At 38.8% G+C, this 136950-nt stretch overlaps 3 protein-coding genes across 6 annotated transcripts; 2 read left to right on the top strand and 1 right to left on the bottom strand.

The window, feature by feature from the left end:
* Nucleotides 1-84377: 84377 nt before the first annotated feature.
* XKR9 (XK related 9) lies at nucleotides 84378-97883 on the bottom strand. Of its 2 annotated transcripts, XM_063170195.1 has the most exons (5): nucleotides 97752-97876; nucleotides 96767-96895; nucleotides 93826-94374; nucleotides 86140-86363; nucleotides 84378-85045 (listed from the first exon to the last, which is right to left on the bottom strand). In XM_063170195.1, exons 3-5 carry the CDS (start codon nucleotides 94113-94115, stop codon nucleotides 84402-84404), a joined length of 1158 nt encoding a protein of 385 aa, XP_063026265.1. In that variant the 5' UTR covers nucleotides 94116-94374; nucleotides 96767-96895; nucleotides 97752-97876; the 3' UTR covers nucleotides 84378-84401. The 2 variants fall into 2 exon arrangements, with proteins under 2 accessions (XP_063026265.1, XP_063026274.1); XM_063170204.1 differs by lacking the exon at nucleotides 96767-96895 and having other exon boundaries at nucleotides 97752-97883.
* Nucleotides 97884-102005: 4122 nt separating this feature from the next.
* LACTB2 (lactamase beta 2) lies at nucleotides 102006-118017 on the top strand. 2 transcript variants are annotated; one of them, XM_063170181.1, is made up of 8 exons: nucleotides 102006-102245; nucleotides 102759-102922; nucleotides 104224-104347; nucleotides 107055-107233; nucleotides 111224-111372; nucleotides 113128-113205; nucleotides 115830-115896; nucleotides 116707-118017. In XM_063170181.1, the coding sequence occupies exons 1-8, from the start codon at nucleotides 102124-102126 to the stop codon at nucleotides 116814-116816; spliced, it is 993 nt and encodes a 330-aa protein (XP_063026251.1). In that variant the 5' UTR covers nucleotides 102006-102123; the 3' UTR covers nucleotides 116817-118017. The 2 variants fall into 2 exon arrangements, with proteins under 2 accessions (XP_063026251.1, XP_063026246.1); XM_063170176.1 differs by having other exon boundaries at nucleotides 102009-102245; nucleotides 113128-113209; nucleotides 115830-118017.
* Nucleotides 118018-120737: 2720 nt separating this feature from the next.
* On the top strand, nucleotides 120738-136001 carry TRAM1 (translocation associated membrane protein 1). Of its 2 annotated transcripts, none has more exons than XM_063170171.1 (11): nucleotides 120738-120918; nucleotides 123779-123842; nucleotides 124441-124562; nucleotides 124765-124881; nucleotides 125778-125836; nucleotides 126236-126320; nucleotides 129048-129118; nucleotides 129208-129312; nucleotides 129863-130006; nucleotides 130899-131059; nucleotides 134504-136001. In XM_063170171.1, exons 1-11 carry the CDS (start codon nucleotides 120796-120798, stop codon nucleotides 134575-134577), a joined length of 1125 nt encoding a protein of 374 aa, XP_063026241.1. In that variant the 5' UTR covers nucleotides 120738-120795; the 3' UTR covers nucleotides 134578-136001. The 2 variants fall into 2 exon arrangements, with proteins under 2 accessions (XP_063026241.1, XP_063026242.1); XM_063170172.1 differs by lacking the exon at nucleotides 120738-120918 and adding an exon at nucleotides 123528-123650.
* Nucleotides 136002-136950: the final 949 nt, after the last annotated feature.

Genomic DNA, 136950 nt, shown 5'->3' with positions numbered 1-136950 from the left:
CCTTTTGGGGGGATTCTTCCCTTCAAAGGACTTTTTAGAACCTCTTAAGCAACCATCTCTCAGGCTTTTATTTTACTGTCTGGTCCCACTGTTCCTGAAAAAAAGAGATTAATCAGCAGCTAAAGCCTCATACGCTTGTCTCTCCATAAGATTTATGCATCAAAGAGCACTCTGCTCCAGGGGTAAAGGTCACTTTCACAGATACATTTCCCCATATATTGCCAACTGTTCCTACTTTTCAAAGAGCAGTGGGTTCCCTCATACCAGCTAGGTTTCGTGACTATGCTAAAAAAAAAAAAAAAAAAAAAAAAAAGGCAGTTTAGAAAAGAAGCTTTCTCCATTTGTCTCTTTTGAAAGGTTTTACAGACTGGTGATAGTATTGCTTTTTCTTCCGTTTTTGCTACTTACTTGAAATGCATTCTGTGCCACTTTGAAGTCTTCTGCCGTGTTCAGAGCCCCAGTGCTGTAGTCAACAAATGAACCTTGATGGTGTTTTTGTATTTGAGATTTGTCTGGAAACCAAGCAAAGAAGAAGGCAGAAGAGAGAGAGGTGGTCCAGGAGCATCAGGTTCATCTTCATCTTCTCAGTGTGAGCAGGAGCACTGGGAGAGAAAATGAGAAAATTCTTAAAGAAACAGAGGTGGGACCCAAAGAAAAGGAAAAAGCAGATCAAGGAGTTAGGAAAGCACCAGGTAGAGGTGAAGGATGCTTGCAGAAGACACATTAAGAATCTGAGAAAAATTACTACTTTTGCTGCCAAACCAAACATTGTGATGCATTAAATTAGTTCAAGCTGAAACAGTAACTATTTGTCTTTAAAACTATGTTCATTTTCATAGTCAAGACTTATGGACACAAGGATTTAGATATATTGAATACATTCATACTTCAGGTCTACTTCAGGTCTTGATGCTTCACCTGGAGTAATTCAAATCAGTATGACAATATTAGATCTCTGTCTTTTCACATACCCATACTACTGTTCTGTAAAAATGAGATTATAAAAGACACTCTTTTACTCTTTCACTTTTCAACCTGCTATTTACTTATATTTCTAAGAGTTTTGTTCTTAGAAGTGCCCATTACATCACAAAAGGTTTTTAACTTTCTGCAGTTCATGAACCATACCTTTCCATGTCTCTGGAAAGGTATGATTAGTAAACTCTAGCAAGTTAAAGGTTTAGGGTTTTCATACTTTCTTGTCCCCAGAAGATCTTGGTAAAAATTCCATAAATTTAATTTTTAAATAAGAAAGGGCAAAATTTTCTTAGTAACTTTATTATTCTCCAAGTAATCACAAAAAAGTCAGTCAACAAAACCAAAGAGCAATTTTCCAGACCTTCAATAACCAGCAAGGGCCTATTTTTGTCAAAAATGTTATTCCTTGCAAAATTACAAGTTTGTCTTTAACCAAATATAAAATTTATTTATGAGGGGGCTGTTGTTGTTGTTGCTGTTGTTGTTGCTGTTGTGTTTTGCTTTGGGGTTTTTTTGCAAACAATGTCTTTCGGACATCTTTTGTTCTTTCCTAAATGAGAAAAAAAACACAAGCCTGAACAATTCTGGTATGACTTTATGACTTTGTCCTTCCCACTTCAGTGACCTCTTTAGAGGACATTCTGGTTTCCATTATCCATGTGTGTGTTAGCTTGACAGCCTGCAGATATACATATACAATTGTAGATATACATATACGATACATTTCCCCTCTATTTTAAAGACATGGTTTCATTTTCCCCTCCTTTTATTGACAGACTTGTCATTGATTTCAGTGTTCATAAAAGCAATGATGACAGATAGATGTCTGTAACTGAACAACTCACAGTGGAGCTCACTTGTCTAGCAGGTATTTCTTTTTTGCTTTTTCCCACTGACTTTTTTTCGTTTTCTCTGGAGCAAATGTATTTAGGGATTTATGGATTGTTTCCACTGAACAATGTAAAAAATACAGAATTTTGCTGGGCAGCAAAGTTTCCTACTGTTTTTTTCTTCCCTACTGCATAGGTTCACATTTCTTTGACTTTGATGAAATTTTGAAAGCTTGATTCTGACTGATCTCACATTTTGTTTATTTAGTATTCTTCTGTTTTGCAAGAGAGAATAAGACTTAATGATATCTTCTATGAGCTCATAACTAGCTCTCTCATCAGCCCATGTAAAATACTAGTTGTTTCACAAAAAAACCCCTTTATTTTCTGTGGATCATTCCATGATACTCACAAAAATGTTTACTCTCAGCTCTTAAAATGAGTTCTATGAGAAACAATCTTGCAAAAGCTACCTGCGAAAGAAAGCTGGTTGGAAGGAAGAGCAATCACAACATTAGAAGTCAGGAGATTCTTTATGGCAAAATGAGAGCTTTCTCAAAGAAAGTGCAGCTTGGCAGCTTGTGAGGCAGTTAGCAGAGCTGAGGTTTTAAGCAGAACTTGGAGAGAACTTCAGGTGCTTTTCCAGGGATTTGAGTCAAATATGTCATCTGGAGTGGTCTCACCTGTCAGCACAGACAGTTCAGGGAAATACCAAGACCTGTCTCTTTGTCCCTATTTATCAAAGTAGAGCAAACTGAATTTAACACATAAAACTTGCAGTTCTCTCCATCCCCCTGCCCCTTTCCTTTCCTCTGTTTTATTTGTCTAGCAGTTGCCAGCAGGGATCAGACACTAGGAACAGTTCAGTCAGCACCTTTTTCTGGGGCACAAACACCAGACCAGAATTTATTGGCTTTATTCACTGCAGGGATGATCACTACATCCAAGAAGGAGCCTCTCCTGCAGGGTGGTGATGCTTTGCCACCAGCCCAGTCAGCCGGATCCGACTGCAGGTTTTAAGCTTTGTTTCATGCCCCTCGGGCTGAGAAAAGCCTGTGCCTTCTGGAATGCTAACCATCCTTGTGGGACTGGATGTCTCTGTTTCATCAGACAATAAATTAGAGAGCTTGTGTTGGACTGGAAGTGGCCATTTCACCTAGCTTGGGCTGGCGATAAAGAGACGTGGTTGAGCTCTGCTTTAAAAGACCGGCCAAGAGTCGTATTTATCAAGTGGATCTCTATCCATCTTCGGGGTGGAAAACGGTAGCTGAAGCACTTCCCCCGGCCAGCACACTTTATAAAGCCATGGGGGGGTTGGGAAGGGGCTTAGTGAGAACGGGAGGCGTGGGGGCTGCTTTGTGGGGCAGCCTGCAGTGACACGGCAACCCAGACATATGGTGTCATTACTCAGCCGACACAAATTTGACACTTGGTGAATTTATTATATTTTGGTTTGCTCCTGGTGCCTGAAAGGCTTTGCAACTGTCTCTTCATAGGGCCTGTCACAGATGTTGATGTATTTTCCTCCTCCACAGCCAGGTTTTACTGTGGAAACTGATACAACTTCACGATAGAATTTCTGGATGAATTATTCACGCATTGCATGCTTTCTGCACATAGGGGGTTGGAAGAAATCCATCCTATTCAATAAATGGCCTCTTTAATCCCCTTTTAACAGAGAATTTTCCCTGACTTTAAACCATTTCTATTATCACCTTTGTGATCCTAATGTTTTGGATAACGTATTTATAGTTAATAGCTTTGTTGAATTTTTCACTATATTTCACCTTAACATGCAATTAAATTCTCCAGACACAGTGATGAAACTGATACATCGAAGAGACAATAAACCATATGGCCCAGATTCTCATCATCTTAACTTTTGGTAGCCCTTTTTTTCCTCTTTTTTTTTTTTTTTTTTAATCCTGCAGATCATTCCATGTCCAGTGATTTATAGGCTAATTCCTGAAATATCTCAATATTTGTTGTTGTAGACAGAACGGGCTGCTGCTAATGTCGGTACCATCTGTGGAGATGATTTTTTAATTGAAAAGAATTTTCAGTCTTGAGAATAGAGAGTTGGATGAACTCATCACTGCCCCCTGAGAGAAGATTAATGAAATGAAAACATATCGTACTGCTTTAATACCTGGAGAAGTAATAAGGATGCATCAAGTGACAATATAGAGCATGGTGCGTGGGGGTAAATTGCTTTAACACAATAGGCAAAGTCTATCCAAGAATTAAAACCTGTATTTGCTGTTTTAAAAACTATTGAGGTATTGATGCTTTGTACCAAAACTCCTGACTACATTTTTTCCCTGACTTCCAACTCCAGAAGCAGCATTCAGATTCACATTCTCTTGCTCTTGACCCCAATATATTCCCAAAATAATCCTGTTTAATTTAGTATTAAATAGCTACTTGCCTATAGCAAAGTCTTGAAATCAAATGGCTGCATCGATATTAATCCTCTCCCAAACTGGTGATACTACTTTTGAAAGACAAGAAGCAAGTAAAACTATGTAAATTTATATTCACTATCTAAAATATGAGTTCTAGTTTTGTCTTAGTATAAAGCTTACACTGCCTTGACAAGAATTGGTAATTTAAAGCCTATTACATTTTTCCTCAGATTGCTGTGCTTTGTATATTGTTAATACAGACTGCATTGCTGAGTGGCCAGTTCTTAAATTGGAATTTATATTCATATTTTGGAAAATTGCCTTTCTCCACAAAGTTCCATAAATTAAGATCTCAGCCCTGAACTCTCATGGCAGTATTCAAATATGGAAAATATTGAAACTACCTGGCCTTCACCCCAGTGTTTTTTAGAAGGATGACTAACAAGCATTTAAGGTATTATAAATAAGAATTTCCCAGAGTGTTTCAATTTACACAATAACTTTAAATGAAATGCAGAGACTACATTATTTTTTATGACTTTAGTAAAAAAATAGTGCATTTTCTTTCTTAACTTTTTTCCCCTAACAATTGCATATTATTCATAAAAGTACTGTATTTAAAATAAAAACATAAATTGACAAAATCCTGTCATTGCTACACCATGGTTCCATGAAATAAGAAAGAGTACAGTAAAATATCTTTGGAAAATTTGTAAAAGAAGATTTTTTCAATAGCTTGTAGCTTTCTTTTAAGTTTGCATAGAGCAGGAGATTTTCTTCTAAAAATGGATTGACCTGACCTGGACAGACATCATCATTATTTCCCAATCTGAACCCTAAGCTGCAGTTTCTCATGGTCTAACCAAGTTAGTAAAGGAAAACAAATTGCAACATTCCAGAATATAGATGTTGCTTTAAATGATAAATATCTCATTAGTAAATTAGACAATGGAACAAATATGGAATTTAAGTACTTATTTAACTTTGCTTTTTTGACATTAATACACATACAACAATCCAGTGAACTGCCAGCAATTCGGGTGTAATATTTGGAGATCCATTTCTGGAACTGGGAGATCAGAATGTGGGGCATTAAGTTGACACTCTTCCAATCAGTTAGTGACCCTATTACACTGCTTCTGTAAATGGGACATTTATACATTCTGAGTGATGCTTTTCTGTTCTTTTAGTCCTTAAATGCATTCATAAGCTACAGGAAGCTGCTCATAAGTTGAGGAAAGAAAGGAACCATCTAAAATTTTGATGTAAAACACAGCAGTAGAAGATTTTACTCAGGCAGGTTACAGTCATAAAGTCGTATGGCACAGTCACATCTTGGGCAAAAATAAATTTTAAAAACCCCATGCTTAGAATATTTCATTTTGGCGTTGTGAAGAATTGCATAAGTAAACCTTTCCTTTCCTCCCTTTGGTGTCTCTTACACATCCCACTTACCATGCAAGCACTTCTCTGGCTGGAAAAAAACAACAACAACAAAAAAGAAATCTAATAGTAACTAGCCAATTGCTCCATTATGATTGCTCTTGGTCCAAAAAAAGTTTGTAGCTACTCAGCCAACAAGAGTCGTATAAGTTTGGGAGTGTTTTGTTTTTTTTTCCCCTAAAGGCACTGGCCCAGTTGAAAGTGCGATAGTAAAGCCGAGATGTGCTACTGGATTTGCAGCACCTTGCAATGATTGTAAGTCCCAGAGTTAGTATTTTCTAGAGTGGACAACTGTCCCTTTTCACTTGATGCCCACTCTTTTGCAGCTATGCATCACTGTGCTGGCCCAACTATGTTTGAAGGTTAGCTCTGCTGAGCTCCTGCTGCTCAGGAAATGCCATCGAGGTGCAAAGGCTGTGAGCAATTTGAGTACAGGGCTGGTGGAACAGGAGCCAGGAGCTGCTGTTAAAAAGACAGCCACATTGATCCACTGACACGCATCTTTGCTTCAGCTGACAAAAAACCTCTCCATCTCCTTTTTCCAGGCTTGTCTGCATACGTGCTGGAGGTACAAAGAGCAATGAACCAGAGGGCCAGTGCCAGAGCCTATGCCTTGAAAGTCTCTTCAAGCTTCATAACCTTTCCCCTCCTTGAAGTCCCTACTGAAAACTCATCTCTCACTCAGGCATGTATTAAATTACAGACAGAGAATGGCTGGGCAGGTTGGGAGCTATCTAGGAGCGATGTGCATCCAGGCTGTTCAGCTGGAGGATCACAGCAGCAGTCCTGAGCATCAGTTCCCTCTTCAATGTGCACCCCAAACACTTGTGAAGGCTTTGATGACTCTGAGCTGAGCCTCTGTGATGCCTCCAGAGAAGAGCAGGACCAGCCCTCAGGAGCTGCAATATCAGTGATATTAGTGTAAGACCATTCCCTCCCACTGGGGCTATTCCTGCCCCAGTTTGCCCTACAGCCCCATTACTACAGACTGAACCCAAGAATGACACATCCCTGCAGCTTCTAGCACAGTGCTGCCAAATCCTCCAACAGCCCTGTACCAGCACAGAATAACAATCAGGTGAACATCAATTAAAGGAGAGCTAATTACATGCTCCAAACAAGGGAATTTTCTCCTTTACTTTCCCATTTGCATGATTCCCAGCATTTAATCTCCTTCAAAGCTTTGGTGAATTACCTGCAGTCCACAGTTCTGGAAGGGAAAGTAGTTCAGCTTCCAGTGCCATCACTATGGTAAAACATAAAGACTCAAACAAGGAAGAAAGGAGTAGCATGAGTGAGCCACAGAAATAATCCTTTTTTCTGCCATAAATGTTAAATGTTCATTTATATTATCAACAACAATACTTTGCAAGATATGAAGTTTTGCTAGTAACAAATATTTCAGCCTTCACCCCTCCATGCAGACCACCTTTAAAATCCTGTGGGCTTAATGGTCTCCAATTTTTTGGGCTTCTAATGGTAACTATTGCAACTACTGCAGTAAATATAATTTGGTGAACCTAAAACAATAAATGCAGGTGACAGGTCTTAAAAACCTGATATTCATTGCTAAGCATTCTGCTGGAAAGCATGGCTCTAAATTTATTTAATTTCCCTGTTTTCTAAAGGAGTGCAGCAAGGGGAAAAGAAGAGGGAAGAAACTAAAAATTATTCTGGGGAATTACTCTATTTTACTGAGTTGTTGTTATGTGCTTTACCTTAACAAGCCAACTCAAAACTTAGAGGTGGCCCAAAAATGGATGATGTGATACAATGGGAAACTGTTCAAATTCAACACAGCTGAAGAATAGCCTGTTACTTGGCAGGTATTTTGGCACTTACAAATACTTTCCCCCCTCTCTTTTTCTTATGCAATATTTAATCTCATTGTAACCTTTTTCCCACTTCATTCTGCTTGTCATTGCCACCTTGCCAGTTGTGTTTTTGCAGAATGTCTTTTAAGTAGCATTTTTATATTTGGAACTTTGAAAGTAAATATTTTTTTAAATGTGTACAAGCGTAAGCAGACTTTAAAACCTTCCATTCACCTTGGAGAATTTACATTCTTTTTATGGCTAGTATGTGCAAGAGCAGAATGACAGAATAACAAATATATCAGGTAATAAATATCACCAGGTTTGCTATTCAGAGTAGTAGAGAATATCAATTTCTTAAAATGTTTTTAATATGATAATAATAAAGAATTTGAAAGGCAAACCTTTAAGTGCATTAATTTTAAAGAGAAAAGGAAGAAAGGATAAAACTTGCAGGAAGGGTAATCACTAACATTTCCTTTTGAGCAAGAGCAGTCTCAAATAATATTGAAAATAAATGGACCTAGCTCTGTTAGTAATCAGTGTATACTTTATGTTCCCCGTATCCAAAGGCAGATGTGGGGTGTAATAAGCTTCAGCTACATGAGCAGAAAATTTGAACATAAAATATTGTCAGAAACTTACCTCTCGCACCTCATTTATTCCAGTAGCTTCTTTCAGCCTTTGGTCTTTGGGGTGGAGTTTTTTGGTTGTGTTATGGGGGTTTTTTAGGTTTTTTGGTTTTGTTTTATTTTGTTTCTTCTTTTGGCACAATCAAAAGAAGTCTTTCACCATCTCTATTTTGAAATTCATGCCTCTGTCATCTTCAGTCTATTGTTTCTACATTGGTGTCTAGCCATTCCCATGTTCTGCTTTCTTTTGGTTTCTTTCTGACTGAAAACAGAATGAAGTTGACCCAATGAAGGAAATTTGGGAAACTTTTAAAGGCTTTCTAAAGCCAGCTCCTTGGATCTCTTACTAACTTCTGACCCCAGAGGAAATGAGCTGAAACAAACAGGACTATTAATATAGGTTTTGATGTTTTTTTCTAAATCCATACTACCAAAGGCCTCTTTGTTGGCCCACTACTCTACTATTGGTCTGTAGAATGGAAATGGCAGGATCTGTGGAGAGAAGAGAAAGGGCTGCTCAATTTTACTAGTTATTGTTTTTATGTGTAGCCAGTGAATTCTGCCTCACCTACTCACAGCATTTTCAAATTGTTTAACTCAGAGGGTTTTAAACTTCTGAGCTATATGAAAGTCAAACTCATTTTTCTTGTGTTTAGATATCAGCACACAGAGCTAATGGCTGTTGGAGTAGTCTCTTATTTTTGATGCTTAATCTTGTGATCAGCAGCAAATAAGCCAAGGAGTGATGGTTTTTACAAATCTGCTAGAGAGGCAGATGTTGCCCTGGGTGTTAGCAGAGTCTGAGGTGATTCAGGAAGCAGCTAGAGGTCTCTGAAAAGCTTTGGCAGAATTTTTAATGAGTTTTCTTAGGGAATTCAGCAGTCTCCATGAAGGCCAGTTCTGTTTAAAAATAACAACTATTTACCTTAAGGGTTCTCATAACATGAGCCAGGCCTTTTGGTCTCTGAATTTAAGCATGCTTACATGCAGCAACATTTTTCCTTTTAAATGGAAAAATGTACAAGCACAGAGTAAAGCATGTCTATTTTTGATTGCGTGATGCACTTCAAAGTGATCCAGGATGTATTATAGGAGGAGGCTGTTCTCCAGCAACCACAGTGCCCAGTCAGATCTTTCCAGTAGTATTGGAGAGACAACACTGGGTATGACAGAATATGAAGTAAGAAAGGGGGAAATTTTACTTATTTTATATAGGAAATTACAATTTAGTCTCTCAGAGCAGCCTTATGTATAACAGTTCCTGCTCTGAAGAAAGTAATTTTCTCTGTTATATAGCTTGTATGATGCTTCTTTTTCAGTCAAACTTTTACATCTCACAGATGGAAAATGATGCTTTTAAAAAAACACAGAAAGTTTGCTTTAGGGATAAAATACTGTAAAATAAGTTTGGCAAAAAAGCTTTCATGTATAAATACTACTGTATATCCTAGAAGTAGGCAGAGTGTCAAATCCCTAGATCTGAGCATTCTCATATTTAGAAAGTTTGGCTCTGAGCAGAGATTTTTCTTGTGCTCAGAGCACGTTTACCTAAGCACAATCAGAATGAAAACAATTTTATCCCAATGAAAGTTGGTAAAAGAACACTCCATGCAAAACAAGTAACCACAGTGTGGAGTTGGAAATAATTTAAATACAGCTTCTTGAATTGTGAGGAGATATCTTCTCCATCCCAGGACCTGTAACTGTTAAAATTCAGATCTTCCATACATGAAAAAAAATCACACCAGTTGAGCTTAAGTTGTTATTGTTCAAAGGTACTTTTTATTTTAGCTCTCAACATGCAACATTTGCAAATCGTTGTCCAACTGTGTCCCAGTCTGTGTTAGTCCCACCACACATGGGACAAACACATTAGGTGTTTGAGTAGGTCAGTGATGAATAATATCTGCATCACTAGAAGGGAAGCATGGTAAAAATTGCAACCCTTATCTTCACTATTGTCATCTCCAGCCGCACTATAGACAGCTGCTGAGGAAGGATGCTCAGTCGTTCCATCACTTCTTTTGGTCAACTTTGTGGTGTTGGTTTTGTAGTTAAAGTTCTTTTCTAAACTAAGTGATTCAGCAATTCTATCAGTGGACGAAGCTACACTGACACCTTTATTTTTGCTCAATACAGACTGACTTTGTGTATCTTGGTCACACAAAAGAACAAGGCCGGTGACAATGCAGCCTTTTGTAGATTATTTTTAAATTAGCTCAATGATTAGGTTTCCTGTGCGCTTTAAATTTTTGCTGGCCATTCAATTAGGGATATGAGCTCCTCTGGCGATATGTTCCTCAGGTAGAGTTGTAGTTGTATACTTGCATTTATTTCAGTCTAACGTTGTCTGCACTCAAATGTGACACCAGTACGGATATTAGCGAGACATTCCTGCTGAAAGCAGCATCTTAAGCCACCATTCTCTTTTTTGTCCCAGTCCTGGCCCCACATGCACTGGTGCAGAGGGAAGGTTTCTGGGGAAGCTGTGCACCTGGGTCCTCTGCTCACTGTTCAGTGAAATCATTGCTTTGCTAAAACAGTGTGTGCACATGCTCAGGCAATTGCCCAGATGTGTCTCTGGCTGCACCAGACAAGCCATGATGAACTGAAAGAATCTGCTGAGAACCATGTATCTATGTGAATCCGTATTTTCATGTTTATTTGCTCACTGGCCTAATCCTACTGGCAGATCATATTTGCTGCAAACTGTCTTTCTGCTACATTCAAACTATGCAAATTGATGTTTAAACTGACAAGCAAAAGGGAGACTGATGGACACACCATGGACAACCAGATGAGACAGACTTGGGAGTGTCATGCAGATGTCACATTCCTGGGTTGTGGCAAGAAGCTGCTGCTGTCCATAGAGTGGTGATGTAAATCATCTGCAGTGCTCCACCAGGATCATTCTGCATGTACAGAGTAAGAGCTCCATTTGCAAATGCTGATTTAGTACATCATAAAAATACATCTCTATGATGCACATCGCCCTTCAGTCTCCAGAGTAAGGGGAGATGAAGAGAAAGCTTGTAACAGATCAAGTACTGAATGTTTTCTTGCTAAAACCCTTTTTGAAAGATATCATCACATATTTCAAAACATTAGAAAAGAAAAAGTGTAGTTCTAACTGTACCATAAATAAGTGTTCAAGTAAGTACAAAGATGGACAGAGACTTTTTACAAGGGCAAGTAGTGATAAGACAAGGGTCAATGGCTTCAAACTGAAAGAGAATGGGTCTAGAGGAGGTACGAGGAAGAATTTCTTTATTGTGAGATGGCTGAGAGAAGTTGTTGATTCCCTCTTGCTGGAAGTGTTCAAGGCCATCCTAGATGGGGCTTAGAGAAACTAGGTCTAGTGGAAGGTATCCCTGCTTATGGCAGAGGGGCTAGAACTACATCTTTAAGCATCTTTAAGATCCCAATCTAAATCATTCGGTGATGATGATGATAATTCTATAATATGAAGAAAGACAAGGCCAACTAAAGATATGCAATAAGCAACCAGAGGAAATGGTATCATTGTTCCCTTGAACATTGTTTTATTACTTAATTGAGACACAAAAACCCGTCACCAATAAATGACTTTTTTCTTTGCAGTATTTTGAGGACCTGTAATTGACAGTACCTATTTTGCAGAAAATCAAAAATGGATGATACAAGATTTTTTTTTTTTGACCTTTGTTTCAATGTGTAACAAAACTGGAAAGAGCTCCCTTATATTATAAAATAATAGAAGCCACAGGCTCTGTATACTGGAAAAAACACTTAATCACAGTTTTCAACTAAATGAATAGTTCTCATTATTTAAACTACCATTACTTAAAGTAAGGATATTTTAAATGCATAAATAATCAATTATTAATGAGTGAAAACTGATAATCAGAATAATCAACTTCTTCGCCATTCAAAATCAGTTCAGCTAGTGTTTTAATTTTCTATTCAGCTATCAATTTATTTTTTCTTCTTGGCACTCTGTGTCCCTTTTTACAGTGCCCTGCTCCTAGATGACATGATTATTTCAAACACACAATTTTATTTAAAAGAAATTTTGTCTTTTAAACCTTTCTGGTTTTGAAGACTCTCTCAGAGATTTACTCAAAGCATATCCCTAAGGAAACAAGAATAAACAAATGAAGGAATCATCAGTTATTTATTTATAAAACTCTTGGGATTTTGCATCATACATTTTTAACTTTTGCCACATAATCAATTTGAGTCTGAAGGAAGACAGGATTTTCCAACGCTTTGGAGTTGATAACTTTCTTGTAAATACTTCTAAAACAGAAATAGCCAGTCTAAACTGACCACAACAGTCCAAACAAGACCACTAAGTTGGTCTTGTTTGGGTACTTGTGACATTGTCCAGTGGGTCTTGAAAACACTTGTGCTGGGTTCAGAGGACTTCCTGGTACCTGAGAAATAGACTGTCCAAGGACCTTGTATGGTCCTAGGATTTAAAGCTGGTGATAGAAGGTGGGTTCTGGTTCAGCTATAATATATGGAGAGTCAAGCCAGGAGGGCAAGTGAGACCAGGCAGAGTGCTAATTGCAGTCTCTTTTTGGGATTTGGTATGATAGATACATAGCTGGAAGGGAGTTCAGGTTCCAAATGACATTTCTGTGTTGTTAACATATTACACATGCTGAAAGATGAGTAAAAAGTCAAAAGTCTCTCGAAGCAGGGAGGAAGCAAAAGAAAAAGATGACATACACGTGGTGCTCTACAAGAGCAATCCAACAGACGTGATACCAATGAGATATATTTGAGATATACAGCAAAGACCAAATCAGATTGTGAAAATATAGAGATAATTTTTGATATCATGGCAGTAGGTGAATGCAAAAGTCTCTTCAACTTATTAAGTGTAGCAGTTCTCCAATGTGAACATGAAAAGAGAATTGTGACTTTTCACCTTCTGTGAGTAAGTAAACAATTAGAATAAAGGACCTTCCACTGAGCTGACAAGAATGTAGCCATGCTTGGACATTGCAGTGAAGACTCAAGAAACTGTGTGTAGGTGGGTCTTTGCTCCTGCAACGTGGTGAGGGAGCAACTGCTGTGAAGAGCCAGGCAGATGCTCTCAGCTGAACTGACTTTCAGCAGTGGTTTTCATCAGCTGACATGAGCTCTGACCCCATGCTGTGTGTTTGCTGATGGCTGCTCCAGCTGCTGGGTGCAGGGGTAACTGCAGAATAGGCAACAACAAAATTCAAGGCCCAAGTCAGCATCTGCAGCTGAAAACTGCACTTTTAGAGGGCCTTGGTCATAGCTTTGGTATTTATTAGACATATTGGCTTGGGCTTACTGCCATGACTCATCTCTAGCATTATGCTTCTCAAGTAAAATACACCTCAGTACCTGAGATTTGGTAGTCTAAGGCAAGAAAGGAGAAGATGTGAAATGACCACAGCATTCTAAAAATCACTAAATTGTGTACAGATCCATTTATAGGAAGATCTTTCAAAAGTCATAGTGGAAATACATGTCTTCTAGTAAACAAATTACAATGAATGCTCATATCATCCCTTGAACACAACACAGAGTATTAAACAGGATATAGTACTAGATAGTCCTGTTTCTCTATGGGACAGCTTTTAAATGTTCTTAAATGTTAGGAGGACATGAATCAAAATGGCTGCTGTATTCAAGAATTTTAATTTCCTTTAATAATCCACTTCACATTTGAATTGTTCAAAGAACCACCTAAGACACAGTCCTGTTCCCTCTGCCAGTTGAAGTGATTAATGTTCTAGTGACGTCAAAGAAAGTTTGTCCATTTCCTTCAACACTGCATTTGGCCTTAAATCCACATTCAATATACTGTCATCAGTTAGCCCAAAATTATCCCTTGCAAATAATGGTATGTAACACTCTCCTCTCCTCTCCTCTCCTCTCCTCTCCTCTCCTCTCCTCTCCTCTCCTCTCCTCTCCTCTCCTCTCCTCTCCTCTCCTCTCCTCTCCTCTCCTCTCCTCTCCTCTCCTCTCCTCTCCTCTCCTCTCCTCTCCTCTCCTCTCCTCTCCTCTCCTCTCCTCTCCTCTCCTCTCCTCTCCTCTCCTCTCCTCTCCTCTCCTCCTTCCTTTTTCCTTTTTCCTGTCTTCATTCTTCTCTCTTTTGCATCTTTATTCTTCCTTCTATCTTTTCTTTTCCAAAATACAAAGTTTTCCTTCTTGGTACAGATTCCATACATATATCACAGCAAGCAAAAACCCATAAGAAATCTTTCAATAGTGGAAAACATTTGAGAGAATGCAGTGCTATAAAAAAAAAAAAGCTTTTGAAAAGCTGCTCAAATTATTCTGGTATGTAAAATAGGGGAAACAGTCACTATAGATAATTTAAAGCTTTAATGACTGAAATATAGTACTTGCATAATATCTCTTTAAGGAATACTGTTCAAGACCTATGTTTATTAGTAATTGGATCTGGTTACAGTTCACAAATCTCTGATATCAGATCTCAATTATAATGCCATTTATTTAGTGAAGTGTTGAAGTCCATGACTGAGTGAACAAGATGGTCCCGAGTTCACTTCCAGTCCAGCTGTGGTACATCAGTTGGTCAGCTCCAGAAGGAATGATTTCCCATTGCATGGGTATCAACACCTCTAGGAGGTTTCACACAGACAAATGCACAGAATGCTAAAAATAATCTTTAGCTAAGGAGTTTCTTTTAAATTCCTCAGATTGGTAGGGTCTGCTAGCAGAGTAAAAGTACCTGAGCTAACAGAAAAATCTCTTGTGCTCTCTGACAAGTGATTTTTACATTCACTGCTACAGGAATGAAGCAAATATAACTGTATTTCTTGCCTCTAAGCAGCACCCAAAGACAGAATTTGTAATCTTCCCCAAATGGCATGCCATTTCTACACCACAGCTTGTACACATTTTTGCAGTAAAAAAGTTTGCTGTATGTGTAAGCTCCTCTGTCTGCCTTGTTAAAGGAAAAAGTCTTCTAATAAAAACACAAAGATCTGTATATTTAATATAGTAAACAGATGGTAGTCTCTCATGGCAAAGCATTTTTGTCCAGTAGTTTTCAAATATGACTTTTACAGAAAGTTCCTGTCTACAAAAGTTTGGGTTTGGGGGTTGCACTATTGTAGATGAAATAGTTACCCAAAAAGCTTTACAAGCCATTGGTTCCCATTAGAAACTTACTGCTTACTCATTTTCATGGGCTGTTGCCACTTTAACATACCAATGGAATATGTGTTAATGTCTCCTTTTATTTTAATGTCTTTTTTTAATACATTTTAAGATGCACTTTCAGATTCCTGAGCTGAAAAAGCTACTTTTCAACATAATGTGTAAATGAGCATCTACTTCCTTCTTTTCCTCTACCCAGACTAAAAAACACTATTTACAATAATATGTGTCTGTTCTATGTAATTCACTGGCAGCATGATTTCTCCACTCAGAAAAGAGAGGAATTCTTTTCTACTCCTGTAGCACAATTACCATTCTATGTGTTTTGGGGTCTGTGTGTAATTCAGATGTAACAAATCAAAGAATTAACAACAGTAATGAAGACCTACTGCCTTTGGCTCAGTATGCTGCAATGCTCAGCAGGCTGCAATGTTCTGCAATGTTCTCCACTACCAGGTCTTTTCCATGAAATATCTTCAGCAACAACTTTTTTTTTCATGTATTAGACATGCAACTAGGCAGACTCACTTCTTAATTCTAGTGCTAAAAGGGCTGCTCCAGGGATGTCTACACTTTGGGTCAGCAGCCATGTATCTCTGTACTTCAGGGACCTGCCAGAACCTGAGAGCTGTTCCTGCAAAATGAGCAATTCTTCTGGAAAAAAGGAGCTTGGAAAATTTCACACATCATCGGAAATTAATACCACAACTCATTCTTATGAATAGTCCTCAAATTAGAATGTAGATTGCATAATTTCTGGATTGCGAGAGGAACTGCTGAGTTTGCCATTAGGCTTGGGTGGGAAAGGCTGCTTACACACTCCTTGATGAAAAGGGATGGAAAGACTTGAAAAATGGATCAGCTTTTGTGAGTAACAGCTGCTGATTTCTCTGCTAGCCTCTTGCCCCCATCTTCAAATGTGTTGTTCAAAATGCCCTGAACCAGAGGCAGGACTAGTGAAGGGTTGTTTATGTGGTGGGTACAAGAACAATGTCTGGAGGAAGTGAAAACCATTTTTTGAAACTTCTGTAGACCTTTTGCTAACAGCTAACTGAGAATTCCTTCTTCAATTTTGTTCTCCAGGACTGGAGGATACAGGAAATTATTGAAAGTGCTTGACAAATAAAAAGTATGAAAAATAGGTTTGGAGGCATTTTTCAAAAGTGACAAGGTCAGCTGACCAACCAAGCCCGGTTTAAAAACCAAAATGAATGAGTGCTTACTTTCTCTTTATTTTAATAAAGAAAAGAAAATTACTTACAATTACCAACTTCATAACCATTAATGATGCAGTTCTATTTGGGTAACTTGGGAACATTCTGCATTTTCATTCCTTTCCTTTCTGTTTAAATTATAATGATGCTAGTCATGGTGCACAGTCACTGTTTTAATCAAGAATCGTGCATTTTAAATATTTGTGTTCATTGTAGCCGAAAAGTCTGCAGAGTCAGTGTTTTGACCAATTAAGCTTTAATCAGGGCAGAATGTTTCAATGTTAAAATATACAAATTGCATCTGATCCACTGGCATATGCTACTTTTCTTGTTATAGCACTGTCTTTCCTCTTAATCTGAATGCCTCAGCTACAGGCTTTCATTTCTAAGTAATGACATGAGCCTCCCATTGCCAACAGAGCTGTTACAAGAGCAGAGTGAATGCTGCCTTTATAGCCCATCAGCTGTGTACTAGCACATCTAGCAGGCAGTATCGTGCTTCTTTATTTATTCACTTGCCATCTCTCTTCCTTACCCTGTATTTGAAACTGTCTGTCACTTATGTTCTGTAATGGAAGACACATGGGTATTGTTTTGGTACTCCAGGGAGAAGCTAGGCTGTCATAGCTCGAGGCACATTGGAAGGACACAGGGATTATTGGATGTTCAATTTGTGGCAGGCTGAAAGGCATAATTCTTCAAAACCATCCACCCACTTCATCCTCAGAAAGTTAAATTCACTGTACCTCTCCTGCCCCTAAATGTATGAAAGGGGTTTGCAGCAAAGGCCAGAGGTAATTGATTAAGGCCAGCATAGAACCCCAGTGAAGTGCAGCCACCTCAGATGCCATTTGTTTCTCAAAATTATGAATCCCTACTAATCATCCTCCCTACTTGTGCAAATTTTAAAACCTGTACCATAGCCATGACCAATGTCATGAACTCCACGATCACCTTGCCAGCTGCAGCAGTCATAGAGCCACTAGCTCTCATTTCACTTCTGTTTCTTGGCATTTCTGCCACCCAGTTTTCTGCTACTGTGTATTTCAGTTGGCTTTCTCCTTTGCTTTCATAACACTCATATTCCCAAGTCAGATTCTATTTTATCCTAGTTCCTAATTTCCCTAGATTTACAAAAATTCTGCTTATCTTGCCCATATTTGTGAGTATTCTAAGTTTGGTAGTGTCCTGAAATGTTCTTTAAAATTACCCCTGCTTTTATTTCTTCTTATACAGTACTGTACTACATCTCATCCTCAGATCACCCTAATACAGAATTTCTCCTTATTTGATGTTTTGCCATTTAGCGTGATCCTAATATGCAGTGTAATATAAACAGTCTTCAATCCACTTGACAGTTTTCATTTTCCTCAAGCTAATTTTTGTTAATTTTGAGTAACTGAAAAAAGGCCCCTTTCAAAACAACAGAACTCTTCACATGAGCAAGCACTTACCAGAGGGAGAAAAATTTCCAGTCTATCGCTCATGAGTGGGTTTTTTTTATTGTTTTGTTTTGGTTTTTTTCCATTTCATTCATTGAGTAGATAATATATATTGCTGCCAAAAATTCTAACTAACATACTTTGATATTAAAAAATTTAATCGAGGTGCTAATTTTTTCCTACTACTTTTTCCAACCCTTCTGGCATCCATCCACAACTACAAAGAAAGTGCCAAAATGGCACAAGGATGACTTATTTGACCCTTAAGTTTCAGAATTGTTTGAATAAGCTTTTTATGGGACACATCAAAATTATTCTTGGGATTCACCTTTTATTTCTGTGTAGGCAGGCTAGAAGTCTCTATTCTCCTGTATTACCCAGTTCTGAATAGATAACACTGTCACATATTGTTATTTTTAAGGAAGGTGGAAAATAATTTATTACTTTCCCTGAAAAACTGAGACACAGCTCATAAGACCCAAGCCTAAAAACGAAAGTATAGAATACCCTCCTATAAATCATATTTTGTGCACTTCAAGTCGTTGTGGTGAAATGGACCAGAGGGAAACACAGAGCAAAGCTTTGATCACTTTGATCAAGCACAGACCACCTATCGGGCTCCTGGGTGCCACTGTGCATCATGCACATTTTCAAATTTTTGTCATAATAGCTACCAGTCACTGTAGCTGAGCTAAAATAGTGGATGGTGATTAAACATGTGATTGAATCCAGACATTCTAATCATACTCCTTCTATCTATTTTTGCAAAGCAGGCTGCCTGCTTTCCCAGCAGTCCTCATGAATAGCCCAGGGATGATAATTTGCATGCTAACTGAATTCATGTACCACACTGATTGTATGGAACATCTGTTGTTGATTGTTTTGGTCCTCTGCTTTTCAAACTAATATATGAAAATGCAGAAGGTAAAAGGCAAATTATCATGCCAAGGGCAGAGAGTAATTTGTTCCTTCTCTTTTTGTTGGAGCTCTATGTTGTAGCTATTGATAAATATCACTACAGTCCCGCTGTCCCCCAGGACTTGCACTAAAATACTGTGCTTTAAGTTGCTGCAATTTTCCAGATGCTTTTTTTCCTTCTCAGTCTAATTTTGGCATAGCTTTGGCATAACCACATTCGATGTGGCTACAGAAAACCCTTCCCCCGTCGCCTTTCCCAGCCCACATACCCACCACTGTGCATCTAGAACTGACATTTCTGTTCTTCTCTAGATAGATGTAAGGGAAGCAGGCTTCCCAGAAGCTTCTCTTGTCCCTGAAGTCTCACTTTGCTCAAAAAGGAAACAATTAATCTTCTCAGGAATGAGATTTTCAATCTTCATGGCAGAAAATTGAGATGCTTTCTAATATCATCTCAGGAAGCTGCTCCAGCATGGAGCAGGTTGCTGCCAGGATAGTTCTAAAATAAGAGCAAGTCTCAATACAGGGAAATAAATCTGTACTTCTAGATCCATCATACATCAGGTTTCAGAATAGTAAGTTGAATGGTATGTGAGTGAGAAAATTACTGAGGAGCTACACAGCTTCAATGGTAAATTTACTTTCACCCTGCATGCACTTATGCTGCTGTTTGGAGGGAAGCTATTAAAATTGCCAGTGAGGTTAGCTAGCTTTTCCTAGTGTTTTTGCCTAATGTATAAGATGTAGGGTGACATTTTTTCACCACAGGAGGAAGAGACACTATGTCTGTGCATGATGCAGCTTAGTATGTGAGCTATCTGAATGCTTAAGTTTTCAGTCTGTGCAGAAAGAAGATAAATGGCTTGAAATAACCATTGAGAAAATATTCCATTAATCCATCAGCAGCTGTTGATTCAGAGTGCAACTGGCAACAAAGATTAGTTGCATATTCAAGATTGCTATAGGAACAGCTATGGATTACATCACTCCAACTCTCCTAAAGTCTGGCTGCACTGGATCTCACCCTCTGTACTCTGTGTGTGTGAATATTGCATTTGCCTTTGCAAATTTCCAGCATGCAGGTTGATCCCGAGAAATACATCTGTGTCTCATTCCCCTGGTGATTCATTCTCATGATTATTGCATGGCATCTTGGCTTTCATTTTTCTCTTTGTCCTTCAGAAGGGTTTGTTGGGAAAGAGAAATTGTTTTTGTAGCACGTATGAACATGGATGGTCTTTGTGGGAAAGCGGGGTCAGACGTCTGTAGGATCTTTCACGCTGAATCTCCAGGCATCAGCCCACACAAAGAAGAGAAAAAAACAAACAGGAAAAAGATCTAGCAAAAAAGTGCAGCTGGGCTGAAGGGAATTCAAGAAACAGTGACCTGCATGCATTATCTCGGTCATGCCTTCACTTGCCAAAATGAGTTGATAGGCATCTTAACGCTAATGAGAAATTTGGACAAAAAACTCTGCTGCTCCTGAGATTGTTATACTTGATATACTTCACTAACTTTGTCATGGACTGAAAATTAATTTTCCATGGACTTTAGTGTTAACTAGAATGGTTACAAGGGTGAATATGAAGAGTGAGTAGAAAAAAACATTCAAGTACTGCAAATCAAAATTAATTTCTAATTCACTGAAATTCACTTATTGCTATCCTGGCAATTCTTTTTAATACTGAACTGAAGGAAAAGGGATTTTTTTTAATCATATTTATTTCTTTCAAGTATTTTTTCTGTGATCCAAATTATTAACTAAAAAATTTGGAGTTTCATTTGTATCATCTTAAAGCAGTACCCTGTGGTTTCACTTAATTCCATTGTTCAGATCTGTTTAAAGATGTCACAATGACTTTCAGGTTTCTTGCAGACTTTCAGGAAAAATAGGACTGGTTCTAAACTACTCATGGGAAAAACAATAGAAGAAAAATGTTTCCGACAAAATCTTCAGGCGTCCTTTGCATATCACAAAGGAGGGAATCAAATCAATCTCTGTCTACACATCATATTTAATTTCAGAATTTTATTATAGTTTGAATAATAATTTTTATTCTAAAACTGATTAAATGAGTGCATATAAATGGTAGGGAAATGAGGATAATAAAATTTATGCTCAGGAAGGAAAAATATGTTCATTAAAATTCAAATAACAGATGCAATCTCCTAGCACAGAACTCAATATAAAATTCAAAATATAACATGGCAGAAACAAAAACAGAACTGCCAAGCAAACTGCTTCCTCATATTCCCACTTTTCTTGGAGTTTTTCTTTTGATATGTATGACAGAGAAGACCAGCCAGACTTATGGGTTGGCAAACTTTAATCTTCTCAGTTTTTCATCCTTCTCCTGAACTAGCTCTAAAATAATATGCATAGTGGTAGATCCCACAGTCTTTAGGGTTTTTTAGGATTATCCCACAAATCAAGGCCTCTGCTTTCCAGACAGTACCACAAGATGTAGGATTTCTGCAAGTTAAATGTCTGCTCTCTATAATCAGAACGGACTAGTGGTTGTTTGCCATGGTTTGCATCAGCTTATTCAGAGTGTAGAGGCAGAGTCACAGCCAGAGCTGGAATCCCTGCTAATTTTCCATTAAGTTAGTCTGGCAGATCAAGTACATTATACTGTAAATATGCAAACAAAAGAACCTGATTCATGTGTTCCTGTGGTTGCTGGATAATTTAGTGAAGATAGCAAAAATAACTGCACTTCTATAGTCACAAACTATGCCTGCACAGCCAAAACTTTTTGTCTTCAGCCTGGATCAAAAGAATGCCCCTGGGCAACATCCCATCTTCTTATTCTGCTGGTGGTGTGGAATGTCAGTGCTGGAATGCCAGTGTCAGACACTGATGAGGGGTGTGTTTGTTAACCAGTGCTGCTTCAGAGCTCCACACAGGATTTTGCACCCAGAAAAGCAGACTTGACATGACAGGTGATCTGGCTAAACAAAGCTCAGAAACTCCCATTTTGACCCAGATTTGTAAGACTCCCCTTTTTTCAAAACCAACTCCGTTCCAGAATCACCATTCATGATACTCAAGATGAGTGGTTTAAGCGCTTGAGAAAAAATATTTGTCCTTATTTCTGCTTTCTCTATTCTTAAGAAAAAGAAAAGAAGTATTAAAAGAACTACCAGATATTACTGGGAGGTTTAGGCTACCTTACATTAAACCTTTAAATGTAAGATTGGTCGTCCATGGAGTGAATGGAGAGTAGACACTGGAAACTTCCCCAGTGCAAGAGTTAGGCAAGCAGGATACTAATTTAGATTTACCAGATAAATTCTTCAGTTTAGGCAAAGAAAAAATATTCCTGGACATAAATGAGGATTGCTGCTCTGTCTGCAGAGGCTGCTTGTGAGGTCCTTTTACTTGTGGTGGGCTTTTCTATCAATCTATAAGACTTTGGACAAGACAATCATCTCTATAAAGGTGATGTGGTGAAAGATGCTGAACAGGAACAATTTCTGTTGGGTATCTAGAATATCTAGAATGCTAGAAATGGAGTGCTCTTGTGCAATGCTCTAGTTATGCAGATGACAGCAGCTATAGAGTGTTAGCCACAGCTGATCAAATGTTCCTAAGAAAAGATGAGGTACAAAGTTAAATGATAAATTTTATCAGCTGTTTTGATCATTGATCAGGAAACTTCAAGAGTCAGCATGCCTGAATTCACCAAGCCAGTCTGATTTGTGTTTGACTATAATGTGCTGAAGCTCATGGGGTTATGTGGGGTAACCCTGGAGTGCAGTTAAACTCCAGCTGACTCTTGGGTTGGGGAAGAGAATTGAATGGGTAAAAGTGCAAAACCTTGTGAGTTAAGATAAAGACAGTTAAATTGGCAAAGCAAAAGCTGTGTGTGCAAGCAAAGCAAAACAAGAAATTTGCTATTTCCCATCAGCAAACAGGCATTTAGTCATTTCTAAGAAAATAGGGCTCCATCACTTGTAATATTTACTTGGGAAGACCATAACCGAGTTTCCCCCTCTTCCTCATCTTTTCCCATCTCTTTTTCCCATCTCTTCCTCATCTTTTCCCATCCCATCATATGGTGTGGTCAGTGGCCTGTGGTCAGTGGGGTCAGCTGTCCCAGCTGTGTCCCCTCCTGACTTCTTGCCCACCCCTAGCACACTCACTGGCAGGGTTGTGTGAGGACCAGGAAAGGTTTTGATTCTGCATCAGATTTGCTCAGCAACAACTAAAACATCTCTGTGTAATCAACACTATTTCCAGCACACAACACAGCACCATACAAACTACCCTGAAAAAAATTACCTCTATCTTAGCCAAGACCAGTACATGACATGATGATCAGCACAGACTGTGGACAGAATCTCTGAAGACTCTCATAGCCACCCCCACAAAATTTTTATTTGAGATTTGTTCTTTTGGCAGGACACCTTCCACCACAGACTCACCTGAATTCCTGCAGTTTGCTCCTGCAAACTCTGAGCTCTTACATTAGATATGAACCATTAGACATTATTAGCACTAAACTACCCTCTGGATGTTCCTGCTGAGGATAAACATATCCTGCCTTTTTTATATAGATCAAAAACTGCAGCTGATACAGAAGAAGTCCTGAATATGCTGAAGACAGACATGGCCTAACGTCAATTCGAGTTATATGACTATTAGACTCTTCCAATATTTCTCACTTCTTAACACAGCTCTTTAGATTGATTTGGCATTGTGATAGCATGGCCCTGTGAGTTCAGTCATGTGCACAGCAAGCCCATTTTCTCCCACTACATTCTGTTTTGTGGCTATTTCCTTCCTACCTACTCTCCTTGTGCAAGGGAGCATGGAATACCCAAGACAAAACCCATTTCTCTGGAGATCACACAGTGTTTCCTGGACAGAAGTGATTCCAGAACTCAGTAAGAAGTAAATAAAGTTTGGATTCTGGGACAGCAGCAGTTCTGATGTCAAATTTTTCAGATACCATCACTATAACTGAAAAGGATAAAAGCTATGGAAACCATACCTTAACTGATTATCTCAATTGATACCCTCAACCATTTACCCTTCTCTCATGTGTACTGTCGATGAGTGATCACCTCTCTGTGATGTTTTAACTGCATTTTTAATCTTTGTTTCCTTTTTAGCCACAATTCTTCCTATTTTTTATCTTGTTTGTGAGCAAGAAATGGACTAGTCTAGTCTTGTGATAATTAATGACTGAACCCTGAACTGACATGGTGCATGTGCTGTGCTGCATCAGGACCCTTGAATTTGTCAATCTTCACTCTTCTCTCACTTCTTATATAGCAATAAAAATTGTATGCAAAATTAAAAAAACTGAAGAAAGTAACAGAAAAAAATATTACTTTGACAAAGAAAATTAACTTTATTGCTAAAAAGAGAGACTACCTTTTAATCTCCTACTCTGACAGAGACTCCCTTTTTTCAAAGACAATCAAAAAATATTAGTAAAAATTTCTTTACATTTCAGTGATGTTGAGTGGCTAAAGTTCTAGCTGTTTTTCAAAATCCATACTGTAGAAAGAGACTCCTAACAAATAACAGGGGCCAGAGAACTTAAAATACCGAAAAACTCAAAAACTTAAAATACTCAGATGCTTAAAATACTCAAAAACAAGTGTTTTCCAATGAAAAATGCAGTTTTATACGCACCAATAAAACAGCCACTGTTTAGAACTACAATAATATATTTTGGTCTAGGACTTGAGTTTCGGTGGAATGGTGCTGTGGGACTAAGCACACAGCAGCATGGCTGGTACAGTAAGCAGAAGGAAGATACATTAATCAGTGAACATTTTGTAAGGAGCATGCCTAGAAGAAGCTCTGGTGTCTCATCCTCTGGTACCAAGGCTTAGAGTTTAGGACATCCGTGCTTTGCTTTCTCTTGCAAGTCCTTTTCCACAGAAGCAGCACATAACACTCCGAGTGAACAAAGCAAAGTCAGCTGATTAACATCTGTTGGTCTGATTAAAGTCACATAGACTGCAAAATTTCAGGTTCCAGTAAGACAAGCTTGCTCTTGTAACAAAGCCGGGCATTGTGTAACAAGCTGCCTGTGCTATACCTGCTCATATAATTTAGAATCATGTTTCACACCTGAAAAGGGGGACCCAGGCTGCCTGAACTGGTTGTGTAAATTTCCTTTCATGTTCAACCACTAAAATCTATTACTAAGCATGCCAGCTACTGTCCTTCCTACACAATATTGCTATAGAAGTTTTAGACTTTGGTTTATTTTGGGCGAGTGAGATTCAGACAATGAGCACATTGGGATTGCCTTGCTGGTATTCAAGCTGCTCATAACGTGGTATAATTGTGCTGGTAACTGCATCACAAATTACAAATTATCAAAGTAGGTATTAAAATGCAGATGTCAGAGAATGCAGGGGTGTATTTATAGATATCCTCTGCACACTTCAAACAGATTCTTGTGTCATCAGGGAGAGGATCTAGAAATTTAAAGGAGCAAAATAATGTTCTTGTCAGCAAGACTCTTGTCTATGGTAAATGCTTTTTCCCCTGACACCTAACTACCAGATAGGTTTAGTTTTGTCACTGGTTATCTTGTACCACCACAGTTCAAGTTTAGAACAAAGAGAACTTCAGACAAAGTCAAGTGTTTTACCTGAGCAGCATAGGGATGTCTAAATGCATGGCACATGAGTGGAAGGATCACAACTTACTCCATGAACTATTTCTGTCAGCAGAAGAAACTTTTTTCTGGAAGGATATCGGTAATTTGTGGGTAAAAAATTAGGTTGGTTGATGCATCTGCCTCAGAGATCTTGTCACCATACCTTGTGTAGGTGTCTGCAGGATGCAGTGGGAAAAATAAGAGGGCAAAATAAGCTATCCACAGTGCTGTGTTAGCACAGTGCCAGCATCAGCTGCATGTGGGACACACTAGAAGAGTAAAATAGCCACATCAATTTTGAATCAGCATTAGATCATGTCTGCCTGCAGTTCAGTGTAAGGACACATGCTATATCAGCTTCAGTGTTTCAGTATAGCCCCAGTGCTACAGCAACATTTCAGACATCTGCACATACTCAGCCTCTGCTGAGCACTGCATGGCTGTTAAAGTAAACAGCACCATCTCAATGCTTAAGGCTCTGGTGGGAGTCCAGGTGCTGGGAACTCTTGGCCCATGAGAAACAGTCTCTTCTAGTTGCAATATAGAGAAGCAGACATCACTGGTAAGTAAGAATTTCAAGACCTAGCATCTTCTACCCAAGTGACAAAGAAATGTAAAGAAATTAATTTGCTAAATCCCTGACACAGCATCAGAGATTATACTTGTACTTCTCTTTGCACTAGAAGAAAAGCAAAGTCAAACACAGATACATCTTGCTGAGCAAAGCACAGTATCAGTGATGCAGACTTGTTGACTGGTTTTTCAAATGAAAATAAAATATTTATAGGATAATTAATTTTTCTTCAAAACAGTGCAGGAGGGAACTGGCCTGACACCTGACCAATGTGAGTGAAAGGATGCCATTTTCATACTGAAGACACAAAGCTATTTTAGCTGTGTACCCCAGCTGCTGAACATAACCTTCTTAAAATTTGCTTTACATGCTAGCATAGAATATCATGTAGCCTGTGGCCAGGAGGATTCTGCAGGTAGGCATCACAGCCCAAAATAAAAAACATGGTTACATGGTTACAGCTTAATTTTCTGATGCATCTTAAAGATATTTAAAGTCCTGTGCCTTTCCTTTAACAACTCTCAGGGTAGCTAAGGTGAAATTGTCCCTGCAGTTCCATTTACAGAAGTCACTGGGTGATGGTGGCAAGAAATAACATCTGCTGATAAATGTGTTTCTCAGATAACTTAAAATCTTTCCAAAAATCCACCCCTCCCTGTGAAGTACATTATCATCACCAGGCTAATTATACTCAAAGCTGATATTCTAAAGGAGTTCAGGGATTTCCTTTTATATAAGAAAGTGAGATGATTAAATGCCCCTGCAGTGTCTATTTCTTTCAACAAGTAGATTTTTGCAGAACTGCTACAGTCTGAAATGTCCCAGATGGTGCTTTCCAGTTGCACTGGAGCATGTATTTTCTGGTAATTGCACAGCTTACCTAATTCCCTTGATCCTGAAGTCTATTCTCTTGAAACAAACTTTTTTAAAGGGAAGCATCTGTTTTATGCAAAACCACACTTACCATTTTGAAGGGGTTGGGATGTGGAGTATATAAGAAGCATGATTTTGAAGACTAGGAGTGACTGTAGTGACCCATCTGGAGATTATAAATAAAATTTAAAACTTGAAAAATTTCAAGTAAATGGTAAAACTTCAATAATTGTAAGTAAAAGGTAAGTCTGATTGACACTGAAAGCCAAGATTAGCCTAGGACATACAAAAATTATTTGTAAATCAGTCCTCTTGTCTCCTCCAAGTTACACAGAACTTTGTCTACAAATCTTTGTTGCTTATTATCTTTTTTATCACAGTGAATTTCAATGAGCTGTAGCAATCTATTTAATACTTCACTAAGGATTCTGCCTAGTACAGCAATATGAACAGTGACTGCATCTGGTGAAATGCTTAATCAGGTATGTGGAGTGAAAATAAGACTTAAAGATACATCTGTGGTTGCAGTATGTTGATAAAAGTAATCACTAATAGCAGAGATGTTTTGTTCCATACCTGAACAAAAAGTCTTCAGCAAAGGGACCAAGTTAGGCCCTGTGAGTAAATTTAAAATACTTTTTTCCCAGAAAGAAGACTGGCAGAAGCTACTGAGGATTATGAAGGGGAAAGGGAGTTTGCAGTTCCCCGGGAGTGGAGGGAAGCTCTGAGGAATTATCCTAAGAAATGAACTTCACAGACAACTTCATCGAACAAATTCCTTTCCAGTAAGAACAGCCTGGTGCATTGACAAAACCCTCAGTGAATCTTGATCGCTTTCAAGAGTGCATGGTACTTTTTAAAGCTTCTAAAGCTCTGGGATTTTTTTGTACTAGAGGCTTTGGATTCGCTGTCAAGCGTGATGGGACTGTGTGTGGGAGAGAAGGGATTTGTGCCAGAGACATGTAGACAGCAGGGTGAGTGTGAGCCAGATATGTCTGCAATGAGCAGCTATTTCTGGCTGCTCAGGACAAGGACACCTGGACCTCAGCATGAAAAAAAGCAGTGAATAAAGCAGAAAGGATGAAAACCCTCAAAGATATTGCAAATGACCTGATAGATCCTATTTGTACTCTTCAGTGACTCATGAATAACACAAGGTCACACTGGTAGCTGGCATTAGAACAAGCTGTAAGTTAATGAACTGACATTGCAATTTTTAGTTTAGAAAAAAATTAGTTGAGTGGCAAATAGCCACCGTAACTTTTTGTCCCTACATTTTATTACATTTCTCTGAGTAAGGTAGAAGGGAGGCATAAAGTCTTATTTGAAAATGTATATGCATTGTCTGGCAATACATTATTCAATTAATACTTTGATCTCAACACTGTTGTAACAAGTACTGGTGACTATTTTTATCATTAGTGAAAGGACTGACTTCAATGGAAGTCAACACAAACACAGCACCACTAAAGTAATGTCACATGCTTATCTTTATCTAGTTGATGCTTTATTTTTTTTAATTAAAAAAAAGGTATCCAGCTCAGTAAAATAAGAAATCAAACCCTAGTTTTCCTGCAACCACACAAATGCCATATTGTGCATTTCCTTTAGCAGAAGCAAACTGGACAAGGCTGCTTTTGTCCATCCATCAAGATACTCAACAGCCACGGAGATCAGTTTAAGAATCAGGTCACAGTTCTGTGTTTCTTTTGTGTCATTTACCCTGTGTTCTCCACCATCACAAATGAGGTATTAAGGAGTTACATGGTCTTCATCCCATAACCCATAACTCAGAAAAGTTTCTCCCAAAACTGCCCTGAGGACTCCAAGCCAAATGTCAGATCCAGGACATAACAAATACCTTCCTTCATTCTCAAAACAAAATCAGGTTCATTGCGCCAGAAGCCCATATGTATGAGCTCAGAGAAACAGCAAGCCAGGGCCACACTGCAATTGTGTGATTTCTGCTATTCCTATCAGCTCACCTTATGGGCACTTTTGACCCAACACAGTTTATGTGGTCCATGACTTGTCCACCTGCTCGGTACCCAGAGCAAAGCGTCACCACACCTACACAAGAGCCACATTTCCAGTGTCTGTAGAAATTGCAAGTGGCCTTCTCAGTCCATCCCTCTGTAACTCCACAGAAATAAAGATGAGTCTGGCAACAACTTGACCTACTGCTGGACTCTATGCATAGGGCTGTGCATAGAGATTGATGTTCTCATGTCTTAAAAGTGTGACAAAACCTGCAGCAGCATGGGCAAGGTAACACCTTTGGCACATAATTGACTGGTACATGGCTAAATAACAGTTCTAGTTTGTGGCTTTCATGTTGGGGAAGATCTGGCTGCTTTCACAATACACAGACATGCATCCAAATTCCCTTAGTATCACTGAGGGAGGCCCTTTTTCTGATTTCATCTGTTTTTGAATACCTCAAGTGCAAAGACATTGTTCTTTGTGTAAACATCCATTAACTCTAATGCATGCCTGGACCTGCCCCAGCTTCCTGAATCATCAGCTCAGAAAGCATGAAAAAGGAAAACATGACAAATGCCACTGCAAAGTGAACTGAGTCCATCTCCAAAACCATGTAACACAGAAATAGAGGAGTCTCAAAGTATTGTCAAGCCTTTACTCTAAGGTGGGTTCAATTTTACGTCTAGGCCATTCCCAGCAGGGCTTTCATGGGTATAGTTAATATTTTCCTTCCTCCCTGATGAATCTTCACTAATTAACTGAATGTCTCCTGTGGGTTTTACTTTATAAAGCTCTTTTCCTGTTGCCATTTTGGACTAATTGATCCACCCCTGTTTTGAAAGGAAGTATACCAATAGGGAAGTGTTGGTCCAGATAAAGCCCAATAAACAATAATAAAGTATTTTTTCTTGAATTCTAGCTAGAATGTCTTTGACTAAAAACCAGAATCATGTTTCTCTTAGGCTCTTATTTTTCACTCTTTTATTGCTACCTTATTTTTTAAACTTTTTTATTACTACTTCAACCAATTATCAAGTACATGAGTTTAATTCAATTATTGATTTTTGACTTCTCAACTTTTCAAAGGTATTTAAAATGCTGATCCTTTCTTCTAGACTACAAGTAACCCTTTCACAGACTTTTGCTATTTGCATATTTTGTAAACATGTTCCACAGCCTCTAATCAGCCAAGTCAATACTGGAAATGTTGAGTGATACTGGCTGAAGTCATCCTTGAAGGATCCTACTTACGTACCTAACAGAAAATTGGAAATAAGAACTGTCTGAGTGCAAGTTTTCAAGCAATTCTGCATCTACTCATCTTGACCTAACTCTGATCTAGGAAAGCCAAAATACTGTTTTCCCATTTTTTATGGATACAGCACATGGAGCATGAATTTTTAAAAAACTTTCCTAGAGGCAAGATATGTCGCTGTTGTTGTTTCCTGCCTATCCATCACACTACTTATTCAGAAAGAAAGAAAATTAGATTAAGAACTAGCTTTGGCTCAAGCTGCTTTTGGCAAGCTGTTCTGACTGTTTCTCATAATATTATTACTTATTATATTTTTATTAATGTTTCTTATTCCTTTATTGCTTACAATTTTGTTTTGTGTAAGAGAGCATTTCTGTATCTTTCTGGAGCTCTAACATAAAGCTTGACTGATTCATAATTCTTCAGAATGTTACACATGAAGAGTCCATTAAGTCCAGTGGAATCTTTCTACTGAGCAACACTGGTAGGTACAACCAGTGAAATTACTTCTGTGATTTATCTTATGTTAGTGAGTTATGGTAAAAGAAGTTTAATACATGATGGCAATCCATGCTGATGTTCAAGCAGGTGTGCATTTGAGGACACAGAAGAAAACACAGATTTCTACCCCGAGATTGGTAACCTCTCTCATATTGAGAGTACACAATTCCATATTCTCGGTATAACAGGTTTTCTGACACACTTTAACTGCAAAAGGTAAACTTGCCCAGACATGCAAAATATCCTTTTACTTTCCCAGCTACAGTCATGCTTTTCTCTTTGAAACTTCTGTTTTAGTTCCACATGTACAGAGCTGTGGACAGCTTCTGCGCTTCAGTCTCCAAGATCCATCATATTCCTTAAGTGATATACAAAGTTTCTACATACTCTTAAGGGAAACCTTACACACAAGCCTAGCATCTGAAACTATAATCACACATCTTCAAATACTCTAGCATTAAATACCACCCATCCTCTCCCTCTGCTTTTCTAAATATATCTGTGGAAACACATAGCCTTGAAGGAACTGTATGACAATATCTAGATTATGAGGAACCCCTGGAAAAAAAGAATCTTTCCAATTCTGTGTTCCTTTTTTTGCTTAGTCTCTCAAGGCAATTATTTTCAGAAAGGATTTTATGGCATATCAGAAAGCACAGTCCTGCTATAGATTCCTCATTCATACCAGCACTAAATCAGCCGTTTTTATCACCAGAAAAGCTGTGTGTTCTCCAACACATCCTGGATTAAAGGAGCAATGAGGAAGCAGCTCAATGTCCAGGATACTTTGGGAAGAGGAAAAGCAGAAACATGAAGAAATGGTGGCATGAGTCCCAAGTTAATAAACCAAATACAAGCAAGCAGGCAAATTTGTTTTCACCCAGATATGTAATACATAGGGTAGTCTATTTTTTTTTTCAGTGAACTGCACATCTGAAATGGACTGCTGACTTGCCAATTGGACAAACTTTCCACAGAAATTATATGGAGAGGGGCAAACCCCTGATTCTTGGATTTTCCTCTGTGTGTGCAGTTTATTCTATGGCAATTCATCTGAAGCAACTAGGGGCTGGAGCAGAAGGTGTGAACGTCACTTGTACAGAAGCCATGTGCCATCCATGTTAAACCTTTCAGCTGACAAGAATCCTGAGAGGCAAGAGAGAAATTGAAAATCATTATAATCATTTCTAGAACAATGAGCTCATATTTACAACATTAGAATAGAGGGTTTTTCTCTTTGAAAGCAGGTTGAATTTCTTAATATAAAAAGATTAATTACTACCTAGACTGAGGAAATTGCTGAAGGGGACATGAGGACAACCAAGGGAAATCCCAAGGATGAGGAGCACACTGAAAATGTAAGTGGTGTGAGTGAAAGAGGTTAGGAGGTTCTGAAAGGAAATGTGGTGCTAGATCAAACAGGGATCAGATAGGAACAGAAGATTTGGATCCCAGCAAGGAAGGATGTGGAAAGAAGCATCAGAACCTACACGAAAATTGATAGGTAATGGGAGTTCTGTATGACATCTCAGAGCCTCAGGGTACAAAAATGAAATCTTACATTGAATGGAAAAAGCACATTTTTATATATGCACCAAAGTCTGAATTCTTCAGACTCAGAAACACAAAATCAATAATAAGACCATATAGGAAAGCTCAAAGTCAGAAAAACATCTGAATGTTTTTAATAATTTTCATATATTGGCTTGGGAATGACATCCCTGATTTTTTTTTAACAATTTGCATTAAAAATTATGTTGCACTGCAAAGCAGAAATAACTAATGCTGTAAAGTGTTTTCAACAACCTGACTCAAGTAGAGGTCACGTTAAAAATGTAAACTTTTAATCAGGAGATCAATCTGTAGGGATATGGGGAATTAACTATTTTTTTTTTCTTGATTACTACATTCTGGCAAAGGCCCTTCAGTAGAAGGAATATAAATGAACAGGACAAGTAGATTAATTACAATGTATGACTTCCAGACACATTATTATTTAATCTTTGCACTTTTCAGTTGGCTTTCATCATCAGGCAACAAAAAAATTTCTTCATCATCATCTGTTTGCTATTTACAAATCTAACTCAGTTATCATCTCAGACTCCAGAATTCCAAGTCTCCCTGTACTCAATCCTTTCCTGCCAACAGTCTTTATGGAACATAGGAAAAAATTGGAAAGCTTTGGCTGGTGAACAGGGCATAGCCATAATATTTTCTCTTTCTACACACAACAGAACATCCCACACTATGCCTACTGAGACTTGCACCATGACATCATCAGGGATGGTGGCTCTCCTTATGCTGATTTCAGCATATTATTCATTGCACTGATGGCTCCAGAGTCCCTGTGTAAGAAAGGTATTGTGTCCTGTGTAAGAGAGGCAGGAAAACTACTGAAGATGGATTAGAAAAACATATCTTCAAATTTACCATTTATCCTAAGGGAAAAAAAAAAATGTATTTGTGCCTAGAATGGATTTGCAGTCTTTCACCGGATAGAGACTGCAAGACACATTTTGTTGTCCCAGGCAGCACCAAAGAAGAGTCAGGCAGGCATCAGCTTTCCTTTTTCCTCTCTCCTTTGTATGGAATTCTTTAGAAATGTTACTTTGATGTCATTTCAGCACCTGTGATGAAATCTCTTCCATGGAGAGTAGGAAAAGTATGTAAAGCAGAAGCAGGAACTGCAAGACAATGCACTTCATCCAAATAGCTAAAATTCCTTGAAACAATAGATGCACAGGCCTCTTAACTTCCTTGTGTATCACATACAAGCACTGAAGTTCATGAGTGTAGAACAAGGCAACGTAAATTTATACTATTAATTTAGTCCCTAATTTATTTGTTTGAATGTAGTCCACATGCTTCTATCCTGTGTTTTTTAATGAGCTTACCTTAATAGGAACAAACCATGCTTATTTCTATACAGCAGATTTTTGCCTTTAATCATTGGAAGTTATTACAGAGATCTGATACAGCATGGTAAATTTTGTTGCTGTCTTATTATGCAAATAAAAGTGTTTTCAAGCATACAATATTTTCTTTAGTGACTCCATATAATATATTTTACCTAATTTTTAATTACCTGTATAAAACAGAAAATAGAAAAATTTCCATTTATATTTTTCTATGCAAAAGCACATCATATCAAGAAAAAATAATTATTAATCACTGCATAAACTGAAAATTAATTGAAAGGAAACTAAAGTAATAAGTTAATAGTCTCAGCCTAAGAGGGCTCTTTCTGGTGAACAGGACAATGAAGAAAAAAGACTTCAACTTTACTTATACTTCTTCTGAAGTCACTGAAAAACTTTCCAGGAAATTCTTAGTGCTTAAGTCCTACTTCCTTCATATTCAACATCTCACAGGATATACTTAACATGTCAAAAAACTGGACTCAAAACACTAAAAATGGAACTGCTTAAGATGAAATTTGGTTGCTATGAAATACTTTGTTTTGAGAGATATAGAGAAAACCATAAGAGAGGAAATTGTGGGGTTTTTTCCCTCTCAGTTCAACCACTTCTATACATGACTGAGTACCCCAGGGAGCATTTCTAGTTCACCATATGCAGATTTCTGTACATGTTCAGCTAAAGTATCTGTTTCTATGAAGTGACTAGGAGGGGTTTTTTCCTAAATTGTTCAGTCCTTCTATGTGTGGCTCTCAGCACACTCACACAGTTTGGAAATGCACTCTGCTATGAATAGCAAACTAATATTCTTTGTGCTTTTCTTATGAGCTGAAGCTGGGGAGGAAAGAATGAGTAGAAACAGTGAAACACAAAGTTCAATGAAACTGAAATAGCGAAGAAAAAAAAAAGCCCTATCGGCTTTATCCAAGAGTAATGTAAAAAAAAAGGCGTAGAGAGTTTTGTGAGCTTGCTGTTGAAAAGTCTGTCAAGAGCAGATGAAGCTAAGTAGGTCAAGTGCAGGTCAGAAACTGTTCAGCTTGCACTGCTTTTAAGTTTTATAGAAGGCAGCTCTCATTTGTCAGAAAGTCAATGGGACAAAAATATCCTCTGTAAGTAGCTTAGGATCAGTCTTCTTTCAGTATACAGATAGTCTCACAAACAAAAGCAAAGACAAAATTCTCTACCATTGTGAAAGAGGATGGTGTAAGTAAAACAGAGGTATGGAATGAAAATGTCCTGTTATATGATCTGGAAAACCAGTCATTTTTGTCTTGTACCTAATGCATCCATGAAAAGTTCCTGAGTTTGGTTAAAAACCTCAGGTGCAAGCGAGCCAATTTCTTCAAGTCGCTTCAGCCAAGACACACAAGCAATGCCCCACTCTCCTGACTGAAACACAGCCTGTCTCGCCTGTGAACCAGAGGAATTCCAGTTCCTCTCAAAAGTCTTCTGTGTGAGCTTGCAGACCAACCTGAGGAAGTTAAATATCACTTTGACATCAGTAAACTTTGAACAAGAGTCTAAAACAAGACTTAAAATTATTTTTTGCATCTCGCTTGATCCCTATGAAAAAAGATTTCTGTAAATCTCTTGGAAGGAATCCTTCATATGAGAGCCAGTGGAAAACCAAATCCAAAGTGTGAACAAAAATAATAGAATGCAAAACTTTAGACAAAATGTGTGCAGTAATTTTGTGTAAGTCATTTTGTGTGGTGCTTACATTTTGTGTAAGCACCACATACAACCAGCACCTTTTATGGATTCAGAGATTATGGACGTTTTTAACACCCATAGCATACACTGGCATAGGTTTAAGTACTATTCTAAGGCAACAGGCTTCTCTTGTACAGGCTCATGTAGACATAAATTGGGGCACATGCAACTGATAATTAAGTGTCATTAGCAACTCTGGAGAGATTCACTGCCCAGAAGCTTCCTGAGGCTGTGAATGTGATGTCGGATTTGTGGAGGCTGCAAGTTGGGGACCTGCATTCAAAAGCTTCCTCAGCTCTTTCTCTACTACATGTGCCTTGCACCTAAGTGATTTTAGACTTTTAACATGATGCATTGGTACCATTGTCCTTTCGTCCTCCACGAGATCTTCCTGCCCATTTTAATTTAGAATGCACAAAGAAGTGTGCACACGCTTTCACACAAGGAAGCCACAAGATATGCTCAGGTTCCCAGGGCCCTGTGTGGGGAGAGTTGCTTCATTTTCTACAGTACATGCAACAGAAATATCACCCAGAGAGGCACTGAGGAATATATCAGTGTGATGTACAGAAGAATGGAGATATTAAGGAACATTTTGTGTAGGAAAAAGCAATGTCATGCCAGAAAAGCTTGGCAGGCCTGCTGGCTGGTGTGGCAAGAGACAGGCAGCTGCAGGTCCACTGGAATCTACAGAATTACAGCTGCATTGTTAATTTTAATGAGATTACTCTCAGAATGAAAGTCAAACTTGAACAGCTTTGGTGACCTTTCCTGAGAGCACTGCTTAAATTGGTAGGTATACAGCATGCCAACAAAGCTTAAATATGGGTGCTGCACAGTCAGACATACCAAACCTAAATCCTTTGAGTATTTACAGAGCACTTACTTTATAAACACAATGTTCTTACAAGCACTTGAGGCTGTGAAGTGTCAACAAATATTTATACTGCTGTGGAAAGAGGTTCTTCACACAAGTATAAGGGGAAGCTTTGGAGTGCAAAGTAAATTAAAAACCACTGTGTGTGTGTTGTGCTGCTTCTGTGCTCTACTCTCTTTGCTTTGGCTCCAATCCAGAGTGAAATCCCAACACTCTCCACAAAGGTGGGAAAAAGCTGTCTATGGAACTTAGTCTTTTACCTCCTGGAGAGCTAGAGCTGCATATAAAACAGGAATGTTTTTCATTTTTTAATGGAAAACTGTTTTCAAATAAAGTCATATAAATAAACAACTGTGTTTGCTGTTTGGAGAAAAGAATTATGAAGGTGGCTCCTTGCCACCTGGGTGGAAATCCCATTAGCTGCAATTCACCGGATATGGTGAAAATGGTAATTTCACACAGTGCTTGTTATTGATCCATAATTGTCCACCAAAATAAAAGACAAAGGAGTGTTGCACTAAGTGTGCAAAACAAAGAAAAGCATCATCCAAAAATGCTCAAAAACTGAATAGCTGCACCTCCCAGGAAATTGGCTAATACTGAAACAAACAAAACAAAACCATAAAGCAAATCAGCATCCTCACCTCAAGAAAATTAGAATCAAAATTTAAAAAAGCAGAAGCTGGTGGTTTCTGAAACACTGTCATGGTGCTCTGTAGAATGGACAACATGTGCAAAGCATGGACACAACACACTGGCCAGACAGGCTCTCTGTGCTGCACTCTCCATGAGAGGGTGAACCATGACAATGTCATGTCATGGTCCCTTTGGGAGCTGCATTTTTCACTGCAGTGCACAGCCCACTGAGACAAAGAAAACAGCAGAAATATAATCCCCACGAGTCCCTGAGGCAATATAGGGAAATAAATAAGTCTTGTTTTTCAGAAATTTCATTTTTCAACACCAAGAAACAAAAGTTCCTGCAGAAAGGAGAGGCTTTTTAATGAAAAATCATGTTTCATCCACAATCCAACTTTTTGTCAACAGAGTTCATATGAAAAATTTCTCTGGCTGATGAATTTGAGGCCCATTTTCTTAGGAGGCCAGATCCAGTCATGGCATAAATCATCACAGTCCTATTGAGCTCATCACTGAGTTTACACCAGCTCTGGCCTCACACTGATTTTAGCTGAAAAGACACAAACATCAGCTTTAATTGTCTGTGATACAAGAGAGATCTCTGTTGCTGAAGCACAGCTCTTTAGCAATACTTCATTTCATAGGAGTTTAAAAAAAGAGTAAAAGGACTAAAATGCCAGCTTAAGATGAGTATTTCTTATTTTTATCAACAAACTTCTGAAGTCTCACAGTGTTACTTCTTCAGGTGCTTTCAAGGGACAAGAAAAAAATGAGCAAATTAAAAGGAAATACTAAAGCCACCTCAGAGACTGCAGCCTGAGGCTGTAATTCTGCTTTCAAGAAGAGACATTAAAAAGAAACCTCAGAAAAGCCTTGAAATACCAGGTAAAGGAGTATAAAGTCATTCATGCTGCGTTTGATGTGGTGCCCTGACGTGGATCTTGGGATCGGTTTTATCAGCTGCAGTTGAGCTGAGATGAAGGAGATGAGTCACAGCCTCCCCATCTCGGGCTGCAGACCACGAGCACGGGGCAGCCACAGCCCATGGCTGATCTGCTGCCCATGGGGGAGAGCCTGGTGGGAGCCTCTGGCTTGTGCAGTGCTGCAGCTCTCCTGGAGTGCCCATAAACATATGTATCTTTAGAAAACTATCATGTGTTTTCAACTTCCTGAAGAATTCTTGTAAAATATAACTGAACCACATTACCCTTTGTCCTGTGCTTTTATTCCACTAATGGACAAATTGGGAGGAGGCTGAGAACAAATGTGCTATTAATTACCCAGATGGCTTTTTAATAGAACCTTGGATGATTGCACAGCCACTAAACATTGTCCAGAAATTTCTTAATAATGCTGGTGAACGAAACATTCCTTGGGAGAGAATAAAGATGCCATTGAGTGGGAGGCTAAGTTATGTCAGGTTAGTTTAGGAGATAGCAGACAAAGGGTGTGTATTGTATGGAAGGAATGACAGGCTGTATCCTAGCTGTCCGGCTCCTCCAGCAATGACAGATTTTCTAATTCACTGCAGATTCTCATAAAAGTGGGTGGTCAGTTCTGGTGAACCAAACAGTGCACCTATTGATAGTGGGTGGGAGAGATGTAATTTTGAATTAACCTGGGTTGATTTAATACAGCAGAGAGTCTTAGTATCAGCATAAAATTAGGATTAATACATTAAATGTTAGGTCAGAATGTTAAATCCCATTGTTGAAAGACCTACATGCAGTCAGTCAAGGCTCAAAATGAGGATTTCAGTCAATCAAGGCTACAAGCTGGAGAGTGCCTTGCTTCCATAGAAGGAATGATGCATGTAGGAATCAGAAAGTGAAGATACTTTCCTGCTTCTATGCAAACAGTAACTTTAAAAATTCACATTTTTAATGTATCTATGTCCATATTAGTCTTCCCTTCACCTGACATCATAAGATAAGAAAATAACCATCTCAGGCTTGTCCCAGCATTCAGGGAATGATCTCACATTTAAAAAAACCAGTTTAACTGTCCACTTCTGCATTCACTTTCACAGAAGATTTTTGATACACCAAAAGCTACGTAGAAAATTATTCTATCCATTATCATTATAATTCCTCCTGCAATAGGATTTGAATTCGGGAGGAAGAGAACTACTCTGGCTTGGAGTTTTTCCTGCCAGTACATATTCAAACAAACAAACAAATAGACCTAAACAAACAAAACAAAACCCAACAAAATCCCAACCTAAAAGTTGAGTAAATTGTGGTAACTGCAATGAGGAACACGTAGCATTAAACAAACCAGAGTTGGTACTGGCAAACAAAATACAGTAAGTGAATTATCTGGAATTGAGAATAAAACAGAAGCCAAGTGAGATCACATATAAGAAAAGCACTTTATAAAAGCAGATAATCTGTGAGCATTTAGCAATGTTTGCTTTTTCACTTCAAAAATTAGCATTAGTGGGAGCTCCATCCATGGGTATTTTACAAAGACATGATAAGTCAGAGAAATTTCTTTTAGCAGCATTCCCACTCTTTCAGACCGGCTGACAGTCCCTGAGGTCTCAGCACTTTTCAGGGACCACCAAGGGAAGGTTAGAGACCAACAACTGCAAATCCAGCGTGCTGCAGTCAATTTACTCTTGCGAAAGGTTGCATTCTCTGAGCTAGTCAAGGTCCTGCAATTGCTTTCCCACCTGAACATTTGACAGCTTGGGTTGCCTCTGCCTTGACTACACCACCCTCTGCTTACCCCTGTTAATTTTGTAGTCTCCTGTGGTTATGTTTGTGGGCAATGATTGTGTCATTTCTTTCTAAGGAAGAAAGTTTTTTATTCACATAATTTCGCTGTGGGAAACTGGCAGGGAAAAAGGTTGGTAATCCAGGCAGGGACAATGGGCAGGGTTTTATAAGGCCATCCTATGTACAAATCATTAGTGGTTAAAATAATTGGCCCATAAGTAGGGTCAAAATTTTGGTTTAATTTTCACATATTTTAGCCTTTAGAAATGCTTTCCCCAGTATTTTCATTTATTTGTCTTTAAGTCTTTTTGCCTCATTTTGGTATGTCATGTTCAGCACCATAAAATTAACCCAGTTCTTAGGCAGGTTTAATAGTGTAAGTTGAAGTGTCACTTGTAAAAATAGACTTATGTTCTTTCTTTCTTTCTCCCTCCTTTTTTCTTTTATCATGTAGTGAGCCCATCCAGTATAGCCTTTACAGGTCAGGAGAAAAATTTCCTAAATTTTGTAACCATAGCAGAAAATTTATTATTTCTTTTGCAATTAAGAAGTGCTTGCTTTATTTTCAAAGGTTTGTAACCTTCACTCTCAGATGTTAGCAGTGCCACTGCAGATGTTTGAAACAAACAAAACTCACCCACTGAAACTAAAGATAATTTTACTACCAATGATTCTTATTTTTCTAGAGTACCTCAAGTGCAGACAATGCTTTTATTTAAGGATCTCTAATTGAATAAAAATATTTAATGCACTATTCTTTGTTATGCTTTTGCTCATCCTGGTTCATTATGCTATTACAAAAAATATTGCAACACACCTTTGCTTTCCATTGAGTTACAGACTTTTTGCTTCTTTTCACTCACCACAAAAACTGCTTTGATGTCAAAATACACTGGGCTATTCTGGTCCAATATGAACAGCATTTTCCTATCCATCTGCAATAGGTTAAATTACACCCGTCTCTGGGAATGGGATAGCACCTTCTCCCAAGGAGACAGCACAGTTCAATGAAGAATCTCAGACTTAATGAAAAATGAGTCTCTAAGGAACGCACTTATGCAGGTTCCCAGGTGAGTTCTCAAAATCAGTAAACCCCCATTTGTTTATGGGAAAATGACAAAATTCAACAATTTTACATAGATTAGACATCTAAGTTAAAATTACCATAATACTGAGGAACTGGACAGGGAAATCAAGTGCATAATGGGTAATTCCAGTCAAATCCCATCTTTTTAAGCAAGCTGTAGGATCACCCTTAAACTTCTGCAAAAAGATCCAATGTCATTATTAGCTGACCCACCAGTGGGGATTTTGCAGGAGTCTCTATAAGTTCAACTAAGCCAGATGCAAAGGCTGTGCCTGTCATATGCTTTACCTGACAGTCACAGAGGTGATTCCATGGGCACCTGCACTGCCCTTCCTGAGAGGATGTGTCAAGATCAGAACTTGTGGTAAAGAGTCCCAACTCTGCTGGATTTTATAGGTTAAATTCAGATTCCCTGCAAGGTTTTGCCATCAGTATTTCCATTTAATTTCAATATACTAGTGGAATAAATGGAGATCAGTCCACCCTGCACTCTCATTAGAGAAACAGGAAGGTCTTTGGTTTTTAACCTCTCTAAAGACTGCAACAAACAGTCTATCAAATGGTGAATGCTTCCTTCACTATTTAGAGACTATTTAAGATTTAGGCAATTTTACAGATTTTTTCCATAAGTCTCTTAGTGAGCCCAAAATAGACATTATAAAAGTTTCCTTCATGGAAAAAAAAAAAAAAAAAAAAAAAAAAAAAAAAAAAAAAAAAAAGATAGGAAAGAAAACAAGAATTGATAAGCATGAAATAGTTTCCAGAGACATATATACTATTCTCAGGCCTGAAGCATTAGCTTTGAGTACAACCACCTCTTGAAAAAGGCACCAGCACAGAAATGGCAACTTAAATACAATGAAGCATCAAGGAAAATATCTGCAGAGTGTGAGTTTGTCTTGAAAAGAAAACATTGCTACTAGTGTACAAAACAAAATGTGATACATGAGATCAAGACAGAAGTTGCCTTACTTCTAAATATCCTGGCAGTGTAACAAGCTAAGCTTGCTGTCTGCCAAGAAATACCTGGCCAATACAGTCTAATATCCTTTCTTGTTTTCTTTTGGACATATTTTTGTAATTGCTTGTCCTCAGGTACAAAGATGCTTACAGGAAGTCATTAATCTTTCACTAGATTATTCTACCATTTCTTAATTCAGAACAATAAAGCTTGGAAAGGCATGCATTCTCATGTCACTGTCTACTTCAAGGGAAAGGAAGTTTTAATGGAAGATAAATCTGATCAAATGATAGCAAGAGATAATGAAATAACCGTGTTTAAAAGGGTAGTGTAACAGAGCAAAAGAAAAAGCTCTTGAACTTCACTCTTTTTTTCTCTGGTACAAGACCAGATGGGCTTCACAAAATATTACAGCTGAAAAAGATGTGATTAGCCCAGGATTTCTCATTCTCCTCTTCCTCACACCCCCTCCCCCATCTCATCTCAAACACACCCCCCCCCACCCCCTTTTCCTCCAGATACAAGAGAAAAAACATTTTTTTGTTTGCTATCTGAAGCAGGTGTGGTTGAGCTAAATGCAGGGAAGATGTCCAGCTGGAGGGACCCATCAGCCAGCTGCCCAGTGCAGGCTGCTTAGATAAATACCACCTGTTCTAAAGAGCAGGGGGAGAGAGGGGAAGAAAAGCAAAGCAAACCTAATGGTCACAGAGCTGAAACCTGCTGATCCTCTGGTTATTGTGTGGGTACTTTTGTAGCTGGTTAGCTCCTAAACTCAACATGGGACTCACAGAAATGAGCGTGTGCAACGTGTTTAATTTAAGTCTGGGCTATGATGAGACCGTTTCAGACAATCAGGGGAAATAATTTAACTGATGCTCATAGCACATGTGCAGAATGACAAACACCATCCAGGAGGAACAGAAGAGGATCCACAAAACACAGTTTCACAGGTGCTTTCTAAATCAGGACCATGTTGGAGGAAAACTTAGCTAATAATATTAAAATAATAAGAGTATTGAGATTATTTATATCATTCTTGTGCTAAAAATGCAGATTCTGCTTCTCTGTGCACCAGTAATAAAGCACAAAAAGTTGCCATCCCTAGAAATAACATCCTGCTTTTCTAAGTCAGTCTGTACAAAATGTCCTGTTCTTTTATTTACATCATCCTACAGATGCGGTAATCTCTTGAGTATTATTTGATCTGAAAGCAATTATTAAGCAGTGATTACAACACATCTGTACTGCTTATGGCCATATATGATTCATTTGACTAAGATAGACTGTTTCCTAACACTGTGAGACATTTCTCTTTCTGCTCAAATAGCCCTGAGGCAAACAACTTTTTTTTTTCTTAGCAGCAGCGAAGCCCTGTGAATGTTCACAATCACTAGATTGTGCTCACAAAGCTAGTTTGAATAGGACTGGAGAGGAATAATTACCCTTTTGAAATGCCTTTGTCCCCTTTGTTAGCAATACTGTAGATGAAATTAGCCCTAACTTAGGAGAGCAGCATGGTCCTGTGCTCAGCATTAACCTGAGCCTGAAAACGTGAACCCTCTTCCACGCCTGCTGCTCTGCATGGCCTGCGTGACCTTCAGTAATTCATTTGCTCTTTTTCTGCCTCAGTTCCCCACGTATGAAATAGATATCCAGCTACAGCAAAGGGAATTTCACTCATATAGTCTGGATCTCGTCTTAGAAACTGACAGAAAATAAATGAGAACAAATACAAAGTCCCAGGGTTTGAAGGTTCAAAAGGAAAATATAGATCTTGCAGGACCGTGGTTTCGGCTGCACTTCCTCAGCTATTTGTAATACAGAGGTTTCATTGAAATGGTTGCCAATTTTTTATATTTATTGTTCAGATAGTACAGGTTTTATGTGTAACAACAGTTACATATCTAGGATATTATTTATTTAAAGTAAATGTCATTATTTAGTAAATTTGGCAACAGCCAAATTTTGGAAAATTTTTACACTCTTTCAAGTATTACCTTCCGTGGAGAGTCAAAATCCATCTCCAGCTTTGCAAAAGTTCTGCATCTGTGCAAGATCCTTTTGGGCCCTGGGACATGGCCCCTGTAGTTTTTCTGTGCTCAGTCAACATCAGAAAATCATGGAATGAGAGGTGCCAGAGAACAGTGAACAGTTTTTTTAAAGGGATGACATGCATCAAAAAAACTGTTACAGCATTTCAAATGAGCGCCTTAACATTTGCATAAGCAAGAGTCAGTAATGGAAGCAGAAATTAGTGCTGAAATGTCATTTTACAGCAAAGAAGGTACCCAGGGATGTTCCCAGGGCTCTGTTCAAAGACAGGTGTCACTCCTAGATAGGAGTCACAAACAGTTTGCCCACATCTTTCCCCTTCTCAGACAGGATATTATAGAATGGGAAAAGATTCAGGAAAAAGCAACAAAGATAGTCGGAGGGAGAGGAGAGTGCCCAGGCAGGAGTCAGTAAGGACTTTTCTGCCTGGAAAAGGCATCTGAGGCAGACTGTGATCAAGGCCTGCCAAACAAAGAGTGGCAAGACACAGATACAGATCAGCTGCTCCTTGTCTCCTCCTAACCACAGTCTAAAAGGCATCAAACTAAATTAGTAGGTGGCAGGTTTAAAGCAGACAAAAGGTATATAGAGGTACACACACAACAAATAGCTAATCTTTGGAAGTTCCTCCTACCACATGTAGTGAAAGGTAAGAGTTTGCTAAGGATTTAAGTGAAGATTTTGGGTCCCAAAGTCTCTTGAAAAAAATCTCACAAAATATTTGCAACAGTTTCTTGGTTTTCTTTTCCCTTTTTTCTAGGTTTTATGTAATTACATTAAATTATGCTTTAGCTATTAGCTGCTCTGCTGAGCCATGCCAGTTTGCCTTTTCTTCTACCTCAAAAATTGAGTTAATGGGGAAGATCTTGATTCCGCTAATTATTATTAATAATAATTATAATAATAGTGAATGACAGGTAATTTCTGAATATAAAAGACCTGTAAATTCTTTCTGCCTTGCAAATACCTTGACCTGCTAAACTGTCCGTGTCAACTTTTTTTAAAATGAGCTTTTCTTTTCCCCTGTCACTGTAAGAAAATCTTCTGTGGTACACATTTGTAAGGGACACTATTAATGTTTTAATTTTTCTGTGAGGAGAATCATCCATGGTGTGTGTGTGTGTGTGTGTGTGTGTGTGTGTGTGTGTGTAGGCAGTAAAAATACAGCTCTTACTCTCCTAACTCCCTTTAAAGTCATTGACTTCACCACTAATTTTGACTGTATGAAAACTAGTGACCAAGATTCTAATCTAATTCTTAACATCCAAATAAATAATGCACTTCCACTTGGATAGTGCATTTTCCTTTCTGTTTTACCTGTGGTATGGCATAAAGGGAATTCTTTATACTCTAACAGTGGCTTCATCTTTCTGAATTGTAAAAAAAATATTTCCTAGAACTATGGTCCAATAGTCTGAGGCCTTCTTGCATGTCACTTTATCTATGTAATCTGACCATGTAGTTCAGTTAATGTCTGTCCCATTTCTGTGACCCACTTACTTTTCTAATGTTTGTAAAATAATGACTTTAGGTAACAATCAGCAACAGTTGCATATAAATGACTTCAAAAAAAAAAAAAAGAAAGAAAAGAAAACCCTATAGAGGTTTACTATTGGCTTATTTTCTTCCTAAGGGCCAAGGTGTAGATGTTGTGATATCATATATGCTGAAGGAATTTGTTTTGTATTTGAGAGATCTTCAATGACATCCTTTGTATTGCCATTTAAAATATAGGTCTTGTTTTAATATACACAAAAAATAAATAGATCAAAAATGCACAAAAAAGGTTATTTCATTTTACTAGAAAACACAGAAATGTAAAATATCTGCTACACTACTACACTGCTTTCTAATTGCTGTTACTCTGATGTTTTTGTTGTTTTCATTCACTTTGCCATGTGATATCCTTGGTTCCTCTTAACCATGTGTGCCCAAAACAAAAAGCCCCAAACTCTGAACACAATTCACTCTCTTGACCACCTCCACTGCAGTCCAGTTGTTGTCTTTCAGTCAACTCTGGGTCTTCCCAGTATCTTATAGGTTAAACAGAAATAAAAACAATGGTGAAACAATGTAATTTTTTTATTACTCTTTTTGTTATTGTTGTTTATTATTGTTATTGTTGGTTTTTTGTTGTTACATATATCCAAATTCATTGTCTTAAGTTAAGTTGGTCCATGATATTATTTTTACACATGCCAGAGAATCTTATCAAGTACTTGCTCACTCAGACATAGTGGCTGATTTCACACCGTGGTATGTGCCAACTTCTGCATTTGAAGCGTACACGTATGTATCACATATCAGATTTAAACTTTCCCAGTTCAGAGACAGCTTATGACACAAGTAAAATGGATTGGGTTTTATTTTTTGTTCCTTCAGTAGTGGAGAAAGTCCAACACAAGGCTACAAAAGTGATGAAGGGCCTGCAGCACCTCTCCTGTGAGGAGACAGAAATCTGGGACTGTTCAGCCTGGAGAAGAGAAGGGTTCATGGAATCTCTCTGATATATTTAAAAACCTGAAATGAAGGTGCCAAGAGGACTCTTTCCCGTCCAATGGAGGCAATGGGCATAAACGAAAACCACTCTGACCTTCAGGAAACACATTTTCAGAGTGAGGATGACCAAGCACTGGCACAGGTTGCCCAAGGAGTTTGTGGAATCTCCATCCTTAGAGATATTCCAGAGCTTTCTGGGCACAGTGCTGGGTAGCTGGCTCTAAGTGGCACTGATTGAGCAGCAGGTGGGACCAGGTGGCCTCCAGAGGCCCCTTTCCACATCAGACATTCTGTGATTCTCTAAAAGTTGACAGAACTACAGACATTTGCAAGGATTTTCATCAATTCTTCCCCTATTATGTAGCAAATTAATAATTTTCCCTTTAATTTATAGGTCGGAAACAGGTAATCTATAATGATAAAATACCAGCCAGCTTGCAGCAAAGTTGTCCACCTGGTCAAACTGGTGTGAACACGAGCCAGAGCAATGGAAGATGGTGCCCTCCAACCATGCATGGATGATAAAAAAAGCCTCAGTCTAACAAGAGATGAAGTTCTAAGAAGAGATGGTCTGTTTTCAAAGAGGATATTGTGTTCCCTATGTGCTCAAAGAATGCCTGTGCTGATATTTATGCACTGTGAAGCCACAAGAGCATGACTGAAAATACTTGGGTTTTCATTTTAAGGTCCTGTAATTCAAATGTCCCATACCATTCCTGTGGGATCTACCAAACTAAGACAAAACACCACAAAGTAAAGAAATGGAACAGAAATGTGTATTTATCACAGTAAGCTGAAGGTGTTGATAAAGCAAAACTTGAAGTACCTTAAGGTTGGATTTTTTAAAATTTTGTTCAGGTAAATCACTTCCTAAAATGAAGCAGTAGCTAATTAAAAATACATAGAAGCCTGTGACAGATAGCAACATCACGTAGCAGAAAAAATGTAAATTATTAGAAATTCCATTATGTTATTTGCTTCGATGCCTCTCAAGAAAATAATGTGACACTTAGGATCCATTCAATGAGAAGTTCTTTGTGCTTGGTTTATGCCTTTTCTTTGCTGACTTCAAGCAAAAACTGTGTTACTAACAGGCATGTCAGGCCCTACATTTGGTACATGACACACAGCTGGACTATTTGTTCTGAATGTTCTTTGTGAATTTAGCCTGTTTTCTTAGAAAACCATTTCTGAATTGACACTGGCTTTCCCTGAAGATGTCTTCCTGGTTTCTGAATAGATGATGAAAAAAGCCTCAGCCTAGCAAGAGATGAAGTTCAGTCAAATACAATTGAGACTCCCAAATCCAGTATTCTCACCAGCCCTCTACCAGAACCAGATTTTTGGTGAGGACTTCTGGACAAATGAGCCAAAATTCCTGGCTGATAATTCTGCACTATAATCACTGAAAAAAATCTGTGCATGCATCCAGCAGCTTGATCCTAGCAGCTTGCTTCCATCTGATATGGAAATTTTGGCTATATTACAAGAGGGGCAGTTGGCAGCATGGCCAGACATACCTGGTGCAGTTTAAATTTCACTAGTTTTGATAACCTGGCAGCCAAGTCCAAGAAAATTGTGCTGCTCTGAGATTTATGGGCTCCCTTAAGATCTGAACTGCTGCATCTTTATTTCTGTTGGTGCTGGATTGGCTTGATCAAAAGTGGTTGATCAGATCCTCTACACTACATATCTGACCACAAAGTGTTTACAGTTTCTTTACAAATGCTATGGTAAGCAGAAGAGGTAACTCTAATTCGTGGGAGGCCTGGCTCAGGCCTGTTTCTGGATTTAAGTGGTCAGGTCTGATTGAATGGCTTGCAGTCAGTACCTGATTTCTGCAGAGAAGACGCAATAAGTTCTTGTTTAAGCCAATATGTCCTTTTTAAATCACCGTAGCAATTGAAATCTTTCACCAGGGAGAAAACAGGCAACAAATTGTCCCATTCTTTTTCCTGGTCCCTATGGTAAAGTGAGTTGCCTGATCTTTAGCAGAGATGTTGCTGGAGTATATCACGGTGTGGAAAGGTGAAATGTGTCTAGCACAAGGCAGGGTAATCCATTCCAGACTCATGTGTAATGCAGGGGAAACAGGTGCAAACAATTGAGCTCGCTGTCAGTAAGCCACAGTGATCGCTTTTGATATCTTAATCGTTAGTTGATCCATGTGCAACATTGGCAACATCACTGTCATAGCTGACTGCCTTCTGCACATCTGTAAACCTTTTCTGGGTGCTTCTTGATGTGTGCGTGAGTGCACGAAGTCCTGACATCATGAGAAACTAAATTGGGCATGATTGCTGTCATTTCCGTTTTCCTGCTAGAAAACCAGAGAGTTGACAAATGTCAATAACTGCTAATAGCTCACTACTGTTTGTCAGATGCCACACAGGACAGGTGTGAAGAGAAAGCAGTGTGTTTCTCTGAGCACCACTCAGCAACCAAGCCATTTGTGAGACTGCTATTGAATTGCTTTTGCAGATAAAGGAGTTGCTGTTTCTTCACTTCATGACGCCCTGGTAAACATTCAGCATTTAACATGTTCCCACTGTATTTACTGACCTCCAGCAAACCACGCTGCAGATTTCCTTACAGGTAATAACAATAGTTTGAAAATAAGTTTATCCCATAGAATAGCTTTAGATGTAATGCTATCAGCCAACAAATTAGCCACTTCCTCTCTATTTTCCTGCAGAAAACATTAACACAATTATACGTACCTAATTTATGATCTTCCCACAAAACATGACACTGAAACTACTGACACAGGCTGCTATGGTGGGAGCTCCTGTTTCTACCTCTGTGGGGTTTTGCTAGCTTGAGGACAGAAGGTTTTTACAGAGTTCAATAAGATCTGTGCATTCTGCCTATTTTAAACTTCAATTTAATTCTGAAACAATAAAATGAGGTTTCTATCTCTACACAGGGGTTTTTAATCTCTTGTGTTCAAGGCATGTTTTCACATGAAAATTGTGTTGCCTCAGAAGGAAGGCTTGTTCATGCAAAAATATAATCAATGCTTTACATGTTTCATTGATTTCGTCAAGAATTGTTTTGGATCCCTATTCTACATTATGAGAGTGAATATTTTGCCTGGCTATATTTCTGTCACCATTCAGTCAATTAATTCTTAAATTATTTTGAAGCATTTCTTGAGAATAATACCATTTCAGGTCTGACATGCAATCTTTTATTTCATACTATTATATGACTTCAACATGTTTAGCTGAGCTTCTCCTACATTCACTGCATATTTCTTCTGACACACTTATTAACTCCTCCAAGAAACCAGACTAAAGTTACTTGAAGCATTTGATTTTCCCCACTGTTTGATCCTCTATGACTCACTGATTTATCTGAGGTAGATAATCCCAGGCACCTATCTTCTAAAAAATACCCCAGTGAAGGCTTCCATGAAGTTCTGGTACTTTCATAAAGTGTCTAGAGAGTTTCTGTATTCTTGACAGTATAACAAAGGTATCGGGAATATGGTTGACACATTAGATCAGACTCAAAAAAGTAATTCGTACTCTATCTATATTCACCAACAAAAGAAACAAATGGGCACATAAAATCTTCAATCATTTTCCACTGTCATCAAAAGTAATCAGAAAATACAGAGAAATGGTCCAGTCCAATTCCTTGTTAATACTGTCAAAATCAAAAAAGGATTTATTTCACATTGCCAGGCCTCTGTTCATCTCAATACCCACTGCATAGTCGTTTCAAAGGTGTCAGACAAGTTGGTTTTGTTAATAGGATATTTAATTTCAGTTATTTCAGAACTAACGTACAGTGATAAGGAGCATGTTTGCTTCACATAGGAATTAATAACAGAAAAAACTTAATTCTAATAATGTTTTAGATGAGAAAGAGCCTGTGTGTGTTGGTGCCTCACCTTCTCTGTTCATGTAATACCACAGCAAAGAATGACAAAAATTCCTATGGCCATACACAACCTATCTATTGTATTCTCCATACTGTACATCTGTTTTGGGGAGGAGCAGCCAGATGGCTGCATAAAATCAAGGAAAGCTTGATTTTATGGAGGAATATCCAACACAGTTGTGGTGTTCTCATAGAGTTTGAAATCAGAGCTGAATATGATTATAAGCCATTATTTAATCTGCCCTCCTTCTCCTGCTCTAAAGAGGACCATCTAAACAGGACTTGAGCCATGTTTTCTAGATTGTCCTAAAACTTTCCCATAAAGAAGAAGTTTCTCATTTCTTTTCCTGACAGAGACTGATTAGAAAGAGGTATACCTCATGATAGCACTCACATTCAAATAGAAGGTTAATTATAGCCCCCCATTAGACTATATCTCTTCCCAAATTACAAATCCAGATGGGATATCTTTGAGTTTTAGATTTGATAACCCTTAGAATTTTAAGTTGCCAGAGGTGGGTATTTAAATTTCCATATGTGTTATAAGACACTTATTTAAATACAGATGTATATGTAGACATAATATACGTATTCATTTAATATACATATCATTACAGTATATATAATCAAGTTAACTTACATGTGATCTGTAGGATCAAATGACTTTCTAAAGTCACTCTCCTTTTAAATGCCTACAGTTAGTTCTTCTACTTCTTCCATCTTATATTAAATAGGTAACTTATTAGGACTGAGTAGATATGTAAAGTTTATGATTGATAAGTGACTAGCTCCTTTCATATGCCAAAAACTAGCCAATTATATCTCTGTGATAAGGAGTTGCAGCACCTTCTTTCACCCAGCTTTCACTATCAACAAAAGTGTGAATGTTATAGGAGAGCACAGCTGCACCCTCATTAACACCCACAATGATCAGATAATCTAAATAATGAATTAAATTTTACTACTTTCCTTCAAAAATATGCACTTCCATTTCTAGTTTTTTCCTACTTTCTATTTAGGAATTTTTCAGAGATCCTCTGTCTTGACTAGGAATCTGCAAAGTGACCTCTGTGGTCCCAGGAAGCTCACAGCTTACAGTTGGAATGAAAAGCTTTAACTCTGGTTTTGTTTAACAAATTTTCAAAGGCACAAAGCTCGACACACTCTCTCTTTTTGCAAGTTATATGTTTTTATGTACTGCTATTTTTTTCCCATTGGAAAGATTTAACTTCTAGTGGTAACCCTTTGGAGCACCTGGCTCAGGAGAGTAAAAGAAAGGAAAGCTTGATTTATAGTAGATGCCAGTGATTTTCATCTCGCTGTGAAACTTGGCTCTGTCCATCTGATGCCTTTTAAAGCACAACCATGTGTGAAAAATAATGAATCTTTATAACTTCCTTTACCTTTTAAAACAAAAAGGTAATGTATTTCTTTCAAAAGCTGATTGCTTTTCTTAGTGTTATATTTCCTTTCAAAATATATTGCTGTATACAGTATGGATCATTTAGGATGGATGTTGATAGGCAATTCAGTAGTACATCCTTCGTGGTTCTATAATATCATAATTAAACACTAAAGCATTATAAAAACATATCTGGACAGCATGATTGACCTTTGAAAGAAAAGCCTTGTAGGACCAGAAAGGACTTATGTAATTATATGCAAAATTACAACCATACAGTCAAGGCCAGCTGTTTGCAGTGACATAATGCCACGTGTGTATTCCACCTATCCGGTCACATCCGTCCTCCCCAAACCGTGCTGCAGTTTGCACCTCATCACATCTGCACTTTAGATTACCCACAGTCCCCCAGCCTGAGTCTGCCAGTAGCCCACTGTCTCTCACCAGACTCAGGAGGAGCCCCAGGGCAGCAGAGCTGAGGGAGCCCCCGCACAACAGGGAGTTTCTCCCCGCAGACATCTCGATAATGGATATTAATGGGTTTCTCCTAAGCATGTGGCCAGGGAAGTGCTCCTGGAGCCTGTGCTCTCTGCCAGCCCAGGGCCTGCTGGGGCAGGGCAGGAGAGAATTTGCATCCTACAGACAGACAGGTGCAAAGTTATGTTTGCTCATATTTTGGCTGAAAATGTGTGGCAGAGCATATGAAGAGACTGCCAGCACAATGCATGTGACCATTAAGAGCCTGGTATAGAGGGAGCCAGCACAGGCTGCACTGCTCTACTCTGCTGCTGTGGAGGGGCTGGGAGCATTGCAGGCTTGAGCATCCACAGTCAGATCAACAAATCAGACAAATAAGTTTTTGGTTTGGCAGCCAGCTTTATCGGATAAAACCAGTAATTCAAACTTACAGAGTAGCATTTTTGGGCACGTTCAGCTACATGTACCAGTAATGAGACATAATGTCAATATCAGAAGTTGAGATGGAAAGATACAAATGATAGATCAGATGTCTTCGACATAGATTAAAATGCTTAGTCTGGAAAAGAGGCAATCAAGGCAGTAAAATCACAATCTCCAAAATCTTGTGTGATATGACATTGAATGGAAAGCAAATATTCACTGCTATACACAATAGTAAAATTCTGTGGCATCAGTTAAAAATATCCAAAATTATACTCAAAATTAATAAAAGAAGCTCAGCCCTAACTCTAGTAAATCCCTAGAAAATAATGGATGCTGAGAGGTTACACGGGCTTAAGCCCAGACTGTACAGCTCAGGGTAAAAATCTCCATTGAGGGGTATGAGAAAAGCAGATAGTTTGTCTGAGTAAGACCCTGAGCTGCAAACAGGCAGTGAACTATCTATTTGTCCTATTCTCCTATATCTCTGTAAGCATCTGCCATTTGATACTACTGAAAACAGAAGAGTGGCATAAATTAGCCTCTGATCTCCTTGATATCTATATATTGATATATATTCTTAATTGCACTGCAGGGAAAATGGGGCAGATAAAGCAGTTTAGCTTTGTTAGGTAGCATTTCCACCATTCTACAGTCATATCTGGCATGTACTCAGAACAAAAGATTTTTCAACACAACCAAATGTGGAGAAATTACTTTCTAATTCTCTTTCAGTCAAATCCAATCCTTTGGCTAACTTCTTGATCACAACCTCAGCATTTGGCTTATTTATTTAAAGAACTTCCTCTCTCTCAGCTTGCTCAACCAGGATCACCACAACTCTCCAGAAACTCCTGTGTAGACAGAAAATGCCAAATACTTCAAAATTAAGTATGCTCCACCATTGAACCAATAGGAAGGGTACTCTTGAAAATTATCTGCAGTCCAGGTTACCATAGCCAGCTAGGCTTCATAGCAAGCACATGAGCAATAAAAAATTATCTGAAACCTGCAAAAAGGTTGTCCTTGACTGCTATAGTCAGACCAGCCTTTGCATTTGTAACTCACATCAAGGAGACTGTGGAAAGAATTAATTACTCTGGAAGAAGCTGGATAAATCATGTTTTAAATTATTTTTGTGGGCAGGGAGCCTTTTAGTCTATTAACAAATGGCTTGCAAACTGACCCTGTATTCTATTTATGTATTAACTGAATAGTTTAATGCATTTCAGCTTTTTGTGAGTTGTTCCAAAACAGTCTGTCAATGGTTACATGAGTCATAGGTCATTGTCTCTGAGAGCCGATTGGATGACTGTAGATTTTAATAAGACAAAATGTGAAAAATAGCACCCAGAGAATAAAGCACTTGAAAAGGTCTGTGCCAAAAGATTAATCAATTATGGTGAACTGCTTTAGTTTTGAGAGTTTTTCTAGCCTTTCCTGCCATCTGAGCACTCAAAACACCTGGGTGACATGACCTGCAAATAATAGTTAACTGGATTCACCACTTCAGCTTGGACTGTTTCGTACTCTACAGACTCATCTATTTTATGGGATTTGGGTCAACACATAAAGCGTGTTTCTTACAAAACAAATTTTTCATTTGCTCTAAACTGTTAAAGGCAGACAGTAAATGCATGGCCTTGACCACAGTTGATCCAAGCTGTTTATTCTTGCTTCTCATTCAATGAAGAGCAGCTGCACAAGCAGACTAAGTTAAGAAACACAGCAGTCCTGTTGCAGAACCACACTCCCGCATCCGCTGCCGTGCCTCGGATTTCCCTCTGACGAGCCCCAGAGGTACTCACACACCATACAACAGGTGACTGGCTCAGGAATCTCCCTCCCAGGGCCTGCTTTAGGAAATCAGTGCAAACCAAACTACTTCTTTTCATCCCAGCAGGGACACAATAGCTCTTCAGGGCCCTCATCTCCTTTGCATTACCACATCGAGCTTGTTGTTGCCATACTTTCCCCATCCTTGCCAGCTTTGGCACTTCCTGCCCTTGATACAGGATACAGTTTTGCAGTTTTAAAAGGGATTGAACTTGGAGCAGTTGTGATGTCAGTGCAAGCAGTGAACTCCCTAGCCCATCTGCAAGCCCTGCCATGGGCTGCCCTCAAACAGCCTCCACAAACACACACTTGCCACAGCTTGCTCCAGGACTCCCACAAGCCACGTGCCCACCTTCGATGTTTGCAGCCCGTGGTACCCAAGTCATTCATCCTTTCAGCCCCTTTGTCTCTCTTCCTTCAGCATCTTACCTTAACTGCTTTCTGTCCTAGTGTCAGGACTTCAGCTTGCAGGTGGTTGTTATGAGCCTTTTCCTCTAGTAAACGATGAGGACACTTTTCCAACAGGTCTTACTTATCTTGCAGAAGGCTGCCATCACTCAGTATTATTCAGGTTGACAACTATAATGGGGACATCTATGTTACACATAGATATTTATCTAATCACCAAAGTCAGACGAGATGAAATCCCTCTGAGCCTCTAAACTCTGGAGTAAAACTGTGTTTCCTGAAGGCCAAAGCATGCACAGAGGATATACAGCCTCAGGGCTCAGGGCTTTGTTCAGCATGACCAAAGCAATCCTTCATAAATCATTATCTTAAAAGCAGCAGCGATGGGTTTTAAATCCTCGTTCAAATGCTAAACATTCAGTTCCTTGGCTTAAATATTTGGTTCTTTGGCTTCTAAGCCATTAAAAAGCCTCTCTTTTAATGTTTCCTTAACAATTTTTGAGGACCTATAAATTTGTTGGGGTTCAGTTTAAATTTAAAGTAACTGGATTCTCGTGAAACTCTCCCTGGGACTTTTAAGGAAAACACCAAACATCGCAACAGCAATCAGTCTTGAGAAGCAGTTGTTCTACCTTTCAGAGGCATTTAACTCTCACATAAATCATGGCATTTGAACTGATTCCTTGACTCACTATTAGTGATTCCAGAACAAAAACCAGAAATGTAGTTGAAATTTAGGCCAAATCCACCACAGACTGAAGGAAATGGTTGTGAGATCACTTGCACCACAGTGAGGATCCCTGGGGCAGGCGGTGGGAAGGATGCTTGTAAGTGCAGTTAGAAACCATGTCAGTTATACTGACTGTCAAATTTATCACTTTATTTATAACCATGCCTAGACTAAATAGACTTTTTGTCTTTTAAGTCAATTTTTTAGTACCTGGGTTGTCAGGAGTTGAATTTGAACACAGGGAAAGAAAATTGTCAGCACTTTCTGAAATGAGACTATTTTTGTAAAAAAAGCATGAGTAAACAACTTCATTGACTGTTCAGACCATTCATCTTGCATAAAATCATAGAATACTAGAATCACAGAATAACAGAATCATAGAATGATTTGGGTTGGAAGGCACTTTAAATATTATCTAGTTCCAAACTCACTGCCATGGGCAGGACACCTTTCACTAGACCAAGCTGCCCAGAGTCCATTCCACCTGGCCTTGAAGGGATGTGGCATCAATAAATTCTCTGGAAAATTTGTTCCAATGCCCCACCACCATCCCAGTAAAGAATTTTTTCCTAATTTCTAAGCTAAACCTATTCTCTTTTAGTCTGAATCCATTCCCCCTTGTCTTGTCATTACACGCTCTTGTAAAATGTCCCTCTACATATTTTCTGGCAGGCTCCCTTTAGGTACTAGAAGGCCACAATTAGGTCACATTTAAGCTATCTTTTCCAGGCTGAAAAATCCAATTCTCTCAGCCCTTCCTCATGGAAGAGGTGATCCATCCCTGTAATAATTTTGATGGCCCTCCTTTGGACTCCAACAGGTCAATGTCCTTCCTCTGCTGGGAACCCCAAAACAGAGCACAGCAAGATCCTGGGCTTTTGCCTGATTCTTGCCAGTGTACATAAAACCCTTGGGACTAACCTCACCTTTTGATGTGGAAAAGAAAACAAACACTGAGGAGGACTCTTCTCCAATCTTTTCACACTGTACCATTCCATTTCACACCTAAAGACTTCTTTTTTTTTTATTTTACATTATCTGGGATGTGTGTGAGACAGATAATGCTGTGTGATTCTTGTCTTCATTGCTTTCAAAATATTGAGTGAGTCTCTGAAACATGGCAGAGAAGTGGTTTTAACTTTTAAAGGGCCTTTTATTTACAGCCATTAAGTCACACAGTGTCTGAAGGAAAGAGCAGACCACCTAGCCCCTCAAACAGTTGATATTTAATTAGACAGCAGTTGTCCACATCCATTAGATTGAGGGACAATTTGGGTCTTCATTTGTCCTGAAAGCATCTGATTGTTGCAAAAGCTGAAAGTAGGAGCCGACCTGACTTCCTGTTCTTCAGATCAAGAGTTACCAAGAGGTCAAAAAGACAAAACTTCAGAGCGAATTGTTTGAAGGAATCTGTAGCTGCTCCTTGGAGCAGTTTGCCAGTGGTTTTGCATTGGCACAGAAAGATAAGGAAGTTACAGCTACCACCAGTGCAGATGCAGTGCTCAGGTGAATAGGCATAGTAGGCATGCCCAAGGATGGTATCACAGGGAAGTTATAATACCCAGAGGATTCCTAGATCAAATATATCACAGATCAGTGCTCCTTGGGATTGATGGGACGCAGAGAAAAAGAGCTGAGGGTTGTGCTCAATGCCGCTTTGGGCAACCAGAATGGATTTACAAACACTTGCAATCACATCACTGCCTACATCACCTTTGCTCTACATTTAAATACAAGAAATGTGTGACTGAGTTTAGTGATCTTTGTAGGAATGCTTGGAAATTTCCAGATTTTCTCCTTAAATCTATTTTCCTTTTGTACCTTTGTGCTCACTTTTATTTCGATGTTTGTTTTATTTTTTGAGTCAACAGATCATATCTCTGGAGGTAGATTGCATAATTGTGAAATCATGGAGACCAGAGAAATAATCCCATTATAACTCCCCAGGGCATAACCAACATGGAAATGCAAAAAAATGTTTTCCCAAGGCTGCTGCCTCCCAGACAGTTATACTCTTTAATGTTCTGTCAGCTTCTGTCTTGTACATAAACCATAAGACACGTGGCCTCTTTGCATCATTATTTTGCAGCTGCTTTTATTGCTCCATCATTGACACTAGAAAAGCAGGTTGGAAGTAAAAACATTCACAGTTGCTGGAAACATGATGGTTGACCTGCCTTTCTTAGGTTCATAATTTTTCTTTATTCTGTAACTGGCCTTCAACCTGTTCAAAATTATAAAGAAGTAAAAATTTCTCTGCCATGATGTGGGGAGAGCAGCAACAACTTGAAAGGTGCCAAGAAGTTGGGTAATCTTTTGTTTTCACCTTTTCTGTAGTGTGGGCCAAACACAGGCATGGAAAAGTGGAAGTGGGGGGGCACCTGCCTAAAGAGATGGCTATACCTCACCAAGGTCTCTTCCTCCCCCTCAAGACATTCTATTTATTATAAATAGAAAAAACAGTGGAATTACTCTGTTGGCACTTCTTCATCCTAAGCCTCTTGGTGGTAAACATGCAGGGGGCAGTGAGAAGGCTCAGGTGATGCAGGTCAAGTCAGCAGGTGAGCCATTAGAAATAAGTCTACAGGTAAGGAGTCATTAGAAACAAGTTTATAGGTAAGGAGAGTCTCTCCAGGCAATGCTGAGATCTGCCAGCGTTCTTCACTGCAGCATCCTTCTGCTGTGCCCTGGGCTGGGGAGGGGCATGAGGGTCAGTGCAGCGGGTGGCAGCCACCTCGGCAGGAGGCTGAGAATTGTGAGAATTACCCTGGCTGCTGTGTAAAACTCCCTGAGAAATAAACTCCATTTTTCCAGGAGCAGAGCACCTTTCCAAAAGGAAAAAAAAAAAACAAACTGTTTGCATAATTTTTGACAGGCTAATTTTTAAAAGTATTTCTACAAAGCATGATTTATTTCTTTTACTCCAGCTTTGGACTGGAATTGCACTTTTAGTTCATGTTTCTCTATGCTTCTAATGGCTTTTGGCCATGTACTCCACAGCTGAAGTTGTAATGGTGACTATAAATACTTTCACTTACAGAGAATAATTTGGCTTCTCATGCCAGAAGCCAGAGCCTGCCCCTGAGGTACCTTTGCTAAGGTAAAACCCCTGCTCCCTTCCCACCCTGGGCTGATTGATTTCAAAACCTTCCCAAACACAAGGAGGGGGAGTTCTTTGATACATCACATCTATTTGCCACAGCGATCTGTCTTGTGACAAAGTAAACACAAGAAGATGTCAAAATGTCCTGCTTTCTCTGGTTAACATTATTCACAGTAGATATAGTGTTTATGTGAGGGGGTGAAGAGACTTTAAAGCAAAAGGTAAACTATAATCAAGGAAGGTTGGAAGGTTATTTAGATATATATCAGTTTAAGGCTTTTGATATAACATCATGATGTCAGCTTGGGTTAAACCCTTAAGATTGGGACTGGATATAAGAGGGATAGTCCATCATGGAGAATGGGGTTTCCAGAGATCTCTAAGGTTAATCTAAATTATCCTGGAGATTAGCCCTGAGACAGCGAATGGTTCCACAAACATCACCACTGCTGTCCCAGGAAGCCATGTGATACCTTCAAACCTCAGTTAGCATTTTCAGGGAGACTAATCCTGAGCTCACTAGTGAGGAGAGGACATAATTTTATAGGTGAGGCTGTCACTCTCTCTCAGGGTGAGTTATGGGGCTGGGCTGGCAGTGGAACAGGAGCATACAAGTTACAGGTCAAGCTCTTCAAAGGCTGTCAGCTCAAGCAAATCCACTCTGCAAATTTAAAGCTCTTCATCCTGAAGCATCAAGCAATTTATTCTGTTTTAAAAGAGAAATAAGCTGTGACCCTGTTTCTTATATTTCTAGCTACTATCTTTGACTTATTATAGTCATCATTCAACTACTTTGTGAGAGGTATGTAGCATCAGTAACATGGAAAAGTTCCCAGAAAGCTTTTGAGAACTTACTCTGCATGTTAAAGATGCTAAACTACCTGCTCTTTTGACACCAGAAAATGCAGATTGCTATCTGCAAAGATCTGCTACATGGATTTAATTCCAGGAGACTTTCCTAAAATTAACTCCACATGCAGCTGTTCAACGTAGGTACCCAAAAAATGACAGTGTCATGGGCATAAGTGACATCTGTGTATGCCATTGCCCCCCTGGCATGTGCTTACAGACCACCTGATACATATGGTTTTCTTAGTACAATATAAACATGGAGTTTGCACTTTTCATCCTTAACTTACTTTATAAATTACATAAGGAAAACCTGCATAGACTTCAGACTCCAGTTGTGCAAATATTTGCTTCAGTGCCATTTCAAGTGAACACAGTGGATTCCCATTGTTAAAAGTAGATTTAAATGGACACAAATAGGCTTGTAATAAATTAGGAAAACTTGGAGTAGGTAGGAAGTGAAATGATATGGACAACATGAAATCATGCCATGACTAAGCCAGATTTTAATTAAACATTCAAATAGTATCAGACTACCAGGTACATTCAAAATCATGTTTCATTGATTATGAGCACTATCATGGTAAGAAAAATAACAGAGAGTAAGAATTGAAATAAAAATTATGTGTAGTTATGAAAGAATTATGGAAATATGGACAAGTGCAGATGCTCTGATTATTTTTACTTAATTGTACAATTAGTTACAATTAATTACAATTAATTATGATTAATTACAATTAATTACAATTTAGTTAAATGTACTTTTAAGTTATGGAAGAGAAGTAAGCAATGCATTAAAATTAAGGTAATTTTAAATATAAAAACATTTAAAACTGTCCTGAAGCCAGTGGGAGTTTGTTTCACATGCCTAGAAAACCAGAGGCACATGTAACAGTTTTATGTTTCATTTAACTTTCTGGTTCAAAATTGAAATTATGTGGGAATCAAGGAGTAGGGAAGTCTGTTTCTGACTGAAGCATCTATGAGGATGTGCTGTCTTAACACTCTCCCCTCTAAAATATTTTTTCCTACAAGAACACTTCACACTGTTGGTATTCTGAGTCTAGGAAAGAAGGGAGGTGACAGCCATGACATTCAGGTAAGCTCACATTTGCACCTCTTTGTCCTTGTTACCAACCAACTCTAATTGTCAGCTGAAGCACCCAAAGTTTTGAAACATTCATTTCCTTTTTCATTTGAGAACTGAAATTGTCAAATACCACAAAAAAGACAGTTGGTCACATTTTCAATTCAGTTTTCCAGATTCAAAAAACGTGGACCAGTTGGACAATCTTCAAGTAAGTACACAAACAGTTCAAAGCACAGAGGTAGATCCAAACCAAATCAAGATTCTGGATCTTAAAGCTCCCGCATTTCATCAACACTTGGATCCAGATCCAAAAATCTCAGTGGGCCCCATTGTGCACAAAGGGATGAACCAAACCCATGCCCAAATCACCTTTCTTTTCTTCCTCCTCCTCAAGCTGTGAAGGTGTTCGACTCTGAAACCAAGCACTGAGCATCATTTCTCATGTTGCTCTCCAGCTGGGTGGCTGTTAACAGCTGAAGGTAAACACAGATCCTTTGAGGCTCAGCCAGTGAAAAACCAAAGGTTTGAATAAATACTGTTGACTTAGCCATGATCTCATGAGACAGCAGATCTGTGTCTGCTCCAAAGGCCAAAATATTTCAGATGGCAATATGAGCTACTTCATTTTTATCAGTGAATAGAGTGGCAGCAAGAGGTTCAGCACTTATAGGCTTAGTTTTTCAGAAGTAACCAGTAATTTGGGGATCTCAGTATGAAACAGCATATGCTTGATTTTTCAGAAAATGATGAATATTTTAATTCTGAAAATTGGAATGTCTTAGAATCACCAGTTGGTTTTTGGTTGAGTTTTGGGGTGGGTTTTGGGTGGTTTTTTTGTTTGGGTTTTTTTTGTTGTTGTTGTTGTTTGTTGTTTTTTGGGGTGGTTTTTTTTGCTTTTAAGTGTCAAGTCACAATTTCCATAAATATGAAAATGTTGCTGCAGTAGACATGATTTCTCTAAAAAATAGACAGTCTTCTGCTTTCTCACATCCCTGGAGTGGACGTTTTTGTAAGAGATGTCTACACTTTGCTTGAAAAACTCATTGTTGATCAGGACTGTTAGATTCAGTTTGACGGGGGAGCATCGGCACCAGCTGCTAAATATTAATTTTAAAAAGGTAATAATAATAGTAATAATAGTAATAGTAATAGTAATAGTAATAGTAATAGTAATAGTAATAGCAATAGTAATAGTAATAGTAATAGTAATAGTAATAGTAATAGTAATAGTAATAATAATAGTACTTTAAAAAAATATTCTGCTTCATAGGATCCCAGACTTGTTTGGATCAGAAGGGACCTTAAACATCACCTCGCTCAAACCCTCTGCCGTGGACGGGGTTACCCTCCAGCAGACCAGGTTGCCCAGAGTCCATGTGGCATCAGTGAATTCCCCGCACAGCTCGCTCCCTGCCTCCCCACACTCGGAGTGAAGAATTCTCCTCCATCTCCGGTTTTATCCCGCCGGGGTTCCCCGGGAAGGCCCCGGGAAGGGCGCGGGACGCGGCGGTTCCGCGGGGAGGCAGCGCCACCTGCCGGCCCCGCCGCCGGCTGTGAGGGGCCGCGCCGGGCCCGCGCTGTGCCCGGCCTGCCCTGGGCGCACGGCGGCACCGAGGGCACGGCGGCACCGAGGGCACGGCGGCACCGAGGGCACGGCGGCACTGTGCTCATTCCCTGCTGCAGCCCCCCTTGCCCCTGGATCGATGCCAACAAAGCCAGGGCAGCCTCTGGCCTCCGGGAGCAAATGTGTAGGAGCAGATCGGCAGGGCCAGGAGAGGAGCTAAGATAGTGCTGGCTTATGAACTGAGGGTGCCACTGACCAACAGGGTTTAATTTACAGATTGTAACCACAAAATGGGGTCAATACCTGCGTTTATAGGCTTTTGTCAATTATATGTTCTGTATAAAGTACTGAGGAGATCTTTAATTTCAGTGTTGGTTCATTTACAATTTTCATATTTGTTATTTTATTCTCCCCCTTGTTTCACTGCTGCAAGCAGTTAGAATGTCCTTTAATGTCAGTACTCCAAGAGGCCAGACAGTACCTTCAGAAATACAGAACAACCAAAAAAAAAAGTCATTGTTACCCAAAGAAAAAAGAAAATATAAAACGTTCCCCTATTTGTTCTGACATTATTCTTCAGCAAAAAGAATGCAGTGAGAAAGGTCTTCTGGTGTTGAACTGGTGATCAACTAACTTGGATTTCAGCATATAAGAATCATAAACATTTTGGGTTAAAAGGGACTATAGAGATCATTGAGTTCCAAACCCCATGCCATGGGCAAGAACACCTTCCACTAACAAGTTGCCCAGTGCCCCATCCAACCTGGTCTTGAACACTTCCAGGGACGGGGCATCCACAACTTCTCTGGGCAACCTGTTCCAGTGCCTCACCACCCTCCCAATAAAGAATTTTTTCCAACATCTAATCTAAACCTGCCCTCCAGTTTGAAGCCATTCATCATTCGTCCTGACACTACATGCTCTTGTAAATAGTCTCTCTCAGAAATAAGAAGACATTTAGTGTAAACAATACTTAGTGATATTTAGAGCTAATGATCACTGTATGTTCATCAGAAAGCTACATATTTATCCACAGTGGAGCCCTGTTTCTTTCTGTATCCATATCACTCTTTTGGCAGCAGTGAACTACATCTTTCTTCAGAAGGTGTTCATTTCAAGTGTGGGAACAAACTGAATGCAGGGACTGACTCAGTCCGTGATGTTACATGTGAGGATATTATAGATATTAAACAGTTAACAGAGAATCACACTTTTTCTGACAGCCAACCATTGCAGCCTTCTCTCAGAATGTCTGCCTGAAATAAAGTCCTTCAGAAGAAAAAGATAAGTGAATCTAACATAAGATTTTTAAATTATTTTTACCCTTTAGTTTTGGGGGCATTTTTGGCTCCATATTCTTAGCCATAATTATCTATGCTGGCTATAAACACATATGATCACCTATCCATGGACTAACCCAATCAGGAAATAGTTCGTGGATTCCTTTCAGCCCCAGAAATGTACAGTATCATACCTGAAATAAATTCTGTGCAAAAAGCTTGGTTTAAAAGTTAGTTAGGGCTTTAAATACAATCTGTATTTGGCATAAAATCTAAAATTGTTTTGTTTTCTCTGGTCTTTCCACTTATAGCAGGTTCCATGGACTCTCCAGAGGAAAAGCATTCACTGGGATCTACTCTGCTAAGTCACAGAGGGATGAGAAAAATTATTAACGTGCTCATTTGTGTTTTCACTTGAGAGGATAGAACATAGCATTAACCTTTTTTGGTACTTCATATGTTGCTGATATTGCACTGTCAGTCTATATTAAATAAGTCAGGCACAGTTTAAAGACAGATTAATATTTTCATTGTTTGACTGGTTGATAGAATTGTCAAGAGCACCAGGGCACTGGCAGGTGACCAGACTTTCCTTTTGTTCCTTTGCTGAAGAATAGCTTTGGGACACTGATAACAGAGAATTTCAGCAATAAAGTGATATTTGTCATATTTTTCAGGTGACAAAAATTTCAGAGAACTCCTTCTCCTTTCTTTCTTGCAGCACTTCATCACTTCTCCAGTAAATTTCTCTGCTCCCTCAGACTCCTTCCAGCCAATTTAAGCCACCACCATCACAAAAGCCTTTTTCTGTGTGGCAGCATGAGTGGTGACAGCAGGTGCAGTGTCTGGGATATAATTATTCCTATTGGGCATGTTCCTCTTACCTCCTCCTTGCTGTCTCTGCTGGACAGCCTCAGATGCTGGTGCAAGGCAGAAACCTGAATTGTCCTCAGTCTATTCACTCCCAGTTTCTCTCCCCAGCCCGACTCACCCTGCTAAGGAATAGCAGTGCTGTGGCAGTGATCACAACCATTCCCTCGCAGCTCTGCACAGGGCGCCTTCCAAGCCATTGTCATAAATCTGGGGTCCTGCCAGAGGCATTGCCATTTGCTGCATGTGGAAGGTTAGAAAGATGCATAACATTTTGTAAAGAAGCCTAGGAAGGAATTTGAAGGAAAAGAATGTAGGCAAGGGATCAGGAATTGCTATTTGAGATATTTTACAACTTGAAAACAAAGGAGCTTAGATAATAACCAGTGACAAGCTGAATGCCCTTTCTAAATGACAAGGATACTGTAAGTCCCCATACTAATACTGTCCTTTCAACTCTGTTCCCCTCCACTCCATGTATGCACATATACATACCTCATATAAGATCATATACATACATAAAATCTCACCTGATTTCAACTATGGCCTCTGTTAAGAAGGATATTTCAACAAAAATGCTGAAGACCTGATGCTCTGTAATTTTGAAAGAGTAAAAGCTCCAAAACACCATGTTACCCCAGGGCATGTCACTTTGCCCTGGAGTAATGTTATGAACTTGATAGCCCATCCAGAAATGAGACTGCAGTGAAATGAGATGATGCTTTGTTTATGTGAAAGAATATTTGTACTAGACACCACTTTTTATATGTATATAATCAGTCCTAGTAGATCACTATCAAACTAAAGTAAACCTCTTAAATGCTCAATTTGTGTGTGTGTAAATGAAGCTCTGCAGAAAGGCCTCAGGGTAGAATGAAGTTTATTACATTGTAAATGAGCTCTATAAAACTGTTTGGAAATGAAACAAAGAGTTGTTTATCACTTGTTGTACACAAACCATCATCCCTAGCAAGCATCCTGGGACACCATACATTTGGGATTTTTCAGTTCAAAAGGATGAAAATTTGCAATTCCTGTGTTTCAATACAAACAAACCCTTTTCTAGCAAATAGTTTGATTTTGAAATGTACTGGAATAGAGTATGCTGAAAGTGTAAAAAACAGTGGATCAAGTTTAGTTTCTGTCAGGAAGTAAAATGGTGATGAAAAAAATCCATATTGTGCTTTAACAGTCCTGACTTGTGCCCCCTTTTTTTTATGAAATAATGTTTCACGGAGATCAGAAGTAACCAGGACTATTTTGCTATGTCCTTAAGATTTCCAGCCTTGACTCTGCTGTAGTTACCTGAACTAAAATATTATAAATTTATTACTCCTTGTCCTTGTGTATGTAATTTCTTTCTAGAAAATTTATGTCATAAATTAACTCTCTGAAGACCAAAGATTTGTTTTAGAATCATAATAGGTGTGTTCTATGGTCACAGTTGCCTCTAGGGGTTTTGTACAGAGTAAATCATACAAAACTTAGGGAAAGTAATTGTACTGGACCTTGATTTGTGGTCTTGAGGAGCAGTGTGCCAACCCTTCCAGGCACTTATCTTCCTTTTTGTGACCCATTTTTCAAGCCTAGGAAATTGCTTTTTACCTTACTTCATATTCAGAAGCTGAGCCTCCCTAGAGTGCCTCTATTATAGCAGGATTTGTTGATGAAAACTATCGTAATAAGCCAATTTGGTGATTTGTTTTTAGCGTTTGCACCTGTTGAAGTGTTGGCAAAAATTCAGTTAAGATTCAAAACAGGAAAAGAAGCATGGCACAGATGTATGTTGTTGGGGTTGGAACAAAGTATACTGATCTTTATGCTCCAGAAATCTTACTCCAGCCTAGATTAAGTATTCTTTAGTTTCCTGTTTAATTTTCACAGATCTGTTTTTATAAGAGTCATGGTCTATGGAAAGATCTTTAAAATATAAGTATGCATCTATCCATATCAAAACACATGTATGTATATATATGAAGAGCTTGAATCAGAGGTTACAATGGTTGAAAATACCTATTTTTCTTTCTCCTCAATGAACAGAGCACAGCTTATGGAGGGGAAATACTAATTTATCTATATTTACTCTGATGGTATCAACCAAAAATGTTCTATCAGTTTTAAATTCAAGAACTTTCTTCAAAGAAATGCAGATTTAACAGCAAGTGTTCAACAAAAATCGTTGTAGAGGGCTGTCCCGCAGCCAGAGTTTAAAGGCTCATTTGTTAATGCTGCCAGTGCTCAGGACTTCCCCTTCTGCCCCAACCAAAGTCTCAGGACTTTGCACCTGGGATTTCTCCCACAAACGCTCAATAACTGCCTGCATCCAGAAGCAAATTGGCTTATGGCAAGATCTTTCAGGCAGGAACAATGTCCTGATAGTGTCTTGTGCATAGAGTCTAAAATGTTTCCTCTCTACAAAAATGCAGACAAACTGAACATGAAACAAGAGACTTATTGCAGGACAAATTCAGATTCCCATATATCCTAAAAATTATATTTTTTTTCACATTTGTGAACAAAATGAAACCCTTAATTACAAGCTGAATTCATTTTTCTTTTAAAAAATTAAAAGCTTTTTAGCTGGGTTGGTAAATTAGATCTCATGTCTGAGAAATGCATATTCTGGCTTAGGACAGTAGGGTTTTTTCCTTTCAACAGCTGGCATGTTCTGACAAGCAAACAGCTTGAGCTAACATTTAATTAGGTAAACAGAACATTAGTGTTGGAGCAAGAGAGGCTGGTCAAGCATTCCTGACTCAAGGCAACCTCTTAGACACTGACCAGAAATTAAATATTCTAAATGTGGGTAAATGCAATATGAGATGTTACATATACAATATTATTTATTGTTCTATTTGAAGTTTAGTAACAACTGTAAAATGTGTGTGTGTGCATATGTACTTAAAATAAACATTTAATGAAATCAGGATACAAATGTTGCTGCTGATCTCCATATACATATAAATATATATAATGGGACAAGCCAAAGCACAGTCCTCAGGTTTTCCAGACCTGGATCAAGATCCAAATGCTGTGGCTCGTGCCCACCCCTTCTTCTTTTCAAGGAACTCATTCATCAGTGGTGTGGACATTTCCCTGGACTTTATTTTAGCTGCCAGAGATTTTTTGGCATTTTGTAATAAGACTAATTGCACTGCATGTGAGCCCCAAGGAATGAAGATACTTCTCTGCTTTAAAATTAGTAGCTGTGTCTGCCAAAGTGACATGCAGAAATATTCTGGAGGGCAGTTAGAAAATTCAATGAGAGTTTCCAAGGCCACACAACAGAGTCCTGACTTTTTCAACTGAGTAAATGCTGTTTGCCAAAACACTTCTTTTCCAAAACTTCTTTTTCTTCCTATGGAGTGCTGCAATAAAAAGAATTAGAGTGAGCAATTCTTGGACTTAAACACTTGATTTCCTAGGATTCTGATGAGCTTTCATCTCTCTCTCTCACTGAACAGCACGTCTTTTCTTCATTGTTTTGAATATTGGCTCCTTGGCTAATAAAATTTTACAAGTGATTTTTGAAAACAAACAATACTATATTATCCCTTTTTTCCAACTCATGAAATAAATATTCCATCAAAGAGACTTTTATGTTTCACAGTGGCAGTTCTCAAATGACCAGCATGGTATCATGTTCAAAACAGGGCACGGTCCATTTTTACAGTAGATTTACTCAATCACAGTTACTAATCGGATTAGTACTGCTTTTATGTCTGACAAATTTTTAAAAGTTGGGGGTCATTAAAGCCCTTGCACATATAGAGAGCCTGTGGTGCTCGGCTGTGTTTTTCCAGTTAACCATTTCTGCTTTGAAAAAAATCAAACTTGGTTTTTTAATGCATATAAAAGCTAGGTTACTCTTTTAGACTGCAATGCCACTGAGCATTTAAACTCATTGCTCAATTTAGCACATGCTTATGTATGGAGTTAAGAAAGAGCATCAGTTTGAAAGGTAGAAGAGGCTGAGTGCTAGGGAGGGCCTCACCCATGCTACTACCCAAAAGAAAAACATTTCCTTGTGCTTCGCTCTTCCAACTCAACCACACACAAGAATGAGCCCTTACCATCTGATTTGCAGCTTTTGATAGTACTTCTTCACAGTTCCTGTCAAAAACTCTAATAAAAAATATTAGGGCTACAATTTGCTGTCATGAGCTTGAAAGTGAATTCTCTAAGTTAAGAAACTACATGTACCATCAAAGGGCTAACTTGGCCACCAAATGACTAGGGTTTGCTCAAGAGGCTGAACTCCAGTGACATCAGAGGGCTATTCCAGTTCTTGCACAAGGAATAATACAAGCCTTGTTTGGGTGCTAGGTGTGCATCTGCCACTCGCTCCAGCTGCTCCTACAAATTGTGTAGGAAAACAACTGCAAAAATTTACTCATAAAACTATAGGAAAGTCTAATATCCTCTATCAGACAGCTGGCATAAAGCTTAAGTAGGATTAGACCTGTGTCAAAAAAGGAAGCAGAGAAAGCAGACAAAACCAGGTAGAAAATGAAGCCATTTCTTCTGGAAATTCCTCCCTGGAGCTTGAGATGGGAACAGAGAGCAGGCAATACGCTTTCCAATGGTTAATGCAGCATTAAAATGGTTGTTGTAGTTCTGACTGGCTCATTGCTGTACAGGCAGAAATGGAATGCAAAATTGGTAAAAAACACACTAAATATTCCAGGTGTCATATAGCACCACCATCAATAAACAGTGCCTGTCTTTACTTGGAAGTCAAATCTCTTTCAGTTTTAAAAGACTACCAAAAGGCTACCCCAGGAGCTGATATCTGCAAATACTTCCAATGCTGCCTCCCCCAAATGCATACAAACAAGCACCTTTCATAGCTTAGCAAGCCTTCAGGGTATAAGCAAAGATTAGATTTCTTAATGGAATTTTTTTCTTAAATAAAATAAGGTATTTAATTTTTTAACATTAATCAATTATGACAGAATTATACCAGTAAAAACAGATGCACTAGAATAGAAAATAACTAAAACAAAAATTGAATGAAATATAGTCTATGTTTACACATGCTCTCTATAAATATTAACATCATGAGAAAGTGAATTAGTTAGCATAAGCCAAGTCAGGAAATGATCAAATTAAGTTTACACACCATAGCTTAGGCTCTGTCCCCTGGGTACATGCATTGCTGTGAGATCTTTGATATGGTATCATATGTCATTTTCCAAACCATGAAGTGCAGCAGCATGCATTTTTTTTTAAAAATATAGAATTCTCCTATCAAATATGTATGCAATGGAGCCTTGCTGCCTGTATATCAACTGTTCTTTGTAAGGGAAAAACAAAATTAAGATAAAAACCTAAAAGCTGATGTCTCCTTTGCAAGATTGCAAAGCTCTGTTTATCTGTGGAGCAACAGCATATAAATATAAATCTAGTTTGCTATTCATTAACTGAGCTATTAGGTAATCTATGGAAGAGATTACTAATGTAATTATGTGTCCCTTTTATGGTCATGATTCATGTCTTCTCAGTGGAAAGCGGGAGAAGAATTTTTTCATTTGTTCTATCCCAAATTGTTAATTCCTCAAGAGTTCAGAGCTGAACACCAGATGATACCTACAGAGGTTCTACAACTATTATTAGTTCCTCAGCACTTCATAAATTAGTACAAATAAACTGTACAGAGCAACACACTGGCAGTTATACCTTCACAGGAGTAATAATATCTATTAACATAAGGCTGCTACTATGCAGACACGGGAAAATATTGTATAAATGCTAAACAATATATGTCATAAGGTCATATCATAAGGCTTTTCAGCAAAATTAAGGCTCAAAGACATTTTGCCATTTATAAGCAAAGGTAATGATTGAATTTACAGATAATCCCAATTAGAAAAAAAATTCTAACTTCTTGCAGTGCCACAACAGGTCTTCCAAAGGCTACTGTTGAGAAAGTTGCCAAACACATGAACAAAACCTCCTGGATAAGTGAGTTTGTTTTAAAGGAAAAGTCACAAAATATTAAATTGATCTCTGTTGTGTTTTGTTGGTACAAGTTCTTCCATATCTTAAATCCTCTTTAAGGCCTCCTGTGAGAACACCAGCACCATTACATGCTGCGATTAAAGGGCAGCTTGATCCAAATAAGTAATAATTCCTTAAACCAGGGTATGTTGAGAAATACTAATTGTAATCCTGAAGACTCAGGAGTTTTTATTTAGGGGCACAAGGAGTAGGTTTCAGACAGAAAGTCACCAGAATTGAACTGCCTACTTTGAGCCAAGGTCTTCTTAAAATTTCAGAGTAATCAGTGGAGACCTAGTCAATACAGTCAATGAAGACAGGAGAGATTTCACTTTATCTTAAAATAAATAAACAAAAGTGGCATTCACTCTCCTAAAGACAGATGTTGAGAGCTGTTTGAGATGCTCTAGGATACTTGGGACAGAACCAAGGGATGCTGGGCCCAAGACCTACAGAAAATATTTGCCCTTCAAGAGCAGCAAATGGTAGCCAGGTGAAATATTCTGGAGCATCAAAAATGTCAGTAGGCATACATGATTAGGCAAGGAAATCCCATCTGTACTGGACAGTGAGTTGAAGAGCTCCCTGTGGAGTTATAATTTTGTGGACTAGACAGCTAGTGTGCATATGCTAGTGTACTGGTAAGTTTAGGTAGACACCTAAATCCCATGCATTGTGACATTTCTATAGCTCCTAGCTAAAAGATGGGTGTCCACATACTTCTGACTGCCTTAGTAAACTTACTGAGAGCAGAGAAGAATATAATCTTAGGAAAAGTTATCTGCCAAACACTGAACAATAAGGATCCTCAGAGAAGAAAAACACTGAAAGCATTAACTTAAGCATTTCATGTGTTTAAACTTTTGGTATGTTACTAGTCATGCTGACCCAGTTTATTTATTCTTCTCAAGCAAAAGTAAACAAACCGAAATCCCTGGGTCTATGACAAGAAGACACTAACAGTATTCATCCATTTCCAGAAACATGTGGGGTAAAAGTATTGCCAGTAAAAATTTACTATGAAAATGGTCAAACAATTTGGGCATAAAGAATTGCCCTTGGAAGGACTTCACTTGTGATTCATCTGTTAGGTTTTCTCTAGCTCAGAGCAGCAAGCCCTACAGTAGCACAACACTTTGCCATCAGCAGGTCAGGAAGAAAGGCATATTTCATGCACACATCACTGACCCAGACCTCTGGCCAAAAGGGAGTGACATTGATGCACTCTGGAACAGGTTTATCTGACTCTTAATTAGAAAGGCATTAGCCTGACACAAGGGTCAAAGTAGGGAGAATAAAATGCACTCATATAGGAGGGATGTCAGTGCTTTCCAGAAAAGGCTTGGAAAAAGAGAGTCTGTGGCATTTCCTCTAATTATTTTTATTACCATGTTGGACTTCAAAACAGCATCTCAGGAAAAGAAACACTGAGGTAAAGTCTTGACCCAACTGAAATCAATTGGAATTTTATTACTGACCTCAAAACTTGAGGTCAGGAGGACGGGATAAAACTTGACCCTTTTTTTAAGTTTAAAAGAGTGCCTGCTTGTTTTGAGCATATAAATATTATAAGATGGGCAGGGATTAGTCAGTGAGACTAGGAAATCTCCCTCTGACTTCCTGTACAAAGCAGAGATTGTCAAACCAAACACATTGGCTTAGCTTGCTCCTGCTGGATGTTTTCCTGGGCTCTGTCAGGGCCCTGGCTGCACAACCTGGCTTCCATTGCCCTGAGCAGCCCCACCTGGGAAACACACACACAGACACACAGACACACACAGACACAGACACAGACACACAGACACACAGACACACAGACACAGACACACAGACACAGACACACAGACACACACACACACAGACACACACACAGACACACAGATACACAGACACACAGACACACACACACACAGACATAGACACACACACAGACACACACAGATACACAGACACACAGACACACACACACACAGACACACACACACAGACACACACACAGACACACACACACACACACACACACACACAGACACACACACAGACACACAGACACACACAGATACACAGACACACAGACACACACACACACAGACACACACACACAGACACACACACAGACACACACACACACACACACACACACAGACACAGACACAGACACAGACACACACAGACACACAGACACACAGACACACAGACACACACACACACACACACACACACACACACACACACACATACACACACCCCTTCTGCCCTTGGCCTCAGGAGCCCATTTTACTTTGGCTGTGGGTTTTTCTGAATAGACACCAGGTCTGTGTGGTAGGAATCTTTCTCTCCAACTCTATTTCAAAGTGGAGCTCCTGCATGGACATCAGACCTGGGCAATAGCCTAGGTTTTGCTCCTGACTGTTGTCGCTGGCTGGATTTTGGCCCTAAATCATAATTCCTGCTTATCAGAGACTCTCAGTTGAAACCCAGAAGCAGGACCCTGTTCATGGCCCGTTTTCTAAGGAGACCAAGACTATTCATTATTTTTCGTCTGCTGCTCTCTTTAATTTCTGTCTCCCTAGTAAGATGCCAAGAAAGTTAGATTCCGTGATTGAAACTGAAACATTCAAATGCTGTGTTTCCCATTTGGTTTATGTTTTCTCATTTTCACACTGGTGGGTGGTTACTCATCTATCTTTAATGTAATTAATGAATGTACCCTTAATGGATGTTAACTAAAATGTGGATCTCTGAATATGCAGTTTCCTGTCATTCTGTGATACTGACAACATTCCAAAGATTCTGAAGAACTGAATGGCAGATGCCAGGGGTTCATAATCAGTGTCACAACATCTAGTTGGAGGTCTCTCACTAGTGGTGTGCTCCAAAGTTAAATACTGGGCCCAGTATTGTTTCACTTATTCATCAGTGGCTTGGATGAAGGGACAGATGCCTCCTCGCAAGTTACCTGACCTCACAAAGCTGGGAGGAGTGGCCAACACCCTGGAGAGCTGTGCAGCCCTTCAGAAGGACCTGGACAGGGTGGAGAGATGGGCAAAGAACCATCTGAAATTCATCAAGGTCAAACGCAGCACCCTGCACCCAGGGAATAACAACCTGGGAAACACCCTGCACCAGCACAGGCTGATCTGCTGGGAAGCAGCTCTGCAGAGAAGGACCTGGGGGCCTTGATGAAAAACAAGCTGGTGTGCTGGCAGGCAACAAGCTGCCCAAGAGCCAGCAGTGAGTGTGCCTTTGTGGCCAAAAAGGCCAACAGAATCCTGCTGTAGGTTAGGAAGAGCATTCCCAGCAGATGGAGGGAGGAGATTCTGCTCCTCTACTCAGCCCTGGTGAGACTGTATGAGGAGTGCTGTGTCCAGTTCTGGGCTTCCCAATACTAGAGGGACATGAAGCTCCTGGAGCTGGCCCTGTGAAGGGCTACAAAGATGATGAAGGGACTGGAGCATCTCTCTTATGAGCAAAGGCTGCAAGGGATGGGCCTGTTCAGTCTCAAGAAGAGAAAACTGAGAGGGAACTTCATTAATGTACACAAGTGGCTGAAGAGGAGGTGTCGAGAGGCTGGATCCAGGCTCTTCTTGGTGGTGCCAAGCAATAGGACAAGAGGTAATGGAAAGAAATTGATACACAGGAAGTTCACTGGAATAGATTGCCCAGAATGGTTGTGGAATCTCCCTCACTGGAGATACTCATGAAACACCTGGACAATCCCATACCTTGTGTTGTAGGATGACCCTGCTTGAGCAGGGAGGAAGGTTGGACCAGATAACTAGCTGTGATACCTTCCAAAATTATGCATTCTGTGATTCTGTAGTGAATTTGAGTTGCCTCATTATGTGGAAAACTCACTACCAGTGCTAGAGCTTCACCTCCAGCACCTATTCCTGTATGTCCAGTCCTTGCAGTGGATTGCAGGTGAGCATCTTTTAGACTTGTGGTGAAGAGTTGGGAGAAGCCTGTGATAAAAATGTGCCTACATTTAATAGAGCTCAAATAATTTTTATTCTCTGGGTTTTTGTTTCTTTGTCCCCTACCCCTCATCCCACCCCTACAGTGGCTGAGTAAACCCACATAATCTCTTAAAATCTGCCATATCTATGGCAAGAGCTTTCATAGCGTATGTGTTTCCTTTTGTTTTAGAAGTGGCACATCTCTTTTATGTGATGCTCCATTCTTATATCACTACAGGTAAATAAATAGTGAATGATTATTTCCTTTTCTTTTCTAATTTTGTAGACCTGTAATACATCACCTTTCAGTTCCCTCTAGTTGGAAGAATTTTGATACAACTGTTTCTTTTCTGTGAAAGTTTTGAAATAGCTTTGATCGTCCTTGTCTGTCTATAGAATCTTTTGTAATCATTCTTTTCCTGAGATGGGGAAATAAGAACTGCATTCAGTATTTGAGGTCAGCACATTGTGAAATTGTAGAATGGTGTGGAACTGCTGCAAAAACAAGACCTTCATAAAAGCGTTGAGAAACAAAATTTTATCTCAGTTTGGAGTTCAACTGCAGCTTTCTCAGCTCAAAGAGAGGTCAGGCCTACTTAAATTATTATCCCATTCAATCAAACATCTGTTCAACCCTTGATCTGTTAGACCAAGTCTTGGGTAATAGGGGATTGAAAGATTTCTCTAATAATCCAGAGACTGCTGAATAATCCTAGGATAATTATTATTCTTCAGGTAAATCCAAACCCTCAACCCCTGTTTATGTAGCTAACCTTCACTGCTTAGTTGCAGATGTGTTTAAGTCCATGAGTTAAATTCCTCAATAGAACTTCTCTGGTAGTTTGCAAGTTCCACTGGTGGAACTGAAACAATTTAACTAAAACAAGAAAGCTAATAATTCCTTATCCCACACACTAACTGACACAAGTGACACTGATGCCACTTTTTCCACATGGCAACTTTTCTTTAAAATTTAAACTCTAAGTTTCTGTTACCTGACCTTTTTTGGGCAGACACCACTTAAAAGAACAGCCTGACTTGACAGGACAAGGTGGGTTGAAAACATGCCATTACCTGTGGTGTAAATTTCTGTGGATAAAAAGAGAAATTCTACTGCTGGCACTGTTAACCTCCCATCTTTGTAAGCCAAGAGAAAAAGAAAACTCTGACAGTTAGAGGGAGAGTGGACAAAGAATGGAGTCATACAAAAAGTTGCTAAAAAATTTAGTATCTGAAATTATTTTGTCCCTCTGTTACATTCCTTTCTTTATTAAACACTTAGAGAATTAAATCTCAGAAATGGAGAATGCTTTCTTCCCAAACCTAACTTCTGACATTATTACCATGCAAGGAAATCACCATACCAATGCCCTGATGCCTATTTGAAAAACTATGAAGCCTTTTTTAGCAATTCTGCTAAGAATGTGTTTCTAATGTAAACTGTTTTCAGATGAAAATAGTGCCTAGATAAAGACAATCAACTGCACGATTAATGCTAGAACTGCTGGTTAAGAGTTTATGCATGAGGGAGATTAGTTGGCAGGCAACAGACCAAGGATGTCGGGGAAGGATTAGGAGAATGAAAGGCAGCCCCCACACTTACGGTGGCTTATACAATACTGCCCCTCCCAGCACAGCAACAACCATCTGTTTTCATTACATACATATGAATATTTTGTGTTGCTCGTGTGCTATTTTTGTCAGTGTCATGCTTGCTCTGTTTGTTACACCAGAAGACAGCATTGGCAGAGGTACTGTTATTGCAGTCGAGTACGAAAGGTAAAACACTTAGCACAAAATAAATGCAGGTTATACAGACCTATATAAACCAGGCTATAGGAACACAGAGTTAAGTCATAAAGAAGAGAGGTCAGTGGCTCTGGAGTCCTGGACTAGCTGACCAAAACCAGATCAGTTTTGGATCAGTGAAACATTGTGGGAATACTTCGGCTGAAGCCCAGAGACCTTTATTCACTCTTAGTAATCACAACATCCACAAAAACTCCCTGGGTCCAAGGTGCCCACTAGGCAGCTCACTAATGTAGTACACTTATGCCTCCCTTCGGAGGGCTTTAGAGGTGGGCCCCAGGTTCCTGCCCTTGCAGCATGGTCATTCTGCAGCTCCTGTGGACACCTGCAAACATGGACGGTGTGACTATTCAATCTCACTCTGTGGGAAGTTAGGGGAACAGCAGTATCAGGAAAGGTTGTGTGAGAGAGCAACAACATGTAGGCGGAGATTTCTCACAAACCATTTAAATGAGGAAGACTACATCAGGCTTTTCTATTAGCGCTTAGGTGTTGAAAACCTTGTAAAAGCTACAGCTCTTTCTGGCAGTTCAGTTCCTTTTATGTTTTTCAGTTTTACCTGGAAATGCTAAATGCTGTGGCCTTCTCAAGAGTAACAGTGCTACTTCAGGATCTGGGAGATTTTCTTGGTGTATTTGTTTTTTCAAGTTCTCATAGCCCAAAAATTCCAAGCCAGGAACAGTGCTGAACACTGTAACTGTAACATGACTGCATTTAGGAAATTTTCATAACCACCCAGGTGCCTCCAGGTTTCCCTGCTTCAGCAGGAGGGTTGGACTGTATGATTTTCAGAGATCTGTTCCAGCCTCACCTGTTCCATCATTGTGACAGAGCTGAATAGATAGAAACGAAGTAATAAGTAATAACAAAATTATGTCAGGGCAGAAGTGCAGCAGTGGCTTTGGCATTGGCACCAGAGGATGGAGAAATCACATAAAAACATGAAGGGGCAGGAAAAGACCTGGGAAAATGAAGATGAGTGCACAGAAGCAATAAAGTGGATTAAATGGGAGATCAACAGACAACTGACATAGTTTTTCTTTCTTTCTCCTACACCTCAGTTCCACTCAGGTGGTACATAAAATCCCATTGCCACATTGTCCTGCCTATGCATAGACTGCCTGTTTCTCAATGAAAAGCAGCAGGAAAAAGCAGCAGGAAAGATAACTCCTGAAAAGCACCAGGTGAGCCTTCACAGAGAATGAAGGAGTGAGAGGGACAAGGTACAGGCAAGTCTTACCTGAAATTTCTTAATGGCTTGGAATGTTTTACATTTTGACTTCTCAGGCTGTGCTATGACTACACAGAGGATTAAGTGATGGTTAATTGTACTTGCTGAAAACTTACTTCTGGAGCTCAGTAGGCAGTAGGAGAATCCAGTCTTCTAAAATTCAGGAAACGGGGGTTTTTGATTTTTTTTTTTTAGCATGGCGCTATATTGAATGGATCAATTTATTCCCCAGGCAATACTCATCAATTTTCTGAGATTACCTGCAGCAAACTGTATCAGTAACACAGAATCTCTCCAATCTACTGCTGAGAAAGTCCTTTTTTAAAACAAAAATTCAGATGGAGGTCCTAAATCGTGTAGAATTCTTGGCTTGGTGTATGGCTGTCTGACACATACATAAGACATCACCAACACAATATTGTTGGGACTTTTCTAAGCAGCAGATTTATCATAGCTTTGACACTCACCCATTTGAAAATTGTATTGATACACAAAAGCTGGAAAACCTAGTATTTTAGTGGGATTCAGTTGTTTTCTTCCCAAGTGGTTGAGCTGAGTGCCTTCCTCAAAGCACAGGAGGGCCACCCACCTCGCATGTGTACTTTGGTGACTGCTGAGCCTCAGAGGCCCAGCCCACTTTGGTCAGGGAAAAACAATCATTGCCCATAACAAGGCCTGCAAGTTATTAGTTTCTATTCTCCTATGAACAATCCCTCATTGTCAAGAAAAACCCAAAGCAAAAAAAACCCTTGTGGATTTGGGTTTTGTTTTTCTTTCTGATTGAGTAAGGCCACACCCAGATGCTTTAATTACAGATCTAAATGTGTACATGTAAACATTATTCTTCTGGCTGAGAGAACATAAGCGAGAAAAGGGTTTTTAGGGTTTCATTTCTCTCTTAAAATAAAGGAATAAATTAGTTACTGATAGCTATTGTTATCCATGCCTGATTATAGACGTCAAATCCCTAATAATAATTTTATATTTGTTTTTTCTACATAATAGTCATTCTTGTTTGAAACCACCATGCATATTTCTTTTATGAAAATCCTCTGTTTAACACATCACAGTAGAAATGGACATTCAACTTGAAATATAACTTTGCTTATATTATGCTTTTTAAAAATGGTCTTGATGACTCTAAAATTAGGCCATATTGCATGTCCTAGCCTGTTTTCCTTGTGTTTATGTAACTGCCATTCAGCTCTGCAAACTATGAGTTAAGACCATGTAGTCAAAGTCATGGTAGAGAAGCCAGGGAGAACTCACCAAGAGTAAATTGCTTCCTGTTTTCTTCTCAAGTAAGAAAATAGAGTCATATCAGCAATTTGCAGCAAAACAATACCTAAGACATAATGCTATACCAAAGGTCATAACTTGGGAACCAAGTTAAGAGAGCTTTACTTAACTAAACTTCATCCTGTCAATATTCTTGCTGTAGTCAATGGGAAAGGGCACCTGAAAAGGAACATTTACCACATCCTTAACAGGTGGCAGGGCAGACAGGATGGCAGCACCTTGGGCGTGACTTTTTTCTCCCTTGATTGTAGAGAAGCCTATAAACCTAACGTACAATTTGAATTAATTTATTAAGTTTGAGGTAAATACCAACCTACAAATAACCTACAATACCACTCAGATAACTCTGCCACACACTAGTGCATGTGGCAAAGCAGCACAGAACTATGTGAGGTAGAGTTTTCTGCTTTGGAGAGGTGACAAAAGCAAATGACAGGTGACTATGACCTATTCTCCAAAACCTACGTTTATGAATGTCTATAGCCCAGCAAAATACAGCCCAAAACCAATGGAAGAGATCTGTTGTATGTAATCTTTCTGTGTCATTGTACATTTTCCATTTTTCAGAGTCCAAATTACAAAAATACTCTCTTCTCACTCTGCTTTTTCATCCAATTAAACAGTATGACAAAGATCTGGTGGCTTACAAAACACTCAACAGCATGCAGTCTCCATCATGGCAGTGCTGGGTGTCTCCACACAGCATAACTTCAAACACTCAACTGCATTTCTTCTCTCAGTTAAATAATTCAATGTTCACTAATGATGCAAATCTTCATGTAAGATGTAGTTTTTGGAAAACCTCAAATTTAAGCACAGAAGAATTATAAAAAGCTAACGGTATTTTTCTGAAGTGCCTCAAACTTTTATGTGAACAGCCAGACAAATTTAGTTGAATAAATACTTACCATTGAAGAGAAGATGTTTTCTATTCCTGAAAACAAATCTCTGAAGGAAGCCAAGCCTTAAAGAAGGCAGGAGCTGAACTTGGATCTTACATTGGGAACCAAACACCCAAAGAGCGAAGAACAGATAAGACAATGCTTCTGCACAGAAATATTTGTTCTACCATGCACTGAACATGAGTCATTAAAAGTCAAGACATTATAAAATATTAAAACTTTATGATACAAAAATGCAAACTCTATTTATAATACAAAAATAGGATTATAGCCTGTGGACACAAGAAACAATCCATTGGATACATTCAGCAGTAGCTAGAGTACTGTATAACAATTTTGACCCTGAACTTCCTCTCTGTACCTTTCTGCAAGTGACCTGCAAATGTGTAGCTTTGTCATTTACCTTCACATAGCAGCCAGGAAGCATCCAGTAACATTTAGCACTTTATTTTCAGCAGTTTGCCTACTGCCCACAGACCAAAATATTTAATTGTGTCTTTACTAAGCGCCCATTAAAAAATACCTGTGCTAAATCAGGGAGACTTAAGATCACTTGTCAGTGCTGAGAAGACAAAGCTTTTTGTTGCATTCCAGTTGCAACAGAGATATTCTTCTAAGCATTGTCATCCTCTTCACCTTGACAAAGTGCCACAAGTAGTAATGATAATGGTAATGATATTCACATATTAGTATTGACATTAGCAAAAGAGTTTCTGTGGCATGAGCATGAAATCTTCCTATTCTTTCTCATTCTATTCTGTTATTTACATCTGTGTTTGCTGTCACAAATAAAAAGTATGCTAAAATATGCAAACTGAAATACAGTCATAGGAAGGCTAGTGAAGTTTGTATTTTCAACAGGTGTTAGCAAGCTACATTAATTTTGAACCAACACTCCTATCACATCAAGGTCTACATTTTACTAAGCTAATAAACATAAGGCTTGCATAGTGGGAACCTTCAGTGACTTGTATTTGTTATATGTTAGTCAACTGGAGGTAAAAAAGAACATTTTTTGTTGAAGGTGGACTCCAAAGGGTTAGCTGCACTCCATTCAAATATCAATTGTACAGCCAATGGGCTATTTTTTGCTATTATTCTACTAAAGTTCTGTAAAATTAAACTAAAGTGCACAGAAAATAGAGAAGAGTGCAAAGAGGTAGAACAGGAAAATTCTTTGGTTGGAATGAATGATAAGTACATGTAATACCTCAGGTTCAGACGAGATACGTTGTTTAACATCTCAAAGCTTACAATTTTTTTGGAAGAATCTACACATGGTGAAACCTGTGGGCAGAGTGTAGGTAAGCCTAAGGAATTTGAGCTGTGTGCATGCTTCTAGACTGTATAATATAAATAAGACATGTTAGTTTTGAAACAGGATTTGAGATGTAAGACTCAATGGTAGAAAAAAGAGATGGTACTTTCACTTGTAAATATACAAAGCTTAATGTTTGGGGTTGAGGCTTTTAGTGAGAAATACATGCAATACCAGTACCAAGCAAGAGGTGGAACTCAGCTCTTCAAAGGGTTAAAGTGAACTTCAGTCTTCCACCATCACCCTCTGGTACTGTATCCTCATAAATTTCCCCCGTTTATGGAGTGTTTTTGATGGCAAGCAATTCTTTGTTGAAAGTTAAGTGCTCTTTTATATGAATAAATAAAGAAGGCTTTGGTTTGAATGAATACATTATTTTGACAAATGTTTATTGGAAACCCAATTATGGCTTAATAAATCAGTGCTATCTGTGGTACATCAGGTGAGCTCACCCATGCCATCAAATGGCACGTTGAATATTAGTAGGATAATTAAAACAATTCTGTTGGATGTTGTTCTTCTTACCCAGGTCTGACAGTAGTCAAAACAGAAAGAAATTGTTTATTAATTTTATCTAACTTATTAAAATACTTTTTGTAAGATGTAATGGGCATACTTAACACAAAAAAGGAGAAAAAAACCCATTTGTTTTCAATTTGCTGTTAGATTAAAATGACAAGGTCAAGCGCAATGCATGAACTGACTGGCAGCTGAATTTTAAGGGTAGTTGGGAAGCAGAAAGGATATATATGAAGTCTAATGTTTGAACTTTACACCCAGGTGAAGTGGAGCTTTGTTTGTTTTGTCTGAAATGGTCACTGGTGATATGAAATGTGTCTGGAGTCAATTCATGTGCTTCCTTTCCTCCCTGCTACAGTGATTCTGAGTTAGAACTACCAGATGAATGAGAAGCCTTTTCATCGCTGTGAAAATGAAGGGAATCAAGTGAAAATCTTAAGGTCAAGAAGAAAGAGAGGAGTTTCAAGTTAATTTTTTTTTTTTATTCTCATAATATTCCCCTCTAGATAAAAATTCACTGGGAGCAAACCACTAGGAATTTCCATCTCTTGAGGTCCCCTGACTGACGACAACAAAATGGAGATGTATTGGTGGAAGGACACTGAAAATCTTTAAGATTTATGAAAAGAATCTAAATGATTTCCCAAAGGACCATTTCCAGGCTCAGGATATGGCTAAATTTATATCAACTAGGACTTACAAGCCTAAAATAAAGATTGGAACTGAAGTAATTTGGTTTGGTGTGCATTTGAATTAGAATTATATAAATAGCCACCTAGATGTCTTTCTTGCCAACTCGACTTCAGTGTAATATTCTTCTTAGGGGCACAGAGGAGGGAGTGGGGAGACATAAGGTGAACAACAGAAGGCAGCACTATGTTCAGCTTTTCTCCCCTGAGAGAAAATGAGTGTTAGGAGTTGGCCAGAGAGATGGCAATGAAAGACTTCTCTTTGGAATTTGTCAGTTCATTGAAAGGAGAAAAAAATTCACTAAGAGAAATTATTTTGTTACACTAGAAATTAATTTTCCTCAGGAGCAACTCAGGCTCCAGATTTTGGGCAGTAGGCAGAGAACTTGGAGGCCTCAGGGGTGAATTGCCCACACTAGGACTTCTTAGGATCTCATATTTCCCAGGAGATCTGCTTCTCAGATCATGTATAAAGTTAGAACTCATCTTCTAAAAAATAGCTAGACAACATTTCATCATTTTCTGCAAAATAGAGTTAATATTCTCTATTTTCCAACCCTAGTCCCTTCTTAGGATTTTAGATTGACAAACAGTAAAAGTGTGGGAAGTCATATAGGGACTGTCTTCACTATTTAGGATTCTATTTTTTCCATAGCAAAATATAAGTACATTCAGCCTAAAAGCAGGCATGCACTTTGCTGTCAAGGACACCATCACCAGTAATAAATATTCTGCAATAAAGACAGAACTTAGGACAATCATGGTGCATTAAAGCCTTGGGCTTTTTCTCCTTACCTAAGAAGATGTTCCAGGGCTAGCAAATCTGGATATCTTTCTTCCACAGTAAAAGAAGTGAAGGTACTGGTTTTTATACCAATTTTAGTAAAACTAAATTAGTATTGCTTTGTCTCATGGATTGTGCTTTTCTGTCTTAACTTGTGGACGACATTTTGTTGCCCCCAAGCAGGAATGAGGGATTTTAGAAGTAAACTCTTTCTCTTGGCTACACCAATTTCTCATGTGCAGTCTCAGAAAGGCAGACTGTTCAGTCCAAGCTATGCACATAGAAATTAATTTCTTTGAATAGGATCAAGGAGATGTAGTACATGGTTGGCCTGCTAAAGAGAAGTGTGGACATTGAACAGAAAAAAAACATGTTTAGAAACTTTTCCTGGGCTGAAAGAGTAAAAAGAAAACAGCATTCTGCAGTCCATGAACTCGACAAAAAAGACGCAAGACACAGCTCTTAGGAACCCTAATTATCAACCAAAGCTTCATCCCTTTCTACAGAGTTTCACAGAAGTTTGTTGTCAATAAAGAATATTAACATTTGGTTCCTGGCAAAGTTTATCATCTTTTCTTATCTCTAGGCTCTTTTCTCAAACCTAGTTCCCTACCTTTGCCTGTGGCCAATTTAACTGCAAATGTGACTTAATGGAAGGAGAAAGGAGGGGAGAAAAAGAACTCCAGGTTTTCATAATACAGATTTAAAACACAACAGCTCTGAAATACTCCCCCTTAGATTTTATTTCTGAACAAACTGTGGCTATCAACCTTATTTCATTGTTGTTGATTTAGCATTTGAACACAGAGCTGAAATGTCTGGTTTCACTCTGCCTTCTGCCAAAAATTCTTGATGGACAAGCTAGTTTTATCTTTTGCCAGCCCCTCCGAGTGCAAGTCATCAGAATAGTTGCTCCTCTTTTTTCCAGCAATAGACAGAAGATGCTGCACCACTGCCTGATCTGCATAGCCTCATATTTTAGTGGAAATCAGCATTTAACGTGTTACATCTTAGAGCCCAAAGGAGAAGAAAGTTTCATGGAAGATGGCTCTTGATTTTCATGCAAGACTCCTGTTGCCATCCATAGATCGCTCAGGCTGCTATTATAACCCAGAACAAACTGGTATCATCCCTAAATACAGAAGATTGTGTGAAAGATTAACAGAACAAAAACAACAAAGAAGTCATTAGAACACCTAGATGATAAAATGCTTGAAAACATCTCCCCAAATTTCCTTGTGGCAAGACAGTGATTGAGCCATAAATCAAAGCTATTCTTCAGGGAGAAGGCAGTACAGTGTGTTAACATGAAGGACTGCAGCCCTTACAGTAATGGGGAGAAGCAGAAGACTGATCATTGCCCTCAGTTATTTTAAATGTTCTCTTCTTTCCTTCCAGCAAGAAAGAAAATGAAAAAAAGAAAAAAAAAAAAGAGCCTTGTTTTTAACAGAATCAACATAAAGTAATAGAATGTGGGTTTAATGCTATATTTCATTTAATTAACTCTTAGTTTTTCCTATGTTACATTTGCATTGCTAAAAAAGTAAAACTGTGAATTGTGTTGGATGAATAGATGAAATCGTTTCTTTGACAAACTAACTTTCACCAGCACATAAGTGTTCATGTTACAGAGTCTTTGTATTGTGGAAAACAAGTAGTTATTCAAAGCCACTATGTACTCTTCAGTGATGATACATAAGTAACAATGACAGAGAAACACACTGTCCAGCAAGATCTTGCTATTAAGGACACAAAAATAAAAAAAAAAAAAAAAAACAAAAAAAAAAAAAAAAACAAAAAAAAAAAAAAAAAAACCAAAAAACAAATAACAGACAAAGAAAAAACCAAGACCACACTTTTAATGTTCATTGCATTAAGAAATTCTGAAATCTACCACTTTTCACTCTAACTTTTTGCCCCGCCCCTCCATCCATTTCATCTGAATATGCCTGAGGTGTGCAATAAGTAGTGGGATGAAAATGGCTGTAATAAACAACAAGAAAAATAATACCTAACACCAGACTTGAAAGAGTTAATATGCTTACAATTGTAAAACATATTTCTTTGATAATGGAAGGTTTCCAGAACATGTATACAAATAAAATACCTAGAGTCACTACAGTGTGAGTAGCATAATAAATAGAAATGCAGAATTTTGTTCTTCTCCCCTTTATGTTAAAAAATGAAAAAAATAGGATGATTCCAACTACAGTTCTGTAGAGATACTCCATCTTCTTAGACTTGCAAAATGTTGTATTCTGTTTCAAAGTCCAAATGAAGCCACAGATCCAAAGAAATATCAGCAGAATTACAGAAATTCTGACATTGAGTAGAGTGATCAATGAAATACTGAGTATCCAAGAAGTGATGGTAAGCAGTTTATAGAAGAGATACACAAACTTGGAAAAGAGATGAAATTCATCTTTGTCAGGCAGAGATTTTCGTAGTGATATCTGATAATCAACCATTGATAAGGAGATACCACAAAAAGACATCATAATGGCAGCATCTAAACAAAACACAAGGAAAAATGTTACATCGGAGAAAAAGAGACACTATTTTACACTATGATTGCTGAATGAAGTTTTAGAAAATGACATGCTTTCCTAATACTTTCTTTAACCCAGTTTTATATTTACTCTCTGCTCCAAAACACGTCACCCTAATTTTAAGCTCACTTCAGTTACTTAAATCTAGGTATCTGATGCTGTTTGGTACACTTGTGTTATCCTGCCCAGCTCCTGGTCCTTAATGGCCTTCTCTAAATATCTGCCATATCCATACACAGTGACTTAGAAATTCCCAAAGTATTGCAAATAGACCATAAAAATTTAAGTTTCAACAATCAATATATGTGAGTCTGCTGTGTCTAAGATGTAGAAATCTATAACTAAGATTTGATCATTCACATTGTCATATCCAAGATAAGATTTGCCTGGTCCTTTTACCTGAGTCAATTTTGACTCCATGGACTTTGAAGGAACACTAGACTTAGTTCAATTCCAACCCTGAATAAGTCAATGTCCTGCCAATAATTCTGCTAGACTTAGAGCTGGAAATGGTACAGCTGCTGTCTTGCTTCTGAGAGTTGAACCAGTATCTCTTCACCATGTTGCATTCTACAATACTGACATATCCTCAGATTTAATTTTGACCCTGTCCCTCACCTGTAACATGGGTAATGGTAGTGACAGCTTGCAGGGCTGCTTTGATTACTTTACTGAATTCCAAGTGCCTAGGTAGCAGTTTTAAAAGAATCTTTAATCAAAACCACACATATCAAAATGCTCTGGAAATTACATGCTAATTGCATTTAAGAGCTTATTTTCAAGAGATGCATCATTATGGTTTGATTAGCTATTATGACTTTTACATTTATTGATGCACAGTATTTATATATGACTTTTCATTTTTATAGTGAAATCTTCCTTCTCATTGATTCAGCAGAATGGACCATCTACTAGACAGAAATTCTAATTAAATGCAGAGTAATAATAGAGTGGAATGCTTGTTTTCCAAGGTATGTTAAAATGTTATCCAGTCATGAGTTATATTTTTAGGTAAGATACTCAACTTGCAAAAGAAGTAAATAGACAGACTTACATTGATAGGAATGAGTTTTGCCATGTTCCATGAGAATGTAAATCTGAAGAAAAAGTTGTGGTGTTGTCTCAAGAAAAGCCTTGAACACCCTGAGCATGTTAATATCAGTCACTGCATCAATAGTTTGTTTTTGAATGAAGTTGGAAGGGTCTGTTTCTGATGTACCTCTGCTACTTGTTTGTTTAAATGCAGCTTGACAGCCGTATTTCAAAGCAAACCAATACCTATTTTAAAAAGGACACTTGATTAGACAGCACTTTTTAGAAGACCAACTCAACAAAATTGTACAGCCTTACAGCTTTTCCATCTTCTACTCAGATAAAATTTTGTCTGATATCTGTCTGGTCTCAGGGATATCAGAGAATCATTTAAGCCCAGCAATAAGAAAAGTTAAGCCATGCAATAAGAAAATTAATAAAACAGAATGAGACTTTTCTAAATAAAGAATACAAGCTCAATTTTGTTAGGTTCTTATTTCTTTAAATTACTGCCTTTCTGAAAATTCACTTGGCATCTCTCCTCAGTCTCTCTTTGAGATACTCATTCACTTCCTTTATATCATTTTCAGGGTATTAATGAATATCCAGCTGTGAAGTTCCACATCTATGTAAGCAGAATATAGATCCAAAGCCCCAAGGATAATAACCGATGAATTACAAACATAAAACAGACTTTTAAGAAAATCTACTACATAGTTACTTTCTAAATAATCAGGAAGACTTATATTTTGGTAACAATGAAATCAAGTTTTATCTTTTTTTTTCCATCTTTGTGTCATAGTCATAGTTTTATATAGGTAACAGTAACAGGCAGATACACTGCCTGTTGATACACTCTCAAATGAGATATTTATTACATATATGATGATGTAGGATAGAGAAATCTAGTCTTGCTATGAGAGCAGAGTTCCTGAGATGTGGAGAGATAGGATACAGTGTAGAAAAGCACATGCATAGGATGATAAGGGATGGCTTGAAAAAAGGGATAAGAATGAAAAAATATGTGTGTAACAATTTTAACTGTATCATTATTATTATCATTAGTATGATTATTACTGAAGATTTTTTATGTATAGAAGAATTCTTTCTTTTTCTGTAATGAATAGATCTAGACTAATAATGATTCTTGGAATCAACTGTTAGAATTTCATTTATACTAAGTTCTTGACTTTATAGGTATGTAAATCCATGTGTTTGTCCATAAACAGGATTTTTATCATAGCAGCCTTCAGACATCACTTCCAAACCTATTTCTGTCTATTTAGTTCCCAGATGTTTTCAGCTTCTAAGATTCTTCTCCAATGAACTCATTTTGACTATAACCAGCAGGCAAGGACAACCTAAGGAGTCCTTTTTGAAGAAAACTCACTATTATTCAGACAATTTTTCTAGCCTTGCAAAAACTACTAGAGTCTTTCCTCATCCAAAGAGAAGCTAATTCAGTAAATAAATCATGACAGCTGCATCGTTCATTTGAATCTATTTTCTTGAGAAACTAAACAGAGCACCACAAGCCAACACTTGGTTATCTTAAGGACCGCTAAATACACAAGCTGAGAAAGGCAAGGTCCGGTGCCGTAACTTGATTTCTGCTTACATTCCCTAAGAGAGCATCTGAGATAACTGCAGGATTCCTGCTGAAGTGCAGCTTCCTAATTCCCTGGCCATCCACAGGATCGCACACACCACGGGCCTGATGAAAGCCGCGCCTTGCATTTACGGTACACGGAGAACAGAGGGCAGCAGATCAGCAGCCAGCCAGATCTCCCAGCCTCGTCTCCTCCCAGTGTAACACTGGGGCTCAGGACTCCTCTCCTTACTAAGGGAGCTAAGGAAGAATCCCTGGCTCCTTCAGAGGTTAAAAGTTTAACACCTTTATCACCTTTAAAGACCAAATCCTTTGACCACAGGGAAGGCAGTGTAGGGTCCTCTTCCACAACCACAAGCGAGACAGCCAGGATTGTCAGCTCCTGGGTTAAGGGCATGCCAGAGGATTAATGACTTATGCCCTGGTATGTTAAGGCATGTTGAGCATACAAGTGAGAATTGCAACAGTAGGAATAGGTGTGGAACAACTTTGTTACTACTCAAGAGCCTTTCCTTTTCTCCTTGCAGAGATTCATAGACTGCATCCCTGTCACTCAGTCCATGAGCTGGCTCTGGATCCGTTATTTACTCCGAAAGGAAACTCATTTTTATTTTTATGGTTTTGTGTATTTATCTTATTGTTCCCTGAATAATCACTCATAAGCAAAGAACTGAACTGTTTGACAAGGCATCTAAAGCTTTTTTCTGTTTATAAAACAATTAGTATTCCAAAACCTCTGGTTCTTGCATCTGAGATGTAAAAATCTGGAAAGTTTGCAATGTTTTCAAGAAAAAACAATTGGGTAGACTGCTCGTCTACTACTGCTAGTTGTCCATGGACTCATCCACCAGAGCAGCAAGAAGTGGAAACCAGCTGCACAAATTTTGAGCTGCAAAGCTCACAGCCAAGATGGCAGGTGATGTGCAAGGCAAGAAATGTCCTAAAAGGAATATTTCACCTGGATACATACCTGAAATCACTTGTCAGATTTCAAAGCACATTCCGTCTGAGCACTGTATATTAGGTTTATATTGTTACAAGATGGTATGCTATGGATTTGTCACTAATTGTAGCAGTTTTGGTGAGGCCACTTCTGACTTTGAACACTCTATAGAATAGCTTTTTATTTTCCTAGTAAACTCCAAATACTTCTACTGCTCTTTGATTATGTATTAAGGAGGGTGGCCTTCTCTCATGATTATGTATTAATGAGGGAGCCCCACATGCTTATGTCACTTACTCTAAGTTCATTGCAACAACTTTTCACATTTTAAGAGTATTTTGTACTTATATTGTCATTCTCATCTGTCCCTTTGGCATTTAATAGGATCTTTTAGGAAGGGCTCATAGTCAACTTTAGACCTAGTGTTGAAGTACTTTCCTAGCCTAGGGCAAAGTTCAGTTCATAATAAAGGATAGGTCAGGTTTAAATTTTCTCCTTTATCATGCCCACAGCTCAGCTAAACCCCGTGCCTGCTCTGAAACTATTATAGCTGTACTCCTCTAATCTATTTTCCTAGAATATATCTATTGCTATAGAAGTTCTGGGCTTCAATATTCATTGAAGCAAAAAGTCTTCTACAAAGGTACTACAACTGTAATATAAATAGATTAATAAAAAGTAATGGATTTGTTATGTATTTTAGATAGAGGTGCATCCTAAATGGAATGTGAAATGGTTATGTCAATAATACAGACAAATGCAGGTTTACCATTTACTTTTTCTCCCTATAAATTCATTAAAGAAAATATGTTTTTCATTCTTTCAAGGTATATAAGCTACTTGAAAGCCAACAGAGTAAAAAGCCTACAATTTCTTTACAACTGAAATTGTCATATGGTAAAGACAAAGGTAAAGAATTACCACTGTTTCTAAATATCATTCACTTTGACAGGAGGAAAATAAAGGGTTTCTGCCTTTGCAGCGTTTCTTTGTAGAGAACACAGATGTCAGGGCTCCTACTTGTTATTAACACTCATGGAAACACAGCTCCACTGTCTCTCTGTTCTTGAGATGTTCCTAGATATTCATCATCATTTCACAAGTGATGAAGTTTGATGCTGTAAAATTAGGAAGGCTTTGTCTCTGGCTGGGAATTCACAGGGGTGACAGCTATTTTGTTTGTTGTTTCACAGCCTTCACATGTGACAAGCAAGCAGCCTTGCCAATGTTTCCTATCACATGCTTCCCCTCTGATTTCCACTGACTTTGTAACACAATCCCAGCATTATACTACACATCCCATCTCATCAAACTATACTGATAAATGTTAGGGTGCCATTTAGAAATTCGTATAGGCAGGGTGTGAGTGGCCTGGTAATAATGATTGTCCTGTCAAAATTCTGGCCATGCAGTCACATCTTTTAGCATTGTATAGATCCTTATCAAATGAAAATTACTCTCTGCTGCATGTTAAATTTCACCTTCTAAGTATCAAAATACTTGGATTAAACCCATGAAACTAATGCAATTGAATCAATTCTTAGGTCTGTAAATTTATATCAAGAAAATGTGATCAAACACATAGAATCACAGAATCCTTTAGTTTGGAAAAGATCTTTAATATCATTGAGAACAGCTACTGCTCTTGCACTGTCAAGTCCACCACTAAACCATGCCCCTAAGTGCCACATCTACATGTCTTTTAAATATCTCCAGAGATGGAGACTCACCCACTTCCCTGGGCACCTGTCCCAGTGCAGTGAAGAAAATTCTCCTAATATCCAATCCAAACTCTCCCAGTGCAAGCTGGGGCCATTTCCTCTCATCCTGTCACTTGCTCTTTAAAAGAAAAGAATGACCCCCATCTGACGACAGCCTGCTTTCCTTTGTAGACAGCAGTAAGAGTTTGACACAGGGTTTTGGTAACTTAACCTCAGTGACATCTCCTAGCCAGATGACTCAACATCCTTGTAATTGTTCAGAGCTTGCAGAGTTCATACCTGATATGCCAGGGCTCCTGGGAAGGTGGGCTACTCACAGGGGAGACACCCCTGCTGCACTGGGCAGGAACTTGTTGCCATTGCCCCCTAGCCTTAAGTCACTGTGCTCAGCCAGGTGAAGAGTGGATAGGGAATCACCCACCTCATGCATCCTGCCTGCCTGCCTGCCTGTGGGGCAGTCTCAGGAAAGGTAGAGTGTGATTCTAGCAGTCTGCATGGCTGTCTCTCTCTCTGATACTCCTCAGCCTACTCACCTCCTCCCAGAGTTCTATCACTAAGCAGAGGAGGTCCTTTTCCAAAGTGCATCTCCCACAGGAGTGCTCACTGCTGCCAGCTGGTACTGCTTCAGAACAGGGCCCATCCTGGAGCCCATCTCACTTCCTTTTAGAAATACGTAATGAAATAACCCCAGGCTCAGCAAAGCCCTCGCATTTACTCTGATGTCTCATGGATCTAGAATTAATTTTTACAAATAAACAAAAAAATCTTTCTCTTCTGCTTCTATTCAAAGTTGCTGGGCATTCTGAGCTACCTTTAAGCACCAAGAAGTGCAACAGCTGATGCCAGTATCACAGTGGCTGCTGCCTATGTGACCTATTCTGACAGCAAAGATTATGAATTGCTAATGTTTAGTCTCCACAGGTGTATCCTAGGCTGATGAAGCACAATGCTATACATCAGACAGCTCCAGAATTCATATACTGCCCTAAGGAAATGTCCCATTTCTCCACATTCCGTGGCAGTGTTATTGTCTTAATGTTGTCTGGTATGTCACAACTGTTCTCAATTCTACAAACATCTGTGTGACCCATTTAAATGGGTCAGGTTGAATATAATTTTAGTTCAGCATAGTTAAAATTTACATTTTTAACTTAATTTTGTCTCCTTGCAGAGCATACTATTTCATATGAAATATAATTGCAGGTATGTACTCTTTCCAACAAAAGAAATTAAGCCTTCTTAGATAAGAAATATTTTTAATTTTGTTTGCCTCCCATTTTATATATATATTGTATGTATGTATATACATCTATATATATATATAGCAATATAGTTTGTATATTTATTCCTTAGCATTGTCAGTGTGTTAGCAAACCCAAACTGATACCCATTGTTCTGTGCACTGCCCAAACCTCCAGTTCCCAAAGGGTACTAGTTTGTAAGCCACCAGTTCCAGTACATAAAGGGAGCCTAGAAGAAAGCTCAAGAAGGACTTTGTACAAGAGCATGGAGTGATAGAACAAGAGGGAATGGCTTCAAACTGGAACACAGTAGGCTAAGACAAGTTATCAGGATGAAACTCTTTCCTGCTAGGGTGGTGATGCACAGGTTTCCCAGAAAAGCTGTGGATGCCCCACCCCTGGAAGGGCTCAAGGCTATGTTGAATGGGGCTTTGATCAACCTGGTCAAGTAGAAGATATCTCTGCCCATGGCAGAGAGTTGATTTTTATGGTCCTTTCCAAACTAAGGAGATGAAAGTGGAGGGAGGGAGGAAGGGAGGAAGGGAGGGAGGGAGGGAGGGAGGGAGGAAGGGAGGAAGGAAGGAAGGAAGGAAGGAAGGAAGGAAGGAAGGAAGGAAGGAAGGAAGGAAGGAAGGAAGGAAGGAAGGAAGGAAGGAAGGAAGGAAGGAAGGAAGGAAGGAAGGAAGGAAGGAAGGAAGGAAGGAAGGAAGGAAGGAAGGAAGGAAGGAAGGAAGGAAGGAAGGAAGGAAGGAAGGAAGGAAGGAAGGAAGGAAGGAAGGAAGGAAGGAAGGAAGGAAGGAAGGAAGGAAGGAAGGAAGGAAGGAAGGAAGGAAGGAAGGAAGGAAGGAAGGAAAAGAAAGAAAGAAAGAAAGAAAGAAAGAAAGAAAGAAAGAAAGAAAGAAAGAAAGAAAGAAAGAAAGAAAGAAAGAAAGAAAGAAAGAAAGAAAGAAAGAAAGAAAGAAAGAAAGAAAGAAAATTTGATAAGGTTTATTCACATCTTATAATTTCAAGCCTGCAGAGTTCACTGACCAAATCTTATTTAATGGCTAGGCCCTCATTTTCCTCTTTGAATGAAGAATATGGGTTTCTGCCCCAAAGGACTTTCTGGAGAATCTCACCTTAACAAGTGTGACCTGACTTGACAGAATCTATTTTTATCCATTTACTGCACAGACAAACCTGAGAGACTCATTGTCTAAATTAACTACATAAATTAGATGACTAAGAGGGAGGACAGGAGGAAGTTGTACCTTGATACACCTAAGGAAAATACATACAATAAAAGTATGTAATAGTGAATCACAAAGGTACAAGCCCAGATGCCAGCTTGTTGTTACCAGTTTATACTTTACAGCATGCATTACCACACTGCTGGATTGTGAGGAGTGGCTGAAGGAACTTTGTAACTCATATATAACATCTTGGAAATTTTCCAAGCATAAGTAGCAGCACTGGAGAAAATATCATTTGTGCAATAGAGAACAAGCAACCAAGTTGACAACACTGTCAAAGGACAAAATAATGTTCACTAGATAATAAGTCACTCAGAAAATATGGAGCTAATTCTGGGAAAGAAGATTCAGAATTATAGAAATTCATGGTAAGAGATATTCATTGGAAAGTGTATGAGTTCAGGTAAATCCAAGAGTTTTGTGGATCGCATTAGAGTCAAGGTAATCCACTAAGCAAACAAAGTTTCCTATCACCATTAAATCAGTCCCTGAGGGAATGCTGCTGCAAATATCCTTACTAACTATTCAGCTATTCATTTCTCTTCTGAATCTTGGTGAGTTTTCCACACATGGTTAGACACTCAGGTTGAAACATTACTTCTTCAGCTATCTCAGATGCTAACTGTGCATAACATCACTTTGAAAACTCGTATTTATTAGTTATGACAGTAGTACATTTCAAAGCAATAATTTTTATTATGTATGCCTCATCAAATGGTTGATTAATCAAACGGAATAGGGTAGTGAATGATAAAAATCATTACTTGCAGGTATATGGAAGAAAAACTACATGTCCATCAAAACCTGACAAAATTTACCACAAAAAGACATTTGTTCTCATGGAGCAGTAATTGTTAAGGCCAGAATTGCTCTTGTCCCTGAAGCCATACTAAGCACTTCTTAGTAACTGTCCTAAAGCACCATGATTTCTCAACTTAAAATAAATGTTTAAGTGTGCTTACCTTATAAAAATTCCACAATGAAAGAGATGAACTAGAAAAACCAGTTTCAGCTTCCCAGTATCAGTACCTTCCCAGTCGTTTTTAAACCACTCATAACTAAATATCTGAGTTATTATTGATGAAAGACCTCTAAAACAAAGTATCAATATACTCCAGGAATATTGTCCTTGACAGAAATATCTACTAGCTACCCAGAAGTCCACTCCAATATCAACTACATAAATTATCATTCCACCAACTAAAAAAAAGAAATTCTGCTTAGTAAATTTCACCATGTGTGCAACAGCCATGTTGTCATTCTCTCCTCACTTAATGTAAAGGAATCTAAATGCTTTCCTACAATGGAATCTTTTTCCTGACAATACCACCTTCTCATCTTGCTTCATACAAAGGCAAGTTGGGTTATCCATTTTTTTATGGCAAAGAGACTTGCATTTTTCCATGTTCTTGATTTAATATTAAATTAACTTCTAAAATACACATCTATTCTGGAAAAGATAAATGTAAATTTTCTTTTTAATTGACGGAGTCTTTCTTCATTACTGATTCCTAAAAAGAAGAAGAAAAAAAAAGAAGATTAACAGTAACAATATATTCATCATTTAAAATATTCTACAGCAATTCTCATGACCATTTGAACAGGCAAGTACAAAATGGAGAATGTGCTGAGATACTGGTGAACAATCAGCCCAAGAGAGCTGCATTTCTAAACCTGCCGAGGTCACCCATTCTCCCAAACAGTGACTCTCCACTCAAACAGCTGTTGAGATAATTCCTAAGAGTTGTAAAACACTGAGAAACAAGTGTTTAAAAGCAGCTTATGGAAAAAAGATTGATTCCTTCCCAGAACTTTCTAAATTTCTGAACTCTTCTCCTTTACTGTGCACAGCACAAAATGTTGAGAAAACTTTGTCTTGAGCACATACCATGGTATCAGAATAAACATCATTTGGCAGCTTCTAATTGTGTCACTGCATTTGTGTGCACATGTCCAGTGTTTTTATCACTCCTGCTTGATTTTCCACATGCAGTAGCAAAGTGCTAAACAAGATTGCAGCTCTCCTGTTAAAGAGGCTTGTAAGGAGCCAACCTGGACCAGCGTATACCTCTTTGAGAAATATCTTCTAAGCTGTGGATAGCTACACATAGATGATTTAACCACATAGCTCACTGCAAATAGAATTAATTTGTAGTCAGAACTACATTTTACATTGCCCAACACTGAAAGGGTTCTTGTGACCTCTTGAGTAGTCCTTACATGCCTTTCCTCTGTAGATCTGTGGTATTTGGCAGGTGAAGCAGAAAAGCCGGAAGGCAGTACATTCTTTTTCTCATTCACCTCTGCAAAGCTATAAACTTAAAATTACAAAGTCCCTTTACTTCATTTACATATCTTAGGAAAAAGCTGCTGGCAGCAAATGCAAAGGATGGGATGCAGGACATGCCAAGGCTGGGCTGGTGCCAGTGCCAAACAGCTGCAGACAATACATGGGGAACAGCTGCACCAGGAAACTTGGAGCAGGGAAAGGGCATGTGGAGGCAGATCCCTTTGGACTTTGTGAATTCAGGCACACTGCCAGAGAGGAATGAAATTAGATAATTGGTTAATAACCCATAAATAAAGGTAATGACTGTTCTTTGCTTGGGTTGACTGGGCTCATCTTCATTGTGACCTAGATACAAACCCAAAAGAGAGAACTTAAGTTCTTCATTTCCTAATGAAGACAAGTGGGAACATAACAGCCTGAAAAGGTGATGAGTGTATGGATTACTTTCTTGGATCTAGGCCTTAGCTATTTCTAGCCTCTCATTCTATCTCCTACTTAGGTTTCATGTCCTGGCCCAGAAGAGGTCAGAAAGCTCAGGCAGTCTTGCAGCTGGGATAGCTGGAATCCTTTCACTGTTCTTTCCTATTCTCTCCAATAAAATACCATTAATCTCCTGCAAATCACTAATGCAATTTATATTCAATTCACAGTTAGATTCTGGGAAGTGGACTTCAGTACAAAGTCCATCATAAATTGAACTTTGTGTTTACCAACACAAAAAGACAAGTTAACCATGAGCCAGCAATGTCTCTGTGTGGCCAAGAAGGCAAATGGCATTGTGGAGTGCACTATGATCAGTGTGACCAGCAGGTCAAGAGTGGCTATTCCCTCCCTTCTCTCCCTTTACTCTGCCCTGGTGAGGCTGCATCTGGGCAACTGTGTCCAGTTCTGAGATCCCCAGTTCAATAAAGACAAGGAATTACTGGAGAGGGTCCAGCAGAGGGTTACAAAGATATTTGGAAGACTGGAACATCTCTCTTGTGAGGACAGGCTGAGGGAGCTGGCTCTGTTCAAGCTGGAGGAGAGACTACTGAGAGGGGATCTAGTCAATGAACACAAAATAAGGCCAGGTGTCAAGAAGATGGGGCCAGACTTTTTGCAGTGATGCCCAGCAACGGGACACTGGGCAATGGGCACAAACCTAAACACAGAGAGCTCCATCTGAATATGAGAAGAAACTTCTCTTTGAGGGTGACAGAGCACTGGAACACGCTGCCCAGTTGTGGAGTCTCCTTCTCTGGAGATATTCAAAACCTGCCTGGATGCAATCCTGTGCAACCTGTTACAGGTGCACCTGCTTTAGCAAGGGGTTTAGATTAGATAATCTTCAGAGGTCCCTTCCAACTCCACTTGGTTTGTGGCTGAATTTCTTATGTCTGAAAATTTGTGTATGAACCAACTTAAAAGTTTATTACTAGGGTTCATTCAAGAAAATTGCAAAGGAAACAGTGTTGACTCTGACAACATGTCATTCTGCAACTTGAGTACCACCTTTGTCAAGCTGTATCTATGGTTTTTAGAACAGATTAAAAACAAAACCAAACATTAAGCAAAACAAAACAAGCACTGTTTGACTGTTACAGGAAGCACAACAGTAACAGCTTAGTCAATACCTGGATTCAAACAGAAAGTTCTTTGGAAGGCACTTTATGGCCAAATCAGGCAAGATTCCAAGGTTCACATTTAATGACTAATACTGTACCCAATGTTCAAGTGGCAAGGAGTAGCCTCTGCTCTTGCACCTGAAATGAGTAAGAAAGGTAACAGGATTCCTCCCTCTAATTGCAGCCTCCCTATCCTTTTTTATGTAAGCACTTCACAAAGAGGAATATGAGAAAGGAAGTTTTACAGGAAGACTCCTCTGAAATACCAGCATGAGGAGAAGATGTGAGCCAGGGGATTTCTATTCCTGACAAGCCTGTTGTGCAAACTACTGTCATGTCAGCAGTCTGCAGACCTGTCTGGACATCTTGGTGCTGTTTGAAGCCATCAGGTTTGCTGAGATAAATGAAGAGCCACACATTATCAAGCATGTCAGCTTGCTCACTGTCTCACAATTATTTTGAATAAGGATTCCAGTCCTGAAAGAGCCTTGGAACAGCTGAGAAGACACAAGGTTTATATTTTGCTCATGGCAACCTAAAAAACAATTCTACCCAAGATTTACAAATCTGTAATCACAAATATCCATTGTCTTCATTTCAAATCCAAGCACCAACACCTGCTCACAGGTGGACATGAAATCACTGTTGAAGATCCCAACCTTTAATAGCCCTACATTTTATGCATGGTAGTACTCCAAAGAGCACCATGGTCTCAGTACCAGGTGGGGTTCAATCAAGCGCCACAGGAGAGAGTGTCTTGTATCAATCAAAATCATGTTGTCCTCAGTGTTATTAAACACATGATATCTAACATGACAGGGTCAGGAAGAATAAACTGTCAGTCAACATAAATATAAGTCCCCTTTAAAAACTAACATACTGAATCAATTTGTGATACAGAATCTTTTTGTGATAAAACAGAAACAATAAAATTTGATTAGAAAGGCTTCAGGTCTCACTACATATTTAAAATTCTATTTTAAAATGCAGTTACCTTAATAATGGCCATGGAGAGAGGTCTTTTCCTCTTCAAAAGCTTTAGATTTCCATATTCATGGCTTTCCCATCCATACCTTTACAAGACTTGCAATCCAAGGAAATTAAAGGGGTTGCTGATACAACACAAAGTGAAATTCAAATCATATGGAAACCATGTGACACAGTTAATGATTTACTATCTGTCCTTCTTATGATTGTAAAATAAAAATTGTATTCTAAAAATTTTGTATATAAGTCCCTATTAATAATAAATAGTATTTAACAGATTATAAATTTCTCTTCAATAAAATAAGTTAACAATTTACTTCCTCAAAGTAAAAAAAAAAAGTACCACTTTTCCACTTTGCCCCAGTATGTTTCTGTATCTGTGTAATCATTTTCAAATTTAGACTTTAGTTCATTAGACCTGTTGAGAAAAAGTCAATAGATATTTGTAGAAACACATGTGTATGTGTGTGTGATTATATGCAGCATATATCCTAAAGATTCATACAAAAAGAACAATCTTTTTGGCTATAATTAAAAATGTATTACAATGCACTTTAAAAAAAATCCTTTCTGTGCAATGATGCATGAAGAGACTGCATGTGGCCAAGGACAGGTGATAAAATTATTTTCCCCTGTAAAACTACAAGTGTTTGCAAGAGTCTGCTCCAGCTGAGCTGTTGTTACTCAATGTGAATTTTTTTTATGTATGTTTAAAACAGCTGCAGAGTACAAGGCACAGGTGTGATCCTGCCTCTGTAACTGTGTTACACAGGATGGTGCCCACCCTCAGTCTGTAGCTTTTCTAGCTCTTAGGACAGAAGGTACAGTCCTCAGTGTCTTCATAAGAAACATATAAACTTTTGTCATTTTTGTGTGCCTTCCTGCTTCTCCCTTACACTTTAGAAACATCCTAGTCCTAATCAGTCCTTGCACTGCTTGAAAGACCATTTTGTCAGCCGGATCACAAACTCACTGTTATGACCTTTGTTATAATTTAAAAAAATGACAAAACTCTATGGCACACGGGGAGGGGCAAAGTTTGCATGCAGGATTCCTGGAGTGTAAATCAAGCAATCTACAAATAAATTACTGGCTGGATGATTTTTTTTTTGTTTTCTGGTTAAACTTGGCATCAAAGCAAGCACAATTCTAAATTGTGACAAATCTCCTATGGTACTTGGTAAATATGCTTTTATTTGCTTCCAAATGTAGTAGTATGGACCCTTAAAATATTTATAGGCATTGATGAGGCTTCTTTTCTCCAGACTGGACAGTACCAGCTTTTTCAGCCTTTCCTTATTATGGAAATGTCCCAGTCCCTTCATCTCCCAAATCATCTCCCACAAACCTGCTGATGTGACTATTTTACATTCTCTACACAGTGTTGCCCCTCCATGCAGGAATCTTGCAGCCCATGGCCTTTCTCTCTGCAAAATCTGCTTCACTTCTTTTTGGTTTAAGATCTTTTTACTTATCTCTGTACCAAATAAAAAGAATAAAAATATAATTAAACAAAAAGGAAAATTCTGCAAGTAAAAAATCATCTCTAGATATTCATGCACCAATGGCTATGAAGATAAGTCTCTCAAGATATTTTCTATCTGCTATTCAATTGATTATGACTAATTATTGCAGAATTACATGCTTGTGCTATTCTATTAAGCTATGACACAGCCACAGTGGAGAGGCATTTATCCTCAACATTTACAGTTAAAATGTGGAAAAAAAGCCAAATGCCAATACTCAAAGACTCCTTGAGTGCTAAAAATTTGAACCTTGCTGGATTTTCAGAAATAACAGTCTATGTCTTGTGTATCTCATAGTTGTTACAAAATTAATCATTGTATATCACCAACAATCTAATTTTAGGTTTATTTATTTATTATTTAGGAAACTCACCTGGTTTTGTTTTTTTTTACTGGTAGCTTACCTGCTTCAGAACATTTTTCCCCTCAAAAATTTAACAATGCAAAACAGTGAGAGAACCAAAAGAACTTGAGGGTACACATTCATCTTTTCCCGTATCCCATCAGAGCATAATAGCAGGACTTTCACTACATGCCTATTAACCTCTGTATTATAAGAGAAACAAGAGATTTTTTTAACAGATGGGCTGGTGCAGGAAATGGAGATGATCAAAGAACCTGTACTTCATTCTCCAAAGGCACCATTGCTGCCACCTACAGATAAAACAAATTCACAGCTCCTGCCTAACATCAGAAAATGCTTTACTACAGGACAGCAAGAGGAGCAGCAAATATTCCCTGGAGAACAAGTCTACAGCTCCCCAAACATTTCTTAATTTGAGGGGGGGAAACAAAAAAGGTCTTGTCATGTTAAAAATAATGCTACCTAACTGAATTGTCAATGACATATAGAATAATATAATTTTGGAAACCCTCTCTAAACATTCAAAACTTTCTTAAAAATAGAAAACCATTTAAATATACAACTTGGCTTAGGTAGTAGCTTTTTCTAATGACCAAACTAAACTTTACCTGAAGACTGAAAATAGGTTGAATGTACTAATAGCTATACAAATATGCTACAAAAATAGCATAAGAGGGTAGCTCAGGATTAGGTAAATTCAAGTCCAGTTACAGTTTCTTACAAAAGAGCATACAGCAAATTATATGGGGAGAGTAGAATATTGTGTATGGGGCTTTTTTGATTATTTCAACAACATCCCTGCACACATAAAAGCCTCTTTCCTTTGACCTGAAACATCCCTTCTGTTGCCTGTAGTTCATGCTTTAATGAGCATGAAAATAAAAAAAAAATAATAATGTAATGGGTTTGTATCTCAAATAAGTAAATGGTATCTCAAATAAGTAAAGATTTATCAGAAAAATCCAGGAAATTGCTTGAAGGCCTAAATATACTGATTATCAGCATCAGTGGTACAGTTCCTGGCTGTGGTTTTATATTGCTATGATCATCTTATAACAGGTACCACATGAGATTCTATGTATGTATAAAACAATCAGATAATATTTGAAATTCTAATATTAGCAAACTTGTATCACTGCAGTAATATCACCTGCTTTTATTTCAGGTTAAATTATGTTTATTCTTCATTTATATGTAGTTTAAGGAGAGAACAAATCTGCCCTATTTTCTTTAACAATGTCACTTGAAAGGTAATTAAACAGGGATTTCAGAGGAGACCGTGCAAAGTCAAGCAGGTAAATCTCAGCACCTTGCAGGATCTACAATGAATGCTGCTTGCAAACACATTATTTCTATGTGGATGACAGTGACACAATTTCACAAAAGCACAGAATGGCTGAGCTGGAGAGGGACCACTGGAGTTCATGTTTGAAGCCCCCAGCTCAAGCAGGGCCACCTAGAGCCAGATGTCCAGGACCGTGTCCAGATGAGTTTTGAGCATCACCAAGGGTGCAAACTCCACAACCCCCCTGTGCCAGCTCTTGGTCACCCACACAGTGAAAAGTATCCCCTGATGCTCAGAATGAACATCCCGTGTTCCCATTTGTGCCCATCGCCTCTGGCGCTGGCACTGGGCACCATGACAGGACCTGAGGCAATTGTGCTGTGACAGAGCCTGGCTCTGCCCACTACACACCTCCTCTTCAGGTTTTTAGAGATTGTTTTATTAGCTTTTAGACATGTTTTTTTTTAGTTTTAGTTTTTGTTGGTTTTTTTTTTTCGTGGGTGTGTTTTGGAGGGTTTTTTTGTTTGTTTGTTTTGTAATTTTTTTTGGGGGGTGGGGGGGGGGGGTTGTTTTTTTTTAAATGAGATTTTCCTGAGCCTGTTCTTCTCCAGGCTGGACAGCCCCAGCTGTCTCAGCTTTTCCTCACTAAAGAGATGCTCCAGTCTCTTAGAGGCCATTTGCTGGACACTCTCCAGCGCTCTCCAGTTTTATTAAAAATGCTAAATCCTATATAACTCCTATGTGCCGTGCGGGAGCATACGCAGTTCCTGCATCTCCTGTAAGTAGGCGCGTTCCTGGGATACAGAGAAGGTGCATCTGTCACTTACAACAAATTTCTCTAGAAAACCCGGCAGGGCACGGACGTGCCTCTCACTGGGCAGCAGAGAGGCACCGAGCCGGCACGGAGAACTGAATTCCACCGAGAACTGGCCTCCTCCACACCGGAAAACTTTATCCGACAGCATCGCCACAGGGTCTACCGTTAGCAGCCGGGCTTTACCGCACACCCGGCCCGGCCCGCCGGGGAACGGAAGGAGCCGCCCCACAGGCGGGCGGGAGGCGCTGCAGCCGGGCCCCGGGAGGCGGAGCACGGCCACAGAGGCTTCCGTCCTGCCATTGAGGCTTCCGTCCTGCCATTAAGGCTTCCGTCCTGCGGCGTCGTGAGGGAAGCGGAGCCGGTGGTTCGGGGCAGTTCCCTGCAGAGATGGTGTCGCTGCTGCCACGCATCGAGCGGCTCTCGTCGCGGGTGGTGCGGGTGCTGGGCTGCAACCCGGGGCCCATGACCCTGCAGGGCACCAACACCTACCTGGTGGGCTCCGGGCGCAGGTACCGAGCCGGCTCGGAGAGCGGGGCAGGGCGCGGCTGCCCCGGGGCCCTGCGCTGCCTCCCGCTCGAGAGGCCGCTAGCGGCCTGTTCCCAAATCCCTTAGTCAGCGCTAAAAAGAGGAAAGAAACCGTACAGCGTTACCTTGGAGGAGCTAGTGCTGGGAGGCGGCTTGGGCGGGTGGGATATGGAGTCTGGTCCGTGCCACCCTTGGGCCGAGGCCAGGAATTCGGTGAGGGAAGCGGGTGTGTACCTCAGGTAATAAACGGTGGCTTCTGCCACTTGTCGCGGAGTTGGAAAGGTGTGGCCTACATTTAGTACTTTTTCCACTTTTTAAATTGTTATGCTGCGGGGGTGGAATGCCAGGAGGCAAAAGGTGTTGTCTGGATATGGAGACATACATTATTGCTAAATTTCTGTCTGTTGGCTTATTTTATTAATATGACTTGGCTGTTACATGAACACTCTTTATTCTGTGGTGTGTCTCTCCCTCCCTTTTGTGTGATCCATGTGTAGAAGAGTCCTTATTGACACTGGAGAGCCAGCTATTCCTGAATATATCAGCTGTTTAAAGCAAGCACTGTCAGAGTTCAACATCTCCATCCAAGAAATTTTAGTGACACACTGGCATCGTGATCATACTGGTGGAATACCTGATATCTGCAAAGACATTCCAAGTGGTAGGCCAGAAGTTTCAGATATTGCTTAAAATGTTAAATACATGGCAAGAAAAACATTAACTGAATGCTTCTGTGCAAATCAACTAGATTATTATTCTGGAATTGCTGTATAAACTATATGCAATTTCATGATTCTGGTGCAGTGTGTAGATTGAGAGCAATGAATAATCTGAATTGTAATAGTTGTAGTACTGCAGGTTTTCTTCAATACCTATGCATACTTTCATAGTGAATTTTTCCTATGTGTGAATAATGAAAACCTAGATATTATCAGCATGGTACTAAGAGATGTGAGAAAAACTTGATACTGCTTCTGTTTTACTTGGACAGCAATGATAAATTTATTGTTATTTTCACTTTTGTAAAAACAAATAGCTTGAATTGTTAAAAGCAGCATACATAACTTTGGGATTCCTTAGAGGAGCCCATTATTAGTTGCTGACAAATTCATAGGCCTCAGAGCACGAGAGGAAAGCAGTAGAGCAGTGCGCAAGTAAAGTCTGACCTAAAAATTTGTATTCCATGTTGATAAACAGTAAGAGACATTTCTGTGTTGTCATCTGAGAAGAGAATAAGCAGTATGGATAATGTGGTAATTCTTAACATTGTTGGACTTTGTCACGAGCTTTGTCACAGGCTTAATTTTGTAAAGTTGCCAGGTGCTTATCTGCAATGAGGCCTGGGCACTACTGAAAACAATTGGTGTCTTGGTGAGGATTTTGGGCTTGCCAGCCTATCAGTGTGGTTGTAAAGACTAGCAAGCGATATGAATGCCTTTCTGGGTTGCTGTCTGTAGCTGTTCCAGCCAAGATGTTTGCATTTTGTGCACTGTTCAGAATGACAAAAGCTGAGAGAAGTTGCAGGTCAAAAAGTCTTCATGCAATTTTAGACAAATATTGAGTGATGCTTCTGTGACTCATAAAGCAAAATATGAGGGCCAAAATCTTAGTGGCATTGTAAAAACTTTGGGGAATTGGCTCATGAGTCAAGAAGAAATATTTGTGAAATATAATAATTACTGATCTTTATTATTTCATTTGTGGTTTTTTCCAACTTCAGATCTGTCACTGGTACAGAGTGCTGTATTCAGGATCAGTGGCTTTCACTGTTTAGTGTTTTTGGCTCTGGAATAAGGCTGCTCTACCAATACAAAGTTGCTTTACAGAATTTGTTGTTTCTAGTTTTCTATTCATACAGTGTGATAATTAATAGTACTTATTAAAAAAGTAACCTGTCTGTGGAATTACCTTTGTTAGTGACAAACTCAAAACATCATTTTTCTTGCTTTCCTTACATACCAGACTCGGAATACCGCATAAGTAAGCTCCCTCGTGTCCCTCACTGTGAAGAAACTATAGAAGGAGGACATAAATATTTTTATCTTAAAGATGGAGATGTGGTAGAGACAGAGGGAGCCACACTCAGGTAACCATGAATTTCTTCAAGTTCTTTTTTCTTCAGAATTCTGACATGTACGTGTATCCTGGTTTCTAATGATTGCCAATCCATACATCTAATCTTTTCAGCACTTATGCATGTAGACTTCCTATCATGATCCAGCAAGATATGTTAATACAAAGACACTGTTTTTATGAATGAGAATTATCAGAAATTAGCCTTTGGATTTTGTCTTTAGACTCAGCAGAGAAATTGAAAATATTTCCCTAGAAAAACACTTTCTGCAGGAAAATCAAATAGGATTTTACATATTTTCTCATCGCTCTTACATAATTAGTTACTTTTTAAATTGTGGAAGTCTGTAGTAGTCTGGCTGGATTATTTAGCATGCCTTTCTTTTTACTTTAAAAATACATCTCTAGGAGACTCTAAAACATTTAATACTTAAAATGTTGCATTTTAGACCTTGAACCTGTGAGGTTCTTGTAGGGTGCTAGTTTTGGAAGACTTCTTTGCATGGCATGTACTGTCTGTAATGTTAGTCTGAATGAGTGTGAAACAGAAAGCTACTGTGCCTCATGGAAGCACACACACAATAAAAAGGTCTGACCATTCTGTTTTCAGACTCCTTTCACTAACAAGGCATTATTCCTCTAAGGACAAAGTTTGCTTGTTTTCCTCATTTTAGATGAGAACTATATCCACTTGTAGACTATGTCACTTGGTTGATTGCAAGGAAAAAACATTTAAAAAGAAAAGGGGTATGTTTTGTCCAAAAGCGTTTTATTTTATTAGTGTAAAAATAGAAGTAAAAAGCATTTTACATTGCATACTGAAGACCTTTCACTGCCCTAAGTGGCCCATGTTTGGACAAAAATTTGGAGATGGAAAATAATTTTTTTTTATTTCAATCCAAGTGAGTCAAGGATTAGCACATTTTGAAGTTTGGGATTGTGGAGGACCAGGCAGAGGCATGTTTTGTCTGAGACATTCTGACATGTGACAGGGAAGATGTGATTGGCAGGAAGAGTCCCCTGGAGGGGGAGCAGCATGGTCCTGAGCCAACTGCCTTTTCTGCCTTCAGATTCACAGTGCCTCCACCAGTTCCCCACCCCAGCTTGGAGCCTGGAGGGCTCAAACAGGCTGGCTGTGCTGGTGTGGGAGTTGGGAGCTTGTTGAGGGGTGTTGTAAAATACAGGGCTTGTAGCCAATACCTGGGAGAAGTCTGTTGCGACATTTGGGAGCTTGTTGAAGTGCGTCCTCGAAGTGAAGGGCTTCTTAGCTAGCACTTCTGAGACCAAACAGTGGGCTTGTTTATACCAGAAAGCATGGGAGTTCCCAGACACATAGTCTGGTGTTCTTGTTGATCCTGAAGAGAATTTATAACATCACAGCCCCTATGGGTGGGTTGTAACAGGGCTAATGCAGCCTAACTTTATGGTTGATTAAAAACAGGTATTCTCACCTGGATTAATTCAGTAACCACTGGTTCCAAAACTGCAGTATCTGCATGTTAAATTTTAGTTAACAACTGTCAGGTTTTCAAGGTGTGCCACAGCAAGCTGCAGCTCTCTGGTAGCACCTCTCCACACACTGTCTGGTGTTCTCTTTCTGCTATTTTTTTATGTTAGTGGTTTGGCTTCCTGGTGAAATTTCATCAAGAACTGAAGGATACCATGTCCCAAAGGTGAGCCCCTCAGCTTGATTTTGGTGTTGCCTCCACAGGACAATGGCTCACCTGCTTTCTCCTGAGCTCAGTATTCAGCAGGAGCTGGAAGTCAGTGCAGCAGATGATGCTGCACTTGTGGTCTCCCACACTTGCAGCAGCTTGGCTGGGAGCTGTTTAGCCTTGCCCTTTACACCACCCTTGCACCAGCTCCGTCAGTTCCTGATCGCTGCTTTGATGCATCTGCCATTAGCAAGAAGGTCCTAATGAATATCAGCAACGATGCTGGTTGGAGTTGTGTTATTTTCAATCTGCATCAGCCTCAGCATAAGGTCCTTCTGCTTTTCAGAAACCATCATGAAAGGCCACCCCAATGCAGCTCCTTGGCAGCTCAGGTTACCATATACTATATACATGCCCACTGTCCCTTTGCTGCATGCATACACTGCTTGTCCAAGCTGTGGGTCCTTAATCCTTACCATGCAGGTGTTTAATGACCTGCACATAGAACAGCTGAGAGATCATGGTTCTCTGTATTTTACAGCTGTGCTCCACTGTGCTATGGGACTTTCAAGGAAAAATACATTTTTGGAGGCTGAACTTTATCTGGGTGGGGTTCAGAAGTTTGTAGTTAATTTCTAAATGAAAGATATCATCCTTACTCTCCTTCCAAAGTACAGCGTGTATGTCAAGAACTTCAAGTGTTTCAGTCTGGAAAAAAGGTCAATTTGATTTTTTTAAAGCTTCAGAATAATGCCCTCTATAACAGAATTAATGCATGGCTAGTCAGCTCCTTTAGTGTCCTTGTTTTATGGTGTGTCATGTAAGTAAAAGCATGCTAGAGATGATTGGTGTTCTTTAGATGGTGTAAGAAAATGGATTGGGATTAGGCAAAGTGATACTTGTTTACATCAACTTTTCAGCCTTTTTTTGGTCAGTTTTTTTCTTGTTCATGTTATGGGCTGCTTTGCCAAGTGTATTATTTTACCATAATTTGTTCTGGCTTCAAAAATGAAGTATATATGCTGTATGAAAAACATATGTTTTTTTTTTTTGTTCTTTGAACAGAGTTTTATATACACCAGGACACACTGATGATCATATGATTTTACATCTAGAAGAAGAAAATGCTGTATTTTCGGGTGACTGTATCTTAGGGGAAGGAACAACAGTAATAGAAGATCTGTCTGATTACATGAAGACTTTGAAAAAGTTGTTAGAAATGAAACCAGATTTGATTTATCCAGGTAAGTGGCTTTAGTTTTAACTGCTCCTTTTAGCTGTGTAATTTTGTAAAAATCTCCTCTAAGAATTTGAGAACCATTATTACAATCAAACATCATTTCTGGTGTAACAATTCAATTTAATAAACAGTAAGCTAAGCTGACTTTGTCATGGTGTTTTGCAAAACTTGAAAATTTTCAGTGATAGGTATCTTCCTTTCTTAAATTTCTCTATTTCAGGGTGGGTCTTGTCTTTCTGTGCCCAAAGACTCCAGGGGCCATAATCTTTCACTGGTGGAATCGTACAGCAGATTTAATTTTCTTATATTACTCTATCCCTGTGCTTGAATGTTATCCTGGAAGAAAAAATAATAGTTGTTCTTTTGTTCCTTTTCATCCCCACATACACTGTCAGTGTGAGTAACCTAGTAACGTTTTTTGAGAGTTGTGTGTCCCTTGCAGTACAGATTAATCACAAATTCATCTTGGAAAGCTGCAGAACTTTAAAGTGGTAATCTTAGTAAATGATTTAGGTACAATTTGAACAAGAACCAGGAGGCCAGAATGTTCTAAAAATAAGTTGTCTGTTCATTCATATGGATTTCCTTCAATTCTTTTCCTCTCTCTCATTCAAACATTGGGAATGCATTCACTTTTCATATATACCACATGTCTGTTTGACAAGACTACATTTTAAGAATTCGTTATGTAACTACACTTTAAGCTCCTCATTTGCTTTTTCAGAGCTACATCTCAGGATTTTTTTCTGACTTTTTCTGTTTCATCTTCAACTTGTCATTCCAAGCTACTGTATCTATGTTCTCAGTTGTGCCTTTTTCCATTAGCCATCTACGTTTAGCCTACTCTCTTGTGTTCACTCTTAAAATAGCCTTCTTTTGAAGTATGTGTCCTTTAAGATGTCAGAAAAAAATGCTGTTTAAGAAAAGCATTCTTACATATTCCATGGATGTGGAGGTTGATGTAGACAGAATAGTGACTTGGTCATATATATTGACTTAACTGACTTAACTAACCATTAAAGCTAACAATTTTTTAGCCTCCAGAATCTGAACCAAATGTTTTTATTTTTTTCTTAATACCTGCAAAATGCAGTCTGCTCCTCTAACTGAAGGAGCCTTCCAAAACCCCATATATGTCAAGTTCTGTTTGGTTTATCAATTTTATCTGTTGTATTTCGCTCTGTTCTTAATGGTTTTGGATCTAGATTACAAATTCACCAAGGCTGAACATCTGTGCTCTTTATTTGGAAGTGTTTGCTACTGTTTTAACTTGCAGTTAGGAAGCCAGTCTGACATCATGTGTTTTCAGTAATGAAAGCTAAGTATTGAGATGGCTTGGAACTGACTTTCTTTTTTCATCCATGCACCACAAAATGTACGTGCAGCTATGCAAAAAGTGCTGTTGCACAATCAGAACAATTGGTGATACTGTTGGGTATAATTACAGCAGAAGTAGTTTCCTTTATCAATATATTCTATGCAAGTCAATCACTCTGTGCTACAGTATTGGGTCTTCATAATTCTTGAACTGTTTCCTCCACCAATGCTTCAGCACTCATGTGATAGCCTCAGAATTGCACGAATTTTTGTAACAAACTGGCTGCTGGCTATCTGAGAGTAGGTGAATTTTGTCAATCCTTCCCCTTCTATGTTTCTTTTTTAATTTAATGTGGGAATGACTTAGACACAGCACTCATGGTATCTAATTACAGGAAATATTTGATGAGAATCCTTGGAACAAGAAAAGGGCATTTTAGTCAGCAGAGGGCTCCCCATCCTGTAATAATAGACAATTTTCCTTGGTAATACAGAAAAAAATGGTGCCAAAATTAGGAATTTGTGGAAGATTTAATGAGCCAATTGTTTCCTTCACTTCTGTCCTTTGTGCTGTAATTTAAAGTAAGAGAATCTCACACTTCACAATGTGTTATGAGGAAATAATATGAATCTGTCTGAAATTAAAGCTGAATTAATGGAAAGACACTCATATTTTGAGAGTGCTTTTCATATGCTCAGAAGCATTTTACTTTTATTCAGCTATTAATCCATTTATTTGTCAATAAATAAATAACTACTGCTGTCTCTGAAAAATAATGGATGGGAAAGTCCCACATCTGGATTTAGTTCCAAGCTTTCTGAGATCATTTTAATGTACATATATGCATACACAACAGCTGCAGATCAGATGATGTAATGGAGATGAAGTCCCTCTAACTTTGCAAAATGTGGGTTCCATTTCAGGTTCTGGCATTGGTCTTGTAGTCTAAGTCAATTAAATCACTTGGAAGAGTAGGGCCAGGTTTTAAGGATGCCTTGGGATTCCATGTGCAATCCTTAATTTTGATTACTTCAGTGAGACTTCTGTCATTAGAGAATGCAAGAGAATCGACAGTTAACATTACAGTCTCTGCTTTGTATATATTACTATGTATATCTATATTTCTCTGAAATTTGTTTTAAGTTTTGAGTGCATAAATGGTAACAGTAGAGATACTGTTATACTTGTAATTTATTTTGCAAGGAAAATAGCTTCATATTAAATATGTTTGAAATCATTAAATATAAATGCATATGCCAGTATAGCTTTATGTTTACACATTACATATCTTGTATTTATAATACTTACTTAAACAAGGTGAGTTTCAATGTTTACTTAGTAATTTCAAACATGCTGAAGTGAGTAAGTTGAGATGTATAAATATTTTGACTTACAGAAGGATAGATTCCTTTGACACTTTAGTTCAAACCATGAAAAATCAGTTGCTCTTTTTCTATGTGCTGTCTGTTGTCAGGCAAAATAAGCTTTGATCTTAAAAGCTTAAAAATTAAAAACCCATTTAATCAATAAACCCAAAAGTACAAGTAAAGAATACAGTGATTCTTTTAATAGTTAGAGAACCTCAAAAGAAGCTGATTTTGATGAAACCAAATAACTTCTAAAAGAAAGCTATTGTTTTTTACGGTAGTTTCTTTTCTACTAATTTTATAAATTACTTAGACTTTGGACTCAGAGGGCAGAGCTGGAAGTTGCTGCTGCTACTTCAGGTGAGTTGTACAGGCAAAGAAATAGGAAACCTTGCTATAAAAAGCATGTGATGAATGTTCGTGCAAGTCAATTCCTCTATAAGTAACACAATAAGTTTAATTTCCATTAATGTAACTCTCGTGGCTGAACAATATTTTCTCTGCCATTTTAATGTACTGTGAGCATTTGATTTTTCATAAAGCTTAGTGATTTACCAATTTAGCCTTCTCATAATGTGATTCAAAGACCTTTAAGTAAGTTGAACATTTCTGATCTGCTACAGTCAGTCCAGGAAAAAATATGTTTTGTTTATTAACCAGCCAGACATTAAATGATCCACCTATAACTTTCCCTGTGCTTTCTATTTTTCCTGCTCTGACACACTCCAACTGCCTCGCTTATTTGTTCTCTATTCATTCTTTTAATCATACTCACAACTGTTTTTAAAGGCATAACTGAGTGTGAAGATTTGTTTGGGAAAATTACCTGTTACAATTAAAGATGTCACCTTGATGTTTGCCCCAACAAGACAAGAGGTACAGCAGTACCTGAGTCCTTTGCATCAGCCATTATTGTTCAAAGGCCAGTATCAGTTTAAATCATTAGTGTCAATATCCTTTGGGGAGAGGGAGACAGGCAGACAGAGATAATACAGTATCTAAATCTCATCTTTTAAATCTGTTCAGCAGTGAACTCCTTTCCTTTTTTCGAATGGCCTAAAGTAGTCTTCCCTTGCTTTCTTTATTCCATCTGAAGTATTCCCTTTTCCCCGTTCAGACTTCTAATATCCTAATTTTTCCTTTCCATCTTAATTCTTTGCAGATGCAGACTGCAATACGGACATTCAGATCTTTTTCTCATGGCTTTTAAATCTACTAGAGTTTACATAAGAATGTTTCAATTATTCAATAGCATACTTAATTACAAATGTAAGTAATAGTGCTCTGGTACATGTGTTTTGATTTTTAGGTCATGGCCCAGTAGTACGTGATGCAAATACTAGAATCCAAAACTACATTTCTCACCGCCTTGCACGTGAACAGCAAATTCTGAGTGTTTTCCAGAAGAATACTGGGAAATCATTTACATCCTCAGAGCTTGTACAGATGGTATACAAGGTAACTGTTGATCAAAAGTTTTTAGATCAAACTAAAGAAAATTGAGGTTGGGTTCATAAAACTTGCATGTAACAGCAATGGTCTTTGAGTGAAAATCATGGTGTTTCTTTGAGAGGGATAAAAAACATTTCTGCCTGTTCAGGGTTCAATTATAACTGTGCCTTTAAGCACTTGTTTAAGCACTTAATTGGAGTGAGGCCCACATGTTTCTTAGAAACTTGTTTAACTATCCAAGTCTTAGGCACGGTTTCATAAGACTAAGTAAAAATTAAGTTGTAGTGCTTGGTTCAAAGTGAAAAGTATGACAAGACTGTTGGTTGTGGATTTCCCAAAGTGTGTTTGGGGTCTCCTGAAGAATGGTTGAAAACTTGGAGTTCCTGATTTATCAGTCTGCAGGAGGTTACAGGTGAGCTGCAGTTCCGCAGCACAAAGAAGGATATTGCAGCTCTGATGTTGGATAGCTTGTATGTGTCTTTAGACTGGTGTAACAATACTTTGTTGCTACTTCATCATCCTTCATGTAACCTCTGCAATTTTTCCCTGTGGTGTGGGGTTACCCTCCTAACCAGTAGAGATAAGAGATACAGTATTTCTGCTGTGGAGGAAGATGTCAAAGTTGCCCATGTCTGTGGCTTGGAAACTGCTCTGTAACAGCTTCACAGCTCATTTTCCATGGTTCTGCTGATACCTAGTTTCCGAAAGAATGCCTGCATCGTGGTGAACATTTTGCTGTGCTGATGTACCTTTACCTATGGCCATTCAGCTTCTGCAGTTCTCCTGCCTGATGAGCTAGGTTTTAAGTATAGAGCCATTCTTCTGTTTCTGTAAATCACAAACCACTTGTTCTGCCTGTATAAGAATGTATAAGAATTTTTTCAGTACTATTCCAGCTTTATAGTTATAGTTATATAGTTTATACAAAAAAAATATATGCTTTCAAAGTATTCTTAAGGTTCGCAATTCTTTAACTAGTTTGCTAGTGACTTTTCCTGCCATACATAGTATTTGAAGAACTTTTTAATTTTCAAAAAAGGAGAAAAAGAGAGCTTTACCTTTAAGATGGTAGAGCTGGAGAGGAGGATTTTAGCAGACATCATACAGTCATAGAATGGTTTGGGATGGAAGGGACTTAAAAGGTCCATCCCCCCTGCCATGTGCAGAGACACCTTCCACAAGACCAGGTTGCCTAAAGGCCCATCCAACTTGTCCTTCAACCCTTCTAGGGATGGGGCATCCACAGCTTTTCTAGGCAACAGGTGTTACTGCTTTTTACATAGTGAGCATTAAAGAATTGTAAGAGATATTTTGTCCTTCTGAGGCTGTTACATTGTTTTATTATTTACACACAGATACTAATTGCTACAGGATATTTAAAGCTATGCAAATGTTGTCATGGAATAGAAGGGATGGTTACCTGTAGAGAAATGCATTATAAATTTGTCTTTAAAAATACTCACCTACACTGACAACCCAGGGCAAACCAAGTTCAGAGGAGGAGTGCTGGCCAAAGTTTTCATCACACAAATGTATAATGCAAAAACCGAACAAAATAAACAAAAATGTGTTGTTAGATTGCCCATTTAACTGGTGTAAAATTGGTTTACTCAGCTTCCTGTTGTTACATAACTAACTGAATGTTCCCATACTGATTCAGAAGAGGAAAATCTGTGGCAATAAACCATGGGTTCCATATATTGAAAAAATAGTTGATGAGTATTTAAACAAATACAAAATGCATTTTTTTCTTCCCATTAGGAAATCCCTGAGAATTTACTTCCAGCAGCAGAACATAACCTCCTAGTCCACTTGAAAAAGCTGGAAAAAGAAGGAAAAGTGTGTAAGTTGTGGATGAAGGGAGGAAGGAGGGTCATTTTTATTTTTATGTTCTATGCATTATTTCTCATATTATTTTAGTGCATTATTTTCTAGGGGAAAAAAATGCAGTTTTTTGCAGTAGCTGTCCATTAGACAAATTAAAGTACAGTAGTATGCAGAATGATTGTACAGTATTCACAAGCTTTTAGAAAATATTTTACTAAGTATTTGAATGCTTAGAGCTCAGATTACTGCAATGCATATCCCTTTAAATTTTTATTTAAAACATACCATAGAATACATTCCTAACGCTAGCATTAATACCTTCTTGTATTTTCTGAAATTCATACCTAAATATGCATGAATGTCGCATTTTATGGGTTAACATTTAAGTTTCTGCCTGTGCTAAAAATTTTGCATATTTTTGTGTGTATGTGCTACAGAGATGATTAAAATAATGCAGTCTAAATTTTTGCAATTACTGATTAGTACAGTACCTAAGTAGAGCTGCTGTATTTAGTTTAGTGTTTTTATATTGTGCCTTTAGTCTTAGTGAACAAGGTGAAATATTGTTTCTGTAATGGCATGAGCATATGGAAACGTTACTCAGCCAAAGCTTAGGAAAATATTTCTTCCTGTAGAATACATGACTGCACTCAGGACTGTCTATTTGTAAGTAAATAATTACATGAATTTAAAGCTGTTGCAGATTTTCACCATTTACCAACCTGAATAACAACATGAAATTAGTGTATTTTTTTCAGCTTAGACCCTCTGTTTATCTTAGTGATATAATGTCTACTAGGTACTAACTGAACAATTGAGACTGAATTTTTGTAATAGTAATAACAACCTGCTTTTTATTCAAGGAAAATAGGCTAGAGTTACATGAATACAGTCATCACTGAAGTTCAGAAAATGTTCTCTTTGGGCTTATTTTGTGCAGAATGCCATAGAAACTTTACCAGCATGGTACTTACTGCACCAGCTTTTAAATATTGTCTCAATTCTTGGTTATTAACATACATCATTGATTTGTACATTCCTCCAATTTTGTTCCGCCCAATTCATCAAGGGCATGAGGTGCTGTTGATTGTTTATCCCTTCTTTTCACTCTCAAAGTAATTCAAGCCACAGCATTTTCTGTTGAGATCAAATAGTGGATAAATTAACTTTTTGTTTAAAGGTAGTCTTCCCTAAATGAAGAATGTCTTCATTTTGAATGCCCAGGAAATAATCTGGTTGAGTGAGCTACTGACTTAAGGGTTTGTTTTCTCAAAACCACTCTTTTCATGTTTACCAAACAAAAATAACTCAGTTTTTCTCAGAAATCACATTTCAGTTTTGAAGAGAGAGCAGATACAGTCATGCATCTGTTCACAAAGTATATCCACTACTTGAAATTATTAGAAAGCTTAAATAACTAGAGGAGATGCTAGTCAGAATAATTATTGGGACTCTCCTACTCCAGTTGGAGGCCCTTGATTCAGATGTGCCTTGCTTTCCTAGAAGCACAAGATGTGCTCTTTGACATTTGTTTTGTTTTTTAAACTTGAATTTTGGGGCACAGAAAAAGTGAGAATCAATCTCATCAGAGCACTTGGGGTTGCTGAATTTTTGAATACAAGCTTAGGCCCAGACCTATGGTAAATGCTTAACATCACATGACCTTTACCCATTTTTCAGTTCAAATTAAGGGCATCTTTTAAGGAAGACTGATTCTGTTGATTCTGAGCATGTAGCATACAAATGCTTGTGTACTCATGGTACTTGCTCGTTTGATTTTAATATCCTTTGATGCCCTTTCCTCATATTCCAAGACCTTGCAGCATCTCAAGTTTTGTTCTCGTTACAGAGGACTTGAGCTGTAGACATAACACTGTCTTGCCTAATTTTCTCCAAACGTTTTTCCAAAGGAACATCTTGTCAGTATCAATAATGAATGTGACAGGCATATTACAACCTTACAAGTGAGTTACTCACTGTAAATGATGGCCATATGCTGCCTGCTGCAGTCATTAATTACCCACTCAGTACTAGGGATTGCAGATTTTGTGGGTACATAACTTTTATAACTGCAATTGGGAGTGACACTGCCTCTTAATTCAAACAAAAATGTTACTCTTCTTACTTAAAACAAAAATAATGTCTTGTAGGCAGGAGTGTGGCACAATGCACACGTGTAAGCTTTATCCCATGGTTGGTTATAAATAATTTGGTCATTGTTTCACTTCATAGCTGATGAAGAGATAAAAATAATTTATCTATTCTTAATTTAAGAGCACAGATTTTTTCCATCTAAAGGTTATGAATTTCAGAAAATGCAACAAGCATTCTACTAGCTCAGATTTTTTGATATCTAGAAAGTTTAATATACCAAACTTTAAATAACTAGAGGATTATTAAGACCTTTTTATTAATCACTCTTGATGCTGCTAGGTTACATTGTGAAGTAGTTAATGTTTATCACCTTCAATTAAAACTGAACACTGGCATAAAAGACAGTATTTCATTAGTTTCAATAATAAAGGTCATGTGTAGACATCCATATTCATATACAGGTTAGGTGTGGGATAATCTAATATTTATAAATAAAATCTAAGTATTGGTTTCTAACTAATTTGGTTTCTTTTTCTTAACAGTACGTGATGAAACTCCCAGCTTCAGATGGAAAAACAATTTATAAGTTAGGCAAGATTGTCCAGGAATGTATTTGATCTGCATGGTTGCTGTATGAAAAATCATAACTATGAGTGCAACTATATGTAAAATAAAAACTGATTTTTATTTGTTTTTTTAAAAAGCGGCAACAATTTTAAAGCAATGTTGCAGTAAATTAACTGATGTTTTTCACATTCTACTTTATTAGAATTTTAAAATACCCTGGTGGGTACTGAGTTAATAAAATGGAATGAGTGTGAAGAATTGAATCCTACCTTTGTTATGAAGTGCTGAGTTTTATCATTGGTGGCAAAAGACAAATAGCAAGGTCTTATAAACTTAATATTGTAATATCTTAAAGCGATATTATAAACCAAATAAATCACATCTATAAAAGAAATCTCTAGAAAAAAACCAGAAAATATGTTATTCTAAACCTGGTTTCACCTGCTTGTGCTTCTCAAAAAGTGATTTTCTAATAAGTTACCTGTACATTCTAAAAAACCAAGTTATTTTTGCTAACAGGTGTAATACCAGGATTTACATTCCTTTTCTAATTCAGCTGACTGTGCTTGTCTTTGCTGGTTGCTCAGTGCAGAAGTTTTAACAAACACTGAAAGTAATTCTAGACTTTTGGGGTTTTTTGGTGGAAACACCATTTCTGTGGAATTCATTCAAAGAATTCATTAATTTTAGCTAACAAGTGTCAAAAAATGCACAGAGTTGAAGCAGACTCTTAAATTCTTTGTAAGATTCTGCAAGAAGGTGATGAAAAAGCTGTATAAAGTGACATATGTATGTATGCCATATGAAGTTTTGGTGTTAATCTACTTAAAGTAGAAATATTTTAACTAAAAGGTTGTATTTGGTTGAAAAATACTGTACAGTGTATTAAAATATGTTCGGAGATTAATTTAAACTGCAAGTTCAGTTCTCTGTGGACCTTCCACTTGCAGAATAGTACATAAATATTTACATTACTTTGTCTATTCAAAGTGTGTGACATTTGATGATATATACATTTCTTCTAGTATTACTCAGCCTTAAAAAACAAAAGCAGATCTGAGATGTTTAAAAATACCAAGGACAGGTATATGTCAAGGACAAATATATGTCCTTGAAAACCTTTGACCATTCAATCCTGTACCCTCATTTGTGAAACATGCATATGTGTTTGGGTACTGAAGGCTTGTCTTAAGAATTTACATTATTTTATGAAGCTGATGGCATTTGTTCTGATCAGCTGGGACAAATCCAAAGCAAAAATACTCACAGGATAGCAACCCAAAACAGGAATAGCAACTCAAAATTGAAATCATATTCTGAGGTAGCAGACAGACCCCTGAAGAAGAGAAATAATTACTTTCTGTAAAAATGATGCTTCTTGCAAACTTTATTGATCTGAAATTTGGCCAGATCGTGTCACATGCTCACTTTTAACTTTTTTTGCATTGTAATTTTGAGGTCTTTCTGAGGTCTGCTAGGTTTCCTTCCCATTGTATTTTCTATTAACTTACATTTTTCCAGACACTTTTTATCTGTTCCTCCCACAATATTTTTTCTTCAATTCCTTTTGAAAAAATTACTCAATTTTCAAGTGGACTTCTTTCCATTAATAATTAGTTTTCCTGTAGCCGTTCCATGAGTTTATAGTTACCTTTTTCCATGGTTAGGCATAAAAACATAATTATCACTGCTTTTTTGACAAAGATAAAATGATAATTCACATGCTCACATTTTGCTTCAAGTGAAATGACAGTTTCCTGTCATGAGGTCTGAGAACCTAAGACAGCAGGAAACTGGTATGAAGAGGTGGTGTCTCATTACCTTCCTGAGCTAGAGAAGAAATCTAATGTTACTTAATGATTTTCTTCTGTTTTACTATAAATTTTGAAATATATCCATAGAAGTGGCTTTAGAATGCACTTAAAGAATTGTTGGGACTTGCAGGCAGTGAGGAAAGCAAGAGGACACAAATAGAAGGCTCCATGTTCTGTGCTGTGCTGCAGCAAATGACTGACATCTTTAGAAAAACAAGGAAAAAGGCTGTTTAACCAGACAAGTCATTAGTGATGGTATATGGTGTCTTTGGAATATTAATAGCAGAAATTGCACTGTTACTAAGATGTATATATAATAAAGGATACTTGGCTGTGGCATCTTGAAAAAGTCTCAAGGCTCCTTGTTATGTCAAATGGAATGTTTATTTTTAAAAGGTAGCAATGTAAGATTGGCCATTTATGTACAAAAAGGGGGGGGCCCTTTCACATGAATGTGTTCATCTGTTGATAATGCATTAAAAGTTACAAATAAAAAGAGGGGAGGGGGCTACTTCTGTCTTAACAGGTTAGAAAGGCTAATGATACCAGTTGCTGGGATAACTTTCTAAACAGCTGGGGACAGAAGGATGCACAAACTGTTTCCACCTTTCCTGCCTGCTAATTTCAAGATCCTGTCCTGACAAGCAACATCATTTATTACATTTAAGACCTAGACATTTGGTGGTAGGTATCATCTTTTTGAAGTTTTCCATTCTGTTCCTTGCTGGTTTTCTTATTTATATTTGTTTTAAAATATTGTTCTTGATTCTCTCTCCAAGCATGCTTAAATTCAGGAAAGGTTCCCAAATAGAAAGCTGTTTGTGTCTTGTTATTGCAGGTGCCATAATATGCTTCCTGCTGATGTCTTCACAATTTTGCCACCTGAAACATTGCATTAGGTTTGGTTGGGAAGGTTTTGGGACACGCATGCACATGATGGTGGCTTCTGTGATAAGATGCTAGAAACTCCCTCTGACTCAGATTGTAGAGAACTTCCTTCCTAAAAAATGTGATCAGTTTGAAGCCTAGTGTTGGAAAATAGATGTCTGGAAAGAAACATGGCAGACACAGACCAGCCATCCACGGCAAGCAGCAGACTAAGGGCTGACCATCCCACTTTGCCTGAAGTGCCATACAAAACTTCATGTGGCAGAAGAGGAGACTCCTGATAAAAGGAAGGTGTGGAAACCTCGGGTGAGGCAACAGGTTTCCCTGTTTTCTATTTCAGTGTAGCAGTTTACAGTGTACCATCAGGACAAACACAGAGCCAAGCTGAAACTGCCTGTATGACAGGATATCTAGCCAGGCACTTGCTGATTAAAGTTTGAGGAAAGCATGTCTTGTCCCACTTAAGTCCTGCTTGTTATGTTCTGTGGAGATGAGATGACCTGATTTCTTTTAAGCCTGAGGTGGGAAATAGATGCAAACTTACATTGCAAAATGGAGTCCAATTTTGATTCCATTCCAGGGTATTTCACAGGTACAGTGTGTTCCATCCATGACTATACTGTATGCAGTCAGGGATATACTTTCACATTGATATTGTTGAAATCATGTCCTGCTTATTTACATTTGCACAATACTGGTACAGTCAGGGGATTAAGGCATTTCTAGAATACAAAACATCTTGGGACTCAAATATGAATGCTCCTTCTGTTTAAACTTTTAAAAAATCCAGCTGTGAAGGGAAATTTTTCTCTAGCTTTTTCTGTATTTTAAGTGTCCTAGATCATCTCCAGACACCAAATATAGCTGTCTCATTATAAATTCATAGAAAGTCTGTGAGCATCTACACAGCTGATGAAGGTGTTTCATAGTTGAAAAACCTGGTCTTACACTGATCAATCTGTTCCATGAGTCACTGCTCCATACAATTGGAAGAAATCAACCTTTTTAAAACGGCTCACACAATTAATCTGGTGCACACTCAATTCTGGCAAAGCAAAGCAATACCAAATAGCTATGCTTTAATTTCTTGCCCTGTATTCATTCAAAAGCTGCCGGCAGCAGAAGCCATTCTGACAACACTAAATTTCAGCTATACATTAGTCAGTTTCTTTCTATTTCTTTTCCATAGATCCACTGGGCCTATCTGCCTAGCAGAAGCTTTAACAAATAAAGACAGCACGAATTTTGCAAGGGTAGAAGGACCTCTAAACTCATCCTGGATCAGCGTTCATTTCTCAGACCTCTTCCTTCACCGTTTTAATCTGACAAGAGCCTTCTTTTACTGGGTTGAGTTTTCTGCTGGGCCGGTCAGCGCGGGCTTCGGGCTACCGCCAGTAAGTATCGGCCGTCTCTGCCAGCATTAAAAAAGCAAAGTAGATCTGCCAGCACTGCTGCCCGGGTGAGACTGCTCGGCACGGCACGGCACGGCACTGCGCGGCACGGAGTTGCGCGGCGCGGAGTTGCACGGCGCGGAGTTGCACGGCGCGGCGTGGCACGGCGCGGCGTGGCACGGTACGGCACGGTGCGGCGCGGCACGGCGCGGAGTTGCACAGTGCGGCACGGCGCGGCGAGGCACGGCACGGAGCGGCACGGCACGGAGTTGCACGGCGCGGCACGGAGTTGCGCGGCGCGGAGCGGCACGGTGCGGTGCGGAGTTGCACGGTGCGGCACGGCGCGGCGAGGTACGGCACGGAGCGGCACGGCGCGACGAGGCGCGGCACGGAGTTGCGCGGCACGGAGCGGAGTGGCACGGCGCGGCACGGCACGGAGTTGCACGGCGCGGCGCGGCACGGAGTTGCACGGTGCGGCACGGCACGGCACGGAGCGGCGCGGAGTTGCACGGCGCGGCACGGCGCGGCACGGCACGGCACGGCACGGCACGGAGCGGCACGGCGCGGCGCGGCGCGGCACGGCTGTGCTGCCGATCGCGGGCCAGGCCGCGCCGCGGTTGGCGGGTTTGAATTGGCGGGCGCGGCGCCGGGGGCGGAGCGCGGGCGGAGGCGCCGCCGGCCGGCAGGGGCGCTGCTGGCGGCGGGGCGGGGGAAGCGGAGCGGCGGCGCTGCCATTCCCCGGCTGCGCGGCCGCCTCCTCCCCTCCGCCTCTTCCTGGCCGCGGCCAGAGGAGCTGTGCTGGCAGCGGGGAGGCGGCGGCGGCGGCGGCGCCCAGTTCCCGGCCCGCCATGGCGATCCGCAAGAAGAGCAACAAGAACCCGCCGGTGCTGAGCCACGAGTTCATCGTGCAGAACCATGCGGACATCGTCTCCTGCATGGCTATGATCTTCCTGCTGGGGCTCATGTTCGAGGTGAGGCGGCACCGACCCTCCCCCCCGGGCGTCCTCTTCCCGCTTCCTCCCACTCCGCCGGAGGCTCTCGGTGCTGGAGGGGAGGGAGGGCGCCGGAGTGCCGCGGCAGCGGGGGATGCTGCGCGGGCTGCGGCGGAACCCTGCGGCTGCTCCCGGCGCACCTGCTCGCCGGCCCACGCCCGAGCCGCTGTACGGGGGGACAGCAGCCGACCCCCGCCCCGCCGCGCCGCCCGAGAGCCGCCGCGGGCGCCCGCCCTCCCCGCGGCGCATCCCCGCTTCCCCGGGCGGAACGCCCTTCTCCCGCCGCGGCTTGGGCAGGCGCAGCCGCGGCTGCCGCCAGGAGCGGGTCCCGCTCCCCGCCGCGGGCGGGAGGCCGTGCGGGGCCGGGAGCGGGCGGCGCAGTTGCTGCGGGCGGGCGGGCGGGCGGGCGGCGGGGTTACGTGGCAGCCGGCGAGGGAGGGAGGAGTGCGCGGCACGGCGGGGAGGGGGCGGGGGGCGAGGCCCGGCCGCCACAGCCGATCCCCCGCTCTTTGTGTGCGCGGCCCCGCCGGGCCCCGCCGGCACTACGGCTCCCGGCGGGCGGCGCGGCGGGGAGGGAAGGGAAGGGAAGGGAGAGCAGCGGTGACGTGTCCTTAGGGCCGCCGCTCCGCTCCCCCTGCCCGCCGAGCATCCCGGGGCTCCCGGGCGCTCCGGGCGCCGTGTGGCTCGGCTGGGCTGGGCTGGGCTGGGCACCCCCGCCGTTCTCCCGCCTCGGAGACGCGCCGAGGTCTGGCAGCGGCGGAGGGGAGCGCTCCCTGCGGCCTGAGGGCCGGCCCTGCTGCAGGCCCTCCGCTCTCTGGGCCCCCATGTTGAATGCAGATGCTTTAAACCGCGCCTTTTTGGCGCTGGAAAGGTAACTCACCTGTGTGACTGCCAAAACGTTATCAGTGATCTAAGATCACCGATCATCAAATTAAAACGGTGTTGACTAAATGTTTCTGGTGTTCTAGGCATTTGTTCAGACATTTATTTCAGACATTTGTTAAGGGTTGTGGACCTTTCTGTCATGGTTTTCAGGATGGTTTCATCCAGCTGTTGTTACAGCTCAGCACTGAAAGCCAGTGGAGTTAGGAAGAAGATGGATAGATGGATAGATAGATGGATAGATGGATAGATAGATAGATAGAGCAGGGCAGACCAGCTACACTGTTGTTTTAGGGGTTGCTATCAAAAATTACCAAGATAACTGTTATATGGTGATTTCCTGGGGAATGAAGTTGAAGAGGTAAACCTAAACTGTTTCCTTTGGTGCCTACATCAGGCTTACTGTATTAACAGTATTACTGGTAGGGATAGAGGTTTTGAGGGATTGAATGTGCTGAATTATTTTGTTTCCGGATTTTTTAACCCACTGTGTTTTCTAACCCAGTGTAAAAAAGGCCATGTGTCATTGTTGGTACAAATGTGGTATGTTGCAATTTTTTAAACGCTTTGATACAGGTACAGGAAATCACTTGCTGTGGTTGATGTTGGTATGGTAAGGTGTTTACACTGCCTGACTTGTACAATTCTAGTATTGAGAGTAGCTGACAGAGCCTTCAAAGGGCAGCTCAGAATTGAGCACTGTTTCAAATTGTCCTCTGTGGGCTCCCTTGATGAATAGGGAGCCCAAGGCAACTTCACTAATTTGAGCAAACTAGTTGGATTCCCTGAAGTTACGTGGTCTGAACAGTCTGCCACGTATTCAGGGTTTCATAGAAAATCTAGGGCCTGTTGACAAAGCAATGGTTTTAAAAATCTCACTTCCTGTGAATAATTAATACTAGTAGTAACCTAGTCATTATCTTCAGATGCTCAGTATGTCCTTCCAGGATTACTTAAGGAGCTTGGGGTTTTTGCCAGCCCTATTAATTACCACATAGGTGCTGAGTTTTTACAGCAATGAGAAACCATCTGGTCTATGTGATAGATCAGATCTACTAGGTGATCTACAAAGGTATCTGTCTGAACTATGGTGAAGCACAGTTACTTTTCCCTCTCATTTAGGGCATGTTGATTCATGTTGGGATTCAATTAAAATGTGTTATAGTAAAAAATAAGTTTCTGCTTTTTGTCAAATAAGAACTTATACTCCATTTTATGTATTGGGGATTTTAGAACATCTCCACCCCACTTCTCAAAGAAAGCCATTGGGACATCTTCTCTTCAAACTGTTTTTATTCATGCTGGTTTTTCTTACAGCTTATCATAAAGGGGTAGTACCACTACTGCTAAATTTAATTTAATTTGTTTTATGCTTCTTGCCAAAGGATCCCCAGGGTCAAAAGACTGGTAATTGTACTCAGTTGGTATCCCTCTGGCCTGAAATTGTTTTCTGTTGTATATGCCTTTTTTCCTTCCCTGTCCACATTTTTCAGATCACCCACAGATTTATGAATATGATAACTGACTTCCAAATTTTGTCAAATAAGAAAAGTACTTTTAAATAAAGTTTATTCTCAGCCACTGCTGAGTGCATCTTGGTCTAGGGACTCCATGATATTGTACATTCTGTTAATGTAATAATACAGTATGGACTAAAGACAAAATTGTAGCATGTGTTTTCACTTCAGTGTTGTAGGAAAGGCTGTGTGTAAGTAACATTTTCAAGGATCTTTCATTTGGCAGGTTGAGCGTTCTGTAAACAAACCCACAGAGACCACGCCATGTGTGCTGCCCTTGGAAAGTCAGGTGCAGTGCTGAGATAATGGGAGGTCAGTCAGGTTTTTGGGAGGAGGCAAGCATGCTGGGCAAGGCTGCCAAAACTATGGGCAAATGTTTTCAGTTTAATGTAGTTTATTTCCATGAGAATTTACAGCGCCTTTGGTTTTTTCTCTTTTAGATTACAGCAAAAGCAGCCGTCATTTTTGTTACGCTTCAGTATAATGTTACCATTCCTGCCACAGGTATGTATCTTGCAGAGGTTAGTGAGGAGACAGTGTATCAGACATGTCAGTGTGCCCTGCTTCCTAGACTTGTCCAGAAGGGAACTAGTCAATTTAACTTGTCAACTTCAATAGATAAGGAGCAGCTTTCAAGGATTTCACTTTATTTGTATTAAAACACTGTTTTAGCTAATTAAGTTAGAGACAATGTTTCTTTTCTGCTGGATTTGTCCTTCGTGCTGAAACACTATCTTTCTGGTGGATAAGGTCGCATGAATTCTTACTCTGCCTTTGAAGGCGATAATTTTTAATAGTCAAAGTGGGGTGGTGGTTTAGCATATTTTTATTGTCCACTTTCAGTGTATTTGGATAAGCTTCCTAAGTGCACTTAAGTTTTTAGTTTTATAGCATCTTTCCAGAGTCAAATTGAGTTTGTGATGTGATGGAGAAGATAACTATAAACAGTTTAGTGACCTAGTTCATGATGGCAGTTTAATTTGACTTTTACTTGTTCAGCTGACTACAGCTACTTCTGTCTGAAAGACTTCACTCTGAGAAATAAACTTATGAACCATTAAACTGTATTGGTGCCTAACAGTTAATTCTCTTTGTCTTTTAGAAGAACAATCTGCTGAAACAATCTCTCTCTATTACTATGGCATCAAAGACTTGGCTACAATTTTCTTTTACATGCTTGTAGCAATAATCATACATGCTATAATTCAGGAGTATGTACTGGATGTAAGTACAAAATATTCATTCCTTTCATCAAGATAATTGTTGGGTTTTAATTAGACTTTAAGACTATTAACCTTAAAGTAAATTTCTTCATTAAAATTTTTAACTGTAAAAACATGCATTAAACTTTCAAGGTAATCTAATGTAGTTACTAAATAAATGTGAAGTACTGCAGCATATAAATAACAGTGGACTTTCATTTCAGAAAATTAACAGGAAAATGCACTTTTCAAAAACAAAGCATAGCAAGTTCAATGAGTCTGGGCAACTCAGTGCATTCTACCTTTTCTCCTGTGTTTGGGGAACGAGTATTCTTGTCTCTGTAAGTATGCTTTCTCTTCTGTTTCGTTATGAGATTTCCAAAAATTCACTTATGTTGATGATAAATATGATTTTGGTTTATTTTTCTGGTTTTAGCTGGTTTTAAAAGTGGGGACGAGTTTAAGGATTCTGTGTGAGTTGAGTCATAACTGAGTGTAAAGTCAGTAGTGTTACTGTTGCTCAGTCTTGAATAGATTTACTGTCAAACTGAATAAGATAAAACCATTTAACTTTATAATGGTGTTTAACTCTCTGTAGTTTTTTTATGTTGTTTTATTAATATAAAATAAATGTTTAGGAGCCATGCACAGCATTCTGGAGACCAGGGGATGGGTATATGACAGATTGTTGTAACCTCAGGTCACTGTGTGCCTTTAGGTGACATACCCTTTGCTGGTGGCTGGATGTGTATGAGCTTAGCTCATGGAAAGGGAAGGCTGTGCCTTTTTTATTATTTTCTTTATTTTAACATAAAAACTCCTGGAAAACCTCTCTTTGTCTTAGTTCTAAGTTCAAAGTTTGTCAGCAGTTTATAAGAGAAGACTTTTGGCCATAGTAATCCTGGAATAATTTCCATCTCATAAGGATGTTCTGTCTTGAATAATCACTTGATTTGTTTGGTTGCTTTTTATTTTCTAAACCAGTGCAGCTGTCTTTTGTTTTGGGGATTTGTTTTCTGGGTTGCTTTGGTTTTGTTTATTTGTGATTTCTTGGGGATTTTCTAAAACAAAATTTATGGATCTGCAGCTTTTACTTGTGTATGTGTATATGAGTATTTTTGTGTGTACACTTGTGCATATACATAAATGCATATATGTACGTCCACTCACTATTTCTGACTAGAAAGTAACATCTTAGAGTGTTTATTGGGGTTTTTTTGTTATTTTCTTTTTGTAGGAGAACTATATATCAGATCCAACGTCTCTGTGGAGGGACTACCCGCACACTCTGATTCCGTAAGGCCTCTTCCTTCCAGGATTGCTGGGGGACAGAGAGGGGCGACTGTTTTAAGCCTAGGGTGTGTCATGTACAATCTGTGTAGGATAAGTAGCTTGTAAAACTATATTAGTCACTAATGTGTTTTTGGTTGTATTTATGTGGGCTCGATTCTTTGACAACTTGTGGCATACAAAGTTCTTTTTATGTAGGCTGTTACTTAAAGAATTCCATTTTTGCAAGCTTTGTCTGAATGATTTTATTATTAAAGATATTAGTTTAGACTTGGCTGGCATGAAGGGTCTGTATTTTTTATTTTTTTAAGAGACAGAGATAAAATGAGTTCACTAGAAGCTTCTGAAATGTTCTAAGTTCATTCATGATGAATAATATTCTTCAATTCTTGCTGTATTGTACAGGTTTCAAATGAAGTTTTTCTACATCTTACAGTTGGCATACTGGTTTCATGCTTTTCCAGAACTGTACTTTCAGAAAACTAAAAAAGTAAGTTCAAAATGTAAATGGGAGGAACTCCAGAACAAGATGGCTTTTTTTCTTTACAGTTAAAATCTAATTGAAGTAAAATTGCTAAATATCTGTTGTGTAAATAAAAATTACTGGTGTTTCTCATCCACTGCAAGAATTTTCCCTCAAGCAAGTGATTGTGATATTTTCTTTTCAACTCTTGGGGTTTTTTCCCTTTGTTTCTCAGGACTGATAGTCTGAATAGGCTCACTAAAATCACAGCTGCTTCATGAATCATGCTATAGGTGTAGAATATAAACTGTGAATAATTCTATACATCAAAGGAGTATGAAAGTCTGGGATTTGATTTAAATAGCATTTAAATGGGTGGATGACAATGGGATGTGAGTTGGCAATGTACCTTTGCACCCCAAAAAAAAACATGTGGTGTCACCTGGATTGCATAACAAGCAGTGGCCAGCTGGTTGAGGGAAGGTGAGACTGCCCCTGGAGTGCTGCATCCACCTCTGGGGTCCCCAGCACAAGAAAGGTATGGATCAGTTTGAGCGGGTCCAGAGGAGGGCCGTGAAGATGAACAGAGGGCTGGAGCACCCCTTCTGTGAAGGCAGGCTGAGAGAGTTGGGGTTGGTCAGCCTGGAGAAGAGAAGGCTCCAGGGAGAATTATTGTGGCCTCTCACTGTTTGAAAGAGGCTTATAAGAAATATGGAGACTTTTTATTGGGGTCTGTAGGAACAATTATTTTGAGATTAGGTTTAGAGTAGATTTGAAGAAATTCTTTGTGATGAAGATGGTGAGACACTGGAACACAATGCCCAACAATGACAGTTCTCAACAATGCAGAGAAGTTGTGAATTTGCTTTCGTTTGAAGTGTTCAAGGTCAGGCTGGATGGGGCTTTGAGCAACCTGGTCAAGGGACAGATGTCCTTTGTAGATCGCCTAGCCTGTGGTTGGACTAAGTGATCTACAAAGGTGTCTTTGAGCCCAAGCCATTCTGTGACTGTTGGTGCTCTGTGAGCAGGCTGCATCTCTGTTGCCAGTTCTGCTTTATTGAAGAAAATTAAACATAGGTGTTACATAATCACAGGTCCTTGTGCAGGAGCCTAGAAGAGGCTTAGTAAAATAGTAACAAAATGCACTCTTTTTGTGCTGCTTATATGCAATATGAGTATTGTTTTGCAGATGCACTGCAGCTGATGTTCTCTTATTGTGATAGTGATACCTTCCAAATTTGACTTCACAGCCAAGTGTGGAGATTGTTCTTAAAATAACTTCAAGAAAGCTGTCACAAGTGGCCTAAATGCTGTGTGTTGAATAGCAGTGTTTTACTTGGTCACTGCTTGAAATTGTGCCCTTTGACTTTTGCATTAAGTTTAAAGAGTGATAGTTCATTTGTTTTTTAGCATGGTTGATGTTTCTTCAACCACAGCTTAACCTCTGCTATCTTGGTTTACTTGCCTTATTCCTTCTTTTGAACAAACTGGCTGCTTTTACTCAGCTCCAGTTATCTGTCTTGCTGACATAAACAAGAAAATAACTTCTCAGCTCTGGTTCCTCTATAGTCATGTGAACCTTGTGCATTCTTCCACAAGGCCTTCAGTCTCTGACAGTTTGTCTAAGCAGGCAGCATGGGCTGTTAAAATGTTATCTCAGTTCTAAAGTTAGAGTGTTGTAGGCTGGTCCTGGTTGTGCTTGGAGAAACTGACCATTTGTACTTACTGTGTCTTTATCTGAAATAACCAATTTTTCATTTTCTTTCAGATAATTTATAGTAGGTCTTTCTCCACCTGCTCTTTGTGTATTATATGTGATGTTTGCTGCTGTCATAATTGTTTGATTCTGTGGGTTTGTTGAATGTGATACTGAGTATTGAATAACATAATATAGCTCTTGTAAGACTAAAGTTTTAGGCCCTTTTTACAAGATCCTTGTAAAAAGGATCCTTAAAAGATCCAAGCTAAAGATCCTTACTTGAAGTTTAGAGAATCTCTCCAAATAGGAGTTTCTTAAGCACAACTGAATGTACTCTGCTACCACTCCAAAAGAGATTTTTATTGTGATCTGGCATGGTTCAGTGGTCCCTCTGTTCACAGATGGCACAATCTGCTTTCCATGTGCTGTGTATCTTCCTCTTTATTATTTCATCTCCATGAAGCGTTCAGTTCAATAGGGCTGACGAAAGCCTGACTTAAAGTGGGACCATGTGCTTTAGCATGACTGGTTAATAACAATATTCTCTGTATTTGCCAGAAACAGTGTGCCAGAATTTTGGATGGCCTTGAATTTTTAAAAGTTATGTCAACACTTGGAAAACCTCTCATTTTGATTCATAGACTGTTATTTTATTCTGTAACAATCTAACAATTTGATGGGCAGCAAACGTGTGGAACTGTAGAATCTGATGGTACAGTAATAGATGCAAAATAAGAAATGTAATAATTTGTATATATTCACAGTGGTCATAACAAATAAAAGTAGATCCTTTTTAAAAGCATCTTTCCATGTTTGATGCCTTTTCTCACAGTAGCACATGTAGGACACTGAATATGACTGGTAAATGAGCAATCAGTTATGTGTGGAATTAGATGGTCCAGGCTGAGTGCTTCAGTGCCAAACCAGGCCATGTTGAGGTAACTGATACAAGAACAATTTTCCAAGACTAGGGAATAGTTTGTAATAACAGATAACACAGTACAATACTGTGTAACATTGTATATAACACATGGTCACTTTTTTCTTCCAAATAGGAAGATATCTTTCGCCAGATTGTCTACATTGGACTTTACCTCTTTCATATTGCTGGAGCCTATCTCTTGAAGTAAGTCAATTGTAAACTTTTGCTGACTCCCTTCTTTGCCTTAAATATCTAACAAAAGGTCTGAATGTTTGTTTTATTTGTTTTGATAGTCTGACCCACCTTGGACTTGTTCTTCTGGTATTGCATTACTTCGTTGAATTTCTTTTCCACATATCCCGTCTTTTCTACTTCAGTGATGAAAAATACCAGAAAGGGTAAATAGTCTTTAAAATTGTATCTTTAAAGTTCTTGTAATGTCTGTCTGAGAGCCTTTTGCATTTAACTGACCAGAAACTAAAATTACAAGGGAGTTCAAACAGTGTTTCTTAAGCAACCACAGTTGTCCAGACTAGTGCTAGTACTTATATTTCTAAACCATCAGTATACTTTCTACCTTGCATTAGTCTATTTAAGTAAATAGTAGTAGCAGTACTAAATGAAATAAAATCTCTCAATGTGTACTAATGTGGGGTTTATTTTAAGTTTTGTAGAGAAAGAAACAGGATAGATTGCTAATATAGCCAGCTCCATAGGAACTAAAAATGTGCTTTTGTTCTAATAGTGCTGGAAAGCACTTTCAATTGAGTTGAAATCAGTTCTCATAATATAATACAAGATGCATTTAAGATAGGTGCAAAATCATGTATATAGGTAAGTTCTTGGATTTCAAACAAATTTGCATGGTGAAAGGTAAGCATTTGGATTGTTAGTGCATGTGTTTTGAATGGAAAGATGATTTAGTGTTTGTGGTGTTTTTATTTCTAGATTTTCACTGTGGGCAGTTCTTTTTGTTTTGGGAAGGCTTCTCACCTTGATTCTCTCAGTCCTCACTTTTGGCTTTGGACTGGCAAGAGCAGAAGATCAGCAGCTGAATTTCAGTACTGGGAACTTTAACATCCTGGCTGTTAGGTACAGTAAACCTGGAACAGTTCTTAAGCATGTGCTGTAAACCCTGTTGAATACGCAATGTAAGTGGTATGGTACTATTGCCAGTAATTCTGAATGATTGAGTGTTTTCATGCAACCAATGGGATCAATAGGAATAGCTCATGTAAGAAATTTGTAAGGCACAGTGAAATGAATTGACTGAATTTAGTCTATAGCTGAGAAATCTGTAACTGGTTACTCTTCTTTTCTTTGTTAAAAAAACCCCAAGCAACCAAAAAAAAAAAAAAAACCCTAAACACAAACCAGTAGAATTAATAGGAATATCCAATTACAGACACTACTTTTAAATGTTTTAAAGTTAGTAAAATTAATTCCAAATACGATTGCTGTCAGTATATCTTAGAGGTCAAGGTATTTGTGCCCAGAGCAGCTTTGGTATCATTTGAAGATTACTGCTTCCTTCTCTGCCTTTTTCATGGCCCCTGTTGTGCTGTGTGATCCAACTGCCTGACCTTCTTATAAATGCAGAAAAAGAATTTATTGAAACTTTGACAATGTCAGCATTACCTTGCAAAATTGATACTCTGAGCTGCAAGGCACTCTTGAACAATTTTCATCTGTTACTGCTTGGTACCCTGAGAGTAATTCTGAGAAAGACAGCAGGAAAGAAACCTAGTACTTGCCAGTTTTGATGGGTAAAAATTTGACCATCGCTCTATATCTAGTTTTGATCATCTGTGTTTAAGCCCAGTGTCACCCTATGCAAGTGAACTCAACTCTTGGCTTAGAAAATGGAGGTTACCAGGAGGAGGGGGTGGAAGTTGCCCAAAATCCTGAGGTGTTCTACCTTGCTTTTCTGTTTGAATAATGAGGCAAACTTACTGATGAAACTTTACCTATTATTTGTTTCTAGAATCAGTGTGCTGGCCTCCATCTGCATGACCCAAGCATTTATGATGTGGAAGTTCATTAATTTCCAGCTTCGGAGGTGGAGAGAGCATTCTTCTTCTCAGCCTCAGTCAGTGAAAAAGAAGTTTGTATCAGCTAAAGGAAAGACCTCCAGAAAAGAAAGAGGTTTGTAGTTTCATTTTTTCTGTTCCCTTGACTTGTCAAAACCAACTTTAGGTCGCTAAAGAAGCATTTTGTGTTTAACTTGTGAGATGACTCAGCTAGAGAAGCAGTACTGGGGAATATTACTGTGGGAAGAATAATTCTTTTTTTTAAAGAAAAACCACTATATATTGTTGGGTTTTCTAACTGCCCAAATAAAGGAATTACTGGGGTATTTTTCATTAATGCAGCATGATATTTTTTATTCTCTATAATTTCATTACTTGGAACAAAATGTGTCATGCTTGTGTTTTGTTCCCTTATATAAAGGGAACAGATGCAATTTTAGATCTCTTCTCTTAGACATTCATTTGTAAAATTTTTTTGCTGTGGATTTCAAGCTTCTTTTTCATTGCCCCAAAATTCTGAGGGTTTAGAGCAAAGAGAGGATTTGGTGATCCACCCAGTAAAAAGTTTTGTGTTGGACTATTTTTACAAAAACCAGAAATTGGTAGTTCTTTAAGGAAAGGTAATAACACCTTACTACTCTAAACCTGTGTGAAAGCATTTGGAAATAAAGAGTACAGGTTTGACTTTTTCATTATGTCACACCCTTTTTGTGGAAATGGTATAAAAGATGAACAGAACGCTCTTTCCTCCAAGAAAAAATTTTGTGCTCTTTTAAAAAAAAATTAAATCCCTGTACTTCAGTATATCTGTTGCACCAACAGTTCAACTCCTTCCTATGTATTTAACTGCTAGTTTGAATAACTTCTGCACCCTTTTAAAATGGCAGAAGTTGTTTCAAAAGCTTTCTTCAGCATGATCCTTTGCCCCCAGTTATGTATTACCAACCTCTGTTCCACTTTTTGATATTTTGAAAGTAGTGTGTGTCAGGATCCATTTGCGCTGAGAACTGAGATTTGTGGTGGGAGATCAGTATTTTTTTTATTTCTCCCAAGTTTCTATTTTTATTAAAATTATGTGGTTTAGAGTACTCCCTTTAGAATGATTTGTAATTATCACAACTTGGCTTTTGTGTAGTGTTTGGTTTTTTTTATCTGAAAATTCAGTTGGAATTTTTTTTTTTTTTAATGGAATGAAGGTAGTTTCCTGTGTAAGTGTCCTGTTTAATAGAGCTTCATGGTCATGGCCTCAATATGGAGGGTTTTTTTAAATTTAAGTATTTTATGTGAAGTAATTTTAAAATCTATGCCTTGATTAGGGAGTCAGAAATGAAATTCCTTTTTAAAATCTCTTAATCTATTCATGTAGTTTAGTGAATCTACTGGGTTTCAGCCTACTTCAATGGAGACTTGCAAATAGTAAACAAACAGTGAAAAAGTCAGTTAATTCACAAAATAATTGTGAATATGCCTGTCTTGAACACTGAAGAATTGTATTACTTATTTTAAATGAACATAAAAGAACTCAGTTCATTCAAATTCTTCTGGTTTGAGTATTCCTGTCTATTCAAAACACTTGCATAGGATGCAGCAAAGCAGTGGTTTTGAAGGAGTAATATATGCAATTGAACTATTTAAAATGCTTTTGTGTGTGTGTGTGTGTGGTTGAATGTTTTTTTTGAGAGCCGGGGCAAAATAAAATGTGTTACTTTTCGTCTGTGCCAAAAGCAAGAAATGACAGTAAAAAATCCTGCTGGTGATGTAGGTGGGATATACATGTGCTGATTCATGTTCTTTGTTGTTTTACCTAAACTCTTTAGGGAAATATGATTTCAGTTAGCTGGCTTGGGTCTAATTAATTGTTTGCAAGTTTCTTTCCTTAAAAACAATTCAAACATTTTCAGAAATATCCAAAGACCACCTTATGTAGGCTTAAAATGGTGGTGTCATTTACAGCCAATATGTGCTCAAACAGACTTTGACTCTTTGGGCCTGGTCTTCTGCTCATGTGTGGTTGTCATTGTTGGGTTTTTTTGTTGCTTGTTTGCACAAATGGGAGCACTTGGGAGTCGTGGGAGAAAGAGGGAGGCCAACAGTTGTTTTTGTAGACTATCCACACTCTAGTGACCTTCAGCACGTCTGTGGATGGAAAAATAAGTTTAACCAGTCCTTTATAAAAGTATATAAATATGTCTATGTAATAATTGTTTAAAAGCACCCAAAAAACCAGCAGCTGTTGCTTGAAGTCGGAGTGATCTGAGTCAGAGCAGAGATGTTAGGCTGCAAGCATTGTAGCTGGCTATGCACTGTGCTCTTTAGATCTGCTCTATAAATGTAGTCACTGTCAGGCAACATCTGTTTCCTTGGGTGAGGTGAAACTGAGTAAAGGGGGTGTTGGAGTTGTGGATGCTGAGGATTTCTGTGCTGACACACTCTAACTAACTCCCAGGAGAGCAATACCTTTGACCTGAAGCCATGAAGAAGGTTTCCAAAATTAATTGATAACACTAGGATTACAAGTGTGTAGTTAATTAGAAGTGTGTAATATCGCAAGGTGAAAAACTTAGAATTTGAAGTTTTAAAGTATAATAATATATATAGAACAAGATAGAAGCTTTAAAGCAAAAACTATTCCTTCTTTAACTTCTTCTTCCTTCTTCTTAAGTTTAAATAGTATTTTGTAATTAGTCAAAAATGTCCACATTGCTTCAAGTAATTAGTTATTAGATTAAAAGCGAAAATAATTTAAGTATCATTTCTTAATGAAATAGTTTAACCTTAAAAAACCTTATAACAAAAAATTGTTAACCATTTTATACCTTATTAGTAAAAAACTAAAAACTCACTACCTATGAGACTACAACATAAATAAGAAATAATAAACACCTAAATGTAAGGACAAACTATCATCTCAAGTACCTTTGTGTTCTTAGCTAGGTGCCTGATCTTGAGCTCTTTCCACCTACACATACTCATTGCAAATCTGAACCGGTGTTTTACTTCTGCCTTATCTATGTAAATATCTTCATCATAATGTAAATGAGTTAAATATTTTAAAATATATGCTTTAAAAATTGTGGGTATATCTGTGTAAAAAGGATTTCCTCTATGTTTCGAGTGCTTGTAAAGTAAGCAAAGGAGTGTAATTTTAACAAGAATTATGACATAGGTGAGGTAAATAGCTAAGACCTGTAGCAGAGAACTCTGTATATAGTCTGTCTCCAAAATTTCACAGAACCATCTCATCTCAAGTTGTAGTTTTTCACAGAATGTCTTCTAGAATATCATAACTGGTGTTGATTTTCAGTCTAGATGTATATAATGGACTCATTTCAGTGTCTGGTCACATTAGGGTTCTGTAATTTATTATAGTAAACTCTAAATATTGCCCTTTGTAAAAACTTCATTATGCTGTTGCACACTGAATGATAATTAATTAACCTTTTTTTCTGAGGGTACATCAGAAAAGAAGTTAAAGGCTGTTTGTGTAGGACCCACAAAAATGTAATAAAATACAAAGTGTCTTACTGTACTTAAAGAGTGATTTCTTCTTTTTTTCTAGAAAATGGAATAAATGGAACAGTGACCTCAAACGGAGCAGACTCGCCTCGCAGCAGGAAGGATAAATCCTCGTAAAACTGGGTTTTATTAAGTTAATTGACTAATGTCCCCAAAGAATCTGCTTTTTACATGGATGGCCCTTCAGCACTAGAAATATTATGGATTAAAGAAAATACAATTCATGTTTTTTGATTATTGCTGTTGTTTTGAGAAACTTTTTTTAAAAAAACATTTTGACTAAGGAAAAAGTTTATCTCTCTTCAGATACTTGGGGGGAGGATTCAACACTTTTTAAAACACATTGACGCTTTTTTAAATATTTACTGTGATGAAATAACTTACTTAATGAGGATCACTGTTGCAGTGTATTATTTCCTTCCAGTTTTTGTAATCTTGGTGATACTGTTCTACCAACTTCACTTTTTCCAAGTTCCTCAAAAAGTATTGCAAAATTGAAGTAAAAACATTGTACGCATATTCAGATACTCTGGGTTTTCAGCTAATTACCTTGACTCAAATTTACATTTCAATTTGGGATTCCAAGACCACACCAATAGACCTCTTTATTTGGTAGTTACTATAGCTGCACAATGTCTGCTCTAAGAATTGCCCCATATCATTAAAACAAAACTGAACTAATTGGAAACGTTGCAGAGTCTTATTGTTTGTTGGTTAGAAATCTCTTACAAGGAGCACAACACCTTTTTGAGATATAGCTTTTAGCACCTGAAAATTAGAAGGGAGTGTGTATGGTCATAGAGAGAGTAATTTGAGTAGCACTGTCCACTTCTGTCTGTGCTTTTGAGGTGTATGTATCTTGGAGATTTGGTGTGCATTGGACCTTCTTTGAAAACTTGTCTGTCTGATTTTCCAGGTGGAGGTTATTACAATGTGCTGTGTTTGTTTTGGGAGGCAACCAATGCTCCATGAAGAGGGAATTAGATAAATGGATCAAGTGATGAGAAACATTCCTTTATTCTAACTGCTTTGCTTTGTTTCACCTCTGTTAGGAAATAGTTTGATTTCTCCTATATATATTTTTATGAAAAAATATTTAAAAGCTACAGCTTCTTAAAACTGATTTATTGTGACCTCTGCTGCAACTGGAAAAATCTAAATTTAAGAATTTTTCCATTATCTTTCATAATTGTATTCAATGTGAAACCTTGTCCAGTTAGTTTTCCAGTTTATTATGCAGATAATCTTTCCTCTGTACACTTTTGGAATGGGTGCAATTCAGCCTGTTTCACTTGGGAATGAGTGAGACAGTTATTGCAGTCCTAAGAAGAAGTTGCTAAATTGGTCTATCAAGTTAACCCAAGTATTGAACTGCTTATTGATTAAGGAGTAATTATGAGCAATCAAGCTGATAAATAAAATAATTGTAATTAAAAACTGTTATTATAATGGAATCTATACCCAACAAAATTATAAATCTGCATTCTGTATTTTCTACAGTTCAATTGCTTACTATTCAGAATAAACATTCTAGTACAAAATCCTCACTACAAGCAACTATCCATTCTTCAGTTGTTTAGTGCTGTTTAGAGTTATTACAGTATAATTTATTGCATGTTTCAGCTGATTACAGACACAATTCCCAAGTATTTGGTTCACAGCTCCTGAAGTGGACTTGGCAGACTTATACTTGCTTAGCTTGAGAGCTCTGGGGCAGGGTGCCCTCCAGTATGCCCAGTCTGCTTCAGCAGAAGTAGGGATCCCATGTGCTGGGACATCCCAGGTAGAACTGTGAATCTGTCCAACCTGACAACAAAACTGGAAAACTGGAACTCGGAAATTTTGAGACTCGTGTACATTATATACTTGTTCAAAATCATGTTTTGTGTCTGATGTTCCCAGGAGAACCTTCAAAGATTCTGTGTGCCTTGCTCTCAAATTGTACCTTAAGCCAAAGGGGGTAAATTTTAAGTGTCTAGTCTGGTGCTTGGACTCTAAATCAGTTTGCTTGTGATATCTGGTTGCACTGGGGCTGAAAGAATCATAAAGGGTGGAGGAACAAATTATGAAGCAGTCATTTAAGGTACTTCTTGAGATCTTCAAGACTTATAGGAGTCTGAGGGTTGTAATAGTTGTTTCCCTAAGGCAAACTATTTCTTGTTAACCTCATTCTTTGACACAGTCGTCTTGAAATGTAAACTTCAGGTTAATTTCCAAAAACTTCAGAAGTATTCTTGACTGTTAATACTGACGTTGCTTTTTGTCTCCTTTTGGCCTTATGGATGGACATTCTTGTCCTTTGGACATTTACAAAAGCACTTTTGTTTCCACAATGGCTTAATATTCATCATTGCCTTATAGGAGTTGTTGGTATCTGCCAAGTAATAGAAAGTAACAACAGGTGTTCCAGAAATTGGTTAGAGTATTGGAAGCCACTATTTTCTGTCTCTTCTCTCATAACTAAAAATACATATTTATCATGTTTGATGA

Source organism: Melospiza melodia, chromosome 1, assembly GCF_035770615.1.
Source record: "Melospiza melodia melodia isolate bMelMel2 chromosome 1, bMelMel2.pri, whole genome shotgun sequence".
Taxonomy (NCBI): Eukaryota; Metazoa; Chordata; class Aves; order Passeriformes; family Passerellidae; genus Melospiza; species Melospiza melodia.
Note: the sequence above shows the minus strand (reverse complement) of the source record. Positions and strands in the feature narration are given on the sequence as shown.

Coding starts and splice junctions, on each gene's coding strand:
- XKR9 (XM_063170204.1), bottom strand. CDS start 94,115: ATGGCTGTTGCACACATGGTGAAATTTACTAAGCAGAATTTCTTTTTT. Junction 86,364..93,825: donor CATTGTGGAATTTTTATAAG/GTAAGCACACTT, acceptor TTTTTAAAATAG/GTATTGGTTTGCTTTGAAAT. Junction 85,046..86,139: donor CAAAACTCATTCCTATCAAT/GTAAGTCTGTCT, acceptor TGTTTTGTTTAG/ATGCTGCCATTATGATGTCT.
- LACTB2 (XM_063170181.1), top strand. CDS start 102,124: ATGGTGTCGCTGCTGCCACGCATCGAGCGGCTCTCGTCGCGGGTGGTG. Junction 107,234..111,223: donor ACCAGATTTGATTTATCCAG/GTAAGTGGCTTT, acceptor TTTGATTTTTAG/GTCATGGCCCAGTAGTACGT. Junction 113,206..115,829: donor AGCTGGAAAAAGAAGGAAAA/GTGTGTAAGTTG, acceptor TTTTCTTAACAG/TACGTGATGAAACTCCCAGC.
- TRAM1 (XM_063170171.1), top strand. CDS start 120,796: ATGGCGATCCGCAAGAAGAGCAACAAGAACCCGCCGGTGCTGAGCCAC. Junction 120,919..123,778: donor TGCTGGGGCTCATGTTCGAG/GTGAGGCGGCAC, acceptor TTTCTCTTTTAG/ATTACAGCAAAAGCAGCCGT. Junction 124,563..124,764: donor TTCAGGAGTATGTACTGGAT/GTAAGTACAAAA, acceptor CTTTCATTTCAG/AAAATTAACAGGAAAATGCA.